Source organism: Elephas maximus, chromosome 17 (genome assembly GCF_024166365.1).
Source record: "Elephas maximus indicus isolate mEleMax1 chromosome 17, mEleMax1 primary haplotype, whole genome shotgun sequence".
NCBI classification, from domain to species: Eukaryota; Metazoa; Chordata; class Mammalia; order Proboscidea; family Elephantidae; genus Elephas; species Elephas maximus.
Window position 1 is genome coordinate 34339403 of NC_064835.1, and position 144179 is coordinate 34483581.

A 144179-nucleotide genomic window follows, 5' to 3' on the forward strand; every position below is an offset into this window, starting at 1 on the left:
TGGGAATGCTGCCCCACATGAAACAACAGTCTTTAGATGGATCAAGCATTTTAAGAAAGGTCGAGAATATCTCAAAGATGAGCCAAGACCACTCAGAAGGTTATGGTGACTGTTTTTTGGGATTCCAAAATCTTGATAGATTTTCTTGAAGAACACAGGACAACCATCAGTGCTTATTGTGAAGAAGTTTTAAGAACATTGAAAACTGCATCGGTGAGAAAAACGCCAGGAAAGTTGTGCCAGGGAATTTTTTTCGATCATGATAACGCATCTACTCATCTCTCGAGGGCAGCAAGGGCTGTCCTATGAGAATTTTTTGGGGGAAACCTTGCACCATCCACCTTACAGCCCTGGTCTTTCCCCTTCAGACTTCTTTTTGTTCTCAAAACTCAAAGAACATTTGAAAGGACCACGATTTGAGTCCCTCATGGATGCTGAAACTGCTGTTTTAGTGTAGTATAAATCAAAGAGCGCCAAATTCTTCAGGGAAGGGTTAGAGAGATGGAAACACCGCCTTCGGAAGGGTATAGACCTAGGTGGAGGATATGTTGAGAAACAATAGCTTCACATTTTGACATTTTTGTTTAATAAAGGTTTCTATGATTTTGTAACAATTCTTTTTGACCTACCCTCATATGTCTATAAATTCTTTGACACTCCTCCCTTCGAAAGGTGGAGACTAGTTCTTCTCCCCTTGAGTGTGAGTGGGATTTAGTAACTTGCTTCTAACAAACACAGTATGACAGAAATGATGGTGTACAGCTTCCGAGGCCAGGTCATACATGGTTTGGGAGTTATGATGTAGCTTGACAGTTATGTAATGATATAATTTGGCTGTTATGTCATGATGTAATCAACTTCATGATGAGATCTGCTACGAGCAGCCAATCAGTTGAAAGGAAGTTTCCTTGAGGGTGTTGTCTGCTTCCAGTATATAAATGGATGTACCAGCAAGGCTCTTGCTCTGTATCCTGCATCCAGCTCGTCTGACCTCTTGGGACTTGAACTAGCAGTTTACCTGCTGATCCTGGGATTCGTCAGCCTTTGAAGTCTGGGTGCCAGCAGCCTGCTGTCTGACCTGATCTTGGGTTCTTCAGCCCCTGCAGCTACATGAATCAGGAAAACCCTCCAGCCTGATGCCTGACCCAAGGACTTGAGACTCGCTTGGGTTGCACGTGAGGGAGAAGCCTGTGTTTGACTGATTACCTGCCCACTCAGGCTACTTCCTGTCCCCGGACGCTGAAAGAACAGCTTTGGTTCTCAGACTAGTGCTTGTAAGTCAAGCTAACTGCTTTTTATTTTTTTGGTGGTAAAAATATATATATTTTTAAATTTGCCAGTTCAACAGTCTTTACATGTATAATTCAGTGACACTGATCCTGTTTGTCATATTGTGCAGTATCACCACTGGACTTTTCCAAGTTATTCTGCCACCATTAGCAGAAACAGTGCCTTCCACAGTGACTCTTCTTCTCCCTGCCCTCCCACCCATTAACTACTCAGAAGCTTTGGTCTGTGCGCATCTACCACACTAGTTGCTTTAGTGGTAGGATATGCCTACAGCGATGACATTGCATTAAAAAAAACAATATTGTGTTTTTGGTGAAGGTTACACAGTGGTTTACATAGGCTCCCATTCAATAATTTCTACACAAGTTGTTCAGTGACATTGGTTACATTCTTCACATGCATAACCATTCTCATTATTTCCATTCTGGTTGTTCCATTTCTATCAATCTAGTTTCCCTCCCCCCTTACATTCTCATCTTTGTTTTAAAGTAATTGTTGACCATTGGATCTTATATAGGAGATTTTTTTTATTATAATTTTTATTGTGCTTTAAGTGAAAGTTTACAAATCAAGTCAGTCTCTGACACAAAAACCCACGTACACCTTGCTACACACTCCAATTATTCTCCCCCCTAATAAGACAGCCAGCTCTCTCCCTCCACTCTCTCTTTTTGTGTCCATTTTGCTAGCTTCTAACCCCCTCGACACTCTCATCTCCTCTCCAGGCAGGAGATGCCAACATAGTCTTAAGTGTCCACCTGATCCAAGAAGCTCACTCCTCACCAGCATCCCTCTCCAACCCACTGTCCAGTCCAATCCATGTCTGAAGAGTTGGCTTCAGGGATGACTCCTGTCCTGGGCCAACAGAAGGTCCGGGGGGCCATGACCACTGGGGTCCTTCTAGCCTCAGTCAGACCATTAAGTCTGGTGTTATGAGAATTTGGGGTCTGCATCCCACTGCTCTCCTGCTCCCTCAGGGGTTCTCTGTTGTGTTCCCTATCAGGGCAGTCATCAGTTGTAGCCAGGCACCATCTAGTTCTTCTGGCCTCAGGATGATGTAGTATGTAGTCTCTGGTTCATGTGGCCCCTTCTGTCTCTTGGGCTCATAATCGCCTTGTGTCCTTGGTGTTCTTCATTCTCCTTTCATCCAGGTGGGTTGAGACCAATTGATGCATTTTAGATGGCTGCTTGCTAGCATTTAATACCCCAGAGGGCACTCTTCAAAGTGGGATGCAGAATGTTTTCTTAATAGATTTTATTATGCCAATTGACTTAGATGTCCCCTGAAACCATGGTCCCCAGACCCCTGCCCCTGCTACGCTGGCCTTCAAAGCATTCAGTTTATTCAGAAAGCTTCTTTGCTTTTGGTTTAGTCCAATTGTGCTGACCTTCCCTGTATTGTGCGCTGTCTTTCCCTTCACCTAAAGTAGTTCTTATCTACTATCTAATTAGTGAATTCCCCTCTCCTGCCCCCACCTCGTAACCACAAAAGAATGTTTTCTTCTCAGTTTAAACTATTTCTCAAGTTCTTATGATAGTGGTCTTGTACAATATTTGTCCTTTTGCAACTGACTAATTTCACTCAGCATAATGCCTTTCAGGTTCCTCCATGTTATGAAATGTTTCCCAGATTCCTCACTGTTCTTTATCGATGCGTAGTATTCCATTGTGTGAATATACCATAATTTACTTATCCATTCATCCATTGATGGGCACCTTGGTTGCTTCCATCTTTTTGCTGTTGTAAACAGTGCTGCAATAAACATGGGTGTGTGCATATGTTATAGGAGATTTTCTTAAGGAGCACAGTACTTACAGGTGATAGTCATTTATTTTTGAGCCAATTTGTTATTTAGCTACCAGGTGACCACAGGGGTTAGTTTTGGTTCAAGGTTTGAAGAGTATCTCAGGACATTAGTCATGGGGAGTTCTCCAGTCTCAACTGGTCTAGTAAGTCTGAATTTTTTAAGAACTTGAGGTTCTGTTTCACATTTTTCTTGCGTTCTATCAGGATCCATTTATTGTGGCCCTGGTCAAAATGGTCGGTAGTGGTAACTGGGCACTGCCTAGTTCTTGACATTGCTTTTTGATGAAGAAACCCTTTTAGGATTCTAGTAAGTTTCATTATCCCTTTTCGGTTTCCCTTCTTTTCTTCTCAGAAGGGGTGCACACCCCCAGGCCCATCATCCTGCCACCCTCAGCTTGAGTCCACATGTTCATTCTGGCTCTCTCCTCACCCAGGGTTGTTTCCTAAAAAGCCCCGGCCCAGCGTTTCCTCCACGCACGCAGTGATGGAATCAGTTCCCTTGTCTGCTTGTTCCATGACTCAGAACCTTCCAACAGGAGGGTGTTTGTTTTCCTGGGATGCAAATACCATTTTCCCTTCCCCTGGGCGGCCTGTAACCACCCTCCACCCACCTTGGAGGTCATCCCTGTTTCCCTGCCCACACCCCTTCGTTTGGGAATGACCCAGCCTTGCCACCAGGCTGCCTCTGGAACTTAATGTGGTCTCATTTAACTCTGCAAGGACATTCTCCGTCCTTAGCCTGCACCCTTTTCCAAAGAACTCCAGGAGCACCCTGTGGTCAGGTAGTGGTGCGGGGGAGGGGCAGAAACGGACCAGCGCCACGGGAGAAGGGCCAGGAAGCTGACTTGCTCGCGCCCCCACCGCCCCCCTGCCAGAAGTTTTTTCAGAGCACATTGCTGGCAATAAGCAGGGCAGCTGACACTTCCTTGAAGGTCACGGTCTAAGTACTACCTGAATAACTAAGGAAGGCAGATAGGACAGGAAAACGTTTAAAAACAGACTAAAAAAGAAGTAAATCTATATTTGAAACATGGCAACTCTTGCAAAAATTGGGTAACAAGCTCATTTAAATAAGCAGGGAAGGGGAGGGAAGAGACCATTCATTAATTCAGCAGAGTTTGCGAGGGCTGCTCTGTGCCAGGCTTTTGCTAGGGGTTGGGACACAGCAGTGAGAGACAGAGACGTTTATAGGTGGAGGCATGGGCAGCTGAAATAGGGGCCCAGGGCTGAGGCAGACACTTGGCAAGCAGGGTTTTGAGGCTTGCTCATAGTCAGGGGTGGATTAACCGGTAAACAAGGTACCCCTGGATTTATAGGAAGTAAAGTACACATGGGCTTAATTGTGTTTACTTACTAACCTGTAATGCACAGTGTCACATGGTTTCACATCTCTGATGTGGTGAAAAGCAGGTGGAATTGTGCACTACAGATTAGTAAGTAAGCCCATAGTACCTTGCTTACTGGGTAATCTGTCCCTGCCCATGGTCGGGGGTGGGGTTGGGGTGGTGAGCTGGAACCTCTAGTGGGTGTGAGGTCCTGGGTGAGGTGTGAGGTCTGGAATCCGGCTCCCATGGGCTGGGCTGAGGGGTGCCTGTGCCTGGGACCCTTTCAGCTGTGATGAGGACATTCCAGCTCAGTGGAAAGTGTTTCCTGTGATAACAACAATGGCCTGAGGGGCATTCTTTTGGAGCTGGAATATAGCACCATTCAACCTCACAGTGGAAAAAACTTAAAGCTCAACCTCCAGCAAGGTATTTGTGTCCCCCCAGGACGTTGTTAAAGTGGGGACAGGCTCCTGGCAACCAGGAACTCTCTGTACCTCCTCTTCGTCCAGCTCTGTTGAAAGCTGCCCCTGCAGGCTGCTTAGGATCTCATATGCCTGGACACTTCTTGAAACTACTTCCTCTTGGGGTTTTGTCACTGCCCCCTCTTGCTCCAGGCCCCACAGACAGATCTTAGCACATTCCTCACTCCGCTCCCTCTTAGCCAGGACAGTATTTTCAAGTCTCATTTAGATTTCAGGCAGAAACCTTGTCTACACTCTCTCCTTTCTAGCATTTAGCCTCTGAAGAATAGAAGCCAGAAAGTCTTACAGACTTGTGCTTTCTAACACACCACGCCCATCTTGAGACTAGGAGCACAGAGTGACCTCTACCTTGAACTAGGAGGGAAAAAAAGGAGAAATATAAAAAGACTAAAATTATAGGAAAACATCTGAAGAAGCATTTTGAAGATAATTCAAAAACAGTTGCAGAAGTACATTGCCAGAAATTCAAGCCGAATTCAGAAAAGGACATGGAATGAAGGATATCATTGTTGACGTCAGATGGATCTTGACTGAAAGTAGAGGCTACTAGAAAGATGTTTATTTATATTTCATTTACTACACAAAGGCACTCAACTGTGTGGATCATAACAAATTATGGATAATATTGTGAAGAATGGGAATTCCGGAACACTTAATTGTGCTCATGAAGAACCTGCACATAGACCAAGAGGCAGTCATTTGAACAGAACAAGGGAATACTCTGTGGTTTAAGGTCAGGAAAGGTGTGTCAGGGTTGTATTGTTTCACCACACTTATGCTGAACAAGTAATCTGAAAAACTGGACTGTATGAAGGAGAATGTGGCATTGGGATTGAAGGAAGACTAATTAACAGCCCATGATATGCAGATGACTCAACGCTGCTTGCTGAAAGCAAAGAGGACTTGAAGCACTTACTGATCAAAGACTACAGCCTCCAATATGGATGACATCAACATAAAGAAAACAAAAATCTTCACAACTGGGCCAATAAGCAATATCATGTAAATGGAGAAAATATTGAAACTGTTAAGGATTCCACTTTACTTGGATCCAAAATCAATGAGTGTGGAAGCAGCAGTCAAGAAATCAAAGAACGTACTGCATTGGGCAAATCTGAGGTCTGGAATTGGTTCACGTGGTCCGGGCTGAGTGCAGCGCAGTGCAAAAGACCTCCTTAAAAGTGTTGAAGACCCCCAAGAAGATAAGATACTTAGGAATAAATCTTACCAAGGATGTAAAAGACCTATACAAAGAAAACTACAAAGCTCTACTACAAGAAATTCAAAAGGACATACTTAAGTGGAAAAACATACCTTGCTCATGGATAGGAAGACTTAACATAGTAAAAATGTCTATTCTACCAAAAGCCATCTATACATTTAACACACTTCCGATCCAAATTCCAATGTCATATTTTAAGGGGATAGAGAAACAAATCACCAATTTCATATGGAAGGGAAAGAAGCCCCGGATAAGCAAAGCACTACTGAAAAAGAAGAAGAAAGTGGGAGACCTCACTTTACCTGACTTCAGAACCTATTATACAGCCACAGTAGTCAAAACAGCCTGGTACTGGTACAACAACAGGCACATAGACCAATGGAACAGAATTGAGAACCCAGACATAGATCCATCCACGTATGAGCAGCTGATATTTGACAAAGGACCAGTGTCAATTAATTGGGGAAAAGATAGCCTTTTTAACAAATGGTGCTGGCATAACTGGATATCCATTTGCAAAAAAATGAAACAGGACCCATACCTCACACCATGCACAAAAACTAACTCCAAGTGGATCAAAGACCTAAACATAAAGACTAAAACGATAAAGATCATGGAAGAAAAAATTGGGAGAACCCTAGGAGCCCTAATACAAGGCATAAACAATACAAAACATTACCAAAAATGATGAAGAGAAACCCGATAACTGGGAGCTCCTAAAAATCAAACACCTATGCTCATCTAAAGACTTCACCAAAAGAGTAAAAAGACCACCTACAGATTGGGAAAGAATTTTCAGCTATGACATCTCCGACCAGCGCCTGATCTCTAAAATCTACATGATTCTGTCGAAACTCAACCACAAAAAGACAAACAACCCAATCAAGAAGTGGGCAAAGGATATGAACACACATTTCACTAAAGAAGATATTCAGGCAGCCAACAGATACATGAGAAAATGCTCTCGATCATTAGCCATTAGAGAAATGCAAATTAAAACTACGATGAGATTCCATCTCACACCAGCAAGGCTGGCATTAATCCAAAAAACACAAAATAATAAATGTTGGAGAGGCTGCGGAGAGATTGGAACTCTCATACACTGCTGGTGGGAATGTAAAATGGTACAACCACTTTGGAAATCTATCTGGCGTTATCTTAAACAGTTAGAAATAGAACTACCATACAACTCAGAAATCCCACTCCTGGGAATATACCCTAGAGATACAAGAGCCTTCATACAAACAGATATATGCACACCCATGTTTATTGCAGCTCTGTATACAATAGCAAAAAGTTGGAAGCAACCAAGGTGTCCATCAACGGATGAATGGGTAAATAAATTGTGGTATATTCACACAATGGAATACTACGCATTGACAAAGAACAGTGAGGAATCTGTGAAACATTTCATAACATGGAGGAACCTGGAAGGCATTATACTGAGTGAAATTAGTCAGAGGCAAAAGGACAAATATTGTATAAGACCACTATTATAAGATCTTGAGAAACAGTAAACCTGAGAAGAACACATACTTTTGTGGTTACGAGGAGGGGAGGGAGGGAGGGTGGGAGAGGGTTTTTTATTGATTCATCAGTAGATAAGAACTGCTTTAGGTGAAGGGAAAGACAACACTCAATACATGGAAGGTCAGCTCAATTGGACTGGACCAAAAGCAAAGAAGTTTCCGGGATAAAATGAATGCTTCAAAGGTCAGCGGAGCAAGCGCGGGGGTCTGGGGAACATGGTTTGCGGGGACTTCTAAGTCAATTGGCAAAATAATTCTATTATGAAATCATTCTGCATCCCACTTTGAAATGTGGCGTCTGGGGTCTTAAATGCTAACAAGCGGCCATCTAAGATGCCTCAGTTGGTCTCAACCCACCTGGATCAAAGGAGAATGAAGAACACCAAGGCCACACGACAACTAAGAGCCCAAGAGACAGAAAGGGCCACATGAACCAGAGACCTACATCATCCTGAGACCAGAAGAACTAGTTGGTGCCCGGCCACAATCGATGACTGCCCTGACAGGGAGCACAGCAGAGGACCCCTGAGGGAGCAGGAGATCAGTGGGATGCAGACCCCAAATTCTCATAAAAAGACCAAACTTAATGGTCTGACTGAGACTAGAGGAATCCTGGCAGCCATGGTCCCCAGACCTTCTGTTGGCACAGGACAGGAACCATCCCCGAAGACAACTCATCAGACATGAAAGGGACTGGTCAGCGGGTGGGAGAGAGATGCTGATGAAGAGTGAGCTAATTATATCAGGTGGACACTTGAGAGTGTGTTGGCAACTCTTGTCTGGAGGGGGGATGGGAGGATAGAGAGAGAGGGAAGCCGGCAAAATTGTCAAGAAAGGAGAGATTGAAAGGGCTGACTCAAGAGGGGGAGAGCAAGTGGGAGTAGGGAGTGAGATGTATGTAAACTTATATGTGACAGACTGATTGGATTTGTAAACGTTCACTTGAAGCTTAATAAAAGTTATAAAAAAAAAAAAAGTGTTGAAGAGCAAAGATGTCACCTTGAAGACTAAGGTGCACCTGACCCAAGCCATGGTATTTTCAACCACCTCATATGCATTTGAAAGCTGGGCAATGAATAAGGAAGACAGAAGAAGAATCGAAGCCTTTGAATTATGGTGTTGCCAAAGAATGTAGAATATACCATGGATTGCCAAAAGAACAAAGAAATCTGTCTTGGAAGCACAGCCAAAATGCTCCTTAGAAGGGAGGATGGCGTGACTTTGTGTCACGTACTTTGGGCATGTTAACAGGAGGAACCAGTCCCTAGAGAACGATGTAAAGTACAAGGTAAAGTACAAGGTCAGGGAAAAAGAGGAAGACCCTCAGCAAAATAGATTGACACAGTGGCTGCAACAATGGGCTCAAACACAGCAACAACTGGGAGGATGGTGAGGGACCGGGCAACGTTTCGTTCTGTTGTGCATAGTGTCACTATGAGTCCGAAGCAACTCCATGGCACCTAACAACAAAACAAACATCCGAGATATTTATTACCTAGCCTCGTGCTGATTTTTCAGGATTTACATGGGTCCTTAGAAGCCTTGCTTGCCCAGTTTTTCTATCATCATTCCATCTAGTGATGGCAACTAGTATGTTGGCAGATTCCTTTTCTACTTCTAGCCCCATTTTCCTCAGTTTAGTGTCTCGCTCTACTGTGGCCCCATGTTTCCTTAATACCGAGGATTCTGGGTCTTGAAAATAAAAACTAAATCTGATCCACAAAAACAAGGGCATCTAGTCATCTTAAATAAAGAAGGTGGGACTAGCATTGCCTATCACAGTAACAGCCTCTTATCAGTAAACATATGTGGGCAGGCATTTCCTTGCAGCATTATTTATATAAGCAAAAAATTGGAAACAAGCTAAATGCTCAACAATAGGGAATTGGTTAAATGGAATAAGATTACATGATAAAATCCTATATAGTAGTTCAATGTCAAGTTATGGAAGAATATGGGATCATATAGGGAAACTGTTCACTATAAAAATAATAGAGGCAGTATAACTGTGCAATCACAATTTTATCAAATACATACTTGAATCGAGCATACAGAAAAAGCAGGGAAGTTCCTCGCTGGAATGTTAAAGTGGCTCTCAGTGGTGGAGTGATGAGTGGGATTATTAATGGTGATTTTCCTTCCATGTTTTCAAATATTTGTAGAATGTACACGTGTTTTCTAATCGGGGAAATCAAGATTTTGAAAAACAAACAACAACAAAAAGAACCCAAAAGCCTGCCCTTGCCAAATGGTACTGTAATTTTTCTGTCTGCCTCCCTGCTAGATGTCAGAGCTGGATAGGACCTCAGAGATCACCTGCTCCGTGTGCTCGGTGTCAGGAACAAGCACTGGGGTTCATGACGTGCCTTGTATTCGTGGTTCCGTGTAATCCTCATCACAACTATGAAGTGGGGTGACCATTTCCGTCACACGGGAGGGACCCGAGGTCCGCAGCTGGGCCTGTCAGGGTTTTGCTGGGGCTGCTGGACTCCAACACCTGTGCAGTTAAGCGTGGTCAGCAGCACATTTCTGAGCCAGGGATCTCCACACTTGGCACTTTTAGATGCTGGATCCAGAGCCTCTCTTGCCAGGTGATAAACTCACTGGCTTCCACTCATGTTGAAAAGGTCAAACTGAACAGGGCAAAACGGCTCCTTCAGCGTTTCAAAACCCTTCCTGGTCCAGTCCCTTGCCTTGGCTACCCCCAGCAGGCCCTGGGCATCCTCTTTCTCAGGCACCAAGGCTTCTGCTTTCTCTTACTCTTCTGCCTGGGGCCAGTGTGGGCTGGAGGGAGAAAATGTTTCCTTGAGGTGTTGGCCATGGGCAGCAGACTAACCGCTCTGTTCACAGATCAGAAGGAACAGCCTCTGTCCCCTCATCTTCCTCTCCCAGCCTTCGCTCTGTTGAATGCTGCTTGGCCTTGGGGGAAGAGGCTAAAGGTCCGGAAGTGACGGGGAACCTCGCCTGAAGCATGAAAGTGGGGACGGAGCAATTTGCTGTGTGTGGGGGGAGAAATATTTCTGGATCACCAATGACAAGGACCTCCACCGAGGCGGCGAAAAGAACCAGAACAGAAGACAATCCTGCTTCATTCTAGCTCAAAAGCTTTTGAAAACATTCATGGGTAGTTAACAGTTTGAACAGCTTCATTGAGTATTTTAAACAAACGCCTTCTTTTGGGGAGGGGCCTGGTTACTTTTTTTTTTTTGTGGTGAGAATATACACAGGAGAATACACACAAATTCAACAACTTCTGCATTTATAATTCAGGGACGTTGATCGCGTTCTCCAGGTTGTGCAGCCATCTTCACTGTCTTTTTCCAAATTATCCCACCAACGTGAACATCCACTGAGCGACCGCTATGCAAACGTGCCCCTCCCCCTTACGCCTAGAAATAATCTAATAATCTTCAGTTTTTATAGATTTGCTTATTTCACATAAGTGCGATCCTACAGTATTTGTCTGACTCTGTGACCGCACATATGTGAAACTGTGACTGACATTCCGCTCAGCATGTTTTCAAGGTTCACCCATGTTGTGACATGCATCAGGACTTCCTGTCTCTTTATGGCTGAGTCATTTTCCGTTGCATGTACGTGCCCTATGTTTATCTGTTCATCTGTTGATGGACATTTTGGCTGTTTCCACATTGTGGCTATTGTGAAAAGTGCTGCGGTGGACACTGCACTGGGCAGTGGAGCCCAAGCGGATCACTACTTCATGCTGGTTAGCTACGGAGACAGAGAACAGAGTCCCAGATGCTGAATCGGCTGAAATTTGTGGGCTCAGCAGAGCACGGGGAGAAGAGGCATCTCTGCACTGCGGTGACTGTTTGTGAGGCAGCTGCAGGCTGAGAGCTGTGTAGAGATCCCAGAGGTCACATGCTGGCAGGCTGGAGTTCCTCATACATGCCAAAATTCTTAATAAAATATTAGCAAGTAGAATTGAGCTAAGTATGTGAAAAGAATCATGCACAAAGTGGAGTGTATTGCAGGGGATGTAAGACTGCCTCAGTATTTGAAAATTAACCAAGGTAATCTACCACATTATCAGGCGAAAGAAGGAAGAAATCACAGGGTTGTATCGATTGATGGTGAAAAGCATTGGCCAAATTCAACACCCATCGTGATACAAAAACTCTCAGATAACTGGGAATAGAGGAGAACTCCCTCAGTGTAATAAAGTCCACATACAAGAAACCGGGAGCTAATATACTTAATGGTGAGAGACTGGGAGCATTTCCCCTAAGACTGGGCAAGGCAAGGATGTTTACTATCACGACTCTTCTTTGCTTTTATACTGAAAGTGGTAGTCAGTGCAATGAGGCGAGAGAAGGAAATAAAAGGCATAGAGACTAGAAAGGAAGAAAGAAAACTATCCTTATTCACAGTTGCCTGATTGTCTACATAGAAAATCCCAAGGATTATACAAAAAAACAGCCTAGAACTAATAAGTAAGTTTAGCAAGGTCACACACAGGATACAAGATAAATATACAAAACTCAGTTGGATTTCTATATACTGGTAATTAACACATGAAAACTAAAATTGAAAATATAATACCACTTATAATTGCTAAACATGAACAAGTCAGATGTAAATCTGACAAACCAGGTGCAGGACTAGTATGCCGAAACCCACAAAATGCTAACAAAAGAAATCAAGGAAGATCTCAATAAATGGAGGACATATGTCCTGTGTTCATGGATTGCAAGACTCAGCACAGCAAAGACATCACTTCTCCCCGAATTGATGGCATTTCCTACAAAAATCCTAGCAAGGGTTTTTTTTGTACATATGGACAAGATTATTCTATAATCTATATGGAAAGGCAAAGGAACAGGAATAGCTAAAATAATTTTGAAAAAGAAGAATTAAGTGGGAGGAAACGGTCTCACACAAAAGTTTATGCTGTCCTTTGGAGCTCAGGGTTTTCACATGTAAGCTCACTTGCCTCGCCTACCTTCACTGCAAGCGGGCTCTTGGCCAATTTACTTTTTAGTGTATTCAACTTAGTGTTATTTAATAAATAGCCTTTTGATTTGATTTTTAAAAGCATATTTTGGCTTACAACAAAGATGATTATTTTGCCTTCTTTCACCCCGTGCCCTGGGGTTGCCTCTAGGTGAGGACAGTAGGGGGCGCCCACACACTACATTCCGGAACTGTCCGTGCCCGAGCTGCCACAGTCGGTCCAGAAAGACGTTTTGGGGAGGTTCTCTCTCCACAACAACCAATTTATGAGGAGTCGTGGCCAAGCATAGTTGTACAACACCTGTGTCCCCATGTGTGGAAACAGCAGGCTTGGACGCCCTCGTGAAGAAGGATTCGCAGGGGCCGTGCCACCCTTTCCCTGCGCCTCACCCCATGGCGTGAGCTCCGGAGGCAGCGGCGCGCACTGCGGCTGTGGTCGGCACAGGCTGGAGGGCCTTTGGAAGTCCCACACTTCTTTCCTGAGCTCCTAAACTTGGCGGCCAATATCTACTTGTAGAGCAGGCCTCATTTACGTGACCTTGCAGAGCGTAAAGGGGTGGGGTCTAGCAGATTTTTAGGCTGGGCAGTTTTATGGAAGGACAGGGAATTTGGGAAGATGGTAACTACGATGAGGAGGGAAACCTCCTCTCTCCTTATGGGTCAAAGGGTCCAGCGCCTGACACCGCCTTTCCCAGAGCTTGGCCTCGTCCTATGCACTGTATCAGGAAACATTGATCTCTCTAAAGCGCTTCCTCTCCAAGGTTCAAGGATGCTAACTCTGCAGGCCCTCCTCTCTGATGCGCTCCTGGCTTTCCAGTCATGCCCACATCCGGGACCAGGTTAGCCGACCCGGTGGGGTGGAGCACCGTGGAGCCCCCAAGAGCTCGGCTTCTCCACAACGGCCCCTATTAGGTGCTGCTTCGCTATCTAAAGTGAAGACAGGGGTAGGAAGTGGATTGAGGCTCCTATTATTGGTTGGTTTTAAATCAACTGTAACCTAATTAACGCATTTCCGTTATTGTGGACCCGTTTTCAGCAGCTTTATATTTACATTCCTGATTTATGAATCCAAAGGATACTTACTTCTTACTACGGGCCAGGCCTGTTCTAGGCACTGGGGGCACAGCTTAATCCTCAAAAAGGACTACGGAGGAAGCCGAGGGTCAGAGAAGTGAAATGGCCTTGCTCCTGTGCTGACTCCCAATCCAGTGCTCGAGCACAGGACGGAAGGGAAGAACCTCAAGAAGGCAGGGAGCAGAGTGGAATGTTTTCCTAAAAACTGTCAGTATACAGTCCCTAAAAGATGAGTTCTGGGCTCTGAAAAGGGGAACATATTGTTACCACGTTCCCTGTCACCCTGGGTGAACCCTGCCTCAGACAGAGTCTGTGTTATACTCAGTCTTGGTCTCCCCAGGTACCTTCCAGTCTCCTCGGGATCAGTGGAGCCTCTTACATTTTGTACCTCCATCTTCATGGGCCTGCACTGTAATGACTCCTGGGAAGCAAAGACAAAACCCCCATGTCTACACTGAACACACCATACAAGTACTTCTTTCATACCCAAAAGGGAGCCCTGGTGGCACAGTGGCTTAAGAGCTTGACCACAACTGAAAGGTCGGCAGTCCGAACCCACCAGCTGTTCCTTGGAAACCCTATGGGGTGGTTTTACTCTATACTATAGGGTTGCTATGAGTCAGAATTGACTCCTTGGCAACAGGCTTGGTTTGCTTTTTGGTTTAGGGTGACCTCTTGGGATATGTGTGAGCCAGGGAGAATAAACTCAGGTGCTGAGTGTTGTGCTATGCTGACTGGCTTCAGACGAGGTATCTGGTTCCCATTGGAGACTGGGGGTTGCTGGGCAAATCTGAGCTGCTCGGTTTTTCCTTTGCTCTTGGCAATGCTCACCCACTCCTCCCCTACTCCAACCTGTACGTTGTGGTGGGGGAGAACCTGGAAAATCCACTGATGCACAGAGGAGCTGGAATAAACCAGCTCTTCGTGAAAGAATCCAGGTGCAAAGAGTATCAGCAAACCGGAGAAAAACCTTCTTCCACACCTGATGCCTGTGAACAAAGGCAAATAAGACAGGGGCTAGAACTTGGTTGGTTGTAGAATGGGCCCAGCTGCCCACAGCAAGGACAGTGGCAGGCTCAGTTGGGAGCATATTCACTTTCACAGAATGTGTCGAAGGTACCCCTCCTGTGTGGGCAGGGGGCTAGGGCTTTTGGTCCCATGTGCTTCAGGGGTGGAGGCTCAGGGCCCTACAGCCCAGTAGGGTCTGGCGGCAGTCCTGGGAGGTGGGCACTTGGAAGGGGGTGACAAATTTTGGCTACAGTAGCATTCCAATGACATAGGAGGATTGGGGCTCTTAGTGAAAGTGACATTTATGAGAGGCTGCCCCTTCCTCAGCTTCTCCATTGAAAGATGAGTGTGTGTGTGTGTGTGTGTGTGTTTTGGGACACTCAGTGTACAAGGCAAAGTCAACTCTTCCTCAAAGGTAATCTGTACAAGCTTCTTTTTAGGACAAAATGGAAATCTCTGGCATGTCTGACAGCCTACATTTACGCAGTAGGTGTCCCATCTACATACATAGGTGGCCACCGACCTCAGCCCTGGACAGAAATTGTGCACCAGTGCACCTGCACACGTTAGGCACTGGTGGACGAATCAGGGCTCGTTTCCAGCACGCGCACCTTTCCTCCATTTACATCTCTCTTCACAGAGATGTCCGTGAGGGCTACATCTCTTCAAGGGCACCTAAGAAAACTCTCCAGGGCACTCCTGCCCATCTCCTGACCTGTCAGGAAGTTCTTGGAGAAGAAAACCTGTCTGACACAAAAGCCACTTCATCTTTGCTGGTGAACAGAGAGTACCTGCCTGTGACGGCCTTGTGCGTGTGCGTGCCTGTCTGGGTTTTATGTATGTGGGACAACACATGTGGTCAGCTCCCTGGGAGGATGGGATACGTGTGGGTACCTATGCAGGCAAAGGTCTTCTTAATGGCGTTTTCAACTCTTCCAGAAGCCCAGCACTTGGGTATGGAGAATGAACTCAGCTGGTTTAAAAAAAGAACTAAAACTACAACTACTGCCAGTGCTGAGCCTCTATTTAGAGAACCTGCTCCTTGGGGGAACAGGCTTCCTCAGAGTCTGTCCAGGAAAAGACAGCGCCCACCTGGAAACATGAGTTTCCGTGAGTTCACTTTCCGACCTCTCCAGCTTGGCCTGTGGTGCTTCAGCGCCTCCACACAGAGGCCAAAACAGAACACATCTGGGCGGGGCAGGCCCCTTTGCCTGAGCACTCTTGCCTGTATTTCAGTGGCTTTCCTCCTCACCTCCTGATTGTTAGGTAAACATCTCTTTCTCCCCTTGGCCACCCTATCTAAAATTGTTCACGTGCCCACTCCTGGCTTTCCTGGTGGTGGTGGTCTCCTCAGCACTTGCTGCCATCTCACATAGTGTATTTCTCCTGCTTACTGTTGGTCACTCCCTCCCACCCTACACTGCCGAGAACACCATGAGAACACCACCTACGTGAGGGTAAGATGTTTGTCGTTCTGTTCACTGCTGTATTCGTGGCACAGTAGTCCCTCCCTGTTATTGAGGACAGTAGGAAAGACCATCAGGTAGGCGCCGACTGCAGGCAGCAGAGTCAGGAACTTCCAACCCAGCAAACATGGTTAACGGAAGCCAAGTTCTGCTAGAAAGGGCCACAGAGGAAAGCAGCAAATCTGAGTTTATTTTTTTTCTTAAGTGATGGAGAGAAGGAAGGAAAAGGGAACCTAAATAACTGCATTTGCAAGACTAGTCCTGGGTGAAAATCTCTCCCCTCAGCCTAACTCTGAGATCAACTCCAACTTGGCTCAGAACTTTTTTGTTCCATTCTCTGTAGAAATAGAATGCGTTCCCTCAAAAGCAAAGGCAGGGTGCTTAAGAAATGGCCGAGGTCAAATAAATAGCCTTGATAGAGCTTGGAATACAGCAAGTACTCTCACTGTTCAGATCACAAGCCCACCTGTCTCCAAAACCCCTTCCCAGCCCACTGCTCATTTCCGCCTTGATGTTACCAGTCCACATACCCCTCATCTCTAGCCCCGCTCCTTCTTTTGGGCTCTTTGTGAAGTACTGAAGTAACTGCTAACTGACCTCGGCTTAAGTCTGTGGGTGTCCCTGAGAATCTACTTTATGCTCCTTCTCAGTCTTTCTCGGGTAAACTCTGGATCATGTTGTCCCTCTGCCCGAAAATGTTCGCAGGGCCTACCAGTTCAAGTTCTTAAGGCCTTGCCTAATCTGGACCCACTCTCCTTGGTGAGATTTTTCCCACTCTTCCCTGTCAGGGATTCTGTAATGCGCATTCCTTGAACACTCCATCTCTTAGGCTCTGAGCTGTTTCCTGGAGAGGCCTCCCTCTCCTGCAATTCTGCCTACACGAATCCTGTAATTTTGTTCAGGGAAGGTCCGGCTCAGGTGGTACCTCCTCCATGTTGCCTTTCCTGAGCCTCTGGCCAGGTCTCTCTTTCACTCTTTGGTGTTCCTCTCATGGCTCAGTCATTTCTATCAGTTTTACTTCTATAGTTCTTTTTCTTCAGAGACCATAAGCTTCTTGAGGTCAGAGCTTTCATTCCCTCAACCAACCCTGGGGCTGGGGCCACTTTGGTACTTTGTACAGAGACAAATATGGCCTCTGTCCTAATGGAACTTACCCTAATGAGGTTTAGTCCAACTGATTTCAGCTAACTATCATGGTAATAATAGGGCATCCTAACCTTGGGCAGGAAAGCTCCCTGAAGAGGCCAATCTTTAAGCACAGACTTGATGGGTAAGTAAACTCTACGAAGACAAAAACGGCAGATACAGTGTTCTGTACGACAGCTGGGGGGGATTTGGGCCTGGCTGACAGCAGTTGTTCTGAGGATTGGATTTAGGTTAATATTCATTCACGGCTCCACACAGCCTTCTATTTCAGCCCTCATTTAAAGACGAGTACGATTCTGATAAATACGGTGAAGTAAGAGTCAACACAAACCATCAGTGTATACGATGAAAATAACACTAAGTGTTCCATCCTACGAGTTCTCTCATTAAGCATACCCTGGGCATTCTGGTAGGAGCCCTGGTGGCACAGTGGTTAAGCACTCAGCTGCTAACTGAAGGGTCAGCGGTTCGAACCCATTAGCCGCTCCGAGGGAGAAGAACATAGCAGTCTGCTTCTGTCAAGATTACAGCCTTGGAAACTCTATCAGGCAGTTCTACTCTGTCCTACAGGGTCGCTATGAGTCAGACCCAACTAGACAACCATGGGTTTGGTTTGGTTCCTTGGCGGTATTCTGGTAAACCGAGCTTGCAACCATTTCTGGGCAACATTCATTTATTTTGTTCAACAGGTTTTGAGATCTACTATGTGTCAGGTACTGTGCTAATGACAGGGGCACACAATAATGGGGTTCCTGACCCAAAGAATTCAGTCAGGCGAGGGACACACACTAGTAACAACACACAAGACTTAGAGTGATTATTATACCCTAGGTGCTATTCTAAGCACTTTACATAGATTTAATCCTCCCATCCGCCCCGTGAGGAAGATTTACCAGACAGTGCGAATGAGAAGCGCTTTGGCGGAGTAAACAAAATCTGCTAGGACAGTAAACAGGAAGAACTCTTGACTTCAAACTGGAGGTAGGTGAGGGGGTGGAGAGGGATGCAGACGGATTCCTAGGGGTAAAGCCTGACCTGTGTCTTCAAAGTCCACCCGTAAGGCAAAGCAGGCTGGGAAGACTATGCAAGGGAGATAGAGGCGGGAGATTCTCAGTAGAGCCATGACATGGCTAGAAAGGCTACTCTAGTAGCAACGTGGAGGATGGACTGGAAGGGGACCAGACTGGAGAGGGGGAATAGCAGTAAGGAATCTTGAATTCAGCTAGTAGCAGCAAGGATGGAGAAATGATGGAAAATGTTACCAACAGGGGTGAAAAAGACAGCTCAGTGGAGGTATTAACTAGATGAGAAGAGAAAAAAAAAAAAAAAAAATGGACCAATCCACATCTTACTCTCCTAAAGGATATGGCTTCTCTTCCAATTAATGTTTGTCCACACAGATACAGACTCTGCTAATCCAAGATATCTGATATGCCAGCCCTGAGGCTGCCTGGAGCTTTTACAGTGCATCTGAACATCTTGCTGTCATGGGAGAAAGGGCACCAACTGTGTGGATCACACATGTGTTGTCACTCTTCCTGCTAACTCCCTGGGTTTTTAAAGACCACACTGCAAAAAGTACTAGCATTTATAATAATGGAGAGGATTTTTCACTAATTTTATAAGTAGATTCATTTGCATTCAGTACAGAATTCTGCTCCGGGACAAAAGTTATCACATACTCAGATCCTCCCATGTTGTTGTTACCGGAAGCAGAGTCATCAACATCTTTACGACTAACCAGGCTTGAGAACCAATGCAGAAAACTCATTCCTACAATTTTCTCTTGAACCACTCTTGGTACTAAATGTCTTAGGCTAGGCTCTCTACAGAGGCAAAACCAGCGAAGCATAGGTGTATATAGATATATGAGAGAGAGAGAGAGGACTACAACACTGAAGACGGTGAGAAGCGGCGGCCAAGACATGGAGCGCCAGAAGAGACGGCATGGTGGGCTTTGGCCCACGGTGGGAGAAAGCTGAGTGCCTATGTGCAGGAGGCTTGCTGGAGGAGTAGGGTGCCTCCAGGCACTTGGCGGAGCCAAGTTTGCTTAGCCAGGGAGCTAGAGCTGAGCACCTTCCGGCCAAGACTTACTGGTGGAGTTAGGTGCTTCTGGGAGTAGGCTGCCTCTGGGCACTTATCAGCAGAGCTAAAAGAGCTTTCAAACACTTTCCTGACCAGGGCAGAGGCAGAGGGCCAGAGAGGTGTGCCATGGGTGGGAAGTGGCTGTCCTGATGGAAGAACTGTATTCCTGAGTGCTCTTGAATTGCAACCTGTTACTTCCCTAATAAACCCCATAACTGTGACTACTGTCTGAGTTCTGTGGGGCCATTGCAATGAATTATCAAACCCAGGTGAGAAGTAGAGAGTGCCATGGGAGGGACAGTTGGTGTCAGAATTGGTAAAAGGGTTGGAGGGAGGAGGCATGCCTGGCCTCTGCCTCACAGGAATCAGCCCTGGGCTGTTATCTTGATTCTCCTCCCCCCTTGTGAAGTTAGGTCAGACACCACCCCCATGTCATTTTTACATCCCCTTAAATTCTTAATATGCCTTATAGATTTTATTTTGTTAATTTCTTCAGTATTTAGGACAAACTTATTCCTGTTAAAAGAGAGAAAGTCCCAAACTATTACTCTGAACTCTCTTAGTTGAGGAGATATACTACTTTGGTTATTACTTTCAGTGTCAATCTCTGAAAGTATTTTTGGTACAACATTCATATCAAACCAAACTGTGGAATATAATTAAATTCTACATTCTGTTTTATATACTTGATCTGCAGCTGAGGGTACTGAGGAACCCAACACAGTTTGCTGACCTTCAATGGTTTTGGTAATACTGTCATTAAAAACACTCAACAAACACACTGAAAGACAATTTACCCTCTTTTCTGAACTTAATTCTAAAGTGATCTTGGTAGCTTGTAGTCAATGAAGTAATTTTCTTTGCCCGTTATTCCCACTCTATATACCAGTTATTGTCAAAATCCTCATCATGCTGAATCTGAAGTAAGAAAGCCCTTCCTTTCTGCCCTCACTGTCACGTTACCTATGCAAATGAGCCGTCTTTTCCCCTCAAGTACCCATTTTACTACTCACTGCTTCTGTCACTGAAATGGCCCCAACACGCCTCTACTCAAAGTATGACTTCAGAAAGAATCAGAGCAACTTCTATAGATGCAACCCGCCAACCAGGAAGCAGCTTTGCCCAGGAACCTGGCTCCACAGCTCTAGGATTTGGTGACTTTCTTTACTAGCCTCCTTACATCCCTTCCAATCTTGGGGGTTGGGTTTGTGAAACTCTGCACTTATAGTTCTTTTCTAACTTGTCCAGGAAGCTGACCTATGTTGAAGAGTGTAAAGCTCTCTATTTTACAGACACTCAATAAATGTTTATTTAAGTAATGAGTTACTGGGATGGCTTTTCTCAAACACTTGATCTCAACCAACACCAGTCTTCCTTCCAGCCAACAATAAGAACAGCAGGACATTTTACGCCATGAAGCATTAATAAGATCTTTTAATGAGGAAACAAAACAAAACAAAACCCCTTAGTCTCATGTTTCTATCCAAAGACACTCAAAACTAGTTTTTTTTTTTTCCCCACTGCCCATCCCCTTTCTAACTGCAACTTTACTTTTGACCATGTAATAAAGGCCAATTTTAAGATTTTTTTTGAAAAAAAGTTTAAACCTTTTTTAAAAAGATTAAACAACCAGGCTAGCAAAAAGGTACTCAATACATACTTTCCTTATATCAAACAGGCTAATAGTTCAGTACAATATAACTATACAGAATATATACAATACACACATGTTCACAAAGCAAACACTATAGGCTCAGAACAGATTTCAAAAAACATGATATTCACATTGATTACAGTAACTCTAAAAATGATTGTAACGTTGAAACGGCACTTAGTTTACAAAAAAGTCACCAAAAAATATATATATATATATATGTAGTCACCACTATGGTTCCTGTAAAATACTAATAGCCAGATACTTGTATATAAAATGTGAAGTTCTGACATTGTATACATTTCTAAGAAACAAACGACCAAAAGAACCAAAATCCAAAACCATTTTTGTTATTGTTGAAAGTCAAACATGCCAAGTAACTTAGCTATGGCCACTGTCACCAGATAAAGCCATACTTGAATGAGATGACAACTGGATACAAAGCTGATGGGTTGGGGACTGGCACAGTAAGTTGTACTGGTTCTAGGAGAGGGGTAGAAGACATGAAAACACCCATCTACATAATTTAATTCACATTCCCCACCCCATTACCCTCCTTCGAGGGTTTCACAAAATGCCAACGCCCAAAAAGATTCATGATGTCCTAACGGGCAGGGTAAGAAAGTTCCCCCAAACTTCCATGGTGCCAGGTTATAGGCAAAACATTAAAGCATGCATCAGCTAGACAGAGCAATCAGTCACTCATCTGAAGACTGGCATACAGTTTCCTCCTAGGCTGGCTGCACTAGAAAGCTCTTCGGTTTTTAAATGGAGCCAGATTTCTATGTTAGCCCTGTAAACCGCTGAGCTACTACAGCAGCAAATATGAAATCACAAAAGCAAAAGCACAATTTTATCTCAACATTCATGTCTGTTACATCAAAACAATTTTTTCCTTCTTATCTGTCTCCTAAAACCAAACATGAATTTATCACTGAATTACGGTCTGTGACCTCAATCTGACTTTCTCATTATCCTGCTCTGGAAAAAGACAATTACTAATCTTGGAAAGTTTAAATTCACTCTTAAAAATGGGAATATGGAAATTTTAATGTTAAAAAAAAAAAGTCTGTTCTAAAAGTATCTTTCACAAATATATATATATTTAAATATTAAAATAGGCTACCTAGGATTTTTATAAAATGGCTTTTGAAAAGACAGTAGAGGCACAGATAGCCAGATACTATCCTCCCAGTTGGTATAAGGTGCCACAGGGAGCCCTACAAAGAGGCAGGCAATCTCCGTCTGATGCAGCAGGAGGCACCAGTAACCACAGAAAAAGTAAACACATCGCTGGGAACTTGGATCAAAACCAAATTTTACTCTAATAGAGTCTGTTGATTTTTTAAAAAATACCTTGAAATATAAGCATTAGAAGCCACCACTTTGGACAAGGAAGAAAATGAATAGTTTATGATCCTACCTTCCAAACACCTGATGTCATTCACATCAGGGCCTGAAGGATGAAAAGCAGTGCAACTCTCAGAAACTGCATGGACTACTCTCAGTGTGAGAGCCTTTACGTAGCACAGGTCAGCTTGAGAATTAGACTGATAAATTTAAGAAACCGCTAGGGAAAACACTCATTACCTAATCATAAAAAAGTTTCTCTCTAGAAAACAGGTGTCTCCAGGAAGTGCATGAAAGGCTAGGTTTCCCACCTTGCAATGGGAACAGCTTCCACCACCACCAAGGGAAACAATGTGCCTTCAGAGGAGGGGATGGGGTCTCTCCCAAGGCAGGGAAGATTGTCCTTCCTCAGCAGCAGGCGACGTACTTTGGTAACCTGAACATTTGTTTACATGATGCTTTTAAACTTGAATAATAAAATTAGTATTTTAATTCAATAATTAAATCTGGATATGGCTAGATTGGCATTTGGGAAAACCAGGACAATTTAAGTCATGACACTGTATCCCACCCCCCTCTCCCCAAACTATCAAGCAGGTATCTTATCAATAAATAATCACAACTGAGCCCAGGACCTTAAGCTTAACCAGCAGAGTAAGTTGATTTAAAGGCAGGCAATGATCGAAGGATTTGATTTTATAAACAGGCACTTCGAACTGAAATAAAAATTCCGACAGTTAAAAAAAATTTTTTTCCTTCTCAACCAGTGGTCTGAACTCTTAAGTTCTTTGTAAACTATTAAGTACACAGGAACCATGGTATCAGTTGGAATTGGCCTGGATCCTATCTATAAACAGAGTTTACGTAAGTAGCATAAAAGTTTTAAGGCAGTCTCATTTGTAAGACACTGCCAAGCCGACATTCCAATAATATCACCTAGCATTTCTGGTGTGTTACCATTTGTAAAATTGTTACTCTTCTATCATAAAAAAGAAGAAAAAGTATATTAATGATGGTACTAGTGCTGAGAGTCTTCATTCACAATCTGATACAGGTTTAATTCCTTATAAATTTAATGATAATAGCTCAACATATTTAAAGTCTAAAATGAAATAGCCACAGAGTGAACGTTGCTTAGCTCAACCTGGAAACTGGTTCAATTCCAATTTATTGTTTAATCCAAACCATTACTGCTCCTGGCAAATTCATCCTGCTGAGGACATTCCAAATAAAAATATCCTATGTCATCACATTCCATGAAGCAAAAATGATATGAAAAGAGAAAAAAGGGTGTAGACAAAACAAGAAATAACTTAAAATTTGATGATTTTAGCTTAAAGGCTCTGGCGTATGCTTAGCTATAATAGTCCTCATAGATGTGTTTACATCAGAGGCTTTTCTAACTCTGTTCCACTGCTTCGAGAAAAACAAAATCTAGTTTCATACATTCTTCTCTCACTAGCTCTCAAAATTTAATTATAAACATTTTGTCAATAATTTACAGTAAAAATCCCATTTATTATTTATTATTTTTTTGCAACGCTGGGTCTGTTTCTTCCAAATGCCAATTTTACTAGGCCCCTCTCCCTCCCATTAATAACACTATCTAGAAAATTATTTCTTCTTCCTCAGTTGGGTGTATATTTCAGAGTTACAACTTCACATCTGTAACTGAGTGGAAAGAAAAGTGCCACACAAAAAAGTTTCCAATTATCTTGTTCATTAATTTCTCAAATTTCAAACTCCTTTCAGTTAAAATGTTAAACACTTGGGACTGTTCGCTCAGAAAATAAGTATCACTTCTGTGTGGTGTACTAGTAGAGAATGGACACTGTATTATTATTTTTCAGGGACTAAAAAGCTACAAGAGATGAAGACACATCTGAGAATCTTCAGAATGAGGGCCAATAAAAATAGACAACTGGCCAATGTTTAGATTAAGATAAGTGAGGGAATAAAATAATGAGAGAAAAGACTAAAAGATTTAACTGAGTTTCCAGAAGCGCCCAGCTCCCAGGGGATCTGGCTCGGTAGTTAAGATGTAACTGAGTTGCCAGCATAAGAACATAGGGAGTGCTGACTAGTCCATTCCATTTGGTAAAATAATTTTAACAAAATGAAGTTTTTTTGCTTGTTTTAAATACCAAAGGGCACATGTCATAACATGGAACCAAATTACTGTAAAACCAGCACGGTTGGCTCAATGAGATCATTTAAATATTTTAGTACTGAACTGATAACTTTAAAAGCTAGCAATATATAACTAATTACTTGAAATAAAAAATAAGAAAATTACTGGAAATTCAAATTATGAAAAATTCATCTGAATATTATTTGTGGGTGATAACCTCCATCTGCATCCATTTATAGAAAACTCAAAATGTAAAAAACAAACAAAAAACCCCCCCAAAACCTATTAATCCCTTTGTTTCCACACTAGACAGTTAGTAGAACACACCTTTAAAAATGCAAACGGCAACGGCAGAAGCTGCATCCAGCCTCAGGGATAACATCTCTATTCATTTCTAAAGTATATCACACTTATTTGATAGATAAAAACTGAAAATAAAAGCTTTTCTTATACAAAATGCTTAATTTTAAAAAGGCAATTTCTCCTGCATCCTAAAATTCAAGCCCTTTAAATATCACAAAGTTACCCTCTTAGGCCTTAAGAAAGACAGCTATGCTTAAATATTCTAAAGTGAAATATTTTAACATTTTGTTACACCAATAATCTCTGCTGGTTGGGGATTTCACCTCTTTGGAAAGTCTCCTTATGTTCTGGTAAGAATTACACATCCAGGCTGCGCTCTCTTAGACGAATTTTAAATCAATCTAATTAAATACTATCTCCAATTATCCCCTTATGCTTAGTTTCATAAAACAGACCCACAAGTCAAGTACCTTAAAAGCACACCCCACCAAAAATGCAGAACCTCACTGAAAAAGCAAAAAAAAAAAAGGCCTTTGTGTCATTTTGTTAATACTAGTTAGTTAATTCCTTGTACTGATAAGACCAGGCAGTAGACAACAAACCAGGTATCCATTTTCACAGTATATTCAAATTCGCCATACAACTTGGAAATCTGTGCAATGAGAATCTATAATTTCCATTTGGGAAAAAACAGCCAGTCTTGGTAATCCTTCACTCTGAGAACACAGGCAGAAGGCCTTAAAGCTGCCCCAACTGTGCAGGGCTCTCATAGGGCAGAGCACTCGGGATAAGGGATGTACACAACCCCAAATGATACTTACATTCGGATTTTTTTTTTAAACCCTATTTTCTTCCCTTTTTTTATTTTATTTTTTTTTAATAACTCTTGGAACTTAGAACAATTCTTGGTCAAAATTTTACCTATTCTCTGTCTTGGCAATGAAAGATTTAAAAACTAACTTTAGGATTTATCTACTGGTAGGCATAACAATTTTCAAAGGACAGGATATTAAAAATAAAAATTCCTGCCTTTTCCAGTTGAGACATCGCAATACTACGGTAAGTATCACAGTCTGCTGCAGAGAGTAATTCAACCCTATTAGTTAAGAAGCGTAAATAACGGAAGCCGACTGGTAGCCTGTATATGAGCCCATCAAAACCTTGATTTCCCTGAAGTGTTAACATGTAATACACCTGTGTTTGGAAGCAAAGGGGGAAACAACAGGTTCAGGAGTAAGGTAAGGAGCTGGAAACAAGTTAAGGACAGCAGGATATGGGAAGAGACAGAATCTTAGCCTAAAAAGATTTTGATGAGTTTACCATACTTTCCCTTCCATTAATTTTGTGGGGGAAAAATATTAAATATAGAATTAGCCAATTAAAAAAATGAAACAAATCACATTATAATTTTTAAAAATATATTTTATTATTAAGGTCTAGCACCTGAACAAAATTTAGATCTCGGGTTTTGACTAAGGGATTATATTTGTTTCTAATCCAATCAGGTGCTTTCATCATTATTTAACTTTGGGTATATACACAGAAAAAAAGTTACTCAAAAAGTTCATTATTCATGGACTTGAGAATATTCAGGACCAAGTTAGTGATGCTTAATGGCATCAAGTGAAAAATACACTCCAGTCAAGAGCATCATATAAATATCAACTATAAACCAGGAAGCTGCACTCTTTGGCAGCAAGGTTTTTAGTTTTTCTTTAATCGTAACAATTCTCACTCTTTTTTTTCCCCCAATAGACTTATGAATCATAGTAATTGTATAGCTTTTCTTTATCTTTTACATTATTGCTTACATTGTATGAGTAAGTATAAGAACTGTCTCTAATAAACCTGGCAATGCCTAAAAATATTTTTGAGCAAGGACAATGTATCACTGTCGTATGGGCTTTTTGTAAACGATCTTGGTTGGGTTAAGAATGTTGCCCTAATTAACAGAAAATTATTTTGTCCAAAAGAGCACAATAAAAACATCCCCCACAATATATAAACCTATATATAAAATATAGACTATCTCCAATACTTTTCTTTTATATAGTAGCACATCAGAATATGCAAGACAAAGCATCGTTGATAGGGCAAGAGGAAAACTGATCTGCGCAATTAATAATTAGCCAGGCATTATGACTCAAAGACCACGTAAATGTCAATGTTAGTCAGAAAAACAGCACTAAAAGGAGTTCCTGTGAAGCTGGGACTGACACACTTCCCGCTGCACGTCCCCATGCCTGCTCTCTGTGTGCACAGCTGGCTATTCTCCATCACGGTTCCTTGCCTTCTCTCATAGAAGAACCATTATCTGGAGGGGTGAGTGGTACTACTGTAAAGGTACCAGGAATGTCTATCCCAATACCGATTTCTTACCATGGAAAATTATAATAATGACAAAGCTTTAAAAAGAGTAGGTTGGATTTCAGAAGTATTTACCCTAATAATTTCTAAGAAAGCGATACCATAAATACTTCCAAAAACAACAGGCTCAACGAAATATTGTACAATGTCCTTGAGTGTGGGAGTCAACATCTACTCAGGCCATTTGCCAAGGTCTGTTTAGTGATTTGTTTGTGGTATACCCTTTCCTCTCAGGAAGGTCAATAATCATCTGACTGCTTCTTTATCTAATCTCTGTTATTAGCCCCCTTTTTACAATGGAAGAAGAAACTGGCATATATTTTAAGTGTTGGTTCTCCTTAAGTCTCCTAGTTTCTATTATGTTTCAACATCATATTATTGTGTATTTAAAGAAGTAATCTCTCAGTCATAAAGAATAAAACATCTTAGTTGTAAGACTTCCAAAGTAAAAAGAAAAATTCTTTCCCAAACGCTTCTTTGTTCAAAAAGTTAATTTTAAAGGTACAAGACCAAGCACAGGCACTTTCCAAAAATAAAAAATGAAGCCAAACCACAAAATCACTCAATAGTTATAGAAGACAGCTCTGATTTTGGGGGGTCATCTCTGGTTGCCTCAGCACAGGCACTGCTCTTTGGCTGCTCTGGCATGTCGTCCTCCTTTTCCGCCAGCCCACCAAGAGACCCCAAGGGAAAAGTGCTCTCGCAATTCTGGGTGGAGGAGACCTGCGAAATGACAGGCATTTGAACAGAGGAGTTGCTTTCAAAACTGTGTTCTCCAAGATCATACTGAACAAGGGTCTCTTCTTGCTCCTGGTTTAAGTAGTCCGGTACTAGGAAATCACTAGGTAAGAGGCAAAGGATGAAACACAAAGTTAATTTTCAAAACACCAATAGATAAGGTACAGTAAAAAGACGTGATTTTACAAACAAGATTAGGATTCTTCATTTCACCAATCCGTGAATGAAGATTTTTTAATGAAGGTTACAACTTAGGAACCTTGACCTTGTAAACTTTGGCAAATAGGAACCAAAGCTATCCATCTAAAGTGTATCCACTCTCCCTACCACCAACAGGTAAGACTAGTTACCACTTTCCGCGTCACCCAGGACACCTGAACCGCTTTACCTATTCTATGTAGATGAGTTTCTGTATACATAAAGCAGCTGCAGTTAGCATCCTCACCCAAGCAAAGACCATTTTCATAATTTACGCTTAGTTTTTCTTGGATAACTCACTAGATAAACCTAGTTTTGTATTACTTCCTAAATATAAACTAGGTAAGAAGATAAGTCCTTGTGCATAAATGAAGTATGAAATGTAAAAATGACTTACGTGTACCCTTTTAGATTCAGTATATAAAAATATCTTTGAGTCAGAATTTGACAATGAATGCCGTGAGGATGGTATTACACATTTAGTCCTCAAAAAAGTATTACTTAAAAAAAAAAGTAATACTTTACTGTTTCCCACAGGAAATGTGGACAGTAAAACACACCATAAATTTAAAAATAGTGGTGAGAGTTGAGATCAGAAATGATTTTTAATTTCTTCTTTGTCTTTTTCTGTTTTCTAAACTTTCTCTAAGTTTCAAGCTGCCTCATCTGTAAAGTGACATGTTCAATACTAACAGTAGTTAGTGGCAGAGCTCAAGCTAGAATCCAGGTCTCTATAAATCAGAAAAATAACCCTATTATAAACTATTAACATTAAAAGCATATAACTCTAAACTGAGAGAAAAAAGGAGACTTCATTTGATCTAGAACAATCATATCCATTATAGCTGCTGTTGAAGTTTCTCCTTCATATTCTTATTGCTAAATGCCTTTTCCTTTATATAGAATTAAAAAAAAATGAGAACTGGTCAAGAATTTTTTTAACATCCAAAGAGTCTGAAGTAATTCAATATCCATCCCTAAGCATCTATTACCTGACATGATAACTTTTCCAATAAAATTTATTTAAAATTCACTACAGAGATACTTTAACCTTATATTATCTAAAAAAATTTTTTTAAAAATATGTATCAAGAGGTTAAGTTGTCTAGTTCTGTAGGAAAGAGTTTTAATACCAACTATAAAAATATTTATAATTTTATATACTCAGAAGATTCAGCAAAATTTTATCAGATCAGAAGATCAGAGTATGGACAGTGGGAATTTAAAATGCATGTGATTAATTAGCTGGCAACCTGAGAGAAAACACAGCAGGCTGCCAGACCCAAAGGCAGGAAAAGAGAGTTAAGAAAGCATTTTCCTGGTCAGGTTTTTGTTGTGCACCTCACCTGCTCTGGAAGTAGTTTGCTAGCTCTGACGCTTCATGGTTCAGACTCCTCAGGTGCACGATTAAATTTCCAGAGTTGGTGAACATGGCGCCACATGTTTTGCACTCGTAAATCCGAGGCTTGCGGATAATGTGCCGGGAAACCCTCATGTGGTGTTTGTATTCCCCGAAGGAAGTGAAAGTGGCACTACATATCTGGCACCGGAAACAGCGTTTACCTTCATGCTTCAGGCGATGCATCTTTAGCGAGTAAGCCCTGGTGAACTTTTTCCCACAGCGGTCACACTGAAATGGTTTAATTCCTAAAAAATAAAGATAACCAAAATACTACATGAGAACAAAATAAAGTACAAGGTCAGAAACCTAACAAATTTCTGAAAATTTCAGGATAAATTTTCTAACAAATTTTGTAGCAACAGATAAGTCGAATAGACAAAAATTACCTGTAAAAAGAAAAGGTCATGTATGTTTGAGCTGATTTTTGAATACTCTTCTAAGTCATCTATTTCAGACTTTAAAACATTTTAACCACAGTATTTAAACAGGACCCCAATCTCCATGTAACAGCATTTATTATTTTATTTCATTAAAGTGGTGAGGTTTATACTGAAAAGATGTTAAAATCATCAGTGTCTACTCTCCATTCCCTTTCTCAGAGAGAAACAAGAAAAAAAAAAGAAAGGGAAAATTTTCACATCTCTGAACACAATGATCATGATAGACCCATCATCTGACACACTGGCTTTTTTAGTACTTAATGTAATACGATTGTAAGGATGGCGCAGGACTGGGCAGTGTTTAGTTCTGTTGTGCACAGGGTCGCTATGAGTCGGAACTGACTGGACGGCACCTAACAACAACAACAATGTAATACTGGTAGGAAAAATATATAGAAATTAGTAAGTCAATTATAAAGTGATGTTAATGGTCTCCAATTCATTATCACAGTTCTAACAAAAAAATACCCTTCAAAACAAAAGCTGCAATTTAACTTTAAAAAGTCATAGGGAATTAGTGTTAGAACAAGGATGACTGGACCCATCTCCCAAAGAGGAATACACAACTTAGAATTGTGTTGAATTTAAGTCTCAAATCTGTTTTACCTATCATTTATTTAAAATCTCTCTTATACTAAAAAAAACTCACTAAAATCAGAGCACAGAGAAATTTAGGATTACAGAATTAACCCACTATTAAATTCTTAAAGACTTATTTGGAAATGATTTCAAAGTTCCAGAAACACTAAACAGCCGCACACACGTCCCTTTTAACCACGTGCTTTACCGTCTGTCTTCGTGCTTCTCTCTCATGTACATTCACACACCTAGTACATCCAATATCATATTTACTTACATCTTACACGAACACATACACACACACACCTCTATTAGGTTTTGATCAGAAAATTATGTGGCAGACGTATTAAGCAAATAACTTTCAGATACCGCACCATTTCAGTAACAGACTTAGCTCATCTGTTCTCACTTGACTGTCCAGAGATTTTTTAAAAATCAAAGTACCCATTTTCTATTTTAACTGGATTTCAAAATAAAATGTCTCAGAGAGCTCATCTATGCAATGACAGGCAGGGTGACATTACCTGAGTGGATGAGCATGTGCTGTTTTAGGTTCTGAATGCGGGTGAATCGCACCCCACAAGTTGGACACTGAAAAGGCCTATCTGGACCGTTTGGACTTGGTCGCTCTGTACTGCTGGTGGAAGGAGCAATGTAGAGTTGGTAGGGATACTGAACATTTTCCAATCTAAAAAAACAAACCAAAGAAGGCAACCAGGCTCTGACTTTAAAGCTGAACAAACATTTCTGTAGGTCAACTTTAGATAAGAAAAGGAAAACTGATTTAAAGCCTTGTTGAAACAGTTTAACTGTTAGGTAAGTTTCACTTAAAACATGACAAGCAATGTTATAGTCCAAAACGTCCAGCATCTTAGGTTCAACAGGCTCTGCAGTGTTACATCAGCATGTTAGACATAAGACCACAGAATGTATCGAATGGTTTTACCTTAGAGAGCCTTAGACAACCTCTCTGATCCTTACTTTCCTGCTTTAATTTAGGTCTTCATCAATACAAGCCTGAATTAGTGACTCCTTCTAGCACCACACATCATGGATTTCCTTCACATGGTATCAAGTGATTCTCTGATTAAGTCATATAAAAAAAGCTGCTTAAAATCCTGCAACAGCTCACCTTTATCTTCAGAAGAGAGTTTAAACCCCTTTGCAATGCATACAAGAGTTCTCTTGATTTGGGCTATTTACCTTTCCAGCCTCATTCCTGTTAAGCTTCCAAATGGATCCTATTCCAAGTCCTTCCTCCCAAGTGCCATAATTTGTCTATACTGTGCTGTTGTACCTTTAACTTCCTCTACTTGCCTACCTTCTTTACCTACATAGTGCCTACTCATTTTCTGAAATATAAGTCTCACCTCCTGCAGGAAGTGACTCAGGCAGGTACTTTCCTATGCAGAGCAACAGAACCCTCCGGTTTACTGTTCACTTGTCTATCTTCCACCTCTCTTCCTTCCCCAAAACAGTGTGAGCTCCTTGAGGGCAAGGACTATTCACTTCATCTCTATAGTCCCATCACTTAAAGTAGCATCCAGTACAGATGATTTAATCAATGTTTGAAATTAAGGAAATCCAGGCACGTTTCTGCTTTACCATGGTCAGCTAATCACGAACAATAAACTTTGAGTCCTTTGAAGCCTTTGGTTTTCAATAAATACAGTTTTTAGGTATGTCTTGGGTTCTCTATGTGGAGTTGTTCAATCATTTACTGGAGTTTATATTCAGCGGTGGGAAACATGATAATCAAGATAATTATTAAAGCCGAGAATTAAAATAGGGTGCTGCAATAGTGACTGGGTGCTGCTTTGTACTGGTGGTCAGGAAAGGCTGAGAAGCTGATACTTAGAGCTGTGATCTGAAAGTCAAGAAGGAGCCAACAATGTGAAGATTAGGGGGAAAGCAGCACAAATGCCCCCAGAAGGAACAAATCTAGAACGTACCACAACTGGAAGGTCAACGTGGCTAGACTGTTATATGCAAGAGGGAGAATGGCTGGAAGGGCATCAAGAGAAGTCATATCATAAGGAGGCTTTTAAAAGGCATATGAAGGAAATGTATTGAAGAATTTAAGCATCCACTACTTAGAACAGTGACATACTCTGACTGTATCAGAAACAGCATCATCATCATTTTGGCTGCTGTGTGGGGAACAGATTGCAGTAGAGGAAGAATGAAATCAGAGGTCAGTTTCGAGGCTCTTCCGATAGTCAAGACAAAAAAAGGTGGTGACGTGGACTAGGGCGGTTGTAGCAGAGATGGAGGGAAAGTGGGGAGGTTAGGGATATGCTCTGGAGGGAGAGCCAGCAGTCCTTGCTGAAGGATTAAATATGGGAAGGCAGAACGAGGAGCGCTGAGGGAAAGAAGGATCAAGAATAATTCCCAGAAATGTTGCTTGAGAAATTGGGTGGATAACGATGCTGTTTACTGAAATGGGAAAGACTGGAAGAGCAAGATTTGGAAGGAGAGTCAGAAATCAAGAGTTCTGTTTTGGCCATGTTAAGTGTGAAAAGCCCCTTGTATACCTATGTGGAAATATCAAGCAGGGGGTGCTAGTGCTGGAGATGATGACTGGTATTCCCAAGTGTGGGTATACAGATCACAGGTCACCAAAGATTTTCTGTAGCAGGATGGATAGTAACTATTTTTGGTTTTGCGGGTCATACAGTCTCTGTTGCAACCACTGAACTCTGCCAAAGTAGTGCAAAAGCACTCACAGGTAATACACAAACAAATGTGTGTGGCTGTGTTCCAATAAAACTATTTACAAATAGAGGTGGTAGGCTGGGATTGGTCTGTGGTTTGTAGTCTGCTGACCCGATAGAGACACTACTCAAAGCCATACGATTCAGAAGTTTTGGAAATGCCAAAAAAACTTCTATAGGCAGTCTAATTTATAATGTAATACTACCTAATTACGTTGAAAAATATACTTTCGTGAGGTTCCAACAGACAAAAGTCTTATATAATTCCCAGATAAAAGCCTGAATTTAAAGTTGTAAGCACAACTCTGACAAGAATATGATATACTATGTTAGTACTGACCGATCATCATCATCCGCATGGGCATTAGTGCTAGAAGTGCTCTGAAGTGTAGGCAGCCCCTCGGTGACACCTTCATCTACTGAACCTGTAAATCAAACAAAGAGGACAGTTGTCAATACTTTGGTGTATATAAAGGCCAAGGAATTAACTGCAAAATGCATCTCCACGCCTCTAACACATCCTATCTATCCAATGCATATATCCCGAATTTATTAACCAAAAGTAATAATGTTGTGTTTTAGTCATCTAGAGCTGCCGAAACAGAAATACCACAAGTGGATGGTTTTAACAAAGAGAAGTTTATTTTCTCAAAGTAAAGTAGGCTAAAACTTCAAATTCAGGGTGTCAGCTCCAGGGGAAGGCTTTCTTTCTGCTGTCTCTGGAGGAAGGTCTTTCTTGTCAATCTTCCCCTGGACTAGGGGCTTCTCTGTGCAGGAATCCCAGGTCTAAAAGACGCACTCTGCTCCAGGTGCTTCTTTCTTGGTGGTATGAGGTCCCCAACTCTCTGCTTCCTTCCCTTTCCTTGTATCTCTTGAGAGATAAAAGGTGGTGCAGGCCACACCCCAGGGAAACTCCCTTTACCTTGGATCAGGGAGGTGACCTGAGTGTGGGTAGTGTTACAATCCCACCCTAGTCCTCTTAACGTAAAATTACAAACACAAAATGGAGGACAACCACACAATAATGGGAACCGTGGCCTAACCAAGCTGATACACACATTTTTCGGGGGAGATAATTCAATCCCTGACAGTTGTGTAGTGTTTTAGTCTTCTACTTTGTGATTTACAAAGATTCTTACATTGCTACTTAAATTCTTTTTTTCAGAAAACGAGCAGAGCAATTACAAACTGTACAAAAATTCATATAAAATTAAATAATATAGCAACTTTTTAAGGTATCAATATTTATTTTTAACCTTATTTTATTGTGAAATATACAACTTTTACGTAGTTTGTGTTATAAAGCAAATACCTGTGCAACCTCCCCACAAGTCAAGAAAGACAACATTGCCAGCATCCTAGACAGCTCCACTTTCCCTTTCCTGATCACGAGCCCCTCCCTTCCTCTAAGAGATAACTATCACCCTGTCTTTTATGGTTATCATTTCTTCAAAAATAGCTTTACCTCAAATACATGTACGCATAAGCCAGGGCATGATGTTTGTGGGACACAGCCAAGCACTGTCTAGGGCTGCTGTGATGATAAACGCACAACTGAGTAGCTGTGAATGAAGAGACCACTTGGTCATTAATCCTAATATACCACCTGGCCCTTTAAAGTTTGCTGACCCCTGCCAAAAAAACAGTCTACTGGCATCTGGTTCTAAACTTTAATCAAGTCATACTGCATGTTTTCTTGTGCCTTGCTTCAACACTGTGGACTCCTCCATGTCGTTACAGGGAGCTGAAGTCTGTTCATTTCACTGTTGTATAACAGTCACAATCTACCCATTTTACTCTAGATGGACATCTAAGCTGTTTTCAGTTTCAGGCTACTATGAACAATGCCGCTGTATATATTCTTGTACAAGTAACTTAACGCTCATCTGCACACTGTTCCCACATTATACACTTAGGAGTGGAGCTGCCAGGTCACAGGATATGCAATTCTTCAACTTTACTAGAAAATACTTTTTTCAAAAGTGACGGTACTATATCCTCTTTTGTGAAATGCCTGTTCCAAGTCTTTTGCTATTCGGTTGTCTGCCCTTTCATTTTAAGAGTTCTTTTCATATTCATGTGATAAACATATCTTTCACCCTATTTTATGGTTTGATAACCACAAGTTTTAAAATTTAATTGAAGTTTCGAATCATTTCCACTATGGATACTAATTTTTGGTCTTGTTTTTAAAACCTTTCCATATTCTACATTATCTGATGGAAGATTTATATTTTGCCTTTTACATTTAGGCCTTTTCTTTAATCCATCTGGAAATGACTCTGTAACCCAGCAGACCCATTTATTGAAATGTCTGTCTTTTCTCCTCTCCTCTGCCGTGTCACCTGTGTCATGCATCAAGTGAACATGAACGTACACGTCTGTTGCCAGGCTCTCAGTTCCTTCTGTTGGTCAGTCTGCCCTTACATTAGGGCCAGTCTTCAGTTACTACAGCTTTATAATAAGTCCTGATATCAGGTAGGCCAAGTCCTCCCATCTTGTTCATTTGCCTCATGAGCATCTCGGCTACTCTTGGTCCTCTGCATTTCCGTACACATTTCAGAATCACCTTGTTGAATGTAAGTGGTAACAATCATTCAATTTCCCTTCTATTGGTTTGGAAATTATACAACATGTTCCTATTCTTTTTTATTGGTTACCTTAGAAATTATAACGCACACAGTTATCAAAGTTGAAAGTTAACGAAAACCTTTACTGCCTCCTCGATAATATAAGGACCTTAGAACATTTTAACTTCATTTCCCCCCGACACCCATCCTGCAACTCAGAAATTATTGCTGTCTGGTATTTTACTTCTTTTGTTGTGATTAAGCTCCACTAGGCATTACTCCTTTATACAAGCAACATCCATTTACATTTACCTCTTTCTTTGCTCTTCATTCCTTCTTGTGATATTAGACTTTCACCTGTGCTCACTTCTGCTGTACGTCCACCCTTAAGGATTTCCTCTAGCAATGATTTGCTGATGATGAATTGTTTTTGTCCGTCTAGGAATAGCTTTTACCTTCTTGAAGGATATTTTCACTGTGTGTAGAAATCTATATTGGCAGTTTTTTTCCCCCAAACACACTGAGGATAGCATTCCGCTGTTATTAAAAAAGTCAGATACTCCTTTGAAGGTAATCTGCCATTTCTCTCTGGTTGCTTTTAAGTTTTTGTTTTTTTAAATTTTCTTCACGATGTGTCTAGATTCGTGTTTCTTTGCTGGTCTCTGTGAACTGGTGCCTTCATCACTTCTGCAAAATCCTCGTTCCCTTTTCTCCTTCTAGGACTTCCATAAAACTGAAGTTGGGTTTCTGACTGTATCTTCCACAACTCTTATTCTCTTCTCCACTGTAATCTCTACCAGTGTGTCTTCCTCTCGCCAACATTCAGGTAATTTCTTATTTATCTTCTGATTCACCAGTTGTCTCTTAAGTCCAATCTGCTGTCAAAATGTTCACTGAGTTTTTAAAATTTTGGTTACTTTATTTTTTATTTCTAGAGTTTTTTTTTTTCCCTCAAATCTATGTGACTTTTTACAGTTTCCTGTTCTCTGCAATTATTGTTCAAACTTGTTTACTTCTTTAAACACAGTAATTGTATATGTTTTGTATCTGTGTCTGAAAACTACTGCCAATTGGTTTCTGCTACCTGTTGTCTTTATTCACTTGGCTTTGTTTCCCTGTATGCTCTGGTTATTTCTGACAATGGTTATTGCCCTTATATTTGTAGGCGAAGTGCTGAGATTAGGATGAATATATACTCTTCTGGAGATTTTTGTTTGCTTTTATTAGGTTCCTGGAAGAGCACCACCGGACAGGGACCACCCTAAACCACATTTATGTTTGAGATTCCTTAGCCTACCCACCAAGGTATAAACAGGATGGTCATCTACAGAGGGCTGGTCTGGGGCTACCACCTCTCATGGATGTGTTTTTCCCCTTTCCTCTTTTATTCTTCTGGTCTGCCTGCACTGCCAAGGCAGCTTTTTTCTACAGTCCCCTGAAATCTGGAGGAAGGGGTGCAGGTTTAGCTCTGGTGCACCCTGACCCTGGCAGCATAGCCTTTCAGAACTTAATGTATGGTGCAACTTCTCTAAGCCTTCATAACTCTGACACGCCCTGGGCATTGACTGCATTCCCTTCACTCTTTGAGTTGATGAGCCAAAGTCCAAGCTGTATTTTGGCAAATGTCCTAAAGGCAAAAAGCTGGTTTTAATTCTCTGATAAGCTACTTACCTCTCTGGGTTCAGGCAGTCTCCTCAAATTTAACCTAGCAGCTCCTACCATCTTTTCAGCATTTTAAATATTTTTAAGGTGATTTTCTTTTTTTTTTTTGTTTAATCTAGAATTTTTGCAGGGTTTAACAGGAGGATAGATCCAAACCATCTAGCTTATTCTCATCAGGTAGTGAACTTTGCCAATTAAGCTGTGCTGCACCAAATGAATAAATCTGAGCCTCTAAAATCTAGTCCATTTAACAGCACACAAACTTTTGGTTATAGTATTTTAAAGAAAGTTAAAATGTACTAACTATAACTGTAAAACAGTCTGTACAACACCATGTATAACACATTTAATAAATATCAGCTGTTGACAGACACACAGGATGGAATTTCCTCCTGTTGAAAACTTATAGAATTAAACACTTGTTTTCTCCTTTGGAACACTTAAATTAGCTGACATTAGGAAACAAGCAAAATTTCCACAAACGAATCCAGTCTTTTTCAAGGCATAACCCATTGCGGTCGAGTCAATTCCGACTGACAGCGACCCTACAGGACAGAGTAGAACTCCCCCATAGAATTTCCAAGGAGCGCCTGGTGGATTCAAACTGCCAACCTTTTGGTTAGCAGCTGTAGCTCTTTACCACTATGCCACCAGGGTTTCCTTTTCATGGCATGCAACTTATTTAATAATTTGTGCTGAAAAATTTGCAACAGGGTTACACTTTGCCTTGACTTCTTAAATAAAGAATACTAAATATAAGTTATTTTTTGTTTCTTGGTGACTCACAGCAATCATCAAGGACACCAGTTATTATACCAACCAACACCAAACCCATTGGGGTCAAGTCGGTTTTGACTCGTATTGACCTACAGGACAGAGGAGAACCGCCCCATAGGGTTTCCAAGGCTGTACATTTTTACTGAAGCAGACTGCCACGTTTTTCTCCCGCAGAGTGGCTGGTGGGCTCGACCTACTGACCTTTTGGTTAGCAGAGGAGCTCTTTCACCACTGAGCCATCAGGGCTCCTTTATTATGCTATGTTCTAATATACTAATGTACTTAGAAGCTTCTGAAAGCAGAACTACATGTACTTCCAATCATCTCCAACCACACCCCTTTCTTCCTAGCCCCGCTATCCCATCCCTACCGGTGTGTTTAGCATTTCTGTCCATGTCTTTTCTAACTATCAAAGGACACTCATACCTTTCCCCTCTGCCTACACATCTAACCTATCCCTGATCCTTCTGATTTGTTTTTACAACAGATGTGCAATGGGAACCAGAAAACGCCGTTTTGTTTAAGAGGTAACTGCTCCCTTGTCAATATCGTTTCATTCTCACTTTTTTTCTTTTGAAAAGAAAAGGAAAGAAACACTAACAATTTCATCTGTCCTAGCATAAAAACTAGAAAAATCCTAGTATTTGGACTTGGTCACCATGGACACAAAAACCTACTTTGTAATGTATTCTCAACTTCTCATCCAGAGTGCAGACAACATTAAAGCTTATCGGCAAAAGCTTGCAAAAGAGGCCTGGAGGTGCGATTAGGGCAGGCCAGGAAGATTCACCTCACTGACATCTGCATCTCACAATCAGGCAGGCCAAGGTCCCACTCCTAGGAGGTATGGTAGAAATAAAAAACATTGGGTTTTGCATTGATTCCAGTATTGTCAAGAGTTTGCTTAATAACATCATCAAAGAGAAATGAAGTCCCGATACATGCTACAACATAGATACACCTTGAAAAGATTATGCTAAGTGAAATAAGTCAGTCACAAAGGAGCAAATACTGTATGATCCCACTTACATACGAAATTTCTAGAACAGGCAAAGGTATAGAGACCAAAGTTTACAGGGGCAGGAAGGAAGGGGGAAGGGAGAGTCATTGTTTAGGGGGCACTGAGGTTCTGTTAATGATGATAAAAAAATGTGCAAATGGATAGTAGAGATGTTTACATCACATGATGAAAGTAATTGTCACTGAACTATACAAAATGGCAGTTATAGAGACTTTTATTCCCCCCCAAGATATAACAATAACTATAGTACAAGAGACATTATAGCAGATGGTCCCTCTTCAAACATCCATATTTTACATACTAAAAATGTTATCTAAACCTTGGTGTCTACATCCCTAAAACTGACAAAGACTGATGAAGGAAAGTAAAACAACCTCCCACCCCCACGGCTATGGCTACTAAATGCACCAAAAGCTGAAAATAAAAACCACTCTAAGCTAACCAAAGAGTTAAAACAAACTTTTAGAATTTTATCCATACTTCTACAACCCACCAACAAAAACACAATCTAATTACGAATGAGCAAAGAATCTGAACAGGTAGTCGATATTTCTCAAAATAAAAAGAAGACATATAAACAGTCGATGTTATGAGTCATTAGGGAAATGCCAAGTCACAACCACAGTGAGACGCTGGTGGGAATGCAAAATGGAACAGCCATGTGGAAAAGTCTGGTGGTTCCTCAAAAAGTTAAACATGGTGGATGGACCATCAAATGACCCAGCAATTCAATCCTAGGTATACAGCCAGAAGAAGTGAAAACAGGAACACAAACAGAAACTTGTACAACAGTGCTCACTGCAGCACTATTCACAACAGCCAGAATGTGGGAACAGTCTAAACGTCTATCAAAACAGGAATGAATAAACAAAATATACTATTTACATACAACAGACTATTACTCAGCCATAGAGAGAAATAAAGTTCTGATACATCCTGCAACATGGATGAACTCTGAAACCATTACGGGGAGTGAAGTAAGTCTGGCAAAAAAGGGCCAATATTGTGTGATCCCACTTATATGAAACATCTATTAATAGGCAAATGCACAGAGACAGAAAGTAGATTACTGTAGTGGTTTCCAGGCACTGGGGAGTGAAAGGAGGAATGACGAGTTATTGCTTATGGGGTACTGAGGCTCTGTCTGGGGTGATGAAAACTTTTGCAAACGGATACTGGTGATCATTGCACAACATGGTAAACATAATTAACATTACTGAACTGTACAATCAGAAATGGTTAAAATGGCAAATTTTATGTTACATATATCTTACAATTAAAAAAAGTTTACTACGTGAAAATAAAAATTAGTTTACCATATAAAAGACTGGGGTTAAATTTCTCATGATTTAAAATTAACACTTCCTAGGGTTTGGAGCCCTGGTGGTGCAGTGGTTAAGTGTTTGGCTGCTAACCAAAAGGCTGCTGGCAGTTCCAATCTACCAGGTGCTCCTTGGAAACCCTATGGAGGCAGTTCTACTCTGCCCTATACAGTCACTATGAGTTGAAATTGACTCAATAGCAATGAGTTTGGTTTGGACTTAGGGTTTAAGAGTTAAGTTATTGCTCTTTCCATAACTTGGTAAAAAAAGTAGATGTATGAAATTATATTGAAGAAAATGGAAAACAAGCAGTTACTGCAGAGTCAACTTCGACTCCCTGCAACGCCACGTGTGTCAGAGTTAAACCTGTGAGAGCCGGAACTCCACAGGGCTACCTTGTTTTCCTGGGTCTTGAAAGCTTTCTGCCGTTGACAGGGTGCAGTCTTATCACTTTTCTATCACTCGCTTTAGTGGAAAATGAGTTTTCCTTCTCTCACAGGTTTCTGCCTTACACAGGTTCTAGCTTTCACTGCAGACTGCGAAGCCTTTTTTCTGAGGGGCCTCTCGGCAGACTCAAACCAATGTTCAGGTTAGCAGCCGAGTATATTAACTGTTAGCGCCACCCAGGGACTAAAATGAAAAATACTTGATGTTTTTTAAAAGGATTTAATTTTATGAAATTCTTATAATTTTACAAATCATAAAGATTAAAAGTGTTAACTAAATTGTACCAGATTCTTAACTAATTTTAAGACCTTTTTAGATAAATGATTAAGTTAATAAATAACCTGAGTGCACATTTTCTAAGAAAAAAATGCGACTAAAAATACCAATCATTAAACACAATTTAAATTTACCCCTATTTCTTTAAAATGACAATAGAATATGTATATGTCTATGTAAAACAGTCATTAGGTAACAAACATTTGCTCCTTTACCCTATAAAAGGAAGGACAATGGGAAAGTTAAGTTTTTCTAAAGTTTTCTGAATTTTAATTAACTCTAAACTGCTGTTAAAAGCTCGTTTACCAAATTTAAGATGCAAATAAAAAAACACCTAACAAATTAAAAAGTTTTTTTCTAGGTTAATTATACGTAAGTAAAACATGCTAACATAAATGTGCTAATATAATATTAATACACTCTTTAGGTTAAAAGAAACATAACCACATTTAAGCACAAAGATACAATAACTTGCTACAAAAATTTTTTCCAGGGCTCTAAATTCAACCTAATTTTGTTTCACAAAAGATCTGGGTAATGGGTATTACTACCCTAATTTTGGGAGTCCCTGGGTTGTGCAACATTTAAGTGCTCGACTACTTGCTGAAAGGTTGGCAGTTCAAACCCACCCGGGGGCACCTCAGACAGGGCTGGTGACGTGCTTCCAAGAGGCCACAGCCTTGAAAACCCTACGGAGCAGTTCTACTCTGCATGCGTGGGGCCACGAGTCGGAACTGACTCGACAGCAACGAACAAGAACAAATCCTAATTTTACAGCTACGGAAACTCAGTGACATTAAGTAACTTGCTCAAAGTCATACATCTATTATGAAAGCGGCAGAAACGGGTAGTAGAGTCCAGTCCTGAACGTTTAATCATTATGCTACTATACTGCTTCTCCACAGGCACGATGCTATAATTCCAGCATTCTCCCACAATTACGCTAGCTGCCCACCTCAACAAGTTCATATATTCCGTACTACTAGAGAAAGCTGCCAGCTATTTCTTAATACCTTAACTGCCTCCTTAACAATCACCTTTTTATTTTCCTAATGGCAGAGGTTTTAGAGTCTAGAAAAAAGGAAATGCTTTTGATAATCTAGATAAACTACACATTGTCTAGAACTAATTCATGGTCTTTGGTGTTATCTACGCAATCATCAAATACTTTAAGATAAATAATAAAGCCATACCATGAAGACCTTCTCACTTAAAGTATTTTCCCTTAAATGTCATAGATTCAATTGTTTCCCCCAAAATGTGTCAACTTGGTTAGGCCATGATTCCCAGTATTGTGTGGCTGTTTTCCATTTTATGATTGCAATTTTATGCTAAAAAAGATTCGGGTGGGATTGTAACACCCTTACCAAGGGCACATCCCTGATCCAATGCAAAGGGAGTTTCCCTGGTGTATGGTCTGTACCACCTTTTATCTTATAAGAGATAAAAGGAAAGGGAAGCAAGCAGAGAGTGGGGGAACCTCATACCAAAAGGAAAGCAGCCCGGGAGCACAGCACAGCTCTAGAGCATAGCACAGCTCCTAGTCCAGGGGAGGACTGATGACAAGGACCTTCCTCCAGAGCCAACAGACAGAGAAGCCTTCCCCTGGAGCTGATGTCCTGAATTCGGACTCGGAGCCTACTAGACTGTGAGAGAATAAATTTCTCTTTGTTGAAAGCTATTCACTTGTGGTATTTCTGTTACAGCAGCACTACATGACTAAGATAACACCCCTACTGTGATATATCCTAAAGATAAAATGGAACTGTAATCTAAAATTATTTTCCATATTACAGTAATAATATTGATACTGGTGTAGGTGTGTATTTGAGTTACCCTGAGGCCCCGAACATCGTGAAGCAGAGATAAGCCATCCCTGCTTTTCCCTTTCTAAATTTCTGACCCATAAAATCATGCAAATAAAAAGCTCATTTAAAAAAAAAAAAAAAAAGTTTTTTTTTCTTAAACTACACCAGAAATTGATGACTTAATCTTTTTGAGTAACTAAGATCCAATATAAGCTTAGCAGTCTTTGTTCTCTTCTAAATTTGCTATATTTATTGTTCCTCTTTGCTCTAAATTGGGGGTATCTGATTATTGTTATTTTAGAATTTCATGAAAATGAATGTATCAAGTATTATATTCTCAGTTCCTAGAATGACAAACTTCTCTAATGAATCAGTAAGTCAATTAAGCAGTCTGTATGCAGTATGGAAAGAATGCCACATACATCCTTCCCTTTCTCCCACACTTACTACCTGCTATATTCCAGGAATTTAATTTTTTTCTGTGTGTTTTTTTTAGAGCATAGATTTGGAGTTAAATTTGTTGAGAGTGACTAGTATACTAGACATGAAAGCAAGGCGGGGGGAACCCCATTTGGATTAGTAGATTATATGACAGTAAAGCACGGAAGTTGCTTCTATGTCTTCTTTATACAGAATCACACTTACAATGGTATATATTGGAAATAAATTCTACTTATTAACTGAAAGGTTTATTCTGTGTTCCTTACTTCTCCACTTTATCATACTAACAAGAACTTAAAGGCAAAATCTGAATTGATTAGAAATACCTGAGAGTGGTAAACAGTGACTATTTCACACGCCTAGTTTACAAGATATTTAGTTCGATTAATACTTGGGTTTCTAAGTTCTCAGATAAATGATTAAAATAGTAACTATTCATTAAACAGTTATTTAGAAGGTATTAAGGCACATTCAGGATTAAAGTCCATAGTAATTTAACAAAAACTCGGTCAAATCAATAAATAGCTATGATCTCCTCCCATCAGATATTTTACTGGATGTGTGATCACTTAAATTATTCAAAAGCATCCTGGTGTTGTAGTGGTTAAGAGCTACAGCTGCTAACCAAAAGGCTGGCGGTTCGAATTCACCAGGTGCTCCTTGGAAACCCTTTGGAGCAGAGTTCTATTCTGTCCTACAGGGTCGCTATGAGTTGGAATTGACTCGACGGCAACAGGTTTTGGTTTTGTATCTTGATCCATATTCAAGAATATGATCTTTAGTGCGTAAATCATGGTCAAAACACAAGAAATTAACAAAACTAAGATGGCCTTCCTGGTTCTCCAATCTTTTAGAGAAATACTCCCTATTATTATTTGTTGGCTTTTCTTCTCTTCCTTCTTAACACTGAATATAAATACTTCCCAAAGATCAGGCTTTTGATATTGGCATATATATGTTGTTGTTGTGTGTTGCTGATTCCGACTCAAAATGGCCCGGTAGGACAGAGAAGGACTGTCTCATAGGGTTTCCTAGGCTGTAATCTTTATGGGAGCAGACTGCCACATCTTTTTGCCTATGGAACTACTGATGGGTTTGAACCACCGACCTTCGGTTAGCAGCTGAGCACTAAATCACTGCACCACCAGGGCTCCTGGCATAAATACACACACACACACACTTCTTCTGTTGAGATCTGATGTGCTACCGTTTTAAAAAAAAAAAAATCGCACACTGGTAAGTTTTAATCTTGATCTCCCCAATCCTGCCTTTTTGACTGCCTTGTGGCATGGTATTACTTGATCCAAGAGTAATTCATACAGACGTGATCTTGCTGACTTACTCTTAAAACTGAGTTACCACCTCATTTCACTGATTTTCATATTGCAACTATTGTATTTAATAAACTCTAAAATGCTATTACTATTTTTTGTACCACTAAGAAAAGGGAATCCCTGGGTGATACAAATGGTTAAAGTGCTTAGCCGCCAACTGCAAGGTTGGAGGTAGAATCCACCCAGAGGTGCCTCATAAGAGAGGCCTAGTGATCTACTTCCAAAAACCCTGTGAAACACATGTCTACACTCTGAGACACACGGGTCGCCAAGCGGCGGAGTCTACTTGATGGTAACTTTAAGTAATTGTAAGAGATCAACTGTAAGAGACATCTGGATTTCGGAGATAATAAAATATGAAAAATTGTGACTCAGAATCAATGAATAAAACATTATCACTATTCTCCTAGTCATCTAAAGCACTATGGCCCCTTTTATCCTCTCAATCCACATATTCAGTATCATCAGGTGGTATGGACTCTCTCCTTACTAAGTCTCTTAATAGTCATTTTTTAATTTTTGCTCTAAGCATCTTCATTCATATAAAGACAACTAAACTGTAACTGGATTCCAAACCTTTTGTCTCTGACCAGCCAAGCTCCCTGCACACCAATACCAAATTAATCTTCCTAAAATATTACTTTCTGTATATGTTCCATTTTTTTATTCCCTTTAAGGTAGGCTCCTTACTACCACTAGGATAAAAACCCAGCTTACTTGGCCTTGCTATGGCAGACACTATACCTGCTATGGGCTGAATAAAGATATACTGAACTCCTAAGCCCTGGTACTGGTGAACATAACCTTGTTTGGGAACAGGGTCTTTGATGATGTTATCAGTTAACACGAGGTCACACTGAAGTGGGGTGGATCCTAATCTCATCTGAGTGGTGTCCTTATTAAATAAGAGAAGCAACACAGAGAGACAGACATGTGGCATGGAGGTAGACATCGAAGTTATGCTACAGCTACAAACCAAGGAATGCCTGGAGCTACCAAAAGCTGAGTGAGACAGGAAAGGATCTTCCCCTAGAGTCTTCAGAGAAAACATGGCCCTGCTGACACCCTGAATTCTTACCAGCCTCCAAAACTGTGAGACAAACCATTTCTCTTGTTTAAAGCCACCTACTTTGTCGTACTTTGTTACAGCAGTCCTAGAAAACTAACACAGTACCCAACTAATACACGTCTTCCCAGATTCTCTTGCAGCTAAGAAAGACCAGGAGACATGGTCTGGCCTAAGACTTCTAGGTATTTCTGGGAACATTTGTGTTTTCCTGATACACGTGCCGTTCCTTTCTAGAATGCGAGGCTGAAGATAAAGTAACCATGAAGCAATAAGCGTACAGATGAAACTGAAAGCTAAGGATGGTGAATATATGAGGGGCCTGGGATACTGGTTACACTGTAGAGCCACTGTACCAGTCCTGGATTTTCTATTTCTGAACATGTATGTAATAAAAATAGCCATTATAGAAAGAATTCTGTTAGATACAGTTGAATGCAATCTTAACTGAAACTAGAGTTCAAGGCTCGCTCTTTTTTTGTCTTACCTCCCATTAAACCTGACACTTTTTAGGCACCCACACTTTACTCAAATCATTTTGCACTGAGTTCACTGCTTATCAAACACGTAGTGCTCTTCCATACCTCTGTGCTCTTATACATGCTGTTCTTTCATCTTCACAGACATGTCATTTCCTTACTTGGGCAAACTCCTACTTATCGAGTAAGACCAGCTCAAATACGTAGGATTAACAACTTGCTCTTTCCTTTGTGAACTCTCACACTGTTCATGTCTCCAGCCTAGCACTTGTAATATTTCATCCGAATCGTTTATTTATGCATCTGCTTCCTCAATTAAACTGTTAACTCTTCAGCTGCAGACACTATGTCCTTTTCAAGTTCTTCCTCAATGTTAGGCACATGGTGAAGTCTTCAATAAATATTTCAGTAAAGAATAAGAGATTAACTGGATTTTTTAAAACTGGTATTTCTACACTGAAAGTAATTAAAGATGCATACCATCTGCCTTTGTTACATTAGATACTGTTCTAGTTTCTTTTTTCCCCCATGTGTAACTTGTAAAAAATAACTGTAGTGCTAACAGCACTTTAAAATATCCAGTTAGGTTTTACTCTTCTTTATATTCCCTATGGGACCCAAGACAAAACTTTATCTAACAGGCACTTAAAAATGTTTGCTGGATTGACTTTACAGCATCACAAGAAACACAGGAGACATTATACCTATAGAGGAAGACTGTGGACTGATCAGAAGGTCCTCTTGGACTTGTTCACTTCCTGGCACTGTCTGCTGATCACTCAGTGAACTCTGAGATGCACTGACAGGCTGCGACACCTCCTCGTGAACCTCTTCATCACTTAATGTTTCTACTTTGACCCGGACATCTTCTTCGGTACCCAGAGGCAACGTAGATTTTGTGTTCTCACAAGTCACATAATCAGCCCCTCTTCTATCTGTCTCAGATGGACCAGGTAATTCTAAAGTCCGAGTATTTTCTGCCTGCTTAACCTTCTCAGGCTGAATTCGTCGATCAATTCCAAAGGGAAAAGTCCAAGGAAAAGCTAAAGAAGAGTCAACTGGTTGGTTTCTATTTTCTGAGTAGGAAGCTGAAGAATTCAATATCTGGGGAGAGCTTGTCTGTGTGCTGCACTTTATAGGACTTTCAGGAGACATAACTATGTAGCTTTTGCGTTTTCTCCGAGATTCTCGGCAAACAGGAATGGTTCTTTCTACCACACTGCACTCTGAAGAGACTGGAGAAATGCTTCCATCTCGAGAAGTAAAATTGCAGTTAGAATTGTTTTCTTGTCCAGTATCTAGGCTCTTTTCTGGTTGGCTGTTGGGAGTATTCCATAAAATGCTTGATTTCATGAACTCTGAGCAGGTGCTAGCAACGCTAAACATTTGCATATAGCTGGCTGCAGCCAGAACATCAATAATATTTTCTGTGTTAATTGACAGAGTGGCTGTGTAAGCATATTCTAAAAGGGGTAAAAAGCCAGTCACTGTAACATGATGTAAATCCAGCACATTCTTGTTCTCATCCTCGGCCTGGCCCACAAGTTTGGTGCGAAAGAAATCACTGCAAGCTGCTAGTACCACCTTGTGTGCCCGGAAGATTTTGTCCTGGACACGTATAGTGATGTCACAGAAATGTCCGTCGTTTCGTAGCATATTTAGCTTTCCAAGCATTTCCTGGCTGTGAGAAGAGGAGCTATGAGTAAATGTTTTCACACCCATCTTTTTCTTTGTCTTCTACAGATGTTCTTCAAGGATGCAAATGAGTCAGAAATGCCCTAAAAAATACATAAAATAAAGCATTAATTGGTGGTTTAGTAGTTGAACTAGAAAGTGATTTAGATTGTTTTCATGTGGCCACTGTGCTAACAAAAAAGCTGAGAGATGATAGAAAGTTCAAGGCAAGGGATATATAAAAAAATGAATTCCCTACCTGCCCCCAATCTATCTAATTAGCGGCAACTGTGAGCTAATGTTTTTAATAAGGTGCATAGTTTTGAATAATAGTTTGTAAATAATGAAAATCGCAGAGTGCTTTCTATGCGTCATACACTTTTATAAATGCTTCCTTCCCATTTGATAATTTATTTGATCATCACGATGTCTCTGTTGGATAGGTACATATCATCCCCATTTAACAGAAAAGGTTAAACACCTTGCTGAAGCCAAATGGCTATCAAGTGGTAGACCCAGGGTTCAAATCTAGGCGGGCTGGCTCCAGAGCCTGTACTCTTAACCTCAATGCTAAACTGCCTCTTTCAGTGTATCAGTCTTTAAGAGCCCAAGTTTTAGAATCTGAATGGCCTGGATTCTTCATTTAACCTTTGCAAGCCTGAGTTTCCTCAACAACCTCCCCAATATTGTTACAATGATTAAATGTAGTAAACAATATAGTAAGATCTAAAAGTGAAGTAAATGCTTAGCACAGTATCTGGCACTTTGTAAATGCTCAACTAATGACAGCGATTATTATTATTTTCATACTGCTAGTACAATAAAACAACAATCTCTCTGGAAGTAAATTTACCAAAAATTGATGTTTAGTAATCAACTGATGGACTGAATTTGTCCTTAAAAAAAAAAAATAGTTTGCCTTGAATTCTCAAATACTTTCAATTTAGTAAATCTAATAATACTTAGGAGTGTATAAAGTACTCTTTCCCTAACCTCTTTTTATAACCTCTATGTTAAGTCGGGGAGGCTTCTACTACCTCCATGATAACGGTTTAAGAAAGCAGGCTCAAAGCAGTGACTAATAAAAGACAGTGGAAGCTAGCAGCTGGGTCTTCTAACTGCAGCACCTATTTCGACACAGAAACATACAATGATTTTATTTAAGATAAATACCTTTCTTTTTTTGATAGTCACTACTAAAATAAAAGCAAAATTGACTTTTCATCAAAGCAAACTTGGGGAAAGTACTTTTTGTAAATTATCAGTAGATTTATAAAAATTAAAATGCTTAAAAAATACAGCCACTGATTTAAAATGATGTTGAAGATGATGAGTATTTCGTTAACACGGGAAAGTGTTTGGTTTTGAGTATTAAGTGCACAATTACTGGCACAGAATAAACATTCAATAGTGGTAACTATTACTATTATGTATTTAATGAAAAAAATGTGAGGAAAGCATGTACAGGCTACAATCCCATCTTTATAAAAAATATACATGTATGTCTGCATTCACACCACACACCATAGAACAAGAGAGAATGAGTCCTAATCAGAGGTTCATGGATTTCTTTAGGGATCCATGATCCTTCTGAAACTGTGTAAGAATAATGTCTGCATCAGTTTATGATAGTTTTCATCACATTCAAGGGAATCACTGCCCATCGAAATGTTCAGAACCTTTGGCACAGAAAAAGGTTTGGGAGATTTCAGTGATTGTCTCTGAAGGGTAGAGAAGAACAGGTGTTTATTCTCTTCTTTCTGCTGCTTTTTAAAAAACACCATACTGATGCACATCCCTGGGGCTGAGCTCTAGATGCATAAAGAGTAGACTGACTTTCTCTTTTCCCTTGAAAGTCTTTCAAAAATCTAAAGACAGCTATCATACCCCACTTTGTCTTCTTTAAACTAAACATCTCAAGTCCCTGTAAGTGCTCTTAAAATCTGATTAACATCCTTGCTAACCAGAGAGCTCTGCTCTGAACAATCTCCACTTCTCACTGTTCATTCAAGAATGGGTCCCAGAACTGCACACAGTATGGTAGGTATGGCAGGATTATAGCTGAGCATAACTTTGGGAGGATTACAGTTGAGAATAACTTTACCATATTTACCACACTTGTTCTGGACACAACTATTGGTATAACTCATTCAGGTATTTTGACAATTGTATTATATGCTGATTAATTTTGTTCACATCAATCAAAATTTAATTCAATAACTGACTAACTAGATGTGAGGCACTTTATTACGTGGAGATGTACACACATATAAATTATTTTCCCTGACCACAATATGCTTACAGTCCTATGCAGAAGAGATACATACATAACTAGGACTACAACAGGTGTGGTACAGAGACTGTTTATAACAAAGTGCTATGTGAAAGCAAAGAATGGAATGAAACAGTCTTCAAAGACAAGGTATGATTTAAATAGGGACTAATGAATGTAGAATTTTGATGGCTGAGAAAATGCAAGAAAGTTCCAGAATATAATGGGATTATATGATATTGGTACGTGCTCATGATCCTAATGTGCCTATCTGTAAAATGTGTATTCTCGATTGGTAAATGGTTAACTGGAATTGTAAGGTATTCTAAATGTGAACATGCAGTGGGCAGTGTCAGTTCAAACACTGAACAACTCAGTGCACTATCATCCCTTAGAATGTTCTGTGCAGATAAATGTACAAGGGAAGGGAAAAAGTATAAAGAAAAGGTAAAGGTGGGGGGGAACCCTAAAGATTTCCAGCTGAATAAATACAGGACGACTGACTATTCTACTAGGTAAAGACAAAATGATCAGTCTGGAGCTGTTCTCTGTCTCATACCACAATGGAAAAGATAAAAGGCATAAAGTCTTATGCCAAGACAGTCAGGTAAGCCATTGCAATAATTATCTTGACCATAATCAGAGATACAAGTTCAAATATAAATCTGCTCCATATACCCTTCCCCAAGGCAAGTAATCACAAAGAGACACTAGGCAGCTAGGACTGGTTTAAGCAAAACATAATTTAACACATTTGCTGATTTATCTATTACAGGAATGAGATGAAGAGGAATAAAATGGGAAGGTTACATACAACTTTTTCTATGCATTTGATGAGCCTGGCCATCAAAAAAAAGAAAAGGGTGCTTAATATGACTGGGATTGTGTGGTCCAGGGAGTAACCGTGCCTTCAGAACAAATGACGCAGTCTCAATACAAGGACCACCTGCACGAACAAAGGTGTGAAGACATGAAATTAAATAGGTCATCCGGACAACACAGGAAACTGTGTTAAAAATAGAACTACTTTAATCTCGGTTTGGACTGGAGGTCTCAAACAGATGTTGTCGATGTCGTTAGCTGCTGTCAACTCCATGTGCGCAGAGCAGAACTGCTCCATAGGGTTTCTAAGGCTGTGACTTTTTGAAAGCAGATTGCCAGGCCTGTCTTCTGAGGTGTGGGTCTCTGGATGGGTTCAAACCCCTAGCCTTTTGGCTATTAGTCGAGTTCTTAACTGTTAGCACCACCATGAGACTTCAAACAATAGATACTACATCTCAAAGTAAGGTACAAGACCACTTATGTAAGGAGATAGCGGAAAACTATTTTTCAACCTTGAGTTGCACCCACTTTCAACCTTCAAAGAGTTAAAGATTAGAAAAGGATTTTTGGTGAGAGTGATCAGTGTGTTGTGAGTTCCAAACCCCACCTCAATTCTTCCTATTTCTCTCTGCAAGAGAAAGGGGTTCAGGCTGTTTGTCCTTTGCCTCAAATCTATGGAAAATGTGTACCACACTTGAAAATAACCTGAAAGGCATGAATCTGCTTTGAACACCGGCCAAGACCAGGATGCATGTCTGCCACCTCCCAACAGCGTATAGAAGCAGTGCAGTGGAGTGGCTGAGGTCATAGACTCCAGAGCCACAATGGTGGGCTGGCATCCTGGCTCTGCCAATTACAGCTGTGTGACCTTAGGCAAGTCGTTTAAAGTCTCTGTAACTCAGCTTCTTCAGCAGTATCAGACGGACAACAGAACCTACCTCAGAATGTTGCTCTAGAATTCAGCGACTTGACACACGTAAAGTGCTCAGGACAGCACCCAGCAAACTACGAGTGCATCAGCTGCTGCTATTAGTACTCTGCTACTACTGTTAAAGACCTTTTCTTCCTACTTAAAACTCTTGCCTCTCTCAATTCTGGAGGGTCCAGAATCCACAGTCAGGAAATGGGGAGGAGTAGGGAAAAACAGGTAGAAAGAAAAAAGACAATCAAACCCTACTCTCCCACTACAGACTTGTAGCAGGCCCGAGGTGAGGAAAAACAGCTTTCGTTTGAATTAATAAACTAACAAGTTTATTAGTTCTTGGACAGATTGTTTTTATTTCCTAAAAGTAATCAGAAAATTTATTAAGACTTGCCCTCCATGGAGCTGGGAAGAACTAGCCTTTCAAAATAAATATAAATGGACAAAACCAAAAATCCAAACCTGTTGCCACTGAGTCAATTCCAACACATACCGACCCTACAGGGCAGAGGAAGCTGCCCCACAGGGTTTCCAAGGTGCAGCTGGTGGATTTGAACCGCTGACCTTTTGGTTAGCAGGTAAGCGCTTAACCACTGAGCATCCAGGGATCCATAAATGGACAGTGAAAGGCAAAAAGAAAGATGGATTATCCTGCAAATCATGCTTGTTCAATGTAATGGTTACACATCTATGATACGAAGTACAATACAGCTGGAGGTATGGGATGAGAGGAAGGTTACATTAGACTGTTAAATACCCTGTACGACATCTGTTTATTACACGCATCTTCTAACACATGTCTGTGGAAGAAACTCAGTCCCATGATATACTCTATCATAAAAAATTATATGGAAAAACATATCTCAGAAACACTGCTATACAATACAGCAAAACTTCGAAAAGGGGTGAAACTACATGATTTAAAAAGGTCATACATAATACCAAATAATTCAAAACCCTGAAAATATAACCTAAAATTTTCTAAATTAGGTAACTCTGTTAAAGAAACATCTCATTTCTCGCCGTATGTGCAGATGAATATGTATGTTTATACGTATATATCTAATTTGGAGCTCACTTAAAATTTGTATTGAGTAAAAAGAAACATTACTTAATTCCCATTACTAATTTAGAATTTAAGCATTCAAAATGTATTAATAAAAATGTATTCGTGTTTAACAGTTTGCAAACTGAACTGTTCAGTAGTTCAGAAAGAGTTTCCTTCCTACCTATTTTATTCCAAGTACCTGATGAAATACTACACATGTTTATGAAAGTCGTCATTGCTAGCAAGTTTTTAAGGGGAAAAACCCATGCTTTTGCTCTGCAGTTTTTAAAAAAAAATGAAAACACTCTGTGTGCACGGAGCGAACTTAACATCATTAACAACATCAACACTATCTAACAGGATCCACAGATTCAACATAATCCCTACCAAAAGCCCAGCAGCCTTCCTCCCCGCCCCCAGAAATGTAAGTGCCAATCCTCAAATTCATATGGAACTGCAAACACCCAAAACAATCTCGGAAAAAAAAAGAACACAGTAGGAGCGTTCACACTTCCTGATTTCAAAATATACTAAAAGCTATAATAATCAAAACAGACCAGTACTAGTATAATGATAAACACACAGACCAATGGAAGAGAACTGGGAATTCAATATAAAATTATAGATCTAGAGTCAACTGATTTTTGACAACGGTGCCAAATCCATTAAATGGGAAATAGTAGTCTCTTCGATAAGTGGTGCTGGGATGACTGGATCTCCACGTGCAAAAGAATAAAGACCCATATCTCATACTTCACAAAAATTAACTCAAAATGGATCAATGACCTAAGAACTATAAAACCTTCAGAAGTAAACACAGGGATAAAGCTTCAAGACCTAGTTTTTGACAATGGATTCTTAGGTATGACACCGAAAGTACAGACAACAAAATACAAAATAGATAAATTGGGCTTTATCAAAATTAAACCTTTGTGCCTCAAAGGACTTTATCAAGAAAACAGACAATCTACAGACTACTTAGACTATATAAACAACTCCTACAACTTAACAAGGAGTCCCTGGGTGGTGCAAATGGTTAAACACTTGACTACTAGCCAAGAGCTTGGCGGTCCAACCCACCCAGAGGTACCTCGGAAGATAGGTCTAGCGATCTGCTTCTGAAAGGTCACAGCCTTGAAAACCATATGGAACAGTTCTCCTCTGCACACATGGGGTCCCCATGAGTTGGAACTGACTCAGTGGCAACTAACAACAACAAGACAAACAACCCAATCAAAAAATGGGCAAAGGACTTGAACAGACATTTCACCAAAGAAGATACACTAAGGGTCAACAAGCACATGAAAAGATGCTCAACATTATCCCTCATCATTGGGGAAATGCAAATCAAAGCCACAATGAGATATCACTTCACACCTACTAGGATGGCTATGATTAGAAAACAAAAAAATAGAAAACAACAGGTGTTGGAGAGGATGTAGAGAAATAGGAACCCTTATTCACTGCTGGTAGGATTGTAAAATGGTACAGCCACTGTGGAAAACAGTTTGGTGGTTCCTCAAGAAGTTAAACATAGAATTACTATATGACCCAACAACTCCATTTCTAGGTGTATACCTAAAAGAACTGAAAGCAAAAATACAAAGAGGCACATGTACACCAATGTTCACTGTAGTACTATTCACAATAACCCAAAATGGAAACAGCCTAAATGTCGATAAACAAAATATGGTATATCCACACAATGGTATAAATAAAGTAGGCAAATACAGAGAGACTAAAGTTTCATAGTGGTTACCAGGGGCAGTTGGGAGGGAAAGGACTCAATCCTTAGGGGATACCAAACCTCTAAGGGTGATGGTATAATGTGGGAATGGATAAGCAGGATGGTTGAATAACACGATATACGTAATTAATGTGGCTGAACTGTACACGTAAAGAGTGTTAAAATCGCAAATGTTTTGTTACATGTATCTTTATCAAGTTAAAAAGATTAGCTAATTAAAAATTATCAGAGGACTTGAAATTAAAATGATGTAGGTCTTAGCATATAAAGTGAGATGGCTGTCTAAAATGATTTTAAGTAGAAATTAATGAAAGACTGTTAACCTTGAAAGTAATTTGAGAGGGTGGGAAAACTTGGTATTTAATAGGAATTTGCATGTTTAAATTTTAGTCTCATCTCAAGACTGGACGTTAACTTTCAAATTATATTAACAAGGTTTAAATTATGTTAAAACTGCAAACTGAGATCAATCCACTGCCACCCTATACTCTAATTAAGACCAAAGAAGGACAGATAAGGTTAAAGAGAGGGACATACTGAGTTTAAGATGCCTCTTAGAAAAAAAAAAAAAATTTTTTTTTTTCTAAGAGGAGTATCCAGGTGGAAACTTATATATGAAGTTGTCTGTACTGACTGTGCCAGATGTAACAGCTGTTTACACCAGGAGCTTTAGATGTTATCTCACATGTGGTAGATGACAAGTACAGTCAGCCCTCCCTATCTGTGGGCTCTGTATCTGCGGATTCAACCAACTGTGGATCAAAAATATTTTGAAAAAAAATTCCAGAAAGTTCCAAAAAGTGAAACTATTATAATTATTTACATAGCATTTACACTGTATTATTATAGTTAGAGAGGATTTAAAGCATACAGTACGATGCGTGTAGGTTATATGCAAACAGTATGCCATATAAGGGACTTGAGCATCCATGGTTTTTGGTACCCATGGGGGGTCCTGGAACCAATACCCCACTGATACCAAGGGACGGCTGTACCCTCACTTTACAGATGAGGAAACTAAGGTTCAGAAAATTAATTTGTTCAAGGCCACCCATGTTTATAACATGCTAAGGACCTAGGATCTTATTCAACAGGCATGGGTAGTCACTGGGGAGTAGAAGAGTCAGATCTACATTTAAAAAGGATTATCCTGGTGGCAAGACATGGGGTAGATATGAGGGTGGCTACTACAGGGTCCTATGAGTCAGAATTGCCTCGACAGCAACGGGTTTGGTTTTTTGGTTTGGTATTTTAACAGTGAGGAGCCCTGGTGGTGTAGTGCTTAAGCACATGGCTGCTAACTGAAAGGTCGGCGGCCTGAATCCACCAACAGCTCCACACAAGAAAAGACCCGGTGATCTGCTCCCATAAAGATTACGGCCTAGGAAACCCTGTGCGGCAGTTCTAGCCCATCCTATAGGGTCATTCAGAATTGACTCAAAGGCAATGGGTTTATTATAACAATAAGGAGCCCTGGTGGTGTAGTGCTTAAGCACTAGTCTGCTAACTGAAAGGTGGGCTATTCGAACTCACCAGTGGCTCTGCAGGAGAAAAGACCTGGCAATTTGCTCCAGTAAAAAATTTCAGCCCAAGAAACCCTATGGGGCTGTTCTACTCTGTCATATAAGGTGGCTATGAGTCAGAGTCGATTCAAGGGCAAACAACAACATTATAACAGTAAGGAGCCCTGGTGGTTCAGTGGTTAAGAGCTCAGCTGTTAACTGAAAGGTTGGCAGTTCGAACCCACCCAGTGGCTCTGTGTGAGAAAGACATGGTGATCTGCTTCTATAAAGATTACAGCCTAGGAAGTCTTTATAGAATTGACCTATGGGGCAATTCTACTCTGTCACATGGGGTCAGTATGAGTTGAAATCGACTTGATGGCATCTAATAAACAACAACAACAACAACAACAACATTATAACAGGTATGTCATGAAATAAAATTGGAAAGGTGCAGAGAAAATACATCTGAGAAATATTTAGCAGGTAATACCACGGGGGCATGATTTTGTATTGGCAGTAAGGTGGAGCACAGTGGGGGAGTAGCTAAGAAGCAGCCATTAAGTCTGACCCTAGGTTTCTGACTTGGGTGACAGGGAATGAAGGAGAAAGAGCTCATCTGGGTAGGGATTACTGATATAGGGGGAGATCAAAGACCACAGCCTTCAGTATGGGTTACACCTCCACATACAGAAAACGAAAATCCTCACAACTGGACCAATAAGCAATATCATTATAAATGGGGAGAAGACTGAAGTTGTCAAGGATTTCATTTTACTTGGATCCACAATCAACAACCATGGAAGCAGCCGTCATGCAATCAAAAGATTTGCATTGGGCAAATCTGCTCCAAAAGACCTCTTTAAAGTATTGAAAAACAAAGATGTCACCCTGAACGCTAAGGTGCGCCTGACCCAAGCCATGGTGTTTTCAATCACCTCCTATGCATGCAAAAGGTGGATGATGGAATAAAGACCAAAGAAGAATTGACGCCTATGAACTGTGGTGCTGGAGAAGAATACTGGGCATACCCTGGACTGCCAAAAGAACGAACAAATCTGTCTTGGAAGAAGTACAATCAGAATGCTCCTTAAAGCAAGGATGGCTAGACTACATTTCACATACTTTGGGCATACTGTCAGGTGGGATCAGTTCCTGGAGAAGGACATTATGCTTGGCAGAGGGTCAGTGAAAAAGAGGAAGATCCTCAATGAGGTGGACTGACACAATGGCTGCAACAATGGGCTTAAGCATAACAACGATTGTGAGTATGGTGCAGGACCTGGCAGTGTTTTGTTCTGTTATACAAAGAGTCGCTATGAGTCGGAAGCGACTTGATGGCACCTAACAACAACAACAGAAGAAAGCAAGAAAATCCCCAAATCAATAATAGTTTCTACCTTAAGAAATCAGAAAAAAAATAAAACCAATGCAAAAAGAAGGATGGAATTAATAAAGAGCAATGTTCAATAAAATTGAAACAGAAAAACAGAAAAAACCAACACAAAAGCTTGTTCTTCGGAAAGATCAATAAAATTGATGAACTTCTAGCAAGACTGGAAAGAAAAAGAGAAGACACAAAGTACCAGTATCAGGAACAAAAGAGGGAATATTAACATAGACCCCACAGACATAAACAGGATATGGGAATACAACAAACAACTGTATGCACAGAAGCTCGGTAACATAAAAAAAAATGGACCAATACCTCAAAACAAACCCACATACTGCAGAAACACAACCAAAATGAAACAGATAACTTGAAAGGTCCTGTAACTATTAAATAAATACCCAGCCCAGCGCCGTCGAGTCGATTATAGAGTGCATATTTAAAATTCTTCTAAAAAAGAAATCTCCAGGCTGAGATGGTTTCACAGGAGAATTTACCAAACATTTAACACTAATTCTGTATAATATCTTCCAGGAAACAGAAGACGAAATACTTCCCCATTCATTTTAGTAGGCCAGCATTACTCTGATACTAAAACCAAAGATAGTATAAAAAAAGAAAACTACAAATGTCTCTTATAAACAGGTATAAAAATGTGAAAAAGAAAAAAATAGCAAATAGACTAGCAATATATAAAAAGAATAATAACAACACATGGGGGGGGCGGTGGTGGTATGCTGGAAGTGCAAGGCTGGTTCAGAAATAAACCCCTAAATATTAAGAGTCTAATGAAGAAAACACCACATGGTCATTTCAATTAATGCAGAAAAAATGTGGTAAAATTCAACATCCATTCATGATAAACTGAGCAAACTGGGAATAAAAGGGAACTTTCTCAGCCCAATAAAGGGAATTTACAAAAATCTACAGTTAATAAAATACTTACTAGTGAAATACTGAACGTTTATCCCCAAGATCAGGCAAAAGCAAGTATGTCCCCTCCCACCATGCCTAATCAACACTGTATGACAGGTTCTAGACAGCACAAAAAGGCAAGAAATAAAAGGTTTACAGATTTAAAAGGAAAAAATAAAACTGCCCCTATATTCACAGACATGACTGTCTACACAGAAGAACCCAAGGAACCTTAAAGAGCCACGAAGAGCTAGTAAGTGACAGGATACAAGGTCAACGTATAAAACAAACTATATTTCTACATAATAAAAACAAACAATTGGAAACCTAAAAACAAACAAAAAATACTTTCAAAAACCAAAACCCCCAAAAGCAACATCACTTACAACAGCTCAAGAAAATAAAATACTGGTCACTGGGTTATAAATCAAACAGAACATGTATATAATCTGTATGCTGACAACTGTAAAACAATGACAAAGGAAATCATGGAAGACCTAAATAAATGGAGTGACATATCAGGTTCATGGGTTGGAAGAGTCAATACCGTAAAAATATCAACTGTCCTCAAAATGATCTACATATTTAACACAATCCTGATTAAAACTCCAGCAGAATTTTTTTTTTTTTTTGAAAGACAAAAATCAAACCCGTTGCCAGCCAGCTGATTCAGACTCACAGGGACCCTACAGGGCAGCGCAGAACTACCTCATAGGGTTTCCAAGGCTTTAATTGTAATTTTTTTTTTCCCCAGGTGTGCTTTAGGTGAAAGGTTATGTTGCAAATTAGTTTCTCATTCAAAAATTTATATGCAAATTGTTCTGTGACATTGGTTGTAATCCCTGCAACGTGTCAGCATTCTTCTTCTTTCCCTTTACACCCCAGGTTCCCTGTGTCTATTCATCTAGTTTTCCTGCCCCTTCCTGGCTTCTCCTCTTTGCTTTTGGGCAGGTGTTGCCCATTCTGACTGAACTAAGAAGCATGTTCCTCACGTGTGTTACTGTTTTACGTGCCTGTCTAATCTATGGCTGAAAGGTGGACTTTAGGAGTGGCCTCAGTTCTCACTTGGCAGGGTGCCTGGGGACCACAGTCTTGGGGGGGTTCCTTCAGCCTCTGGAAGAAGAGTACATCTGGTCTTTTTTTTTTTTAATGATTTTGAATTTTGATCTACATTCTTCTCCCACTCTATCTGGGACCCTCTATTGTGATCCCCGTCAGAGTCATCAGTGATATCAGCCAGGCACCATCTAGTTCTTCTGGGTTCAGGCTGGTGGAAGCTGTGTTTCATGTGGTCCATTAGGGTTTTATTAGTCCTTTTTTTTTTTTTTTTCTAGACTAATATTTTCCTTGCGTCTTTGGTTTCCTTCATTCCCCTTTGCTCCAGGCGGGATGGGACCAACGGATGTATCTTAAATGGCTGCTTGCAAGCTTTTAAGGCCCCAGACGCTACTCACCAAAGTAGGATATAGAACACTTTTTTTTTTCTTTCTTACTGTACTTTAGATGGAAGTTTACAGAACAAACTAGCTTCTCATTAAACAGTTAGTACACATATTGTTTTAAGACACTGGTTAACAATCCCATGACATGTCAACATTCTCCCTTCTCGACCTTTCCTGTCCCCTCCTGCCTTCTAGTCCTTGCCCCTGGGATGTTGTGCCCCTTTAGTCTTGTTTTGTTTTTGGACCTGCCTGATCTTTGGCTGAAGGGTGAACCTCGGGAGTGATTTCATTACTGAGCTCAAAGAGTGTCTGGGGGCCGTACTCTTGGGACTTCTCCAGTCTGTCAGACCAGTAAGCCTGGTCTTTTGTGTGTGTGTATGTGTGTGAATTTTGTTCTACATTTTTCTCCAGCTCTGTCTGGGCTCCTCTATTGTGATCCATAGTCAGTGGTGGTAGTCAGGCACCATCTCTTTTTACTGGACTCAGTCTGGTGGAAGCTGTGGTCCATTAGTCTTTGGACTAATCTTTGCCTTGTGTCTTCAGTTTAGAACACTTTCTTTATGAACTGTTACGCCAACTGACCATGGTCCCCATCCCTCAGCCCCAGTAACCTGGTCCCTCAAGGTGTCTGGATATGTCTAGGAAGCTTCTATCACTTTGCCTTGGTCAAGTTGTGCTAACTTCCCCTATACTGTGTATTGTCTTTCCCTTCACCGAAGTTAACATTTGTCTACTATCTAGTTAGTGATTTTCCCTCCCCACCCCAGTAACCATCACAGATTGTTTTTTCTGTGTGTAAAACTTTTCTTGGGTTTTTATAACAGTGGTCTCACACAATATTTAGCCTTTTGTGATTGACTTATTTTACTCAGTATAATGCCCTACAGATTCATCCATGTTGTGAGATGTTTCACAGCTTCATCACTGTTCTTTACTGTTGTGCAGTATACATTGTGTGTATGGACCATAATTTGTTTATCCATTCATCTGCTGATGGGCACTTAGGTTATTTCCATCTTTTTGCTATTGTGAATAATGCTGCAATGAACATGAGTGTGCATATACCTATTCGTGTGATAGCCCCTATTTCTCTATGATATATTCCCAGGAGTAAAATCGCTGGATCATATGGTATTTTTATTTTTAGTTTTTTAGGGAGGCACCATATATTGTTTTCTATACTGGTGGTACCATTTTACATTACCATCAGCAATGTGTAAGAGTTCCAATCTCCCTGAAACTTCTTCAACACTTGTTATTTGCTTTTTTTTTTTTTCATTAGTGCCAATAATGTTGGGGTAAGATGGTATCTCATTGTAGTTTTGGTTTGCATTTCTCTGATGGCTGCTGATCATAAGCATTTCCTCATCAGTCTGTTAGCTGCCTGAATGTCTTTGGTGAATTATCTGTTCATATCCTTTGCTCATTTTTTAAAAATGGATGAGAAGGGCAACTGCTAGATGGCATCCGGGTAGGGCTAAACTAAACATTCTGACTTCCTCATTCCAATGGAAGCCATAAAAGTAAAAATAAGGGGCTAGGGAAGAATACCGGACAAAATAGTCTGAGGTGCCCCTGTGACGCAAAACAGCGCACACATGCTCAAAGAACCTCAACATGCCCTCCCGGTGACCTGCCACAGATATGTCATCAATATGGAGGGGGGGAGAGCTAAGCCGCCATTCCCACCCCTACCCCGAAGCCATTTCATGGCTCCTAGACTCCAGTGAGGCTGCACAAACCAGATGACCACAATATCCCCCAGGAAACCATTCCCCTGTCCCAATGGGACCCGTTTCCAAATGTGCCCCAAAGAAAGACCCCTCCTCAGCTGTCCTGGCACCATATAAACCCCGGTGTCTGTTGATCAGGGAGCCACCTTAGTGACGCCAAGCCTTGGTGTGCTCCTTTGCTTGACCAACCAAATACAGCTTTCTTCTTTTGCTTTCACCTGACTAGTGTCTGTGTCGTGCAGAGTGAGACCTGGGGCCAAGCCTTGGTGTGCTCCTTTGCTTGACCAACCAAATACAGCTTTCTTCTTTTGCTTTCACCTGACTAGCGTCTGTGTCGTGCAGAGTGAGACCTGGGGGTTTGGTAACATGGATGATTTGTCTTTTTGTTGCTGAGGTGTTAAAGTATTTCATAGATTTTACAGACTAGACCCTTGTTAGATACGTTGTAGTCAAAACATTTTTCCCAGTCTGTAGGTTCTCTTTTTATTCTTTTGGTAAAGTCTTTTGATGAGCATGTTTTATTTGTAGGAGCTTCCCATTATCTACTTTGTCTTCTGGTGTTTATGTATTGCTAATTATGTTTTGCATTCTATTTATGCTATGTATTAGGGCCCCCAGCATTGTTCCTATTTTTTCTTTCATGATCCTTATCATTTTAGGTCTTTGATCCATTTTGAGTTAGTTTTTGTGTATGGTGTGAGCTATGGGTCCTTTTTTACCTTTTTATAGATAGACATCCTGTTTCGCCAGTACCATTTGTTAAAAGACTGTCTTTTCCCCATTTAATGGACTTTGGTCCTTTTTCAGAAATCAGCTGACCATAATACCAAGCCAAACCAAATCGACTCCAACTCATGATTTGTGTCTGTGTTCTCAATTCTCTTTCACTGGTCTATGTGTCTGTCGTACCAGTACCAGGCTGTTTTGACTACCGTGGCTGTATAGTAGGTTCTGAGATCAGGTAGTGTGGGGCCTTCTAGTTTGTTCTTTTTCTTCAATGGTGCTTTGCTTATCCAGGGTCTCTTTCCTTTCCATGTAAAGTTAGTGATTAGTTTTTCCATCTTGTTAAGAACGCTGCTGGTATTTGGATTGGGACTGCATTACTATCTGTGGATTGTTTTGGTTAGAACTGACATTTTCACAGTGTTAAGTCTTCCCACCCGTGAGCGTAATATGTTTTTCCATTTATGAAGGTCTCTTTCAGTTTCTTGCAATAGTGTTTCATGGTTTTCTTTGTATATGTCTTTTACTTTCCTGGTTAGATTTATTCCTAAGTATTTTATCCTTTTAGAGGCTACTATAAATGGTATTATTTTCCTCTTCAAAGTTTTCTTCACTGGTGTGTAGAGGAATCTAAACAATTTTTGTTATGTTGATCTTGTATCTTGCTACTTTGCTGAAACCTTCTATTAGTTCCAGTAGCTGTCTTGTGGAATTTTTGGGGGTCTCTTTGTACAGGGTCATATCATCTGCAAAAAGGGATAGTTTAACCTCTTCCTTTCCAATCTGGATGCCCTTTCTTTTTCTGGCCTTACTGCTCTAACCAGGACTTCCAGCACAATGTTAAATAGGCGTGGTAATTAAGGCATCTTTGCCTTGTTCCTGTTCTCTAGGGGAATATCTTCAGCCTCTGTTGAGAATGATATTGGCTGTTGGTAGTGTACAGATGCCCTTTATTATGTTGAGGAATTCCCTTCTATTCCTATTTTACTGAGAGTTTTTTTTTTTTTAAATCATGAATGGGTGTTGGACTTTGTCAAATGCCTTTTCTGCGTCAACTGATAATATCATGTGGTTCTTGTCTTTTGTTTTATTTATGCGATAGATTACATTGATTTTCTAATGCTGAACCATCCTTACATACCTGGTATGAATTCCACTTAGCTGTGGAGTATTATTTTTTTGATATGATACTGAATTCTATTGGCTAGATTTTGTTGAGAATTTTTGCACCTATATTCACGAGCGATACTGCTCTGTAATTTTTTCTTTTTCTGGTGCTGTCTTTGCCTGACTTTGGTATCAGGGTTATGCTAGCTTCACAGGATGAATTCAGGAGTATTCCTTCCTTTTCTATATCCTGAAATAGTTTGAATAGTACCAGTGTGAGCTCTTCTCTGAAAGTTTCACAGAATTCTTCAGTGAGGCCATCTGGGCAAGGGCTTTTTTTTTGGTTGGGCGTTTTTTAAAATTACCTTATGAATCTCTTCGCTTGTTATGGGTCTGCTCTGATTTTCTATCTCAGTTTGTGTTAGTTTAGGTAGGTTGTGTGTTTCTAGAAATTTGTCCATTTCCTCCAGGTTCTCAAATTTGTTGGAGTGCAATTTTTCATAGCATTCTGTTATGATCTTTTCACTGTCAGTTAAGTCTTTATAAAGTCCCCCATCTCATTTCTTGTTCGGGTTATTTGCTTCCCCTTCTGTTTTTTCTTTTGTCAGTTTGGCCAATGGTTTGTTGATTTTGTTGATCTTTTTAAGGAACCAACTTTAGGTTTTGTTGATTTATACTGTTTCTGTTCTCTTTTTCATTATTTCTGTCCTCATCTTTACTATTTCCTTTTTTTGGTATGTGTGTTTGTTGCTATAAATTGACCTCTAAGTGCTGACTTTGCTGTGTCCTACAATTTTGGGTATGATGTGTTTTCATTCTCACTGGATTCTAAGAATTTTCTGGTTCCCTGTTTTCATCATCTAGTGTTGCTATAACAGAAATACCAGAAATGGATGGCTTTAACAAAGAGAAGTTTTTCCTCACAGTAAAGTAGGTTAAAAGTCCAAATTCGGGGTGTCACCTCCAGAGGGAGGCTTTCTCTCTCTGTCAGCTTTCTCATCAATGTTCCCCCAGGCTAGGAGTTTCTCCGTGCAGGGATCCCAGGTCCCAACAATGTGCTCTGCTCCCAGCACTGCTTTCTTGGTGGTATGAGGTCCTCTTGTCTCTCTGCTTGCTTCTCTTTTATATCAAGATTACCTCAAGACACAACCCAGTCTTGTAGATTGAGACGTGCCTCACTAACACAACTGTCGCCCACCCTCCCTCATTAACATTAGAGAGGCAGGATTCACAATATATAGGAAAATCACACAATACCGGGAATCACAGCCCAGCCAAATTGATACACATTTTTGGGGGCCATAATTCAAACCACAACACACTCTTTGGTTTCTTTTATTATCAGGTTGTTTTTAAGAGAGATGTTATTCAGTTTCCATGTATTTGATTTTTTTCCCTTGCTCTTCTTGTTATTGATTTCTACTTTTATGGCATTGTGATCAGAGAGAGGTCTTTGTATTATTCCAGTGTTTTGGATTTTATTGAGGGTTGTTTTGTGGCATAAAATGTAGCCTGTTCTGGAGAATGTTCCATGTGCATTCGAAAAGACTGTATACTTTGCTGCTGTTGCGTGGAGCGTTCTATATATGTCTAAGAGGTCCAGTTGGTTGATTGTGGCCTTTAGATCTTCTTTATCTTTGTTGAGTTTCTTTTTAGATGTTCTGTCTTTTACAAAGAGTGATGTGTTGAAATCTCCTACTAATATTATGGAACTATTTTTCTTTTCAGTATTGTTAAGTTTGTTTTATGTATTTTGAAGCCCCGTGATTGGTGCGCAGATATTTATTAGGCTATGTCTTTTTGGTGCATTGTCCCTTTATAATCATTATATAATGTACTTATCTTTTATGATTGATTTTACCTTAAAGTCTGTTTTATCTGAGATTAGTGTTGCCCTTCCTGCTTCTTTTTGCTTGATTTACTTTTTCCTGTCATTTGATTTTTAATATATTTATGTCTAAGGTGTGTCTCTGGTAAACAGCATATTGATGGGTGGTGTTTTTTAAAATCCATTCTGCCACTCTTTGTCTCTTTATGGGTGCATTTAAGCCATTTACATTCGGTGTGACTGACAGGTATTAGTTTATTGCTGTCATACTGTTGTGCCTCCCGCCCTTTTTTTTGGTGCAGACGTTTTCTTTGTTCTCTTACTTTCCTGTGCTGAGTTCCTTTTGTTTATGGATTTTCTTTTCATTTGTTATTACAGATTTTGTTTACTGAGTCTTTTATGTTTTTCTTCTTTATTCTGATGAGTAGGTTTGTTAACTTTCTTTGTGGTTACCTTGAAATTTACCCCATCTCCCTAAGTTTGAACCAGCCTTTTTTTTTTTTTTTTTTTTACCTGAAATCAACTTGACTTTCTCTCCATTTGAAAGTTCTATACCTACACTGTTTATTCCCCCTTTATTGTTTTGATGCGGTCGTCATTTACAGATTGATGTCTGTTTCCTTGTTTTAAGTCTTTTATCTTTGTTTTACTATTGACAGTTCTTTACCTAGGTTGGTATCTGGCTGATGCTGTCCTGTGTCCTAGACTCTGGTTGTTGTCTGATGTTGTTGGTTCTCTAACCAAAGGACTCCTTTTAATATTTCTTGTCCGTCAGTTTCTTCTTCCATTTGGTGTTTGATCTGGTTCTTTAGCCCTTCCCTCAATGCTTAGGGTTCCAGAACTGACATTTGTATCTGTTTTACTTAGTTTTTCAGTTCTCTTCTGCAAAGGGATGGCATGATGCATCTGTCTAGGGTGCCACGCTGGCTCCTCCTCCTGTAATTGTAATCTTTACAGTAGACTGCCATCTCTTTCTCCCATGGAGTAGATGGAGGGTAAAAACGGCCTACCTTTTGGTTACCAGCCAAGCGCTTAACCACTGTGCCACCAGGGCTCCTCAAATAGACAAACTGATTCTAAAATTTATAGAGAAAGGCAAAAAACAGTAGACCAAACAATTTTGAAAAGTAAGAATAAAGTTGGAGGAATCACATTAACTGAATTAAAGCTACAGTAACCAAGTCAGAGAGGTTACTGGCAAAAGGACAGACATAGAGACCAATGGAACAGAAAAGAGCCCAAAAATATACCCACACGTACATGGCCTATTGATTTCTGACAGAGGTACAAAAGCAAATCAGCTGAAACCTCACACCTTTCTAAAAATGAACTCAAACTGGGTCCTGAATCTAAAAGCACAACTAGAAAAAGAAAAAGATTCTGAACTGTGCTTCATCATAATTGAAAATTTTCACTCTATAAAAAATACTACATTAAGAAAACAAAAAGACAAGCTGTAGCCTGGAAGAAAATACCTGCAAATGGCAAATCTGTCAAAGGACTTTTATCTAGAATATAAAGACTTTTAAAATTCAACAGTAAGAAAACAAACAACCCAATTTAAAAATGGCAAAAGGGACTTGTGGTTATGGTCCAAGATGGAGTAGACAGCTGGGACTTTCATCCCTGGCCTGCAACAAGAAGCCACCCCCTCCCCCCGCCCCCGCCCCAAGAGTGTAGTCTGGCAGTTTCTCAAATGATTCAACATAGAGTTACCATACCTGTTGCCATCAAGTTGATTCAAACTCACAGTGACCCTACAGGACAGAGTAGAACTGCCCCATAGGGTCTCCAAGCCTGTAATTTTTACGGAGGAGCCCTGGTGGGGCAACGGTTAAGTGCTCAGCTGCTAATCGAAAGGTCGGCGGTTTGAACCCACCAGCCACTCCATTGGAGAAAGATGTGGCAGTCTGTTTCTGTAAGGATTTATAGCCTTGGAAACCACATGGGGCATTTCTACTCTGTCCTATAGGATTGCTATGAGTCAGAACTGACTCAATGGCACCCAACAAGAACTACCTTTACAGATTAGCAGCCGAGCACTTAACCACTGTGCCATCTGGGCTGCTCAGAGTTACCATATGACCCAGCAATTTTACTCCTAAGTACATACCCAAGAGAATTGAGAAAAAACATTTCTACACAAACAGTCATAGGAACACTATTTATAACAGCCAAAAAGTGAAAACAACCCAAATGTCCATCAACTGATGAACAGACAAAATGTAATGTATCCGTGAAACAGACTATTAATACCAATAAAAGAAAGTATTAATACATACACAACATAAAACATTCCTGAAAACATTATGCTAAATGAAGTCAGTCACAAAGAACCACATATTATATGATTCCATTTATATGAAATGTCCAGAATAGGCAAATCTATAAAAACCAGAGGCACATTAATGGTTACCCAGGGCTGGCCGGGCGGGGAGAGGGAGGCTAGGCGGGGACTGAGGTATAATGGCAAAGGTGCGTGGGGTTTCTTTTTGAGCTAATGAAAATGTTCTAAAACTGACTGTGGTGATGGGGCACAACTCTGTTCTTACTGGGAGGAAATCCCAGTTCTTGCTTGGCATGACTCATATTGGCCAATAAACGAGAGGCGGAGGGGGAGGGGCAGAAAAGCACCTTTATTTCGCTGCACAAGGAAAAGCCAGTTGTAGCTACCTCCGCCAAAACTGCTCCCTGAGGTCGAGGAAAAAAAGTTACTTTTAAGGGGTTTACAAGTAGGGAGTTCATACAAGTTATGTCAGCAACATTCTTAATCATACTACACAGGCACAATATAACTTCGGAGCAAAGAAAGCAGGATTTTAATGCAAAGCTGTGGGGGAGGAAGCCCAGCAAAGGAAATAGGATTTTTAATGCAAAGGTACTTGAGGCTCTGCCTTACTATGAATGTATGAAAAGTCACTGAACGGGGTGACTGCATGGTATGTGAACTTTAAAGTTGTTTTAAAAATGCAATAACTGACAATAAAGAACACAAAGAGCATAAGTTACTGGAGCTAGGAATGGGCAGGGAAAAAACTGTACCAGACAAACTGCTGAAGCCTGAGTGTGGACTAGCATGAGAGCTGGAAACCCCTGGGGGGCCCAGCCTTAGGGTAAGCCACCACACTTGCATAAACTTTAACTCCAGGAGCCCCACCAGATTCTCACCGTGAAGCTCAGAAAAAAATTCCTTCCTGTTTACAGCAAGGGGAGGAGAAAAGTTACTACGGTGTTTTTAAAGTAGAGCCTAACTGATATGGGAGAAAGGAAGTATACAATTCTACCCCGCAACAGCCTTCCTGTCTCACCTAAGGGGGGAGCTTTTGTGAAGGTCCCAGTTTAGAGGTACACTCCCACTAAAAGACTGAGACCTAAATATAGGACCGTGGAAAGCTTCCCGTCCCCCTGTACCTTACTACCATATCATCAGGGCTCATACATAATAACAGAGGGTTACAGTTGAAAGAACTGCAAGGCTCACATTCTTTTTAGGAAGCAGTTTCTAGGGAAACCCAAAAACAACACAAGAGACAAAAAAAGGATAGTAGAGAAAATTGAAGCGTCGGACACCTAAAGCTACAGCAAACAGTAAACACAGTATAACTTCTATCTCGTGTGAAATCCTCACACTGAAGGCCTATTTACCAAGTGCTTATTACTCAAAACATCATTTATGTTTTCAAGAAAAAATTACAAAGCATATTAAAAGGGAAGAAAAAACACGTCTGGAGAGACAAAGGAAGCAACAGAACCACACTCAGATGAGGCAAACATTCAGGAATTATCAGACCAGGAATTTAATATAACTATGATTAATAATCTAAGGGCTCTAACTGAGTAAGTGGGCAACACGTAAGAATGACTGGTACTGTAAGTGGACAGACTCAAATGCTAAGAACCAAAAGGAAATGCTAAAAATCAAAATCACTGTAACAGAAGTGAAGAATGCCTTTGATGGGCTTGCCAGTTGACTAGACATGGCCAAGGAAGGAATCAGTAAGCTTGAAAGTATGTCAGTAGAAACTTCCCAAACTGAAATGTAAAGAGAAAAAAGAATGAAAAAACAACCCCCCCAAAAACCCCGAAATGGAATACAATATCCCAAAACTGTGGAACAGAGGTGTAATGCATATAATGCATAATGTATGCGTAATGGGAATACCAGAAAGAGGAGAGAAAGGAGCAGAAGAAATATCTGAAGTAACAGTGACTGAGAATTTTCCAAAATTGTTGACAGGCACCAAACTACAGACCCAGGAAGCTCAGAAAACCACAAGCAGGATAAATACCAAAAACCTTATACCTTTGCATACCATATTCAACCTTCAGAAAACCAAAGACCAAGAGAAAATCTTGAAAGAGCCAGAAAGAAAAATTACCTACGAGGCACAAAACACTTTACCTATGAGGCACAGAAATTCACAAAAGTGAACTTCTCTTCAGAAACCAAGCAAGCAAGAAGACAGCGCTATTTAAAGTGATGAAAGAAAAAAAAAATTCACTGACCTAGACTTCTGTACCCAGTGAAATTATTACTCAGAAGTGAAAGATAAAGACTTTCTCAAACAAAAACATAATATTTGTTTCCAGTAGACCTGCCTTGTAAAAAATGTTAAAAGCTCTTCAGAGAGAAGGAAAAACTCAGATCTACATAAAGTAAGAGGGTTTGAGAAGGAATAACAAAAGGTAAAATATTTTACTTTTCCATGATCTAACAGATAAGTTTCTTTAAAATAACAGCAACCATGAGTCAGAATTGATTCAATGGCAACCAACAACAACAAAAATATACTGGATGATTATAGTTTATGGATAAGTAAAATGTATGAATTAAACTAGAAATCAGTAACAGAAAGATAGCTGAAAAAACCATATTTGGAAATTAAAGAACACATTTCTAAATAACACAGGAGTCAAGAAGTCTCAAGAAAGGCTTCCACCTTAGGAAACTTAAAAAGGAAGAGCAAATTAAGTCCAAAGTAAGCACAAGAAAAGAAATAATAAAAATTCAAGCAGAAATTAATGAAGTTGATAACAGGAAATTAATAGAGAAAAATAAGCGAAACCAAAAGCAAGTTCTTTAAGAAGATCAAGAATACTGATAAACACCTAGCCAGGCTAACCAAGCAAAAAAGAAAGAAGACACAAATTACTAACATTAGAAATTAAAGAGGAGTCACCACTACCAATCCCATAAACATTAAAAGGATAACAAAGGAATATTTTGAACAATTTTATGCACACAAATTTGATAACTTAGATGAAATACTTATCAATTCCTTAAAAGGCACATCTACCAAAACTCACACAAGGAGAAATGGAATAATCTGAATAAGGTCCTATCTATTAAAGAAAATAAATAATTCATTTCTGAAACAGAAAGCAACAGGCCTAGATGGTTTCACTGGTGAATTCCACCAAACATTTAAGGAAGAAATAATACCAATTCTCTATCTCTTCAAGAAAATAGAAATAGAGGGAACACTTCCTAAGTCATTCTATGAAGCCAATATTACCCTAATATCAAAATCTGATAAAGACATTACAAGAAAGGAAAACTACCAATTACTAGCTCTCATGAACACAGATGCAAAATCCTCAACAAAATATTAGCAAATCAAATCCAACCATGGAATAATAAAAAGAATTGTGACCAAGTGGGATTTATTCTAAGTATTCAGACAAAGCTGGTTCAGCATTCTGAAAATCAATTAATGTAATCCATCACATAAACAGGCTGAAGAAGAAAATTTATATGAGCCTATCAACAGATTTTTAAAAAAGAGTATATTAAAAAAAATCCAACACCCACTCATGATAAAAACTCTCAGAAAACTTGGAATAGAGAGGAACTTTCTCAACCTAATAGAAGACATCTACAAAAACTTACAGCTACCATCATACTTAATGGTGAAAAAATAGGTATTCCCCAAAGACTGGAAAACAGGGCAAGAAGGACCCTTATCACTACTTCCATTCAGTATCATACTGGAAGTTCTAGCCAACACATTAAAACAAGAAAAGAAAAGTTATAGATTGGGAAGGAAGAAATAGAACTGTTTGTTTACAGATGACATGGTCCTCTATGTTGAAAATTCCTCCCAAATTGACCAAAAAACACTCCTGGAACTAATAAGCTATTATAGCGACATTACAGGACATGAGGTTAGAGTATAAAAGTCAGTTGCTTTCCTATATACCAGCAATTAACAGTTAAAAACAGAAATTAAACAAAATACCATTTACATTAGCATACACAAAAATTAAGTAATTAGGAATAAATCTAACAAAATATGTTGAAGATCTATATGATGAAAACTACAAAACTCTGATGAAAGTAATCAGAGAAGATCTAAATAAATGAAGACACAGTGCATGACCATGGACACGAAGACTCAATGTTGCTAAGATGTCAATTCTTCCCAACTTGCTCTACAGATTCAATGTAATCTCAATCAAAATCCCAGAAAATAATTTTGTGGGTATCGGCAAACTGATTCTAAAGTTTATATAGAAAGGTCAAAGAACCTGAAGAGTCAACACAATAGTGAAGAAGTCAGAGTACTGACACCGCCAACTTGAAGATCTACTGTAAAGCTACAAATAATCAAGTGTGTGGCATCAGAGAAAGAATAGAAAAACAGATCAATGGAACAGAAAAGACAGCCCAGAAATAGACCCACACAAACAAATGGACATCTACATGCAAAAATAAATAAATAAACCTAAACACTGACTTTACACCTCTCAGAAAAATAAACTCAAAATCAATCACAGACCTGAGTGTAAAAACACAAAATTATAAAATTTCTCTAAGACCACATAAGAAAAAATCTAGATTACCTCAGCTTCGGCAATGAGTTTTTAGATACAACAGCAAAAGCACCACTGATGAAAGAAACAAACTGGTAAGTTGGACACAGTTAAGGGAATGAAAAGAGGAGCCACAAACTAAAAGGAAATATTTGCAAATTGCGTATCTGATAAAGGACTTGTATTCAGATTACAGAAAAACTTTCAAAACTCTGTAATAAGAAAACAATCCGACTACAAAATGGGCAAAAGATCTGAATGGACATCTTGCCAGAGAAGATACATAGAGGGCAAACAAGCACGTGAAAAGACAGTCAATGTCACAGGTCGTCAAGTACAGGTATGTTTTGCTGTACATCCACAATACATTCTCCCAAGACAGGATGTTGTATGATTTTGATGCTGTGCAAGCACCACATTATAATCAGGAGAGAGGTGTGCAGGACAGTCACCGAGTGACCGCAAGAAAACTTTGGCTCTATCACCACCAGTCCTGCATGGTCACTGCCTGTTCTCCGAGAGCCATGCCTGGCCCCCACCACAGTGTGCACCTGCTGTCCCACTGGCTGCCTCCAAGGCACATCGCAGGCTCATTTCCCTTCCTTCCTCCTTGCCTATCTTCCTGGCCTCCCCCCTCCCATGGGCTCTAAACTCTTCCAGCTCTGCCTACCCTTTATCCGCCTCCTCCCCTGGCCACCTTTCCTGCTCTTCCTCCCACCACAGCAGCAGCCTGGAACCCTTGCCGGCAGCCACTGTGGGAGAAGCCACAGTCTTGGGCCCAAGAAGGATGTGCGGTCCTTACCTGAGGCAAGCGAGGTGAACAGGCAGCCATGGATGGGCACCAGGACACCCAGTGACAGATTATAATCTACATTACTTAGCAAAGTATGTCTGCTACATCCCGTTCTCCGATCCAGATTTCTGAACTTTATTATAACCTTATGGGGCCACAGACATACATGCAGTTGGACATTGCCCGAATGGACATTATGTGACACACATTTGCAAATGCAAATTAAAACAATGAGATACCCCTACACACTTATTAACATGGCTACAATCCAAAATAACAGATAATACCAAATGTTGAGGAGGATATGGAGGAAGGGGAACTCTCAGTCATTGCTGATGGGAATGCAAAGGAGTTCAGCCACGTTGGAGGACAGTCTGGCAGTTGCTTACAAAGCTAAACATAGTCTCGCCATATAATGCAGAAGTATTAGGTATTTCCTCCAAAGAGCTGAAAACTGACATTCATACAAACACCTGCACATAAATGTTTACAGCAGCTTTATCCCTAAGTGTCAAAAACTGGAAGCAGCAGTGGGGCCAAGATGACAGAATAATCACACACTTCGTGTCATCTCTCTCACAACAATGACCTAAAAACACAAGTGAATCCAAAATATATGACAATCTAGGGACCCTAGTCATCAGAGACGAAGCTGAAGAACCAGACTGAGTGACAGGTGGAAGGAGAGACAATTCAAAAACATCAGAAACAGAGAATTACAGATTGTGGGATTGTACTACCCAGTCCATCTAGCCACCATGACAGGGGCCTGAGAATTAGTAGGACCCCCCCCGCCCCAGTCCCTCCAGCCAACAGCACTGGGTGCCCAAGGACTGACTGCACTATCCTTTTCCCACTATGTACTTTAATGGACAAGAGCACGCCTTCCATCAGGGCACATGAGGGCAGGCAACAACCCCTTCCTTGCCCCCACTGCAACCAGAGTCCTGTGCCTGCTGTGAACACCCCCATGTAGCCCTGCCTGCTTAGGGCTGTGGGTGAGTTTCCATATCACAGTCGGTGAGTGATGACCCAGGCACCTGTGCCCTGACCAACCAGTAAGCGGTGGAGCACTCACATAACACCTAACCCAATGACCAGGAAGAACACCCCCTGCACCCATGGCCAAGTGACCAGCAGGACAGATTTATCACCTCATCAAAAACTTCACCTACATCTTCAGCACCCCCGCAAGACTCCCAGACTCACACATCTAATAGCTGTTCTGACCACCTGGAGACAGGAGGTGACAGCTTCAACAATGCCAACAAAAAAAGTAGCACATATGCCTAGCCTACTTGGGCGTATCAAAACAAAAGAAAAATACGGGATTCAATAAACAAAAATACAATAAGTAAATAAATAAAATAGCTATTGATGCCTCAGAGAGAATAGTCAATATCCAATCACATGAAGAAGGAGAATAAGATGGCTCCACTAATTGAAGAAAACAAATACCTAGACAATGTTCTGGAGGAAGATAAGGCAATGGAAGTATCCAATAAAGAATTCAAAAGCCTAATTTACAGAGCTCTCCAAGAGAACAAAAAGGAGATCAGGCAAAACACAGACCAAATCAAGGTACACACAGACAAAGCAACAGAAGAATTCTGGAAAACAATTTAAGGACAAAACAACAGAATAAACATGCTGCTAGATACCATACAAAAACAGCAACTAGAAATTAAATTTGTTTAAGGAAAAATCAGAAAGAAGAATGAAAAAAGCTTAAGAACTGTATGGGATCCTATCAAGAGGAAAAATCCACGAGTGACTGAGTACCAGAACAGGGGGGTATTAATGGAAAACAGAGACTTTTTGATGATTTGCTGGCAGAAAACATTCTTAGTATCATGAAAGACTAGAAGATATCTATCCAAGAAGTGCAACAAACCTCATACAGGAGAGATCCCAAAAGAAAGACAGCAAGAGATATCATAATAGGCCAAAACCAAAGACAAAAAAGGAATCCTGGGAGCAGCCAGGAATAAATGAAAAGTTACCTACAAAGCAGAAACAATAAGACTAAACTCTGATTACTCAGCAGAAGCCATGGAAGCAAGATGGCAATGGAATGACATACATAAAGTCATGAAGGAAAAAAACTGCAAGCCAAGAATTATATATCCAGCAACACTGTCTCTCAAATATGATGGTGAAATTAAGTCCTTTCCAGAAAAACAAAAATTAAGTGAATTTGTAAAAATTAGACCAAAATTATAAAAAATATTATATGGAGTCCTCTGATTAGGGAACCAACAATATTAGACAACAATCAAAGACTAGGACACAGGACAGATCAACCAGATACTAACCCAGATAAGGATGCACAAAAAACAAAGCTAAGCTAAAAGACTGAAAATAGGAACCAGAGTCATCAATACATAAATGACAACATCAAAACAAAAAAGGGAATAAACAGTGTAGTCACAGAGTTCCATATGGAGAGGAAGTCAAGACGTTATCAAGAAATAAAAACTAGTTTAAATTTAGAAAAAGAAAAATTTCAAGGTAACCACAAAGAAGACTAACAATCCTACTCATCAAAATGAAATACAAAAACAAAACAAAACAGAGACTCAGCAGAAACAAAACAACGAATAAGAGGAAAAGACAGTATAAAAGATAAACTACTCAACACAAAAAATTAAGTGGGAAAAAAAACTGTCAACAACACACACAAAAAAGAAATCAAAATGAGAGCACTAAACTCATACCTATCCATAATTACACTGAATGTAAATGGTTTAAGTGCACCGATAAAGAGACAGAGAGTGGCAGAATGGATAAAAAGATCCATCTATATGCTGCCTACAAGAGACACTCCTGAGACCTAGGGAAGGAAACAAACTAAAACTCAAAGGATGGAAAAAAAAGTATCAAGCAAACAACGATCAAAAAAGAGCAGGAATGGCAATATTAATTTCTCACAAAATAGACTTTAAGGTTAAATCCACCACAAAGGATAAGGAAGGACGACACTATATAATGATTAAAGGGGCAACATACCAGGAGGATGTAACCATATTAACTATTTATGCACCCAGTGACAGGGCTGCAAGATACATAAAACAAACTCTAACAGCACTGAAAAGTGAGACAGACAACGCCACATTTACAGTAGGAGAATTCAACACATCACTCTCAGTGAAGGACAGAACATCCACAAAGGAGCTCAATAAAGACACAGAAGATCTAAACGTCACAATCAACCAACTTGACCTCACAGACAAATACACAGCACTCCACCCAACACCAGCCGTGCATATTTTCATTTCTAGCTCACATGGAACATTCTCTAGAATACAGCACATTATTAGGTCATAAAGCAAGCCTTAGCAGAATCCAAAATATTACAAAGCATCTTCTCTGACCGTAAGGTCGTAAAAATAGAAATTAGTAACAGCAAAAGCAGGGAAAAGAAATCAAACACTTGAAAACTGAGCAATACCATGCTCAAAAAGGACTGGGTTATAGAGGACATTAAGGATGGGATAACGAAATTCATAGAATCCAATGAGAATGAAAACACTTCCTATCAGGACCTTTGGGACACAGCTAAAGCAGTGCTCAGAGGTCAATTTATTTCAACAAATGCACACATCCAGAAAGAAGAAAGGGGCAAAATCAAAGAATTACCCCTACAACTTGAACAAATAGAAAGAGAGCAACAAAAGAAACACTCAGGCACCAGAAGAAAGCAAATAATGAAAATTAGAGCAGAATTAAATGAAATAGAGAACAGAAAAACAACTGGAAGAGTTAACAAGACCAAAAGCTGGTTCTCTGAAAAAATTAATAAAACTGATAAACCACTGGCCAAACTGACAAAAGAAAAAGAGGAGAGGAATCAAATAACCCCGATAAGAAATGAGATGGGAGATATTACAACAGACTCAACTGAAATTAAAAGAATCGTATCAGATTACTACAAAAAACTGTACTTGTAACAATTTTGAAAACCTAGAAGAAACGGACGAATTTGTAGAAACACACTATCTACCTAAACTAAACACAACAGAGATAGAACAACTAAATAAACCCATAACAAAAGAAGAGATTGAAAAGGTAATTAAAAAACTCCCAACAAAAAAAAGCCCTGGCCCAGTAGAACTCACTTCAGAGTTCTACCAGACTTTCAGAGGAGAGTTAACACCACTATGACTAAAGGTATTTCAGAGCATACAAAAGGACGGAATACTTCCAAACTCATTCTAGGAAGCCAGCATATTCCTCATACCAAAACCAGGTAAAGACACCACACAAAAAAAGAAAATTACAGACCTATATCCCTCATGAACTTAGATGCAAAAATCCTCAACAAAATTCCAGCTAACTGAATTCAACAACATATCAAAACAATAATTCACCATGACCAAGTGGGATTCATACCAGGAATGCAGGGATGGTTCAACATTAGGAAAACAATTAACGTAATCCATCATATAAATAAAACAAAAGACAAGAACCACATGATTTTACCAATTGAAGCAGAAAAGGCATTTGACAAAGTTCAACACCCATTCATGACAAAAACTCTCAGCAAAATAGGAAGAGAAGGAAAATTCCTCAACATAATAAAGGTCATTTATACAAAGCCAACAGCCAACATCATCCTAAATGTACAGAGTCTGAAAGCATTCCCCTTGAGATCGGGAACCAGACAAGGATGCCCTTTATCACCACTCTTAAATTTAACATTGTGCTGGAGGTCTTAGCCAGAGCAATTAGTCTAGATAAAAAAATAAAGGGCATCCAGATTGGTAAGGAAGAAGTAAAAGTATCTCTATTTGCAGATGACATGATCTTATACACAGAAAACCCTAAAGAATCCTCAGGAAAACTACTGAAACTAACATAAGAGTTCAGCAGAGTGTCAGGATACAAGATAAACATACAAAAATCAGTTAGATTCCTCTACACCAACAAAAAGTACATCAAAGAGGAAATGACCAAATCAATACCATTGACAGCAGCCCCCAAGAAGATAAAATACTTAGGAATAAATCTTACCAGAGACGTAAAAGACCTACACAAAGAAAACTACAAGGCACTACTGCAAGAAACCAAGAGACCTACATAAGTGGAAAAACATACCTTGCTCATGGATAAGGAGTTAACATTGTAAAACTTTCTATTCTACCAAAGCGATCTAAAGATAGTGAAATTCTGATCCAAATTCCAACGACGTCTTTATGGATCAAAGATCTAAATATAAAATCTAAAACAAATCACCAACTTCATATGGAAGGGAAAGAAGCCCTGGATAAGTAAAACATTACTGAAAAAGAAGAATGAAGTGGGAGGCTTCACCCTACCTGATTTTAGAACGTATTATAACGCCGCAGTAGTCAAAAAGCCCTGTACTGGTATAACAACAGATACACAGACCAATGGAACAGAATTGAGAATCCAGACCTAAATCCATCCACATATGAGCAGTTGATATTTAACAAAGGCCCAAAGTCAGTTAAATGGGGAAAAGACAGTCTTTTTAACAAATGGTGCTGGCATAACTGGATATCCATCTGCAAAAAAATGAAACAAGACCCATACCTCACACCAAGCACAAAAACTAACTCAAAATGGATCAAAGATCTAAATACAAAATCTAAAACGATAAAAATCATGGAAGAAAAAATAGGGACAAAGCTAGGAGCCTTAATACATGGCATAAACAGTATACAAAACACTACTAACGATGTACAAACACCAGAAGAGAAACTAGATAACTGGGAGCTCCTAAAAATCAAACACTTATGCTCATCCAAAGACTTCACCAAAAAAGTAACAAGATTACCTACAGATTGGGAAAAAGTTTTCAGCTATGGCATTTCCGATCAGCTTCTGATCTCTAAAATCTACATGTTACTGCAAAAACTCAACAACAAAAAGACAAATTAAAAAACGGGCAAAGGACATGAATAGGCACTTCACTAAAGAAGACATTCAGGTAGCTAACAGATAAATGAGGAAATGCTCACCATCATTAGCCATTAAAAAACCAAAAAACCAAACCCACTGCCGACGAGTCAAGTCCGACTCATGGCAACCCTACAGGACAGAGTAGAACTGCCCGATATCATTTCCAAGGAGCACCTGGCGCATTAGAACTGTCAACCTCTTTGTTAGCAGCCACAGCACCCACTACACCACCAGGGTTTCCATTAGCCATTAGAGAAATGCAAATCAAAACTACAATGAGATTCCCTCTCACTCCAAACAAGAATGGCATTAATCCTAAAAACACAAAATAATAAATGTTGGAGAGATTGTGGGGAGACCAGAACACTTATACACTGCTGGTGGGAATGTAAAATGGTACGACCACTTTGGAAATCGATTTGGTGCTTCCTTAAAAAACTAGAAATTGAAATACCATACGATCCAGCAATACCGCTCACTGGAATATATCCTAGAGAAATAAGAGCCTTTACATGAACAGATACATGCACACTCATATTCACTGCAGCACTGTTTACAATAGCAAAAAAAATGGAAGCAACCAAGGTGCCCATCAACAGATGAACGGATAAATAAACTATGGTATACTCACACAATGGAATACTACGCATTGATAAAGAACAATGATGAATCCGTGAAACATTTCATAACATGGAGGAATCTGGAAGGCATTATGCTGAGTGAAATTAGTTGCAAAAGGACAAATATTATATGAGACCACTTTCATAAGAACTCAAGAAACAGTTTAAACACAAGAAAATATTCTTTGATGGTTATGAGCGTGGGAAGGGAGGGACAGGAGTATTTACTAATTAGTAGACAAGAACCGTTTTAGCTGAAGGGAAAGACAACACACAAATGAGAGGTTGGCACAACTGGAGTAAACCAAAAGCAAAGAAGTTTCCTGAATGAACCAAACGCTTCGAAGGTCAGTGTAGCAGAGGCAAGAGTTTGGGGACCATGGTTTCAGGGGACATCTAAGTCAACTGGCATAATAAAATCTATTAAGAAAACATTCTGCATCCCACTTTGGAGAGTAGCATCTGGGGTCTTAAACAGTAGCAAGTGACCATCTAAGATGCATAAATTGGTCTCAACCCACCTGGATCAAAGAAGAATGAAGAACACCAAAGACACAAGGTAATCATGAGACCAAGAGACAGAAAGGGCCACATAAACCAGAACCTACATCAACCTGAGACCAGAAGAACTAGATGCTGCCCGGCTACAACCAATGACTGCCCTGACAGGGAACACAACAGAGAACCCCTGAGGCAGCAGGAGAGCAATGGGATGCAGACCTCAAATTGCAGTAAAAAGACCAGACTTAATGGTCTGACTGAGACTAGAAGGACCCCAGAGGTCATGGTCCCCAGATCTTCTGTTAGCCCAAGACAGGAACCATTCCCAAAGCCAACTCTTCAGACAGGGATTGGACTGGACTATGGGATAGAAAATGACACTGGTGAGGACTGAGCTTCTTGGATCAAGTAGACAGATTAGGTTATGTGGGCGGCTCCTGTCTGGATGGGAAATGGAGGGTAGAGGGGGTCAGAAGCTGGCCAAATGGACACAAAAATAAGAGAGTGGAAAGAAGGAGTGTGCTGTCTCATTAGGGGGAAAGCAACTAGGAGTATACAGCAAAAAGGCATATATAAATTTTTGTATGAGACTGCTTGATTTGTAAACTTTCACTTAAAGCACAAAATAAAAAAAAAAAAAGTTCTAGCCAACAGAATTCAAAAACATATCAAAACAAGAATTCACCATGACCAAGTGGGATTCATACCAGGTATGCAGGGCTGGGGATGTTACAACATCAGAAAAACAATCACTGTAATCCATTGCATAAATAAAACAAAAGAAACACATGATCTTACAATTGATACGGAAAAGGCATTTGACAAAGTCCAACACCCATTCATGATAAAAACTCTCAGCAATACAGAAATAGAAAGGAAATTCTCCAATGTAACAAAGGGCATTTATACAAACCAACATCATCCTAAATGGAGAAAGTCTGAATGCATTCCCCTTGAAAACAGGAGCCAGACAAGGATGCCCTTTATCACCACTCTTAAATTCAACATTGTGCTGGAGGTCCTAGCCAGAGCAATTAGGCTAGAAAAAGAAATAAAGGGCATCCAAATTGGTAAGGAAGAAGTAAAAGTATCTCTATTTGCAGACGATATGATCTTATACACAGAAAACCCCAAAGAATCCACAAGAAAACTACTGGAACTAATAGAAGATTTCAGCAAAGTATCAGGATACAAGGTAAACATACAAAAATCAGTTGGATTTCTCTATACCAACAAAGAGAACTTTGAAGAGAAAATCACTATTATCAATACCATTTACAACAGCCTCCAAGATAAAATACTTAGTAACAGCTGACCAGAGCTGTAAAAGACTTACACAGAGAAAACTGGAAGACACTATTGCAAGGAACTGAAAGAGACGTATAAAAGTGGAAACACATAACTTGCTCATGGATAGGAAGACTCAACATTGTGAAAATGTCAATTCTACCCAAAGTGATCTACAGATACAATGGAACCCTGATCTAAATCCCAAGGCATTTTTTAATGAGATGGAGAAACAAATCACCAACTTGATACAGAAAGGGAAGAGGCCCCGGAAAAGTTAAGTATTACTGAAGAAAAGGAACAAAGTGGGAGGCCTCACACTACCTTATTTTAGAACCTATTATACTGCCACAGTAGTCAAAACAGCCTGGCACTGGTACAACAATAGATACATAGACTAATGGAACAGAATTGAGAATCCAGATGTAAATTTGTCCATCTATGATCAGTTGACATTTGATAAAGGTCCAAAGTCAGTTAAACGGGGAAAAGACAGTCTCTTTAAAAAATGGTGCTGGCATAACTGGGCATACATCTGCAAAAAAAACAAGATCCATACCTCACACCATGCACAAAAACTAACTCAAAATGGATCAAAGACCTAAGTATAAAATCTAAAACAATAAAGATCAAGGAAGAAAAAACAGAGAAAATGCTAGGAGCCCTAAAACATGGCATAAACAGAACACAAAACATTAGTAGCAATGCACAAATGCCAGAAGAGAAACTATAACTGGGAGTTCCTGAAAATCAAACACTTATGCTCATCAAAAGACTTCACCAAAAGAGTAAAAAGACAACCTACATACTGGGAAAAAAATTTTGGCTACGACATATCCGATCAGGGTCTAATCTCTAAAATCTGCAAGATACTGCAAAACCTCAACAACAAAAAGACAAATAGCCCAAAAGGATATGAACAGGCACTTTGCCAAAGAAGACATGAGGCAGGTTAACAGATACCTGAGGGAATGCTCACGATCATTAGCCATTAGAGAAATGCAAATCAAAACTACAATGACATACCATCTCACTCCAACAAGGCTAGCATTAATCGGAAAAACACAGAATAATAAATGTTAGAGAGGCTGTAGAGAGACTGGAACACTTATACACTGCTGGTGGGAACGTAACATGGTACAATCACTTTGGAAATCGATTTGGCACTTCCATAAAAAGCTAGAAATAGCAATTTCGTATGATCCAGCAATTCCACTCCTTGGAATATATCCTAGAGAAATAAGTGCCATCACATGAATAGATATATGCACACCCATGTTCACTGCAGCACAGTTCACAATAGCAAATACATGGACACAATTTAGGTGCCCATCAATGGATGAATGGATAAACAAATTATGGTATATTATTCACACAATGGAATACTACACAACTATGAAGAATAACGATGAATCCATGAAACAAGTCACAACATGGATGAATCATGGAAACCATTAAAAAACCTGTTACCATCAAGTTGATTCCAACTCACAGTGACCCTATAGGACAGAGTGGAACTACCCCACAGAGTTTCCAAGGAGTGCCTGGCGGATATGAACTGCTGACCTTTTGGTTAGCAGCCATAGCACTTAACCACTACGCCACCAAGGTTTCCTGGAAGGCAGTATGCTGAGTGAAATTAGTCAGTTGCAAAAGGGCAAATACTGTTTGAGACCACTGTTGTAAGAACTCCAGAAAAGGTTTAAACACAGAAGAAAACATTCTTTGATGGTCACGAGGGTGGGATGGGAAATTCACCAACTAGATTAAAAAAAAAAAAAACTAGATAGTAGACAAGAATCACCTTTGGTGAAGGGAAGGATAACGCACAATACAGGGAAAGTCAGCACAACTGGACTAATCCAAAAGCTAAAGTTTCCTGAACACAACCAAACAGTTCAAGGGACAGAGTAGGAGGGGCAGGGGTCTGGGGACCATGGTTTCGGGGGAAATCTAGGTCAACTGCCATCAAAAAGTTTATTAAGAAAATGTTCTGCATCCCACTTTGGTGAGTGGTGTCTGGGGTCTTAAAAGCTTGCAAACAGCCATCTAAGATGCATCAGTTGGTCCCAACCCACACGGAGCAAAGGAGAATGAAGAACATCAAAGACACAAGGAAAACATTAGCCCAAGAGACAAAAGGGCCACATAAACCAGAGACTCCATCAGCCTGAGACCAGAAGAGCTAGATAGTGCCAGACTACCACCAATGACCACCCTGACAGGGAACACAAAAAAGAGTCCCTGATGCAGCAGAAAAGTGGGGTGCAGACCTCAAATTCTAAAAAAAGACCAGACTTAATGGTCTGAGACTAGAGGAACCCCAGAAGACAAGGTCCCCGGACTCTCAGTTAACCCAGAACTAAAACCATTCCCGAAGCCAGCTTTTCAGACAAAGATTAGACTGGACTATAAAACATAAAATCATACTCATGAACAGTGTGCTGCTTAGTTCAAATAGATACATGAGACTAAATATGCAGCTTCTGTCCAGTGGGATGAGAAGGCAGAAAGGGATAGAAGGTGGTTGAATGGACATGGGAAATCCAGGATGGAAAGGGGGAGTGTATTGTCACATTATAGGGATTCCACCTAGGGTGAGATAACAATATATGCATAAATTTTTGTATGAGAAACTAACCTGAGCTGTATGTAATCTTTTATCTAAAGCACAATCAAAAAAGGAAAAAAAAAACACCTATTACTTTGAATTTTCTTAAAAACTTACTACACCTCAATCTTCCAAGGAACCACACATGCCTCGCATCATAACTACTGCTCAATTTCTATGAAGGTTTTCAATTCTAGATCTGCTACAGACACATCTTAAGGTATCCTTGAACTACAGAAAATGACAGTAAGGATAAAAAAAAAAAAAAAAAAACCAAACAATAAATACATTGGATATTCGGACACATTAAAAAAAACCAAACCCACTGCCCTCGAGTCAATTCCTACTCAGAGCAACCCTACAGGGCAGAGCAGAACTGCCCCATAGGGTTTCCAAGGAGCAGCTAGTGGATTCAAACTGTCGACCTTCTGGTCAGCAGCCAAACGCTTAACCTCCGCGCCATCAAGGCTCCTCTGACATATTACTACGCATTAATTAAAAGAATTATAATCTTTACAATAACAGACTTCTTCACCTTGGGTATAATTAAGCTTTAGTCAAGTATTTTACTACATGTAATTCAATTATCAATACATTAATGGTGCCTGGGGGCAATTTGTAAATTAGGACGTGCAAGAGTTTTGAGGCTGAGCCAGGCCTCGATCTTAATCATGGCTATATCATTGAACTGGCTGGGTGACCTTAAACAAGTGAGTTTTCTGAGGTTTGTTGTAGGGATTAAATGAGTAAATGTAAAGTGCCCAGTGTAGGGACTAACACAGGGTGTATATTCAAGAATACAGTGCTAACAGATGAGCTGTCATTACTGATAGATCGCTGAGACTCTTTTACCTGATTGAACTACTCTCAAATCTCCTACCTCAGCATCCTTCCTGATCTTTAATTCTGGGCCTCTAATTACCAGCCCTGGTGGTGCAGTGGTTAAGAGCTCAACTGCTAACCAAAAGGTCAGCAGTTCGAATCCAACAGCCGCTCCTTGGAAACCCTATGAGGCAGTTCTACTCCGTCCTACTGAGCCACTGTGAGTCAGAATTGACTCGATGGCAAAGGGTTTGGTCTTTTTTGTTTGTTTGTTTTAATTACCAGGTGAAGGGCAGTAGTGGTTCAGTGGTAGAATTCTGACCTTCCTCGCAGAAGCCTAGGTTTCAGCTCTAACCAACGCACCTCAAGCATAGCGACCAGTCGTCTGTCACTGGAGACTTGTGAGTAAACATGATGTTGAACAGTTTTCAGTGGAACTTCCAGATTAAGACAGACTAGGAAGAAAGGCCTGGTGGTCTACTTCTGAAAAATTTGCCAATGAAAACCCTATAGATTACAATAGTCCAATGTCATTTGTGCATGGGACTGCCATGATTCGGGGACTCACCTGACAACTAACAACAAATTATCAGCTAGACTACTAAACAATTCCATACAAATGTGTTTCCCATCATTTAAAATTCAACATGTCTCAAATGGAACTGAAATGATTTCTCCTCAACCAATACTCCACTCCAGAATTTTCTACTCTGCTAATGGTGCCATCAGTTGCCCACTTTCCCGGGTGTCTTGGTTATCCAGTGCTGTGATAACAGAAATACAAGTGGATGACTTTAACAAAGGAAGTTTATTCTCTCACAGTTTAGGAGGCTAGAAGTCCAAATTCAGGGTGCCAGCTCCAAGGGAAGACTTTCTCTCTCTGTCAGCTCTGGGGAAGGTCCTTGTCATCAATCTTCCTCTGCTCTGGGAGCTTCTCATCACAGGGACTCCAGGTCCAAAGGATGCGCTCTGCTCCTGGCTCTTCTTGCTGGGTAGTAATGAGGTCCCTATCCTCTCTGCTCGTTTCTCTTTTTTATATCTCAGAAGAGACTGACTCAAGATACAATTTAATCCTGTAGATTTTGTCCTGCCTCATTAACTGCCTCTCATCCTCCCTTATTAACACCATAGAGATTAGAATTTACAACACATAGGACAATTACACCATATTACAAAATGGAGGACAACCACACAATGCTGGGAATTGTGGCGTAGCTAAGTTGACACACATTTTGGGAGAACACAATTCAATCCGTAACATCTGGCTTAAAATCTAGTACTCCTTTTTGATTCTCCATCCCTTCTCACCCCAAACCTGGAAATCTTCCTTCAGCTACTCTCCCTCTTTCCCTTCAAAGCCATATTTAGAAAAATTATAGATACTCCCCTACTTATAAATGTTCATTGTTAAAGTCATGTCTCAGAGCAAGAGTGCTAACTATGCCAACTACCAGGAGACAGTGACAATGGTCTTGCACAGTCATTTAAGTCTTGGCTCTCTAGTTCTTCATTTATCCCTGCGCTTAATTTTAATTTTGACGCTTCTATTGTTAAATCCAGCATGTTCCATAACCACAAAAACAGTTAAGAATGCTGAAATGCTAAAAAACAGAGGTATACGATTACGGTAGAAATAATGTACAGAAAAAAAAAAACCAAAGTACAGAGATAAAGATAGTAATAAGGATTGAGAAAATACAGCACACACTGCCCACAGGAATGGGACGAATTATTGAATAGTATGAATGATTCTGAAGAATCCATAACAAATCTTGCAACATATGAAGGTGTTGTACCTACGAGATATTTGATAATAATCAGAAATAGATAAGGAAAAATGACTGGAGAACTGGAAAAACTTCTCAGTATGTGCTAAGAGCAGCATCAACATTGAAACAGCAGATTTTAAACTTTTTAGTCTCAGGACCCCTTTACATTCTTAAAATTTATTGAGAACCTCAAACAGCTTTTGTTCATGCAAACTGTATCTACCAGTATTTACCAAATTAGAAACTAAAACTTGGAAAATTAAAAAATACTTATTAATTTATTAAAAAATAACAATAACCCATTATATATTAACAAATAATTTTTTTTAACTACTAAATTTTCTCAGAACTCCCCCTCAAAAAGAAGAGTGGCATTGTTCTATATTTTTTGCAAATCTCTTAATGTCTGGTTTATTAGAAATCAGCTGGATTCTTATTTCTGCATCTGCACTCAGTCTGTTATGTCATATTTCACGTAGCTTCTGGAAAACTCTACTATGCTTTCATGAGAGAATGAGAATGAAAATGTTAACAATGTCTTAATGTTATTACCACAATGGTTTTGACCTTGAAAATTCTCTGAAAAGTCCCCAGACCACACAAACCGCTGCCTTAAGGTTTAATGTTAAATCAAGAGATGGTTAGGAAATTTATAGGAAGGATATTAAGAGAGGTTAACAAGGTGAGTGGGCAGCTGTTCAAACTTCTGACCCAGGCCATGGAAAGATAGTTCCATATCTTCAAGGCTCTCAAATTTGCACATCAAAGAGTGGCAAAATAGTATGATATGAAAACTGCCTAGGAGATTTGTTCTGCAACCTGTGACCTGAGATGATTGAAAAGAAGTGTGTGTGTGGTGGGGGAAGGGGCTGGTTACTTCAACAAATTTGCAATATAGATGTAATTTAGGTAAAAGGTGGTCAAGAAAATGTTTATCAGCCAAAAGAACCAGAGCTTGCTGGGGAGCTACAGGGGTTAGAGTTGTTTGCAGATAAAAGAGGCAACAAAACAAGACAGCTAGATGTTTTCACCTGTGGACTTCAAGCCTAGAACACCTGTTGCCTTTGAGTTGATTCTGACTCGTAATGACCCTATAGGACAGCATAGAACTGCCCTGGTTTGGGCTGTAAATCTTTACAGAAGCCAACTGCTGGATCTTTCTCCCAACAGTGAAAACCATCTTGCAACCATAAGGCGAGCCAGTCTGAAGATTGCAAAGCAAAAAGCAAGAACTCAGGTTCTTGATGATGTCACTGAATTGTGGAATTAACCAACTCCGAAACTACCCTACTGTAACACTTCTTGTTTTTTGTTTCAGATAAAAATACCCTTATTGTTTAAGCCACTTAATTCAAGATTTTCTGATACTTAGAAAATGAGTATCCTGAAACAGATGTCCCAGAAATACTTCAACCGGTTCAATTACAAACTGAATTCATCATCATCTCTCATAAATGTGTTCTTCCTCCTGAAGTTCTTTAGCCCAAGATACCACCAACACCAAACAGCAAAAAACCTGGGAATCATCTTTGACTTCTGCGGTAACTGAAAAATGTCCCCCCAAAAGGTATGTTCATATCCTAATCCCTGGAACCTGTGAATGCTACCTTAAATGGCAGACTTTGCAGATGTCATCTTGGGATGGAGAGATTATCCTGGATTATCTAGGTGTGCCCTAAATGCAATCACCAAAAAAACCCGCTGTCAAGTCAATTTCGACTCATAGTTATGGTACAGACAGAGCAGAACTGCCCTACAGGGTTTCCAAGGAGCGTCTGGTGGATTAGAAATGTAATCACCAGTATCCTTACAAAAAGGAAGCAGAGAACGAAGAGAATGCAATGTGAAAGGTAGAGACTTAGGCAAACTATACAAATATTTGAAGAGTTTAACATATACATCATGCGAACATTTGTAGAAAATCTGTTAATATGGTTGGTTTAAGAATGGCAGAACCATAACTCAAAACAAAAATTTCATGCTAAAGTTACACAGCACATTTGTGAGTGAACTAAAACTAAACCTTTTTATTTAGGAACTTATTAAGTAAAAGAAAGACATTTCTCACTATTACTTTCCTTAGAATCAGGTTTTTTTTTTTTTTTTTTTTAACAAACAGCTCACATTTTAAATTTTGTTCCAGGATAACTTGTCACTGTACTGTCAATCTAAGTAAAAGCAAATGGTTATATTTTTCCATGACAGTAACCACACTTTTTAGAGTGAATTCACATGAAAACCCATATTTGAGAATAATATGAAGTAGAATTTTGAGGAAAATGAAGAACATGAGAAATAATTAAAGTGTAGAGAAGAAAAAACAGAAGTATGGGTAGGAGGCAGTGAAGACGCAGTTGAAATTAAAAATAATAAATATGCAGTGGCAATAATTTATGGCTTTCGAGTTATATCTCAAAAAACTGTTAAAAATTGGTGGCTTTGAACCAATTTTTATTAAAAAAAAAAATAAGGCAAATCAAAACCACTTCACACTCACTATGATAATTATTAACAGAAAAAATTGGAAAATAGCAAGTGTTGGCAAAAATGTGGGGAAACTGGAACCATTGTCCAGTGCTGGTGGGAATGTAACATGGTACAACCACTGTGGAAAACAGTTTGGCGGTTCTTAATATGACTCAGCAATTCCACTCCAAAGGAAATGAAAGTACTGACAAAGAGACACATATACACCAATGTTCACTGCAGCATTACTCACATCAGCCAAACACTGGGAACAACCTGTGTCCACCAACAGATGACAAAAATGTGACACAGTGGAATACTGTTTATACAATAGAATATTACATGGATGAACCCTGAAAACATTATGCTGAGTGAAATAAGTTAGACACAAAAGGACAAAATATTGTATATAAAATATCCCACTTGCATGAAATATCTAGAAAGGCAATTGCACAGAGAAAGTAAACAGATTAGTGGTTACCTGGGGCCGAAGGAGTGTAGGGGAGCAAGAAGGGAGATGAGGGCTATTGCTTAAGAGGTGTAGTTTTTGTTTCGGTGGAAGAAATTTCTGGAAATAAATAGTGGTGACGGTTGTACAACATTGTCGCTATAATTAAAGTCACTAAACTCTACACTTAAAAAAGGTTAAAATGAAAAATTTCATGTTAAATATATCCTACCACAGTAAAAATTTTTGTACTTCAAAGGACATCACCAAGAAAGTAAAACGACAACTCACAAGAATGGGAGAAAATACCTGGAAATCATCTATTGGTTAAGGAACTCGTGTCTAGGATATATAAAACCAGAAAAAAAAAAAAACCCCAAACCCATTGCTGCTGAGTCAGCTCCAACTCATAGCAACCCTACAGGACAGAGTAAAACTGTTCCATGGAGTTTCCAAGGAGTGCCTGGGGGATTCGAACGGCCAGCCTTTTGGTTTGCAGCCATAGCTCTTAACCACTACGCCACCAGGGTTTCCAGAATATATAAAAAACTCTTAAAACTCAATTAAAAAAAAAAAATGGACAAAGGACATAATTAAGTATTTCTCCAAAGAAGATGTACCTAAGGCCAATAAGCATATAAAAAGATGTTCAACATCATTAGTCACCAGAGAAATACAAATCAAAACCACAAGGGATACCACTTCACCAACATTAGGATGGCTAGAATAAAGAAGTCGGACAACAAGTGTTGCAGAGGATGGGGAGAAATCAGAACCCTCATGTGCTGCTGGTGGGAACGTAAAACGATGCAGTCACTTTGGAAAATAGCCCGGAAGTTCTTTAAGTGATTAAGCATAAGAGTTACCATATGGCTCGACAATTCCATTCCCAGGTACATACCCATGAGAAATGAAAACATATGTCCACACAGAAACTTGTATACAAATGCTCATAGCTGTATTTATAATAATCAAAAGGTGAAGACACTTCAAATGCCCATCAACAAACATACAAATATTGGAATAAACAAGATATAGCATATCCATACAATGGAATATCATTCAGCTATAAAAAGGAATTAAGTACTGATATATGCTACAACATGGACAAACCTTGAAAACATGCTAAGGAAAAGAAGCCAGTCACAAAAGACCATATACCAAATGATTTCATTCGTATTAAAATCCAGAACAGTGAAAACTATAGACAAGATATTAGTAGCTACTATGAGTCAAAATTGGCTCGATGGCACTTTTTTTTTTTTAGGGCTGACGGGAGGGGAGGCATGAAGGTAATAGCTAAAGGGTACGGTATTCTTTTTTTTTTTTTTTTAATATTTATTTTTTGTAAAAATAAATACATCAAAACATACATCCATTCAACAATTTCTACATGTACAACTCAGTGACACTGGTGATATTCTTCACATGGTGTCATCATTCTATCTCTACCCAAATTATTTCACCACCATTATATTAGACTTCCTGCCTCCTAAGCTTCTCATCTATTCTTTAGAGTTGCTGTTATAAATTTGATCTCATATACATAATTCTTTAAAATAGAGTGCAATGCTCAAGGCAAACTTTTTACTAATTGAGCTAAACTGTTGTTTGGTTTAAAGGTGACTTCAGGGGATAGTTTCAGTTCAAAGTTTAAAGATTATCTCATGGCAATAGTTTTAGCGGTTCTTCCAGTCTTGATGGGACCAGTAAGTCTGGATTCCATAGGAAGTTGATGTTCCTTGATCAAAACATTCAATAATGGTAGCTGGGCACCATCCAGTTCTTTTGGTCTCACGGCAAAGGACACAGTAATCATGGAGGTAATTAGATCTGCAATTCAGTTCCTTCTGATTCCCGGGTCTCCTTCTTCCTCTGCTGCTCTAGGCAAATAGAGACCAACTGTAGCATCTTGGCAAGTTTTTAAGATCGCAAGCACTACTCACTCAACTAGAAACTAGAACAGAAACTCTAATAACAACATTAGGCCACTGGCTGGATTTGTCCCATGAAATCATGGCCCTAAGCCACGGAACCATGAAAACTAATCCCATGAGGTGTTTGGCTGTACCTAAAGCAGTATCAACATGTGTACCCTTTTTTTCTGGCAGGGGCGGGGGGCTTCTTGCTGTAAAATTATACACAACATTCGCTATTTCACCATCCCTCCCTTTTTTGGTGTACCACTTAGTGATATCAGTTACACTGGTCAAGTTATGTAACCATTTCCCTTAGTCGATGCCAATTTTTCCATCACCATAAACAAAAACTCACCACTTCCCAGAGAATGATTCCCTCTCTCCTTCACCCCTCATAACCACTAATAACTACTGGTGTCTATATATTTATCTATTCTTTTTACCTAATCATATCTGGGATTTTTTAATAGGTGATGAAAATGTTCTAAAATTGACTGGGGGGATGCCTGCACATATCTGAGGCTATCCCAAGAACCACTGGGCTGTATACTTATGGGCTGAATTTTATGGTCTGTGAATTATAACTCATTAAATCTTTTTTTTTTAGGCATCAAAAATAAAGGGAGTTATACAGTCAATGGAAAGCCACAAAAAGGGAATGAGTAGTGATCCAAAGCAGAAGGAAAAGCAAAGAGGCAAGGACAAAGTAAAACTAGGTAATCAAAATGTAAAAAGGATCAAAGTCAAAAGGGGAAGGAAAGAAAACACATACACACACACACACACACCAGTAACCACCACCAGTAAAAGAGAAAAATGAAACAGAAGCAAAACAAGTCTGAATCCCTTAAAAGTCCTGTATTTCACAAAGAATCTGACTGCAGGCCAAAATCCTATGTATGATCGTTCAGGCCTAATTGCAAGGCTCTGCCTGACAGGTCCCCTGGGGGTAAGCTGCCCTCCCCATACCAGACTTGGTACACAGTCAGTATGCTGCAGTCTTCTCAAGGAAGCTGCAAACAAGGTTTCAAAGGCGCACCCATGCTCAAGTGTGTATCTGCATGCCTAATTCAGGTATCTCCATTCAGAGGCCTCCTTATGGTGGACGGGGTGAGGAGGCGATGGCGTGGCATGGCTAAGGCACTTTTCTCCACTTGACTCAGTACTTTTCCACTCCAAGCCCTTCTTCCTTTTTTCTCCCCCAGTCATTGGCCCTCGGGTACATAAAGAGGCAGGAGCCTTATTTTCCAGGTTACTCAGCAACAATGTGCCTTGGTGGCACAAATGCATAAGCACTCGACTATTAAAAGAAACGCTGATGGTTCAAGCCCACCAGTGGCACCTTGGAAGAAAGGCCTTGGTGATCTGTTTCTAAAAGGTCACAGCCTTAAAAACCCTAAGGAGTGCACTGTGTTCTCAACATATGGGGTTGCCATGCGTTGGATCAACTCAACAGCAACTGGTTTCTTTTTTTTTTAACTAAGTTTTGAGACTACCAACATCCCCTTTTCCCCTACACTGGACCTACCTGACTGTCACCCAGTGTTGTTCCCTGGACCACTGAGGACCAGTCGCCTTTCTGCCTCTTGCAAAGTCTTCATTATTACTTTCAGTTTGGCTCATTGTCCTAACTGACCATCTCAATACTTGATTGCTCCATATATTCTTTGTCTAGGACAAAGAATACCCCAGTTTTATCAATCAAACAGCACGAATACAATTTTAATAAAAGTACAGTACTGAGTATGCTTCCTTGTCAAGAGTAGGTAAGGATCAGATACATAGCAAGTAAATAAAATAATTTTAAAAAAGAATTAACTATCTAGTTTCAGAAGCCACAGGGGAGTAGACCAAACCAAACCCACTGCCACTGAGTCAATTCCTACTTACAGCGACCCTACAGGACAGAGCAGAACTGCCCTATAGGGTTTCCAAGGCTGTAAATCTTTCTCCTGTGGAGCATCTGTAAGACAGGACTAGGCTGGAGCAGGGCCAGTTGCTCCCCACCCACCCACCCCGGCACATAGGCGGGGCTGGGGGGGCGGGTCAAGCAGGACAGAGAGTGGAATAAACAACCTGCCCTGCTGGCCCTGGTGTTAACTATAACCCACCTCCTGGAGATCAGACCTGAGCCCACACAGGCCCTGTGGCACAAAATGTTCAGGCTGTGGGGTGGAACAAACTTAAATGCTCTAAGATGTTGCAAACACACTGTTAATGTAGAGCTTGCAGGACTCCACAGGTGCACAGTATGTGCAAAAGTAGTAAGAGTGACTGCTGTTTGACCTTCCTGTGCCCGCCGAAGGGGATGATGTGACAAAGGAAACCAGTGTGCCTGTGTCACATCCCATGAGTTATGTCAAGGGGAACCAACAAAAGGACTTCCATCTTGAAGAAATCCTGCCTGCGCACTTGCATTTGCATAACCCAACCCCTCCTTAGAATCTCCGCCCCCCAACCTCATGAATAAACATCAAGACCCCTCCTTGTTGAAACTCTCAAATACTTGGCTCTTAGGCAAATCGGAGAGACAGTCTCTCTGAAGGTTCTAGCCCTTACTGTCTCCTTTTGCTAGCTGCTGTCAAAATTAATTTGCTCATGTGACTCCAGGCTGAATCACAGGCCTTTGGTCAGCGGCTGAGCACTTTAACCGCAGTGCCTGCAGGGCTCCTTTTACGGAAGCAGACTGCCACATCTTCCTCCCGCAGAGGGGAGTAATTCCACAAAAAACCTGATTCCAGAGATGCATAGCCTTGTGGTTATATGCTACCCCAAGATGTTTGTAATTTGGTTGAATTCATCAAAAATCATCAAAACCAAATTAATTGTAGAACAAACTTCTGACTCAAAAAGTAAGACCACACTTGCTGGCCTGACAGAGACTAGAGAAACTGAGAGTATGGCCCCCGGACACACTATCAGCTCAGTAATGAAGTCACTGCTGAGGTTCACCCTTCAGCCAAAGACTGGACAGACAGGCCCATAAAACAAAACAAGGCTAAAGGGGCACACAAGCCTTGGGGCAAGGACTAGAAGGCAGGAGGGAACAGGAAAGCTGGTAATAGGGAACCTAAGGTTGAGAAGGGAGAGTGCTGACATGTCGTGCGGTGGTTAACCAATACCATAAAATGGTATGTATAAAAACTGTTAAATGAGAAACTAGTTTTTTCTGTAAACCTTCATCTAAAGTACAATTAACAAAACAAATATCAGATCAGTTCGACATAAAGATGTGTGTATCATTTACTACCTGCAGAAAGACAGCAATATCCTAAAGAAACACAATACTAAAACTGCAAAAAGAATGGGTATCAAACGTTTGTAATTTTCTCTTTTAAAGCTAAACAAAAATATCATTCAAATTTTTGTTTAGCTTTAAAAAAATACAATGCAGAGACAAGGAAGGTGTTGTCCTTCACGGAGTGAGGCATTAATAGTAAGTTTCAACTACCCACTTTCACCCTTGTAAGACAATTTATCAACGTGAAATATCATGATGCTACAAGTCAGTGATTTACTCCAGGATCAGTTATGTAAACGTGTCCTGGCCAAGATCTCCCCTGGGAGTCACACCAATAACAATGCTCAGTGAAAAAACTGATGTAATCCTCATTGCGGTCTTCAAGCAGGAGTGCAGCATAAGTCTAATGGATCTCTACATTTTTAAAAGTACATATATAATCACTATTTTAGATTCTATGACTAAGAAGCTAGAGATTTCCAGCTCATTGCCTAAAATGGGGAGAAGTATTTCTAATATAAAGATCAAAGATAAACTGATGTGGCTTTCAGTTTAACAGGAAATAACTTTCACATAATCATTCTGTGCCATATAGACAACTATCTGTTTCAGTCATGAGTGTGGCAGCATTTAAAATAAAAACACCCTACTCCATAGTAACCTATAAAATGTCAGGTAACCACTGGGAAAAAAATCAATAGATGTGTGCGATAGGACAAATGTCAGTCATGGAATTTCTTTAATTCATGGTGTTTAAAAATATATCCAATTTTATGATTTATTATATTTAATTGTGGAGTACAGCAAAGTAGCAATGTGATAACTCTGAGGGCAGAAAGATCGAGTTTGAAACCTTGATCTGCCACTTACTATCTGTGAGACCCCAGGTAAATTACTTAATCCTTCTAGATATCAGTTTCCTCATTTGGAAAATAAGATAATAGTAGTATCATAGGTTAAGTATGAGCTTTGAATGAGATGCCATATGAAAAGTGTTTAGCACAGTGCTAGCATATAAAAAAAAAGCATATAGAAAGGGCTAAAAAACGTTAGCCATTATCACCACCATTGTATGAGGTCATTCAGCCCAGCACAACAGGCCCTTGCTGCCAGTTAGCTACTGATGCCTATGTTACTGTTTATAGTTTCTTCCATCTAGCTTACAGAGATTAAAGACAGAATGAGGGCACGTGGGTCCAAGGCACAAGCATTCTCCATTTTTCCACTTCACTTCCTGAAGGAAAGCGACGTTCTTCACTCTATTACCAAAAGCAGTGATAGCGAACAGAGGAAAACACACTGGGGACAAATCTTTTGCTGTTAGCACCTGGTTGACAGGAGGCTGATAAGCTGCCTCACTGTGCTCTGCCTAGTTAGATAACCACTGCTCCCTCTTAAAGCCTCCTTTGAAGAAAATATTTGAGATCACATAATTATGAACTTCTATCAAATTTTTTAAAATCCAAACAGATAGACTATCTTCCCTGATCACATGTCCACACATGACCATATCTGCAGACAGCAAACATGTCTGCCAGTTTTCCTGTGTGGCAGACAAGTAGATGGATTCTAGCAACTAAGTGCCTCTTCAAAGACAGGATTTTCAAGTAAAAGCTACAGTTCTATTTCTATGCAATTTTTAAATTTAAAAATGATATGCAAAAGCAAACTTGAAATCTACTTCTCTGCTAATCCCTGAAAGATTACTCTTACTGTTCTTCTTCACCAAAGAAATCAATCCAATTGCAAAATTTAAATGCATACTACTTCAATTAAGTAACACAACCTTGCTCATTGCCAATCCTTCTGTACTTAAGATACATGAGGCTATAAAAGGTACCAAAAGGAGTATGGCAAAGGTAAAGAATACTTCATCTTAAAAAACTAATTTGGGTGAAGCTTCTTTAAGCATACTTTTAAAACATTATCTTGACTTTTGAGCCATGTACATATCTACATATTCAAAAATAAAATTAAAAAAGAAATTCCTATAATAAAGAATGAAAACAATAAACGTAACTGTATCAATCTGGCAGCATAATCAGAGAAAAGTATTTCAGGTGGCTTTTGAGTACAGTCCTCTGCTTATACATCCCACATATATGCATTCAAAGGATTAAAATAAATACAATGGAATATTAAACTTTACTGAGAAGTAATAATGGTATTGTAATTTTGAAACAATTTCATGTACACAGGACAAAGCAGGTATGCATGTTAATTTTATTAGATACCAAGATTTTCATTTAAGTCAAAAGAGACAAATATAGAATCAAAGAAGTCACGAAGAAATTGTGCAATGTTAAATTTCATTTGTAGGTATTATAGGAACTCATGATTACACAAACAAAATTTTCCAGCTCCCTTTTTTCTGAAAGGGCCTAAAAGCAGCAATGACACCCCAGCAGCAATGATTATGACAAACATTCAGATCTTGGTTTCTATACACCATGTATCGCTAAAAAAAAAAAAAAAAAAAAAACCAGGACTCTGGACAAACAGCCCATTTCATACCTGGGACAAAGAAAAGATAAGGCAAGCCTGGGATATCTTATGCCAGAAAGCCCTCCAAGACTAAGGGAGGAGAGTAAAACAAAACAGAAAACCAAAGCCACTGCCCTAGAGTCGATTCCAACTCATAGCAGCCCTACAGGATAGAGCAGAACTGCCCCATGGGGTTCCCAAGGAGCAGCTGGTGGATTCGAACTGCTGACCCTGTGGTTAGCAGCCGAGCTCTTAATCACTGTGCCACGAAGGCTCCATTGGAGAGTAAACCAAACCAAACTCGTTGCTGTCGAGTCAATTCTGACTCATAGCAACCTTCAGCAGGGTGTCGAGAAGACCTCAGAGCGTGCTTGAAAGGTCTCCTACTAGTCAAATTTGGGACAATCTGATCATAAAAAAAAGAAAAATGACTGCAATGGCTTATAAAATAATGGATAAATAAAAACCCATGAGTCCACAGTGGTATCCCCTCCAGAAAATGAAAATCTCTACCAGTGGAGATGAGTATTACCCCAGCTCTTTACTCTTCACATTGACAATTACAGGGAAGAAATTAAGTACTTAACCTGCATTTTTAGAAGGAACTTTAGTACATCCCCAGTGAACGAGGAAAGGCTCTTCTTTACAGACAATCTCCACTAAAATAACTGATTCGAACAAGGATCATCAATGAGTACTAAGATCATTACGCAGAAAGTAGTCATTACGCAGAAAGCAGTCAGAAACAGGATATTGGCTTGGTGTCAAAGCATTACAGATAGTCCTTGACTCTGTTCCATGTCAGTTCTGAGGAAGTCAAATATCTCATTTTTCTTTTGTTTTCATTATTACCTTTTATTATCAATATCTTTATAAATCATAACACTGAACATCTGTGAATGATAACTCAGCAAATTACATGCTGCAACATTACATGTAAAAAAAATTACATGTACTACATTATTAATAAAAATTAAAAAAAAAAAAAAAAAAAAAACCCATATGGTCCTAAGTGGTGTAACTAGAATATGTCGTAAATGGGGACTACCTGTCCTCCATGATTACACACTAATCACTAACGGCAAACCACACCTTTGTGGCAGAGGTATCTGGCAAATCATCACTTTAATCAAGTGGTCACATTTAGCATCATTTATGTGGCAATCTGACATTACGATGGCACAGTGGTTAAGAGCTCAGCTGCTAACAGAAAGGTTGGCAGTTCGAACCCAATAGCTGCTCTATGGAAGAAAGATGTGGCAGTTTGCTCCTATAAAGATTACAGCCTTGGAAGCCCTATAGACAGACAGTTCTGCTCTGTCCTACAGGGTTGCTATGAATCACAATCGACTCAACAGCAATGGGGTTTTTTGGTTTTGGTATGGTACAACATGAAGTACTTAGTTGTTGCTGTTGTTAGCGGCCAACAAATTGGCCCTGATTCATGGATACCCCATGCACAACACAAGTAAATGCTGCCTAGTCTTGCACCATCCCCACGAGGGGTTGGGGATTAGGCAGTTTTGCTCCATCAGATTTTCCCTGGCTGATTTTTGGAAGCAGATCACCAGGCCTCTCTTCCTAATCTGTCTCAGTCTGGAAGCTCCCTGAAATCAGCTCAGCATCATGGCAATACACAAGCCTCCATGACTGACAAGTGGTGGCTGGGCATAAGGTGCACTGGTGGGAATTGAACCCAGCTCTCCTCCATAGAAGGCAAGAATTCTACCACTGAACTACCACTGCCCTCTGAAGTACATAGCATCATCTACTAAATATTCTTGCCAAAAAGATTTACTTCAAGCTAATCAAGCCTTTCTTTTAGACCTAACTTCCAGTTAACAGCAAAGTCAAAGGGATAGAGGAGTAAGTTAAATGATATGACGAGGAAAGACAAGTCCTGAATGTGGAGGCAGTCTATATGGCAAGTGGTCTGCCTCTCACTCTCTCAGGTGTCAGGAAAAAAAAAAGTGGAAGGAATGGGTACTATTCTTTTTAAAAAGAGGCTAAAGGCATAACCACCAATGCAATGCATGAATCTTGACCAAATCCAGCTTGGCGGGGGGCGGGGGGGGGGGGAGGAAAACACTGATGGTTTGGAATAATTGAGGAAATTTCAATCTGGATTGGAAATCTTAAGTTTTATAGGTGTGATCATGATATTGGGGTTAGTAGGTTAATATTCCTATTTTTTGGAAATGTATGTTGAAATATTTGAGTGCCATGATGTCTGCAATTTACTTTTAAATGTTTACACACACACATATGTGTATACATATGTGCATTTAACACACACATATACACAGAAAGAAGAAACGGGGGACAATATGGCAAACTGTTAATCACTGAATCTAGGTGGTAGGGGCTGCATTTTTTCCCAACTTCTCTATATGATTGAAAATTTTCATAATAAAGTTTAAAAATTTATACCTTTACTAAGAGGTACAGTAGAAAGTGCACCTATGCTGGAATTATGTTGTTGTTAAGTGCTATCGAGTCCATTTTCAACTCATAGCGACCCTATGTGACAGAGCAGAGCTCCCCCAAAGGCTCTTCTAGGCTGTAATCTTCACAGCAGCGATCATCAGGTTTTTCCCCAGCGCGGCCCTGGGTGGGTTCGAACCACCAACCTTAGAGTTGGCAGCTGAGCACTTAACCTTGTGCCACCAGGGCTCTGCTGGAATTTTATCTGGGTTCATATCTCACCTCTATCACTTACTAGTTATATGACTGAAGGCAAGTTACTAGTCACTAGGTTTCTGTCTCATCTATAAAATGCAAGTAATAATACCTATGTCACTAAGTTGTTCTGACATTACTGCATGGGAGCCCCAGGCTCTTGGTCGGCATGACTCCTGTTGGCCAATAATGAGAGACCAAGGTGAGGAGGCAGAAAAGCACCTTTACTTTTTTGGGCAAGGAAAAGAAATGAGTAGGAGTTGCTGCCAAAAAGACTGCTCCCCAAGGGAGAGGAGAAAAGTTACTTTTAAGGGGTTTACAAGCAGGCAGTTGATACAAGTTATGTTAGCAACATTCTTAATTATACTAAGCAGGTGCAATGGGGTAATACATAACCCCCAAGCAAAAGCAGGATTTCAATGCAAAGCTGGGGAAGGGGGGAAGGAAGCCAAGCAAAGGAAACAGGATTTTTAATGTAACACTGGGGGGTAGGAAGTCAAGCAAACAGGATTTTTAATGCAAAGCTGTTTGAGCCTCTGACAATTAAGTAAGATTACATATGTAAAATGCCTAGTACAGCATCGCACACAATAAGGAAACCTAGTTTTTGAAAATCTATGAAAGTAATCACTCTATAATACAAGATTTTAGAAAAACATCCCTTTCATTATTTTCACATTCCAGGATGGACAAACTACATAAGGTAAAATTAAATATTATTAATACATTGGAAGTCAAAGTGAAGTAACAGGGGAAATGAAGGTTTCTATTTTTAAAAAATTTTTTTAATTCAATTATTCCAACTGAAACCCCGAAACCAAAAAAACCAAACCCGTTGCCGGTGGGAGTCAATTCCAACTTACAGCTCCTAACCACTACAGCACCAGGGTTTCCACTGAAACCCCAGAGAAAAGGAAATCCTCAAAACCTTCACCTACGTAAACTATCTGCCGTCTATCAAGTTGTGTAGTTTGCTTTTCTATTAGTCTACATCTTAATACAACACTAAGAAAATAAGTTGCCATTAAATAAAATTTTCTCCTGATTCCAACCAATCTTTACTATAAACCCCCCCAAAAAATATGTTGAAAAAAATTAAATGTTTGTCTTTATTTTCTAAAAATAAGTTGCAATAAAGTACACACTAACTGGGCTTTCTTTTAAATTCCGGTTATGGTTCATAGAACTCAGGGATCCAAGTTCCTTTATCAGTTCTAACATACTTGTTATTTCACTTGCAGGCTAGGCCAGCAGTAAAATGACTAGATGCAGAGTGAGCTTCAGGTAGGGAAGAAAAAGAGGTGTTTGTATTTTTTTTTTTTTTAAGAAGTGCCATCCTCTTGTTCCCCATACCAGAGGAAAAGCAGCAGAAGAGAGGAGGAAAAAAACAAAAACAAAAAAAGGATTCAGGTCTCATGCTCCCAGGTTCGACGAGGAAATCCTACCAGGTGAGAGAGGGTAACACCTCTGTCTTCTCTGGGTTAGGGTGTTGGGCATATGGGCGCACATACTACCAGGAGCAACCTGGAAAATTGGGGAATTTCTCCGGAACCGAGACGCCCAAGGCCAGTCTCCTCCCTTACGGATTAAATGCCACGGAGGAGACCCTGTGGGGTGTCTCCAGGAGCGGATGGCGGTGACCGACAAGGCTCTGCTTCCCCCCGGCGCCCAGACAGGGGCCGCGTGGTCAGTTCCTCGGAAGGCACACCCCGAGGGCGCACCCCGAGGGCACGCGCGGCGCGGAGAGTCCGGCCCTCGCCCCCACTCGCCCCCGTCCCCATTACCTGCGGGCAGCAGTGGCGGGGCCCGGAGGCCTGGTGCTCCTCTTCCTCCTCCCCGCCAGGCTGAGGAGAGGTGGCGGCGACGGCGGCGACAGCCCGGGGGGAGGGGCGGGGCGCGCGGCTGGCTCCCTTCTCTCCTCCCCCGGAGCTGAGGGACCCTATCTCGGGCCGCCGCGCCTAGGCCGGTGGACGGCCTGTGGCTCGGGCATGGCGGCGAGACGAGCAGCGTGTCTGCGGCGGCAGAGTGCGAAGGGGGTGGGTAGGAAGCACCCCCCGCCGGTTGGAGGGACCTGAGGGGAGGAGCGAGCAGGGACCAGGGAGCCGCGCGCTGGCGGCCGTTGGGGGTGGTTGGTTGGCCGGGGGCAGGGAGCGCTTTGAGGAGCGCGGCGACGGCTCGCGTCTTCCCTGCGGGGCGGGGTGGGGAAGGGGAAGGGGAGTAAGGGGAGGGGAGGGGGAGGTTGGGGAGGGGGAGCCGCCGCCGCGCGCGTGCGGGCGGGCGCCGCCGCCGTTGCCGCTCCGCTCACTCCAGCCTGTTTGGGGGGCACTTTGTTTGTGTCCCACAATGCTTTGCGCGGGCGACGGGAGAGGCGGGGAAAAGTGGGCAGGGCGGAGCGACTCGGGGGCGGGGCGTCGGGCGGGGCGGAAACGTATTTCTCGCGCAGGCGCAAGAGAGGCCACACGGGTCGCCGGTCCTTGGACGGTGCACGGACTCGGGCTGGTTAAACTGTAGAGACGGTGTAGCGTAAACGCGAGTGTGTTCTGAACCTGTATATGCATTTTTACGTGGGTGCACATATGCAGAATTATATTCATCAGCTGCCTCAGCGCTACCCAGTATTTCCTTCCTCTAAACGCCCTTCTCCCCCAGCTCCTTACTTAGGCTTATGGGTTGCATTTCTCGTCGTCATTCACTCTTCTCGCATTTTAAAAATTTGAATTCCAGCGAAAGAAATGCCTGTTTTCTCGAGCGGCTTCTGTAGCGGGGCTAAAAACGAAACACTACAGTGCCTGTCCTTCGGTGAGGTGGGTTAGCTGGTAGTCTGGCCATTTTTCCTGCACGGAAACTCAGGCCTGCGAAGAGAGGGCCCCTCAGGCAGGTGGGAGCGCAGAGAATGGAGCGGGTTCCCACGCCCGTGTTCTTTGCAGACCCGAGCCCCGGTCCAGATTTCCCGGATTTCGGCTCCGCTTTTGCTCCCCTGCCCTCACAACGCCTTAAGGTTGCTCTGGCCTTCCCCTCTGCAACCTGGCAGGACGCGCAGTTCTGGAACGAATAGAGAAACCGACCTCCAAGTCCCTCTTGTTTTCCCAACACGGGGGTACCTAGAGCTGCTCCAAAAACATGTACCTCTTCCTGCCACCGCCGTGAACCCATCATTCTGTTACGCCATCGCCGACTTGGCTCAGCACCCTGGCCCACCACCGGAGGGCTAGTGTGGGCTACCCCAAAATGACGGGGACTGCTTAGGGGACTTTCCAGGTTCTTGGTCAGCGGCAAATCTTTTAAAGTCTTAAAACTCACGTCCCCCAGTTTTAGCTTCCCGAGCCTGGGCGGTTAACAGGACCGCCCGGAGCGCAAAGCACGCCCAGGGGAAGCCCTCCTGCGAGTGGGTGGAGGTGGTGAGAGGGTGGGGACAGCGCTGCCCGAAGCTCCTTGGGCGCTCTTCCTCTGCCTACTTTGTTTTCCCAAGCCTCCAGCTTTTAAAACGAAAGACTTCGCTCCAAAAAGCTTTGTGCAAGGTGGGCTGACGGCCAGTAGAATGAGTTTTTCTTCGGAGACACCTGGCAACATCTCATATTAATCCTCTCCCTGAGAGATAAGCAGCTAAGCGCCCTGATTCTAATAATTGTCTTTAGAAATAATGACAATAAAACAACTTAGATTTGTGGTAGTGCTTTGCAGTTTCCTATACATTTTCAAGGATATATGATGTTATTTAATCCTAAGACAACTTTAATGGTGTTGTTAGTTACCCTGGAGTTGATTCTGATTCATGGCGAGCCCATGTGTTACAGAGTGTAACTGCTCCATAGGGTTTTCAAAGCTGTGACCTTTCAGAAGTAGATCACCAGGCCTGTCTTCTGAGGCACCTCTGGGTTAGTTCCAAGGGCCAGCTTTTAGCTAATAGTTGAGAGCACCACCCAGTGACTCCAGTACCTAGGCTTTATTATTATTCACACCATCGTTTTTGTTATTCCCATTCAGAGATGAGGAAAATCAGAAAGATCTAAGTTAGGTCCAGAAAGTTTTGTGCTGAGTTTTGAAGAGGAATTGGAAGAAGATTGAATGTTTACCTCTGGGAGAGGAATGGCTCCTGAAGGAGCAAGGCACAGGAAGGGGCAGGCACTTGAGGCCCAGTGGGCTGCGTGTCAACAAGGTAAACAGTTGGAGAAGAATCAGAGTGAGAATAAAGTAGTTAAACACGTCCACAGTCTACCTTTCCTAGGGCAGTCAATAAAGACCATAGTTAGCAGGTCTTTACTAAGAGTTTCTCCAGGGACTGAGGTGGCAGCTGTCATTACAAGATTGGCAGTGCTGACACACACAAAAAATAGCTTTCTTTAGACTGTTCTCTTGTCTCTTTTTCCTTTCCCTCCCTTTTGTGCTTTTCTCTTTTTGATTTTACACCTAAAATTTTTATCATCCTTTCAGTCCACCCGCATCCCACATCTGGAGAATTAATTAACCAACAAATGTTGGGCCCTAAAGGATGGAGTCTCAGATACTTGGAGGTGTCAGAAAAACTACAAAAATTAACTATAACAGGATTTCTCTTCTCTGTTTGGCTTTGAGTAGGGTCTGTTTCTATGGCTTCTGCAGCCTCCCACTTTTTTCTTCCCGGGCTAGTAGAGACTTGCCTTTTAACTACTGGAACACATGCACCTTTCTTTGAAACTAGGTTAAATAACACTAATGGGAGGATTTTGTGAAACCAGGATCCTGTGCACAGGTGATACAAACAAATGTAGACACTATGAGGAATTGTTAATCATTAACCCAGCGTGGATGATTCTGAGGAATTCAAATTCCAGGCAAATACGGTTTTATTTCTGTCATGAGCTGTTTTGAGGACCAATTTCTGGAAAAAAGGTCACGTTCTTGTGGTAGACCATTAGCACTGAAAAGAAACTTAGTTATTTAGTTCAAAATTTATTACAAAGCAAGAATTCCTTCTATTCATCAGAAAGATCCCAGTCTGACTTGAATAATTCTAATAATGGAGAGCTCATTACTATACAAATCAGCCTCGCTCCATTATTAGATCATTTCAACTGTATAAAAAAATTAATCTCACCCCCAAACTTACACCTCTTCTAGTATTCCCATTTCACTATCCACCTAGTTCAGCAAGTCAGAGGTTCTGAGGCTGTGAAAATTCCACTGCCTTAAGCTGTTTGCTTGGCATGCCCTATAGCTTTACATTAGAATCATGATTCCTTTGCTTGGCATGCCCTGTAACTTTCCATTAAAATCCTGGCTCACCTCTCCTTTAGCTGCTGCCCCCAAACTAGAGAAAATTGGTGGAAACTGGTTTAGGCACCATGTTGACATTCAGGATAACCTTTTAGATCTCATGCAGAGGAACTTCCATGCCTCTGGGTGGAGTTTAACCCCCATTTTCTGAACATGTGATGCATGAAGTTATATGTAAACACTATTGCACCTGTGTTATGTGATTAAGAATGTTGCTGATATATGTCTCTTGGTTGGAGAGCTACTTCCCTGGTCCACACTGCCATTCCAGTGGGCTCCCTTGGGGCTTTTTTTTTCTTTTTCTTTTTTCTCAATTTCTTGTCTCTCTCTACCTTGCCTCCTTACCCTTCTCCTGAAGACCAGGCACTGTGTGCCATCTCTGCTCCTTCTTGAAGGGTTGTGCAGTGTGCCACATGGCTGGGGAGCTGCTTTCAGTGGGCTCCCTTGGGACATTTTTGTTTTTTCTTTTCTATTTCTTGATTTCTTGTCTCTGTCTACCTTCCTTCTTTCTTTTCTGCTGACCACATGGCCGTGTGTGTTTCTCTTTTTCCTAGTTTCTTATCACTCTCTCCTTTCCTTTCCTATCTCCCACCCACCCAGCTGCATGTGCCAACTCTGCCCCTTCTTGACAGGCTGTGCCACACTGCCAGGCTAGAAAGCCAGTGGCACATGGCCTCCCCAGGTCTGTGTCACTCCAACAGCAGACTCCCACAGCACCTTTTCTTTTGCTTTTTTTTTTTTTTGGCTTCTGTTTCTCTCTCTTCTTCCCCACACCCACTTAGCTCCACCCATCACATCTTCCCATTCCCTCCTGACTATCTGCACCACATTTTGAGCACCACAACCCTGAGCAGCACAGGTGTGGACCACCGGACCCTGCCCTGCACTGCCCCGTAGTCCTGCCCTGTCAGCTCCAGTACATGCTGTAAACAACCCATCCCAGGACCTCCCCCTCTGCTGGACCTGCCCTGCTGCACCATAGCTGAGTGACTGGCCCTGGCCATTGGAGAAGGTGGTGAGAAGAATCATTCCCACAGACAAGCAAACAACAAAGAATACCCAGCCCACCTGCCCAGACATAACCAAGTACGACAAAAAGCAGGACAAAACAAACAAATGTACAACCAATAAACAAATAAAGTAATTACTGAATGTCCCAAAGACAGCAGACAATATCAAAACATTTAAAAAAAAAAAAAAAAAAAAAGGACAGGATGGTTCCAGTAAATGTTGAAAATAAAACACCAGATGTCCTTCTGGCAGAAGAAAAGGCACCAGAATTACCTGATAGGGAATTCAAAGCTCTCATATTCAGGGCTATCCAAGAGATAATGGGAAAAGCAGAAAAAAATAAGGAAAAAATAGATAAAATCATGGAAAAGACAGACAAAACAATGGAGGAATTCAGGAAAATAATACAGGAACAAAATGTCAAAATAAACACGCAACTAGAAATCATACAAAAATAGCAATTAGAAATCCAAAAGATAAACAACAAGATTTCAGAAATGGACAGTGTCATAGAAGGTTTGAGGAACAAGTTTGAAACAATGGAAGACATGATCAGTAAAATTGAAGACAAATACTTGGATACCACTTCATTTCAGGAAAAATCAGAGAAAAGAACAAAGAAAAATGAGGACACCCTTAGAATGATGTGGGATACAATCAAAAGCAAAAATTTACTAGTGATCAGAGTTCCAGAACAGGGGGAGAAAATGGAAAACGCGGAGAGGACCGTTGAAGAATTGCTGAGAGAAAACTTCCCTAATACCATGAAAGATGAAAAGCTGACCATTCAAGAAGCTCAATGAACCTCATATAGGAGAGACCCCAAAAGAAAATCACCAAGACATCATAATCACACTTGCTAAAACCAAAGACAAAGAAAGAATCTGGAGAGCAGCTCAAGAATAATAAAAAGTCGCATACAGAGGGGAAACAATAAGACCAAGCTCTGATTCCTCAGTAGAAACCATGCAGGCAAGAAGAAAAAAATCACCAACCAAGAATAGTAAGTTCTGCAAAACTCTCACTTAAATTTGATGGCAAAATTAGGACTTTGCAGATAAATAGAAATTAAGGGAATATGCAAAAACCAAATCAAACTCACAAGAACTATTAAAGGGAGTCCTTTGGTTAGAGAACCACAACATCAGACAATGGCCTGAATCTAGGACACAAGACCACATCAGCCAGATATCAACCTAGGTAGTGCATTTGCAAGGATAAAACAAAACTAAAAGATTTACAACAGGGAACCAAAGAGGTTAATTTGTAAGTGACAAGAACATCAGAACAATAAAAAAGGGAATAAACTGTAGGTATAGAACTTTCAAATGAACAGGAAGTCGAGGTGATACCAAGTAATAAAAAACTGGTTCAAACTTAGGAAGATAGGGGTAAATTTCAAGGTAAACACAAAGAAAGTTAATGAACCAAAATAAAGAAGAAAAACAAAAAGTCTCAGTATGCACAAAATCTACAAAAACAAAAGAAATGAAAAAAAGGCAATTCACAAACAAAAGAAATCCAGCAAGGGAAAGCAAGAGGAACAAAGAAAACATCAGTACCACTAAAAATTAAAAAGCACGACAAAATGACAGCAATAAACTCATACTTGTTGATAATCACACCGAACGTAAATGGCCTAAATGCATGCATAAAGAGACACAGTGACAAAATGGATAAAAAAAAAAAAAAACAGGACCCATAAGTAGGCTGTCTACAAGAGACACACCTTAGAAACAAAGACATAAATTTATTAAAAATCAAAAGATGAAAAAAATATATCAAGCAAACTACAAAAAAGAGCAAGATTGGCAATACTAATCTCAGATAAAATAGACTTTAAAACAAAATCCACCATAAAGGGCAAAGAAGGGCATTATATAATGATTAAAGAGACAATCCATCATGAAGACGTAACCATAATAAATATCTATGCACCCAGTGACAGGGCTCTAAAATACATAAACTCTAACAGCACTGAAAAGAGAAATTGACGGTTCTGTATAATAATAGTAGGAGGCTGCAATACACTATTCTTGATAAAGGACAGAACATCAAGAAAGAAACTCAACAAAGATATAGAAGACCTAAAGGCTGCAAGTAACCAACTTGACTCATAGACATATATAGAACACTCCGCCCAACGACATCAAAGTACACATTCTTTTCCAATGCACATGGAACGCTCTCCAGAATAGATCACATCTTAGGCCACAAAGCAACCCTCGACAAAACCCAAAACACTGAGGTAATACAAAGTATCTTCTCTGATCACAGGGCCATCAAAGTAGAAATTAATAACAGGAAGAGCAAGGAAAATGAATATCACTGTGCTTAAAAACCACTGGGTAATAGAACAAATCAAAGATGGAATAAAAAAAAATTCCTAGAATCAAACGAGAATGAAAACACATCATACCAAAACCTTTGGGACACAGCAAAGGCAGCGCTCAGAGGTCAGTTTATAGCAATAAGTGCACATATCAAAAAAGATGAAAGGGCCAAAATCAAAACATTAGCTATACAACTTGAACAAACAGACAACAGCAAAAGAATCCGATAACCACCAGAAAAAAGAAAATAATAAAGATCAGAACAGAAATAAATGAAATAGAGAATAGAAAAATAATAGAATCAACAAAACCAAAAGTTGGTTTTTTGAAACAATCAACAAAATCGACGAACCATTGGCCAATTGACAAAAGAAAAATAGAAGTGGATGAAAATAACCCAGATAAGAAATGAGTTGGGGGACATTACAACAGACCTAACTGAAATAAAAAGGATCAGAGTACTATGAGAAACTATACTCCAACAAATCTGAAAACCTAGAGGAAGTGGACAAGTTTCTAGAAACACACTACCTACTCAACCTAACACAAAACAATGTTGAAAATCTGAACAGACCTATAACTAAAGAAGAGTTTGAAAAGGTAAAACAAACAAAAAACCTCACAACAACAAAAAAAAGCCTCGGCCCGCACAGCTTCCCTGGAGAATTCTACTGAACATTCAGAGAAGAGCTTGCGCTAGTACTACTCAAACTATTTTAGAGCATAGAAAAGGAAGAGATACTTCGTTTTCTGTAAAGCCAGCATAACCTTGCTACCAAAACCAGGCAAAGACAACAGAAAAAAAGAAAATTACAGACCAATATTTCTAACGAATGTAAAAAACCCATTACTGACGAGTTGATTCCAACTCATACCAGCCTTATAGTACAGAGGAGAACTGCCTCATAGGGTTTCCAAGGAGCAGCTGGTGGATTTGAACTGCAGACCTGTTGGTAGGCAGCCTAACACTTAACTACTGCACCACCAGGGCTCCCTCATGAATATGTCATTGTTGTCAGGAGCCATCGAGTTGGCTCCGACTCATAGAGACCCTATGCACAACAGAACGAAACACTGCCTGGTCCTGTGCCATCCTCACAATTGTTGTGCTTAAGCACATTGTTGCAGCCACTGTGTAAACCTATCTCATTAATGGTCTTCCTTTTTTTCGCTGGGCCTCTACTTTACCAAGCATGATGTCCTTCTCCAGGGACTGATCCCTCCTGATACCATGTACAAAGTATGAGACGTAGTCTCGCCATCCTTGCTTCAAAGGAACATTCTTATTGTACTTCTTCCAAGACAGGTTTGTTTGTTCTTTTGGCAGCCCATGGTTTATTCAATATTCTTCGCCAACACCACCATTCAAAGGCATCAATTCTTCTTTGATCTTCCTTATTCATCTTCCAGCTTTCTCATGCATATGAGGCGATTGAAAACACCATGGCTTGGGTCAGGCACACCTTAGCTTTCAAGATGATATCTTTGCTTTTCAACACTTTAAAGAGGGGTTTTGCAGCCAATTTGCCCAATACAATGTGTCTTTTGATTTTTTGCCCAGGAAACCCTGGTGGCGTAACGGTTAAGTGCTACAGCTGCTAACCAAAAGGTTTGCAGTTTGAATACACCAGGCGCTCCTTGGAAACTCTATGGGGCAGTTCTACTCTGTCCTATAGGGTCCCGACAGCAGTGGGTTGGTTTGGCTTGCATCACCGTTGATTGTGGATCCAAGTAAAATGAAATACTTGACAACTTCAATCTTTTCCCTGTTTATCATGATGTTTCTTATTGGTCCAGTTGTGAGGATTTTTGTTTCCTTTATGTGGATGTGTAATCCATACTGAAGGCTGTGGTTTTTGATCTTCATCATTAAGTGCTTCAAGTCCTCTTCACTTTCAGCAAGCAAGGTCTGTCATCTGCATAACACTGGTTGTTAATGAGTCTTCCTCCAATCCTGGTGTCCCGTTTTTCTTCATATAGTCCAGCTCCTTGGATTATTTGCCCAGCATACAGATTGAATAGGTATGGTGAAAAAATACAACTCTGACGCACACCTTTCCTGACTTTAAACCAATCAGTATCCCCTTGTTCTGTCTGAACAACTGCCTCTTGATCTACATAAAGGTTCCTCATGAGCACGATTACGTGTTCTGGAATTCCCATTCTTCTCAATGTTATCCATAATTTGTTATGGTCCACACAGTCCTATGCCTTTGCAAAGTCAATGAAACACAGGTAAAAACCTTTCTGGTATTCTCTGCTTTCAGCCAGGATCCATCTGATATCAGCAATGATCCCTGTTTGCATGTTGTCTTCTAAATCTGGTTTGAATTTCTGGCAATTCCCTGTCGATATGCTGCAGCCGCTTTTAAATGATCTTTAGCAAAATTTTATTTGTGTGTGATATCAATATTGTTCTATAATTTCCACATTTGGTGGGATCACCTTTCTTGGGAATAGGCATAAATATAGATCTCTTCCAGTTTGTTGGCCAGGTAGCTATCTTCCAGATTTCTTGGCATAGACGAGCAAGCACTTCTAGTGCTCCATCTGTTTGTTGAAATATCTCAATTGGTATTCCATCAGTTCCTGGAGCCTTGTTTTTAGCCAATGCCTCAAGTGCAGCTTGGACTTCTTCCTTCGGTACTATTGGTTCCTGATCATATGCTACCTCCCGAAATGGTTGTTGACCAATTCTTTGTGGTATAGGGGCTCTGTGTATTCCTTCCATCTTCTTTTGATGCTTCCTGCATTGTTTAATATTTTCCCTATAGAATCCTTCAATACTGCAACTCGAGACTTCATTGTTTTCTTTGGTTCTTTTAGCTTGAAAACTGCTGAGCGTTTTCTTCCATTTTGGTTTTCTATCTCCAGGTCTTTGCACATGTCATTACAGTACTTCACTTTGTCTTCTCGAGCCACCCTTTGAAATCTTCTATTCAGTTCTTTTTCTTTGTTATTTCTTCCTTTTGCTTTAGCTACTCCACATTCAAGAGCAAGTTTCAGAGACTCTTCTCACATCCATTTTGGTCTTTTCTTTCTTTCCTGTCTTTTTAATGACCTCTTGCTTTCTTCACGTGTGTCCTCGACATCATTGCACAATTCATCTAGTCTTCAGTCATTAGTGTTCAAAGCATCAGATCTATTCTAGAGATCGTCTCTAAATTCAGGTGGGATAGACTTATGGTCCTACTTTGGCTTTCGTGGACTTGTTCTAATTTTCCTCAGTTTCAACTTGAACTTGTGTATGAGCAATTGATGGTCTGTTTTGCAGTCAGCCCCTGTCCTTGTTCTGACTGATGATATTGAGCTTTTCCATCGTCTCTTTCCACAGATGTAGTCGATTTGATTCCTGAGTATTCCATCTTGTGTGGTCCATGTGTATAGCATAGTCACCGTTTATGTTGGTGAAAAAAGGTATTTGCAATGAAGAAGTCATTGGTCTTGCAAAATCCTATCGTGTGATTTCTGGCATTGTTTCTATCACCAAGGCCATGTTTTCCAACTACCAATCTTTCTTGTTTCAGACTTTGGCATTCCAATCACCAGTAGTTTTTAATGCATCCTGATTGCACATTCGATCAATTTCAGACTGCAGATGTTGGTAAAAATATTCAGTTTCTTCATCTTTGGCCTTAGTGGTTGATGTGTAAATTTGTATATTAGTTATGTTAACAGATCTTCCTTGTAGGCCTATGGATATTATCTTGTCACTGACAGCATTGTACTTCAAAGTAGATCTTGCAATGTTCTTTTTCATGATGAATGCAACACGATTCCTCTTCAATTTGTCATTCCCGGCATAGTAGACCATAAGATTATCTGATTCAAAATGCCAATACCAGTTCATTTTAGCTCACTAATGCCTAGGATATCGATGTTTGGACATTCCATTTCATTTTTGATGATTTCCAATTTCCCTAGATTCATACTTTGTACATTCCAGGTTCTGGTTATTAATAGATGTTCGAAGCTGTTTCTTCTCATTTTGAGTCATGCCACATCAGCAAATGAAGGTCCCAAAAGCTTGACTCCATCCATGTCATTAAGGTCAGCTCTACTTTGAGTTGGCAGCTCTTCCCCGGTTGTATTTTGAGTACCTTCCAAGCTGAGAAGTTCATCTTCTGGCACAGTGTTCCATTGCTCTTCATAAGATTTTTGCTAATTGTTTTCAGACATAGACTGCTGGATCCTTCTTCCTAGTCTGTCTGAGTCTGGAAGCTCAGCTGAAACCTGTCCGTCATGGGTGACCCTGCTGGTATTTGAGTACTGGTGGCATTGTTTTCAGCATCACAACAAAATGCAAGCCTTCACATTACAACAAACTGACAGGTACATGGGGGATAAACTGAATACAATAGAAGCAATTTGGATTTTCAGTGATCACTATGGGAAAACGAGCTTCCATTTGTGTTGTCTTTTCCTTTTTGGGGAACTTTTTCCTTGATGCTCAGATTTTGTCATCAAAATCTTGTCACCTGGCAAGTTAATAAGTTTTATCTCGAATCTGTTTTTTTTTTTCTGTGAAATTGAGTCAGTCTTACCAAAAATTGTTATAGGCACTTTAAGAAACTAGCATCCCTAAATCCTTATTTTGCATGGCATTATATAAACCTAATCTGGGATCTGGGCTCAGAGACCAGGTGAGTTTATGTGGTTGTCCTGTCTCCCTTTTTCCTGAGAGCTTTCTTCTGGTCTAGAGCGTTGTGTCTTAGTTTCTGTCTTGAATCAGATTGGAGGCTATGGTTGACCGTTGCTGTTTTTCATAAGGCTGTCTTACAACCTCAAATCTTTTCTTGTCCAAAGAAAAACTGTGTCTTTTGTCTATCTTAGGATTTAGACTTTTAGTAACTACTTGGTAAAGCTTTGCTATAAATTGTTCCATTTAAAAGGTGCACTGGAAGAAGGATAGGTTGTTTGTTTTGATTGGTGCAACAAGGCTTTGAAAAGGAATGTTTATGTCAGTTTTAGAAGCAAAAGCTTTTTAACGTTGTAGGGTAAAAAAAAAAAATCAAAGTTTAGTAAAGCAAAAAGAAAGTTTTATTCAGCATGTATTCAACAAGACAAAAGTGGGAAGTGGACAAGCATGCTGCCAGAGCTAATGTCTGCCTGAATCCAAGGAAATATTACAGAACAGAGAAAGGTGGGAAAACGGACAAGCATGCTACCATAGCCATGTATGCCCAAGTTCAGAGAATAGTACAGAATAGGCAAGAATGGGAAAACAGACAAGCATACTGCCACAGCCATGTCTGTCTGAGTCCAAGGGAACTACAGAATAAACAAGAGTGGGAAAATGGACAAGCAAGCTGGCACAGCCATGTCTGCCTGAGTCCAAAGAAAGTTACAGTCATCGGTATATATTAACACTGCAAAAAGGGCAAAACCATTGAAAGCTTCACCTTTTCACAGATTGGCTAGAAACTGTGATCCTACATTTTGAATTGTCTTTCTTTACAATCATTGGTACAGGTTTCAGAAATGACAGTCAGAAGGGTCTTCACTGGTCGAACAAATTTTCTCTTCACTAAATGCTAATAGAGAAAGAAAAGAGAGGAAAAAGTCTTTTGAGTTCTGTTTGATTGGCTTTATGTGAAAAGTTCCCTAAAAGGTATTTTACAAGATTATTCTATCTATTGTTGTGTCCTTGTGAGTCCTTGTGAGCTCTTGTTAGCTTGGCTCCCGGGTCACATTCACTATGGACAGGGAATAATGACTCCAATATTATTTCGTAAATCACTGAGTAACTTAAGCTAGATATTATATGAAATGTATTTCATCTAAGGGAAAGGGATAATTTTGTCTTAAAGTAAAATAGCAGTTCCAGTGTAGGAAAAGAGAGGCATAGGACAAGTCTAGAAAGAGAGAGAGAAAGGGGGGCGGGGGGCGGCTAGCCAAGAAAGGTAAAAGAAATTAGTTATCTTTTACCCTTCAAAATCGTAAAGGACCTGTAAACAAGCACTATGTGTTTTAGGGGAACTCTAAGAAGCAAAAAAAAAAAAAAAAAGGAATCACAATGGGACACATTTGAAATGGCCTGGAAAAAATTTTCCAACCCTAGCCAGAGACATAAGGTTATAGTTGTGTAAATAAATTAGTCAGTTGAGCAGAGACTTTGTGATTTCCAAAGCCAGTTGATAAAATCTTTAAGGGCTAAAATTAGATTGGGAAATAGTAAAAGCTGAATAAAAACTTAGGATATTTAAACAAAATTTATTTCAACAGTTATGTTTTATAATATACAGGCTTAAAATAATTTCCAATACCTTTTAGGTAACTTACTGATATTTACTTAAGTTAACAGATAGTTGTCATAATTTAATTTTGTATACTTTTGCTTTTCATGCCACAAGACAAAGGCCAAGCCCAGTGCCATTGAGTTGATTTCACTCCTATGTGGGCCAGAGTAGAACTGCCCCATAGGGTTTCCAAGGAGCACCTGGTAGATTCTAACTGCTGACCTTTTGGTTAGCAGCCAAACTCTTAACTATTACACCATCAGGGTTTCCACAAGAGAAAGGATATATATATGTGTATATATATATTTAAGTCTGCTAATGTGTGTGTTTAATGTATATGTTCATTTTTGCCATTTTAAAGGGATGTACTGTAAGAGATGTGCAACACAACGTTTAAGGGGTTTACTAAAAAGAAATTTATTTGATAATGGTTGAAAGTTTTATCTGACTAAATTTTAATGGCTTAAGTTATGAGATTTCTAGGAGCTTTAATGTTTAATACCATATAAAACAAATAATTGGGTTTCTTGTTAAAACAGCAAAATTTTCTTTCAATTCTGAGTTGAAATAATACAGAGGTCCCCAGGCTGTGGAAGTTCTGCTGCCTCAAGCAACTTGCTTAGCTCTCCGCATAGCTTTGCATTAGAATTCTGTTTCCTTTGCTTGGCACACCCCGCAACTTTACATTAAAATCCAGGTGATGCATGAAGTTATATGTAAACCTCATTGTGCCTGTGTAGTATGATTAAGAATGTTGCTGATGTAACTTGTATGAACTTCCTACTTGTAAACCTGGTAAAGTAACCTTTCCCCTCTCCCTCACTGAGCAGTGTTGGTGGCAGCAGCTCCGACTGTCCTTTCCTTGCAGTGAAATAAAGGCACCTTTCCACTCTCCCACCTCCGTCTCTCGTTTATTGGCTAATAAGAGTCACGCCAAACAGAACCTGGGGTTTCCACCCAGGAACAGAAGGGTTAATTTCTTCATTGAAGGCAAAGGTTTGGTCTCTCATTAGAATAAGATCCAAGCTGCTGATTTAGGAAGTAATACTGGAATTATTATTCCCTGTCCTTGAGCATAGAGAATGTGACCCTGCTGGAGCTGGGCCCACAAGGACTCACAAGGACACATCGACTGGGCCCTGAGATAAAGACAATAGATGGGACAATCTGAGAAATTATCTTTTGGAGAAGAAAAACATCTTTTAGGGAACTTTTCGCATAAAGCCAATCAAAAAGAACACAAAAGGCTTTCCACTCTTATCTTTTTCTATTAATATTCAGTTAATAGAAATTTGTTGGACCAATGAAGACCCTCCTGACTGTTAGCTACTGAAACCTATACCAATAGATTGTTAAGAAAGGCAATTTAAAATGTAAGACCACGGTTTCTAGCCAATCTGTGAAAAGATGAAGGTTTCAATGATTCTACCCATTTTTGTGATAATACATACTGATGATTCTGTAACTTTCCTCAGGTTCTAGCAGACATTAGCTCTGGCAGCATGCTTGCCTGCTTCCCACTTTTGTCTTTTTGAATATATGCCAAATAAAGCTTTCTTTTTGTTTTATTGAACTTTGTGATGGTTTCCCCCCTACAACACTGCATGGCTTAAAAAAAAAAAAAAAAAAAAAGCTAAGGTTTTTACCTTTAAGATCTTTGGTTAATTAACTTAAGTATTGTTCCTTGGTGACCTTTAATAAACTCCTGACAACTCTGAAACTTCATGGAAAGCCACAAAAAAATTTTTTTTTATAAAGGAAAAGTTCTAAAAAGTTTTATTTAGAACAGGTTGTCAAAATCAAGAGATGTGCCTGATTCTCTTTGCATTAAAATTTATATATCAGGGTTTCCTTTTTTTGTTTTTGCCTAGTATTAAGATAATAAATGCATAATATTATGTCATAATTTTATTATTATTTTTTAAATTGCACACTTGTTCACGACTTTATTTTTTTTAATCTAGCATCATTAAACCCAATGTTTTGACTAGAGAATTCAAATCCTTTACCTATGAAGCTTTTTTTAAAAATTACTATTTAGGTATTTAGAGACTTGGTAATTTTAGTATATTCTTGGTATATCATGACAATATGGTATTACATCTCAAGATTTATGTATCATATCTGAAGCTCCTTGACAATAAGGTTGATTATCCTTAGACATACTTTTGTCTAAGGTTTTTTTTAAAACTGACTTTATTTGGCTTTCATTTTACATTTATAAATGAATCATGGCCATATTAAGTTTTGTACCTGTAGATAAGTTTTTACTTTGCTGATTTGCTGAAAACATTTGATCAAAATATCTCAACAAAAAGATGGACTATATTAGATCTGTGAAAAGGACTATGACTAGACTGAATGAATCAAGGTTTCCAGAACTCTAATGTAGAAGCTGACAGTCTCACAGACTGTGGCTGATCCAGAATCAGGTGGAACAGAAATTAACTACATGAGACAGAGTAAATGAAAGGATTACAACGCGTTTTATATGGGAATATTGCTGATGTTTTAAGGTCCTACTCTTGGATATAAGAAACCATTTCCCTTTCTCCTAAATTATCTAACTAATAGGTTTAAATATTTTAACTCTTGAATTACAAGTTCCTGTTGGTAAACTAAAAAAGAGTTATACATATCATAACCAGAAAAGTGTCGACGTTCAAGCTATGATTTTACAAAATCGAATAGCATCAGATTTCCTTTTAACCTATCAAGGAACAGTTGGTACCTTGACAGAGAAATGTTGCTGTGTTTATATTAACATGCAATCTGAGGTTTTGCAGATTGCAGTCGCTGCTGAGGCATAAGAAAAGCAGCTACTGATGCCGCTTATGTATGAGCAAAAACCTCATGAGTTTTGTTTCCTGGCTTCAAAGACCTTAGGGCCATGGCTTCATTGGTTATTACAGACAACTAACCTAATATTATTGTTAGTGTTTCTATTCTGCCTTCTGGTTTGCTGTATGGTGCTTGGGATCTTAAAAACCAGATGGTGCCCGGTTTCTATTTATTGAGCATTTTTGATCAAAGATTGTATAACAAGATTATGATTCAAAGGAAGGAACCATGAAAGAGTTGTAATTTTCCTGGAATTCAGATTTCTGGCTTTCATGGAGGTAGAGGTAAACCATACAGGCCACTGCCTTTGTGTGTCCTTTCTAACTCTGAGAAAAACAAACAAACAAAAAAACTGGTTCCTGAAGCCACTTTTGAGTCAAACAATGGTCCAGATAAACTAGTAAGACCATTTTGCTCTGGACAAATTCAGTCTTTCCTGTTTTGTAAAACTGACTCCAAAGATTAAACTGAGAGCTATGTTTAGGGTAAATCAGTAATTAGTTTAATTAGTCTTCAAGACAGTGTCGTATGAAATATCTATTTGTAATCAAACTGCCACCCCCTTACTATGTTTAAGAAAATTATGTATTTTAAAGAAAACAGGTTCTCAGCAGAGATCTACCTCATGGCTCAGACTCCGTCTTGTCTTAGATTCCACTTCTGCTCCTGAGAAAGTGACCCATGACTGTTAATAGGTAAACCAAGGAGGGGAAGCTTGCACTTGGAAGGAACTCTTGTTGTTGTTGTTGTTGTTGTTAGTGCCAGCAGGTCGGTTCCAACTCAGCAACCCTATGCACAACAGAACGAAACACTGCCCAGTCCTGTGCCATCATTACAATTGTTGTTATGCTTGAGCCCATTGTTACAGCCACTGTGTCAGTCTATCTTGTTGAGGGTCTTCCTCTTTTCCACTGACCCTGTACTTTACCAACCATGATGTCCTTCTCCAGAGACTGATCCCTCCTGACAACATGTCCAAAGTATGTAAGACGCAGTCTCACCATGCTTGCTTCTAAGGAGCATTCTGGTTGTACTTCTTCTGAGACAGATTTGTTCGTTCTTTTGGCAGTCCATGGTATATTCAATACTTTTCACCAACACAATTCAAAGGCATGAATTCTTCTTCAGTCTTCCTTAATCACTGTCCAGCTTTTCCATACATATGATGCGATTGGAAATACCATGGCTGTGTCAGGTGCACCTTAGTCTTCAAGGTGGCATCTTTGCTTTTCAACACTTTAAAGAGGTCCTTTGCAGCAGATTTACCCAATGCAATGCATCTTTTGGTTTCTTGGCTGCTGCTTCCATGGGTGTTGATCGTGGATCCAAGTAAAATGAAATCCTTGATGGTGTCAATCTTTTCTCCGTTTATCATGATGTTGCTCATTGGTCCAGTTGTGAGGATTTTTGTTTTCTTCATGTTGAGGTGCAATCCATACTGAAGGCTGTGGTCTTTGATCTTCATTAGTAAGTGCTTCAAGCCTTCTTCACTTTCAGCAAGCAAGGTTGTGTCATCTGCATAAAGCAGGTTGTTAATGAGTCTTCCTCCAATCCTGATGCCCCATTCTTCTTCATATAGTCCAGCTTCTCAGATTATTTGCTCAGCATACAGACTGAATAGATATGGTGAAAGGATACAACCCTGGCACACACCTTCCCTGACTTTAAACCAATCAGTATCCCCTTGTTCTGTCCGAATAACTGCCTTGTGATCTACATACAGGTTCCTTATAAGCACAATTAAGCATTCCGGAATTCCCATTCTTCATAATGTTATCCATAATTTGTTACGATCCTTACAGTCAAATGCCTTTGCATAGTTAATAAAACACAGGTAAACACCTTTCTGGTATTCTCTGCTTTCATCCAGGATCCATCTGACATCAGCAATGATATCCCTGGTTCCACATCCTCTCCTGAATGTGGACTGAATTTCTGGAAGTTCCTGGTGGATATACTGCTGCAGCCACTTTTGAATGATCTTCAGCAAAATTTTGCTTGCATGTGATATTGATATTGTTTAATAATTTCCACATTTGGTTGGATCACCTTTCTTGGGAATAGGCATAAATATGGATCTCTTCCACTCAGTTGGCCAGGAAGCTGTCTTCCATATTTCTTGGCATAGACAAGTGAGCACTTCCAGTGCTGCATCTCTTTGTTGAAACATCTCAACTGATGTTCAGTCAATTCCTGGAGCCTTGTTTTTTGCCAAAGCCTTCAGTGCATCTTGGAAGTCTTCCTTCAGTACCATCAGTTCCTGATCATATGCTACCGCTTGAAATGATTGAACGTCGACTAATTCTTTTTGGTATAATGTCTCTGTGTATTTCTTCTGTCTTCTTTTGATGCTTCCTGTGTTGTTTAATATTTTCCCCATAGAATCCTTCACTATTGCAACTCAAGGCTTGAATTTTTTCTTCAGTACTTTCAGCTTGAGAAATGCCAAGCCTGTTCTTCCCTTTTGGTTTTCCATCTCCAGCTCTTTACACATGTCATTATAATACTTTACTTTGTCTTCTTGAGCCACCCTTTGAAATCTTCTGTTCAGTTCTTTTACTTCTTCATTTCTTCCTTTTGCTTTAGCTGCTTGACGTTCGAGAGCAAGTTTCATAGTGTCCTCTGACATCCATCTAGGTCTTTTCTTTCTTTCCTGTCTTTTCCTGATCTCTTGCTTTCTTCACGTATTATGTTCTTGATGTCATTCCACAACTCGTCTAGTCTTTGGTCACTAGTGTTCAGCACGTCAAATCTATTCTTGAGATGGTCTCAAAATTCAGGGGGGTATACTCAAGGTCATATTTTGGTTCTTGTGGACTTGCTCTGATTTCCTTCAGTTTCAGGTAGAACTTGCATATGAGCAATTGATGGCCCATTCCACAGTCAGCCCCTGGCCTTGTTCTGACTGGTGATATTGAGCATTTCCATTGTCTCTTTCCACAGATGTAGTAGATTTGATTCCTGTGTGTTCCAGCTAGTGAAGTCCATGTGTATAGTTGCTGTTCCTGTTGGTGAAAAAAGGTATTTGCAATGAAGAAGCCATTGGTCTTCCAAAATTCTATCACTTAACACGTTTTAAAAAGATTAACTGAAGACCTCAAACAGGAGAGGTTCATCCTATGTTATCTTCCTAATCATGTATCCTCTAATGGAATCTTCGTTGTCACATGCAAATTTTTCTATACCTTCTGTTTCCTCTAGACAAACTTTGTGTGCTCCTTATGGATATATGTTTTTGCATGGTGGATCCACTATACTAGTTTAGATGATCCCTTTTCAACTGACAATGAATTTTTGTGAGCAATCTCTTGTTTAGATCCCGAGCAAATGTGTGGGCAATACACTTTGGGATTTTCAGGATTGTCTTTAGATATTCATGAGCCTAGTAAATATTGGAAAGGTAATGTTAAATTGTTACACATTGTAAAATGAGAGTCAGAAGGAAACCCATTTATCCAACACTCAGGGTAGGGTTGGTAGCTTTAATTATACTTAAGGTATAGTTGAATTGTAGAAATCTTTAAGAAATTTGTCAATCACTATGGGACAAAAAGCAGATGATGTTGCAAATGGGATGGAAACACAACAGTGATCTCTGACCTCATTAGTAAAGGTGACATGAGATAACAGAATAGCCTTAGATTTTTTTTTTTTATTAGCCCAAGAAAGTGTAGTCTGTATTTGCTGTGTTGTGGTAGCAAATAGCTCTTGTTGCATTTTGATAAATAACACAGAAAAAGTAGAACAGGATATATATAGAATTAGACAGCAAGCTACTTGGTTATGCACTATTACACCCTCACAAACACCATATTTATTTGGTTGGTTACCATTAGGAATAAGCACATGGGGTAGACCACTATTACAAGGAATAGTGATATTCTTATTCTGCATCCTGATAGTATTAAACTAAAAACTGGCATAATAAAACTTATCATCTATTGTCTTGCACACTTAAGAAGGCCTTTGGCTAAAATGTTGATGTACATTGGCTCTGCTCACTTCGGCAATGCTACTGATCGAACGTTGCTCTTATTTAAGATCCTGGTGAAGAACCAGATGGTATCCTGTGGAATCACAGCCAAACTTTTCAAAACTACTACCTGCACACATTGTTCTTAATTTTTGTACCTCCTCCTTAACTTCCCAACCCTACTCTAACTTGGTTTCTCCTTCGCTCTGCCAAAATGTATCTCTTTAAAGTCACCAGTTATTTCAATATTACTAATCCAAAGGACAGTTTTCATTCTCATCTTATTGGACATTTGAGCAGCATTTGGTCTTGTTGATCACTTCCTCCAATTTGAGAGACTCTCTTCCCTTGTCTTCTCTGACATTCCATTCTCTAGGTTTACAGCTTACCTCTGACAGGTATTTCTCAGTCTCCATGGGGATGGGGAGGAGGACTTGTCCTCTTCCATTGGCTTTTAAAGGTTGAAACTCCTTCAGGCTTGGTCTGGACCCTCTTCTCTACTCTTAGTTGACAAATGGTTCCAAACTTTTCATGCATATTATAATCACTTACAGAACTTAAAAAACAAACAAACAAAAATTCAATGTCCAGATCTCATCCCTAACCAGTTAAAACAGAATCTCTGGAGATGGAGCCCAGGTATGAACATGTTTTTAATGCTCCTGGTGTGATCCCAATGTGCATTCACAGTGGAAAACCACTGCCTATACCATCTCCCTAGGCCTGTGGTTCTCAAAGTGTGGTTCCCAGGCTGACAGCATCCAACATCACCTGTCAAATCATAAAAAATACTCCAGTCATATCCCACACCTATTCTATCAGAAGTTCTGGGGTTGAGGCCCAGCAATCTGTGTTTTAATGAACCCTCGGGTAATTCTAGTACACCTAAAGTTTGAAAACTACTGCCCAGGCAATCCTATCCATTCACATAAACATTGATTCTTAAACGTATACCTCTAGCCTAGATCTCTCTACCCAGCTCCAGATCAGTCTATCTGATTGCCTACTGGTTCTACTCTGCTTGGTTGTCCTAGACACCTTAAGCTCAACATGTTCAAACTTGATTAATAATCTTCTGTAAACATAAAACATGGTTCTTCTTCTTTGTTTTCCAAATCATTTTCTATCCAGACAAAAAAATCAGAAATCTGGGGTCATCCTTGATACCTCCTGTCTTAGACTGGGTTCTCTAGAGAAGCAAAACCAGTAGAGCATATAAATATATATGGAGAGAGATCTGTATCAGGGAAATGTCTCACGCAGTTGTAGAGGCTGCAACACCCCAAGTCTGTGGGTCAGGATAGAGACTTTTTCTGATTCATTTTTCCTAAATCTAAGATCGGTGGGTCAGACAGCAGAACTCTTGCTTACAGGCTGCGAAGACCGATGAATCCCAATATCGGCAGGCAAGATGGCAGACAAGCTGCTAGCTCAAATCCTGAGAACTGAAGATCGAATGAACAGGAGCCAGCTGCAGGATTCAGAGTGAGCAAAAGTCTGAGAGCCTTGCCAGAAAGCCAACTTATGTTCAGTGCAAACCACATCCCCAAGGAAACTTCTTTTCAATTGCCTGGCGGCTCACAGCAGATCCCATCATGGAGGTGATCACATTATATCAAATTTCATCCTGAAAGTGGCATCATAAAAGCATCATATGACTGCCAAACTACATTATAACTGTCAAGCCACTGAGAATCATGGCCCAGCCAAGGTGACACTCAACCTTTACCATCACACCTCCCTCACACTCACTCTTGCCAAATATCCAATTATTATTAACTGATGTCAATTTTGGAAACCCTGGTGGCGTAGTGGTTGACTGCCATGGCTGCTAACCAAACGGTCGGCAGTTAAAATCTAGGGGCAGTTCTACCCTGTCCTATAGGGTCACTATGAGTCATCGACTCGATGGCACTGGGTTTGGTTTTTTTGGGGTTGATGTGAAGTTTAATTCCCAATTTCTTTTCATTTGATTTTTTAACTGCTTTACTCTGGAGAATTTCAAACATACAACAAAATAGAAAAAAAAAAAAAAAGCCAAACCCAGTCCTGTCGAGTCAATTCTGACTCATAGAGCCCCTATAGGACAGAGTAGAACTGCCTGATAGAGTTTCCAAGGAGTGCCTGGTAGATTCAAACTGCTGACCTCTTGGTTAGCAGCTATAGCACTTAACCACTACGCCACCAGGGTTTCCAACAAAATAGAAAGAATAGTTAAAAAACAAACATGTACGCATGTACCTATTAGCCAGACCCAAAATTTATCAACCCATGGCCAAATCTGCCTCATCTACACCCCAGCCATTTCCCGCATATTATTTTAAAGCAAACCCCAAGTATCATATCCTATGTAAATATTTTAGTCAGTATTTCTAAATGATAAAGACTTATTACAAACTAAAACCACAATACCGTTATCAAATTTAAAATACTTATAAAATATTCAGTTAGTATTTAAATTGACTCATAAAAGTTGTAAGTTTTTTTTATAGTTTGTTCAAGTGAGAATCTAAACTGTGTTTGATTGGTACATCTTTTAAGTCTTTCTTTTCTTTCAATCTGTAGAGTTCTCCTGAATTTTTCTTTTTTTTCCCCTGGCATTTTTTTTTTTTTTTTAAAGAAAGTGGATTGTCCTGCAGCATTCACCATAATCTAGATTGTGTCAATGTCATCTCCATGGCGTACTTTAGCATGTTCCCCTGTCCTCTGTATTCTCTGTAAATTGGTAGTAGGATCTCGATGTTTTATCGGACTCATGTTTAATTTTTTGGTAAGATTGCTTCATAGGTGGTAGTGTATTTTTCCATTAGGAGACACACAGTGTGTTCTTGTCTCTCTTTTTATGACATTAGCAGCCATTCATGAACAATGCCTAGATCAACTCATTCACTAGGAGTTTTTAAATGGTTATATAATTCTATTTTTCTTCATTTATTAGCTATAATGGTTCTATAAAGAGAAATCACCCCTCTTTGATTATTTGATTGCCTAGTGGTATAATTCTCTCTTAGTCATCTAGTGCTGCTATAACAGAAATAACACCAAGTGGATGGCTTTAACAAAAAGAAATTTATTTTCTCACATTCTAGTAGGTTACAAGTCCAAATTCAGAGCATAGGCTCTTGGGGAAAGCTTTCTTTCTCTGTCCACCCTGGAGGAAGGCCCTTGTCCTCAATCTTCCTTTGGTTGAAGAGCCTCTCAGGCACAGGGACTCTGTGTCCAAAAGACATGCTCCTCTCCTGGTGCTGCTTTCTTGGTGGTATGAGGTCCCCAACTCTCTGCTTGCTTCCCTTTCCTTGTATCTCTTGAGAGATAAAAGGTGGTGCAGGCCACACCCCAGGGAAACTCCCTTAATATTGGATCAGAGTGGTGACCTGAGTAAGGGTGGTATTAAAATCCTACCCTAATCCTTTCAACGTAAAATTACAATCACAGAATGGAGGACAACCACAGAATACTGGGAATCATGGCCTAACCAAGTTGATAGACACAGTTGTGGGGGAACATAATTCAATCCATGACAAGTTTATATAAGAAAGCAGGATAAATGCTTGATTTTTTCTGTTTTACCAGATATCTTTTAACCCTGCCCCCCTTCTCATATTCAATCATTACCATCCTGGTCCAAAATCCTTAAACTAACCTCTACGACCTTGAATCTTCAGGATCCTACTCATCTTGCAAGGTCCTGAATGATCGGGGCCCTACCTATCTCTCTAGCCTCGTTTCATGCCTCTTTCCTCCTCTCTCGCTTCATCTAAGCCTCTCTGCCCTTTTTTTTTTTAAATAATTTTTATTGTGCTTTGTTTCTGCCCTTCTTTTATTTCCTCCATCACCAAGGCCTTTCCCATCTCAAGGCCTTTGCGAAAGTCCCCTCTGCTTGGAAAGCTTTCTCCAGTTGTCTGCCCTCCCCCCACCATTAACTCTTGTCTTTCAGACATTGGTTTCTTGGGGAAGTCTAGGCTAGTATTCCAATTATGTCCCCTCAGACCACCCTCTACTTTTCCTTCATAGACTTTCTTGTGAGAGCTGGAACCTGTGTAAGTTGGAAACCTGTCAGAGAAGAATAACTCAAATGTTTTCCACTAAAATAAGCAATAGAAAGGTGCTAAGACCGTATCCTGTCAAAGGTGGAAAACTTGTGAGATGCAGGGAAAAAAGGCAGTCCTGACAATTTCCAGCTGTCACAGGTTTTACTGTAGTTTGTTTTTATGATTATTTGTGTGATTATTTAATGTCTGCCCCCTTCACTAAAGTATAAGTTCCATGAAGGCAGGGATCAAGTCTATTTTTGGCATCATTTTTTTCTCCTAAGCTTAACGTAATGCTTGGGATATAGCATGTTCTCAAAAAAAATAAATGATGAATTGAATAACACTGAACTGAGGTCAGATTTGGGAAGAATAAAACACTTGGTCTCAATTTGTGAAGAGTAAAGATAGCTAACATTCAATTAGTCTGAGGTATTCTTCTAAATTCTTATAATATTCACTATAACTACAAGAAATAGATACTATAATTATGTCTATTTCACGGGGGAGGAAACTGAGGCAGAGAGAGGTTAAGCTATGTGCCCAAGCTCACAAATAGTAAATGGCAGAGTCGGGGTTCAAGTCTAAGCAACCTGGCTCGGGAACTTAAGATATCAAGTTAAGATTCTAATATGCTGTGATCCATATGAATACACTGTGCAAATGTGTACATTGGAGAGGAACTGACCACAATTCTTTGGTTCTTAAATTTTAAAATTTTAGGGAAAGAAGTTATCGGTTTAGCTTAGGTTGAGTACTTATCCCTAAACCAATCAACTGAATTCTAGACAATGGGATACTAGAAGAACATGGCAGCATTCATGCCAGATTCGTGGATCTGGGGGGCATTTCACAGGAGAAGGAGGCATGCCAGGCAGACACTCTAATAGGTATCCATACAGTCTACCTCTTAGCTGCAGAGCACACACATATTTCTTCCCATACTTCTAGCTTCCTAAATTCCCTTCTCCAACATAGAACAACACACCTTGCCTTTTCAGTGAGAAACAGTTCAAAGATATGACTTTCTACCTTCATCTCTGCTTCCCAGAGTTCTGTGGAAGAAGTCCAGATGTAATTTCACACAATTTTGCAACCTATGGCCTAAACGACAAATTTAACAACCCTCAGAACAGTAGAGTCACATCTTTTGCAAAGGTTCTAAAGTCAGCTTGTGTCATGTGAAAAATTACCTTGATGCAATGGTAGCCTGCAAGACCCTTATCAGGCAAAGTTATTCCAGATGTCACAGAACAGAAAGGTCCCCAGGCCTGAGGTGTTTGAATCACACAATTTATTTTAAAAAAAGTTAAAACATACAGCAAGAAGCAAGTGGAAAGAAATGGGGTACGTTAACATACTTTGGATGAAGCAAAAGTGGGATGGAAACAGCATGCTACCTGAATCTGGATTATCCGATGTTTGTATTCCTGTTTTCTCCTCTACTGTGTGAGCTTTGCTGTCTTATGATATGGCTATGAGGGTCAGAGTTGAGGTTTGAGCAAGGGGGTCCAATAGACTAAAGGTGTATGAGACCAACATACACACTTGTCTTTTGAAAAGACACGGGGCAAGCACGCCTATCCAGTAGTTGTGTCTCTCAATTAGCCCAGTAAGCAGCTATGAGTTTCATTTGCGTTCACTAACTATACATGAGGCACATTAATAAATTAATATTGATTTATTAATAAATATTGAGTAATTAATATGCCTCATGTATAGTTAATGAATCATGAATATTTGGCATGTCTTGATCTTTCCGTCCTTTCCTATCTTACCCAGAACATGTGTGCTGTACTTATTTTTATATCTCTCTAACATGCCTCACATGCCATTTGCTTCTATACGGTTTCATCAAGCCTGATTTTCTATAGTAAAATAGAAAATTTTTAAATAATTCAACAAGCATGTTACAAATAAAAAATCATGTATAGTCAAAATTACCTTTGAAAATCTCTTAAAACATCCATAAAGTGCAACATATTATATTTATGAGCCATTTAGGAGACTGACATACTGTCTCAATAAGTCCAATCCAGTGGGTTTTGCCTCCTGTGTAAAAACTGATTGCTCATTCTCCTATTGAGCACTAGAGGAAGTAGTTGGCTTGCATTTAGGGTCTCCAGTATCGAACTCAGACTGCTGGATGCCCGTATTATAAGAGGCACACAGACACTGAAACCAACTGAGAGAATGACAGATTCATGTCTTCTATCCCTTGCTCACTCTGAGAGTTCACTCCCTGAGTACAATGGTGGTTATGCTTCACTCTCTTTTAAGCCCGTTTGAATTCACAGGAATTAAATGTGTATACATAGCTCTTCTAGAGGCAGTGATGGTTCAGTGGTAGAATTCTCACCTTCCATGCTGGAGACCTGGGTTCAATTCCCAGCCAAAGCACCTTATGTGCAGCCACCACCTGTCTGTCAGTAGAGGCTTGCATGTTGCTATGATGCTGTCATGGATTGAATTATATCCCCCCAAAAATGTGTGTATCAATTTGTCTGGGCCATGATTCCCAGTATTGCGTGATTTTCCTATATGTTGTAAACCCGGCCTCTATAATTTTAATGAGAGAGGATGGGTGGCAGTTGTGTTAGTGAGGCAGGACTCAGTCTATAAAATTAGATTGTGTCTTGAGGCAATCTCTTCAGCTATAAAAGAAAGAAGCAAGCAGAGAGACAGGGGGACCTCATACCACCAAGAAAACAATGCCAGGAGCAGAGGGCATTCTTTGGACCCCGGGTCTCTGATCAGAGAAGCTCCTAGTCTGGGGGAAGATTGATAAGAGGACCAACAGAGAGAGAAAGACTTACCCTGGAGCTGACACCCTAAATTTGGACTTTTAGCCTACTTTACTGTGAGGAAATAAACTTCTCTTTGCATAAGCCATCCACTTGTGGTATTTCTGTTATAGCAGCACTAGACGACTAAGACAGATGCTGAACAGGTTTTAGTGGAACTTTCAAAGACAAACCAGGAAGAAAGGCTTGGTCATCTACTTCTGAAAATAAGCCAATGAAAACTCCATGGATCATAATGGTCTGCTACAGGACTGGGCAGCATTTCGTTCCATTGTGCATGGAATTGCCATAAGTCGGGGCAGACTTGTTGGCAGCAAACAAGAACAAAGTGCTGCAATTTTAGACCACAAAATATAAAATGATGAAAGACAAATGGAATATCCACGATTAAAAAAAAAAAAAGAACAGAAAAGAAGGAAAAGGAAAGCAACATACAGTCGTCACTTGTTCAGAGCTTACGTCATATCTTGCTGGAGGAGAGCAGCAGGGTAGATCATGTTGTGTTGTTGTTAGCTGCCATCACGTAGGCCACGACTCATGGTGACCCCATGGAACAGTTAATTTCATGGCCTCATGTTTGTTAACTCACTTCCTTAATAGTGGAATAAATTAATTATGGCTGCCTAAGGTTCTCTCTGTTAGGAGACTTTTCCTTGTTCCTATCCCACAAGACCATCTCTAAGCAAGAGATTGGGGAGGATTCTTCTGAAGGGCATTCTACTGTTTTAGAAATGTGCTCACTTTTGGTGAGTACATTTGGGCCTGGGGTTTGTCTTAGGGTTGAGCAATAATCGCAGCTTATTTAGGAAGGCTTGAGGTTTATTTTTTGGCCAGTTCCTTAAGAGGTTATTTAACTCCCTATTATTTTTCTTTGGTGGGGGGGCAATGTTTGCTAATAACTCAATCCAGAAATCATCTGTGGCTAGGATTGTGACACAATGATTTATCAAACTTATAACGGATAATCATTTATGAATCAAATATAGTCTCTCAGATGAACAGATAAACTATGGTATATATACACAATGGAATACTTGAAATGATAAAGAACAATGATTCAAACATTCAACATCTCACAACATGGATGAATCTGGAGGGCATTATGCTGAGTGAAATAAATCAATTACAAAAGGACAAATACCGTATGAGAGCACTATTATATAAACACATGGAAATGCTTCCACACAGAGGGAAACAATCTTTGATGGTTAGGAGGGATGGGAGGGGTAGAGAGGGAAAAACACTAACTAAGTAGTAGATAAATGGTAACTTTGGTGAAGGGTAAGACAGTACACAGTACTGGGGAAGTCAGCACAACTCGACCACGGCAAAGTCATAAAAACACTTCACAGACACTTCCAAATGCGTTGAAGGACCAAGTTATTGGGCTGAGGGCTGGGGACCATGGTCTCAGGGGAAGTCTAGTTCAATTGTCATAACATTGTCTGTAAACAAAATGTTCTACATCCGACTGTGAGTAGTGTCTGGGGTCTTAAAAGCCTGCGAGTGCCCATCTAAAACCTATCTACTGGTCCCATCCTGGCTGGAGCAAAGAAGAATGACAAAGACCAATGACAAGGGAAAAGATTAGTCTAAAAGACTAATGAACCTCCACTAGACTGAGCCTAGATGGTGCCCAGTTACCACTACCGACAACTCTGACAGGGATCACAATAGAGGATCCCTGACAGAGTGGGAGAAAAATGTAGAACAAAACTTAGATTCACAAGAAAGAAGGAACACCAGGCTTGCTGGTCTGACAGAGACTGGAGAAACCCTGAGAATATGCCCCCCAGACATCCTTTTAACTCAGTACTGAAGTCACTCCTGAGGTTTACGTTCGAGCTAAAGGTTAGACAGGTTAACAGGGCCAACAATAACACACGTGACAAATGTGCTTCGTAACTTAATCATGTATATGAAACTAATGGGCACACTAGCCCAAAAGAAAAGACGAAAAAGCGGGAAGGAATAGGAAAATTGTATGAATGGAAACAGTTACCCCGTGAGTGGGGGGAGGGGAGAAAGGGAAGGGGAGAGTGTTGACACATCGTGGGGATTGCAACTAATGTTGCAAAATAATTTGTGTATTAACTGTTTAATGAGAAAGTAATTTGCTCTCTAAACTTTCACCTAAAGTGCACGCTTGTGCGTGCTCACACACACACACACACACACACACACACAAATGTAGTCTCTCATAAAATTCTTAGAAGAAAAGGCAGGGCAACATTGTCAGGCCTAGCTTTTAACTATGGATTACCTAATACGATAACAAAAGCACAAACAGCAAAAGGACAAAATAAATAAATGGGACTTCATAAAAATTAAAAACTTTTGTTCATCAAAAGACTTTACTAAAAAAGGGAAAAGGCAATTTACTGACCGGGAGAATATCTTCAGAAGCCATGTATCTGACAAGAACCTAATAATCAAAATATATATAAAACTGTGACAACTTAATAACAAAAAGACAACTGAATCATTAAGTGGGCAAAGGACTTGAATAGACACTTCACCAAAGAAGACATTCAAATGGCCACCAAACAAGTGAAAAGACGCTCAGCATCATTAGCCATCAGAGAGATGCAAATCAAAACCACGAGATGCCATTTCATTCCCACTAAGATGATTAAGATAAAAACAAAACAAAACAAAACAAAACCAAAAACAAATGTTGGCAAGGATGTTGCGAAATTGGAACACTTAGCCACTGCTGGTGGGAATGCAAAATGGTAGAGCTGTTTTGGAAAGCAGTGTGGCAGTTCCTCAAAAAACTAAAAATAGAACTACCTATGACCCAGCAATTCCGCTTCTAGGTATATACCCAAAAGACTTGAAAGCAAAGACTCAAACAGAGATTGCTCATTGCAGTACTATCACAATAACCAAAAGGTGGAAACAACCTAAATGCCCATCAACAGACAAAATGGATAAACAAAATGTGGTATGTACATACAATGGAATACTACTCAGCCAGTAGGAGAAATGTAGTCTTGATACACGTTACAACATGGATAAAGCTGGAAGATGTTGTTAGGTTCTTAGTTATCTAGTGCTGCTATAACAGAAATACCACAAGTGGATGGCTTTAACAAACTGATGTTTATCTCTCACAGTCTAGTAGGCTAGAAATCTGAAGCCAGGGCATTGGCTCCAGCAGAAGGCTTTCTCTTTCTGTCGGCTCTTGAGGAAGGTCCTTGTCATCAGTCTTTCCCTGGTCCAGGAAACTTTCAGTGCAGGGACCCTGGACCCAAAGGACATGCACTCTTGACTCCTCTTTGCTTGGTGATAATGAGGTCCCCATGTCTCTCTGCTTGCTTTTCTCTTTTATATCTCAAAAGAGATTGACTTAAGAAACAACCTAATCTTGTATATTGAGCCCTGCCTCATTAACATGACTGCCTCTAATCCTGCCTCATTAACATCATAGAGGTAGAATTTACAACACACAGGAAAATCATTATCAGATGAGAGAATGGTGACAGTCACACAATACTGGGAATCATGGCCTAGCCGAATGGACACATATTTTGGGGGGACATAATTCAACCCATGACAGGTACCGTTGAGTCAGTTCGAACTCATAGCGACCCTATGTATAACAGAATGAAACATTGCCTGGTCCTCCCCCAGCCTCACATAAATGCTATATTTAAGCCCATTGTTGCAGCCACTGTGTCAATTCATCTCATTGAGGGTCTTCCTCTTTGTCGCTCACCCTCTGCTTTACCCAGCATGATGTCCTTCTACAGGGACTTGTGCCTCCTGAGAACATGTCCAAAGTACATGAGACGAAATCTCACCATCCTAGCTTCTAAGGAACATTCTGGCTGTACTTCTTCCAAGACAGGTTTGTTTGTTCTTCTGACAGTCCATGGTATATTCAATATTCTTCGCCAACAACGCAATTGAAAGGCATCAATTCTTCTTTGCTCTTCCTTATTCATTGTCCAGCTTTTAAATGCATATGAGGTGATTGAAAATAATACGGATGGAGCTGGAAGACATTATACGAGTGAAATAACCTGTAAACCTGCTGCCGCCGAGTCAATTCCGACTCATAGCTACCCTATAGGACAGAGTAGAACTGCTCCACAGGTTTCCAAGGAGTGCCTGGTGGATTTGAACTGCCAACCTTTTGGTTAGCAGCCGTAGCTCTTAACAACTATGTCACCAGGGTTTCCCCAAGGTATTTCAGGCTTGTGGAAAGGTACATCCACCATCATCCATTGCTGTTGAGTCAATTCTGACTCATAGCGACCCTACAGGACAGAGTAGAGCTGCCCCACAGGGTTTCCAAGGAGAGCCTGGTGGATATGAACTGCCAGCCTTTTGGTTAGCAGCCATAGCACTTAACCACTACGCCACCAGAGTGAAATAAGTCAATATTGAAAGAACAAATATTGTATGACCTCACTTACATAAAAAGACAAATGTATAGAGAACAAAGTTCATTGGTGGTTACCAAGGGTGGGAGGAAAGGGGGGGATGATAATGGGAATATCTCGTTAATTAAGGGTAGAGTTGCACAACTGATTATTGTAATTGCTCTCAATAAGTTGTAGACCTGTAAGAAGTTGAATTGGCATAAGTTGTGTGATAGATATATTTACAACAACCAAAAAAAACCCACAGAGTAACTGCTGAGACTGCTTATGTACAACCAAACACTTCATGGGATTTGGTTCCTTGGTTTGGAGGTTTAGGGTCATGGTTCCAGGGGACATTCTAGTTAATTGGCCTAATAACATATTTAGTGCTTCTCTGGTGGCCCAATGGTTAAAGCGATTGACTGCTAACTGAAAGGTCAGCAGTTTGAAACCACCAGTGGCTTTGCAGGAGAAAGATAATGGCAGTCTGCTTCCACAGAGATTTATAGCCTTGGAAACTGTATGGGGTTGCTATGAATTGGAATTGACTCGAGGACAGTGGGTTTGGTTTTTTTGTTCTACCTCCTAGTTCATTATGTAGTGCCTGGGGTCTTGAAAATTTGCAAGTGGCCATGCAAGGCACAACAACTGATCTCTATTGGCTTGGAACAACAGAGGAAGGAGAGTCAGGAATAGAAGGAGGATATGGAAAGTGTTCCTAATTGCCTTCATGAACAACTGCCTCCTTTGCCATGAGACCAGAAGAACTGGATGGCACCTGGCTACCATCACTGAACATTTTGGTCAAAGATTCCATTAAAAAAGTCCTGATCAAAGCAGGGAAAATACAGAACAGAATGTGAAATTTTCATGGATTCTAGATTTCTTGGAGCCATGAAGTTTGGATGAACCCTTGAAACTATTGCCCTGACATAATCTTTAAGCCTTAAACCAATAATATTCCCTAAGCAGCCGAGTGCTTAACTGGTTTGCCATTAGGACTCCTTGAATGCAATAATATCTACCATTTATTGAATGTGCCAGGGACGATGCTAAGTGTCATGTCCTCACTATTTTTTTTTTTTTATTCTCACCATGACTCTGAGATAAATATTATTATCCACATTCTACTGGAGAGAAAGTGGAGGCTTAGATAAGTTAAATGGCTTGCCCAATGTCACCCAGCTAGTACCTGGTTTTTGGAATTCAAATTCAATTCTGTTTACTCCAAAGTGCATGCTTATAAACAATATGCAATATAAGACAGAAGGTCTTTGGATAGATCCAGTCTTGAGTGTTTGCAAGGATGGCAAGGCAGAATAAAAAAGATCTAGAATGCTCGGGTGTAGGGAATACAGTGACTGAATTGTACTGTGGATTATAGGCTAGATAGGGATAACATGACAACCATGAAAGGAGTAAGGTTCCTGGCAGAATGTGGGGGAACCAAGGGATTAGAAATACAAGTGAAGTAGCAAAGCAGGGGAATTGCTGGTTTAGCATCTTGGAAGAATGAGCCAATGAGGGCTTCTGCCTCCTCTTCTCCACCACAGAGACACAGAAATGGTGTTTTTGGGTGCCAAAAGTGAAGCAGGAACTAAAAGCTAGGTCTGTAAGCTTCTTGCATTAACTAGGTAAGTATCAAAGCAAGATATATACCCTAAATGTTAGAGGATGGACTTTTAACACCTGCGTAAGGATGGAAGATATGGCCTTAAGATAGAACAAGGCAGGAAACTGGGACTGGGACCCCCGCAGAAAGTCACGACTCTGGTAGAGCTACCTCTTAGGGAAAGGGTTAACTACAAAATTCCCAGGAAAATAAAAAGGAAATATATTTCTGCCCCATGATCATATTTTGGGTCTGAATTTACTCTACTTTCATTAGTAGGAATATACAATACAGGGGAAGTCAGCACAACGGGACCAAAGCAAAAGCTGAGAAGTTTCCTGGAAATATCCAAACACTCTGAGGGACAGAGTAGCTGGTGCTGGGGCCTGCAGACCATACTTTTGGGGGGCATTTAGGTCAATTGGCATAAAAAAGTTTATTAAGAAAATGTTCTGCATCCCACTTTGGTGAGTGGCATCTGAGCTCTTAAAAGCTTGTGAGCGGCTATCTGAGATGCATCAGTTTGTCCCATTCCACATGGAGCAAAGGAGAACAAAAAAAACCAAAGACACAAGGAAAATGTTAGCTCAAGGGACAAAAGGACCACATAAACCAGAGACTCCATCAGCCTGAGACTGGAAGAACTAGAGGGTGCCCGGCTACCACCAATGACCATCCCAACAGGGAATACAACAGAGTCCCGGATGGAGTGGGAGGAAAATGTGGAGCAGAACTCAAATTCATGCAAAAAGACCAAACTTAATGGTCTGACAGAGACTGGAGGAACCCCTGAAAGTATGGCCCTGGATGCTCTGATAACACAGAACTGAAATCACTCTCAAAGCCCACTCTTCAGACAAAGATTAGACAGTACTATAAAACAAAAAATAGTACATATGAGGAGTGTGCTTCTTAGTTCAATCAGATATAAGAGACCAAATGGGAGGCTTCTGTCTGGAGGCAGGATGAGAAGGTAGGAAGGGACAAGAACTGGTTGAATGAACACAAGGAACCTGGGGTGGAAAGGGGAAGTGTGCTGTCACGTTGTGGGGATTGCAACTAATGTCACAAAACAATATATGTATAAATTTTTATATGAAAAATTAACTTGAGCTGTAAACTTTCACCTAAAGCACAATTAAAAAAAAAAAGCATAAAAATTTGATCTTAGTGAAATGCTTTTTGTGCCTGCAAATGCAAATATAAAGCCATTCTATACCATACTTCCATAACCCAGGAGACTCACAAGGAAAAAACAATCCCTGCTGAAGATGAGCTCATTGTCAAAATTCCAAACCACATGGCGAAATGATATAATATGCAGAGAATTATCACACACAGTAGAATTAGCACTCCCCAAACTAGATACTATAAAAAAAGATAATAAAATAAGTAGTTTGAAAATGGAGAGATGAAAGATGTAACAAGCGTAGGAAAGAACAAGACAAGTAGATTTCAAAGAACCAAGTAGAATTAGAAATGAAAAAAAGTTTTCATTGAAATTAAAATGGGATAAGTTGGTTAAATTACAGACTAATTCAGCTGAGTAGATTATTAGTGAGCTGGAACATGGCTATGAAAACTATCTAGAGTATATCACAGAGAAGAAATAGAGATGGTGAAAGAAAAGTTGAGACATGGAGGATAGAATCCAACATACATCTAACCGGAGTTCCTAAGAGAAGAAAGTAGAAAGAATGGGGGAATGGAAATATTCGAAAGGATGAAGTCTGAGTATTTTCTAAGAATTATGAAAGATTTGATTTCTCTAAGTGAGGAAACCTGAATTACGAGTAGGATTAATCAATAGCAATACTTATAATGTCATGTATTGAATTATGTCCCCCCCCATGTGTGTATCAATTTGGCTAGCCATGATTCCCAATATTGTGTGGTTGTCCTCCACTTTGTGATTGTTAACTTATGTTAAAGAGGATTAGGGTGGTATTGTAGCACCCTTACTAAGGTCACATCCCTGATCCAATGTAAAGGGAGTTTCACTGGGGTATGGCCTGCACCACCTTTTATCTTACAAGAGGTAAGAGGAAGGGGAAGCAAGCAGAGAGTTGGGGACCTCATATCACCAAGAAAGAAGCACTGGGAGCACAGCTTGTCCTTCGGACCTGGGGTTCCTGAGCACAGAAGATCCTAGTCCAGGGAATATTGATGAGAAGGACCTTCCTCCAGAGCCCACAGAGAGAGAAAGCCTTCCCCTGGAGCTGATGCCTTGAATTTGGACTTCTAGCCTACTAGACTGTGAGAAAATAAACTTCGCTTTGTTAAAGACATCCATTTATGATATTTCTGTTATAGCAGCACTAGATGACTAAGACACGTAAACAAATTATAGGAAAACTGCAGGACACCAGTGACAAAGACAAAGGTCAACTACAGGGGGAAAATACCCAAATCAAACAAAACATTTAATTGGATCTCATTGGCAAGAACAGAAAACTCTGGAATAATATAATATCTTTAAAGTTCTGAGAGAAAATAACCAGGACCCTAGAATTCTATACCCAGCTAAACTCTCATACTAGATGAAGATAAGATAAAAACATTTTAGGTAGTCAAAGACTAAGAGTTTATTACTGAGACACTTTTTATGAAAACATTGTTAAATGAAGTAATTCAGTAAGAAAGAAACCGAAACCAGAAGGAAGAAGTGGGGTACAAGAAGCAGTGGTGGTCAAGTAAGCAGAATAGGTCTACTGGGGAAAAGAGGGTGAGCCTGCTGGAGGTACAGGAAATATGATCAAAGATTGGTATACTGGGGTATATTTTAGATGTGGAGACGTTCAATATAGCCCTGCGAGCAGGTGACTGAAGTGAAGGAAGGTCATTTTAGCCCAGAAAGTCAAGAAATTTTGAAGCTAAGATATTGGGTGAATCATCTATTGTACTAATTACTATCCCCAGTTGCATCCCTGATAAATTCTCCTGTCTTCTCCTTAGGATTGCTTTGAACACTTGGAGACTGACAGCTATGGACTATATCACCCAGGCTTCCTTGCTAGCTGGCTTCATATTTGGTTTGGCTAATGGTAGTCACCGGTAAAAAATCAGAATTGGAGAGACAGGGATTAAAGTATTTCCCAATTCCTCCTTGCTTCAACATTGGTTCTTTAGTAGCAGCTGTGTCTCTTTGTGACTGAAACTCCCAGTGGGTGCTCCCTTATCCGTATCTCCAGTTTTCACTGGTCTCAACAACAACAATAACACTTTTTTGTCTTTTGACCTAGGGATGCTAACAAGTTTTTACCATCGCTGGGCCCTAGGTAGGAACCCCTGGGTGGTGCAAATGGTTAAGTGCTCAACTGCTAACGGAAAGGCTGGCAGTTTGAACCTACCCAGAGGCACCTCAGAAGAAAGGCCTGGCCATCTGTTTCAAAAATTTTACAGCCTTGAGAGCCCCATGAAGCAGTTCTGGCTCGTTTATTTGGTTATTATGTGTTTATTTAGGATTGATTGTCTCTAGGTACTGTTGGGAGACAATTCTCCATGAGCGTCTCATGTTTCTGCTTGTCCTTTGTTTCACACTATCTTTTTAAGGATGTTTGTATAGTGAACAGCCTTGGAAAATAGAGCTAATATTTCCCTCTGGAGCAAAGAGCAGGCTTGTTTATTGTCCATCATAAAAGATTTGGGTTCCCCACGTTCAGATTTCTTCTCCTGTAACTCAACCCTCTCCATGTGTAGGTGTCATTACTCCATGTCACTCTATGGGAATTGGGGCTTGGGAAACCAAAACAAAAATGCTAATACTCTGGTGACGCGGTTGCTATGAGTAATAAACTGGTGTTCATCTTTGACCCAGTAGTCTTGTGTTTTCTATCAGCATACATGAAACCGTAACAGGCCAACTTAGCTTTTAAACAGGGTAAAATCTCAGACCCTTGGGAGGTACTTCAGCATTTCTTATTTTTTCCTTTAACTCTGATGACACCCGCTTCTATTAATAATCTTTGCATAAAACCCATCTGAGTGAATTCTGTTTTATGTTGGGCCCCTGCCTGACATATCCAGATAGTTTGAAATCTCAAGAAATGCTACAGAATTTAGAGAAGAGCATACGAACACAGTATCAAAGTGTCCAATGAATGAGTGGGAGTTTCCTGGTGGAGAGTAGAAGACAGCAGTAGGATGACAGGCACCTGAAGAAAAGCAGGTATTTACCCAAGGGAGTAATGTTTCTGGTTTGGAAGTCTAAGTGGAGAGTGAAGAGAATGCCTCAATGGTGTCTCCAAGCAACAAAGTAGTCAGAATGTACCTGATTTGGCCCCTGGCTATGTTTCAAGCCTTATCACCCATTTTTTCTTTTTTGAAAAATTTTTAAATTTGTGCTTTAAGTGAAAGTTTACGAATCAAGTCAGTCTTTCATACAAAAATTTATGTATACCTTGCTATGTACTCTTAGTTGCTCTCCCCCTAATGGGACAGCACACTCCTCTCCACCCTGTATTCCCTGTGTCTATTCAGCCAGCTCTTGTAACCCTCTGCCTTCTCATCTCCCCTCCAGACAGGAGCTGCCCACATAGTCTCTCATGTTTATCACCCATTTCTATAGCCTATGTACATTACCCTATGCTCCAACTATAAAAATGACTTGGAGCTCCAGGAACCCAAATCCATGCTATTAATGCCTCCTTGACTTTGGTCATGTACTTCCTTCTACCTGGAATGCTTTCTCTTTCTCTGTTTCCTCTGTCCTCAGGGCCATTCAATCTCTCATACTTCTTACCATTTTTCTTACCTGGCAAACCCTTCCTTCTCCTCCAAGTCTCAGTACAGCTTTCCAAAAAAGCAGAGTTATGTGCACCATCTTCCCCATCCTTCTAGCACTTACATTGTCCTGTAATTATGTGTTTGTATGTCTGCCTCATCACTAGTCTATGAACAAGAATTGTGTATTTTATTCTAGAATCTTAAGTTTATGGGACAGCACCTGTGATAAAATGTGCTCCATATATGCTTGTTGAACAACTGAACAAATAAATGAATGTAATTGTTAAGGTTATGTGTCAACTTGTGTAGGCCATGATTATCAGTGGCTTGGCAGTTTTAACATAGTTTGTCAGCTGTATAATGATACAATCACCTCCATGATGATTTCTGACATAATGTGATCAGCTCCATGATGGGATCTGCTGTGAGTAGCTAACAAGTTGAAAGGGGGTTTCCTTGGGGGTGTGGCCTGCATCCAATATAAGTGAACTTTCTTGCAAGGATAGGGGGCTTTTTCTTGCTCTGGATGCTACAGCTGGCTCCAGTTTTTCTGACCTCCAGTTCTTGGGACTTGAGCTAGCAGCTTACCTGCCTTCTTGCCTGCTGATTATGGAATTCGATGGTCTCCGCAGCCTGTGAGCCAGAGGTCTGCTGTCTGACTTGCTGATCTTGGGCTCACCAGTCCCTAGCTACATGAGCTAGGGGAAGCCTCCAGCCTGACCTATGGACTTGCAACTTTCCAGCCTCTACAAATGCATGAGCCATTTTCTTGATATAAAGCACTCTCTCTATGTGTATTTATACATGTTACTGGTTTTGTTTCTCTAGAGAAACCAGTTTAGGACATTTGGTACTGAGAGTGGCTCTAGAGAAACAAAATTGTAAGGATGGGTTTTCTAAGTTGGTTCTCAAGTCTGGTTAGTCTTAAAGATGTTGATGACTCTGCTTCCAGTAGTAAAGAGGGCACTGCTAATCCATGGTGTGGGGTAGCAACAGAAACACGCAAAATATCACCACCAATAGATCAGGTGTTGGCAAAAGGTGAGGCTATGGGTGATTGCATGTTTGATACCTTTCTACAATTTTGTCATAATGAGAACTATAAGGAAGCTGGTTGTTTGGTCCTACTTTGACTAAACAAAGTTATGAAAGAAAGAGATGAGCTTAGGGCTTCAGAGTCAAAACCTAAGTGCCACATAATTGACCTTAAAGTTTCCACTTGTGCCTTAAAAGAAAGCCTGAATTCTTGTAATAAAGCTGATATTGCCAAAACCAAACCCAGAGTCTTATTGTAACAGTGGCTGAATTACAACACCAACTGAATTCCTGAACTTGAGGGGTGTCTGAAGTGAAAGTGAGGGCATTGACTGGGAAGAAATGGGACACTGAAACTTGAGATGGGGACAGATAGGCAGATAATCAGGAAGCTGGGGACATTGAGCCCCTAAATTCCAATGAATCACTCCTACCAACAGAACCAGACCACTTATTCCCATCTAAGATTACTCCATCTTTGTCTACTAAGCCATCTTCCCCAGTAAAGCCATTAGCGCCTCCACCCCCATCTGGTGAGATCAGCCCAGCTGCTTCTGAACAGCCCTTGCCTGAGCCATTGCCTGGGGCATCACCTGAGGCAGATGCCTTATAAGACACTGCTGAACGTTCTCAGAACATAACCCTACCACCCATTTTTGCTTCTAACCCTCTAATTAGACTTAAATTCCAGTGAGCCCCAAAAGGTGATGTATCAAGTGTGGCCCAGGAAGAGATACACTGCACTCCAAAAGAGCTGCTTGACTTTTCTCATATGTACAAATGGAAACATGGGAATTATGTGTGAGAATGGCTATAAAGGGTTTGGGATAATGGTGCAAGGAGCATAAAGTTGGATCAGTCCGGATTTATTGATATGGGCCCACGAAGCACAGATTCTTCATTCAATGTTTTAGCTTAAGAAATTAGGAAAGGATTAAATAGTTTTTTTTATTGGTTCACTGAAATATTGATGCCATGGTGTTGTTGTTGTTAGGTGCTGTTGAGTCGGCTCTGACTCATAGCAATCCTATGCACAACAGAACGAAACACTGCCCAGTCCTGCACCATCCTTACAATCATTGCTTTGCTTGAGCCCGTTCTTGCAGCCACTGTGTCAATCCACCTTGTTGAGGGTCTTCCTCTTTTCCGCCGACCCTGTACTTTCCAAGGATGATGTCCTTCTCGAGAGACTGATCCCTCCTGACAACGTGTGCAAAGTACGTAAGATGCAGTCTTGCCATCCTTGCTTCTAAGGAGCATTCCAGTTGTACTTCTTCCAAGACAGATTTGTTCGTTCTGGCAGTCCATGGTATACTCAATATTCTTTGGCAACACCACAATGCAAAGGCATCAATTGTTCTTCAATCTTCCTTATTCATTGTCCAGCTTTCACATGCATATGATGCGATCGAAAATACCATGGCTTGGGTCAGGTGCACCTTAGTCTTCAGGGTAACATCTTTGCTTTTCAACACTTTAAAGAGATCCTTTGCAGCAGATTTACCCAATGCAATGTGTCTTTTGATTTCTTGACTGCTGCTTCCATGGCTGTTGATGGTGGATCCAAGTAAAATGAAATCTTGACAATGTCAATCTTTTCTCCATTTATCTTGATGTTGCTCATTGGTCCAGTTGTGAGAATTTTTGTTTTCTTTATGTTGAGGTGCAAGCCATACTGAAGGCTGTGGTCTTTGATCTTCATTAGTAAGTGCTTCAAGCCCTCTTCACTTTCGGCAAGCAAGGTTGTGTCATCTGCATAAAGCAGGTTGTTAATGAGTCTTCCTCCAATCCTGATGCCCCCCACATGGTGGCCTACAATAAATCAAGTTGAAGTACGAGACCTTCCTTGGTATACTGTAGAAGAAGGTATCCAAAGGTTTAGGGAAATTGGTGTGCTAGAGTAGATTTATCAGGTTAGACTCATAGACCCACACTTGGAGTGCCCAGAGGACACACCCTTTACCATAACAGGGAGGAATAAGTTTGTGAAGGAAGCTCTAGTGTCCTTGAAGACTGCTGTGATTACTATTTTATATAAGTCATATTTGACAGTGGGAACTGCCCTAAATGAATTAAGATGCCTAACTAACTACAGTGGGGTTGATTGGACCCCATGGTAGTAGAGGCCGAGTGGCGGCACTCAGTAAACAAAGACAAGATGGGCACAGTTACCATAACGGAGAGCAGAGTCAAAGCAGTAATCAGAATAGTCTGACTTATATGGACTTATGGTGTTGGCTACTTACTCTGTGTCCCTAGGAGTGAAATAGATAGGAAATCTACTAAATATTTACTTGATCTGTACAAGTGGAAAAATTCTAGGTCAAGTGAACAGCAGTGTAGCTCAAATCACCAGAATAGAGAGGCATGGCCCTCAATCGATTCCCAGACTTGAGCATATTTACAGACCCACAACCCCTTGAATGAAGTGGAGGTCAGGTCCCTTGAGGAAGGACTCCACTACACTGTCAAAAACTTATACTGTTAACCTTTCTCCCAGCTTTCCCCAAAGGCATCTACAGTCTTTTATGAGAGTGACTGGTCATTGGGGAGAAGGAAATAATCAAAATTTGGGGGAATTACAAGATACTTACTGGCTCTGAACTGACACTAATGCTAGGAGAAATAAAACGTCACTGTGGCCCACCAGTCAGAGTGGGGGCATATTGAGGTCAGGTTATTGATGGAGTCTTAACTCATGTCCATCTCACAATAGGTCCAGTGTTTTCTTCCTGCCCCCAAAACCTGGTCTAGAGATCTTTGTTCCAAAGAGAGGAATGCTTCCACCAGGAGACACATCACTGATTACATTGAACTGGAAGTTAAGAATGCCACCTGGCCACTTTGGGGTCTTTATGCCTCTAGATCAATAGGCAAAGAAGGAAGTTACCATACTGGCTGGTGTGATTGATCCAGATTATCAAGAGGAAATCAGATTCATATTACATAATGGAAGAAAAGAAAAGTATGTCTGGAATACAGGAGATCCCTTAGGGCATTTCTTAGTATCACCACGCCCTATGATTAAAGTCAATAGAAAACTACAGCAACCCAATTCCGACGTGACCACTAATGGCTCAGATCTTTCATGAATGAAAGTTTGGGTCCCCCCACCAGGCAAAGAACCATGACTAGCTGAGGTGCTTGCTGAGGGCAAAGGGAATATGGAAAGGGTCATAGAAGAATACCATTTATGACCAAGTGTCCAGTTGTAGAAATGAGGACTATAATTGTTACGAGTGTTTCTTCCTTATACGTGTACATCAAATATTTTTGTTTTCTTCGCTTATAAAATGAAAGATGTAAACAAGGCTAGCATGTTTTCAGTTGTACACATATTAGTTGTATCATGTTAGGCACAAGTATGACTTGATAATTGTCTTTATGCAGAGATTATGTATGGTTTAAAGAGATGCCAAGTTGAAAAGGGGTGGGCTGCAATGGTTAAAGTTGTGGGTCAACTTGGCTGGGCCACGATTCTCAGTGGTTTGGCAGTCATATGATGATATAATCACCTCCATGATGAGATCTGATATAACGTGATCACCTCCATGATGGAATCTGTTGTGAGTATTCAATCAGCCGAATAGGAATTTCCTTGGGGGTTGTGGCCTGAATCCAATATAGGTAGACATTCTTGCAAGGATGAGGGGCTTTTGCTCACTTTGGATTCTGCAGCTGGCTCTTGTTCATATAACCTCCAGTTCTTGGGACTTGAACTAGTAGCTTATCTGCTGTTTTGTCTGCTGATCTTGAGATATTTTTTGTGTATGCAGCCTGTGAGCCAGATGCCTGCTGTCTGCCTTCTGGTCTTGGGTTTGTCAGCCCCTGAAGCTACTTGAGTCAGGAGAAGCCTCCAGCCTGATCCATGAACTTGGAACTTTCGAGTCTCTACAACCACGTAAGCCATTTCCTTGATATAAACCTCTCTCTATATATATTTATATGCTTTACTGGTT

At 40.2% G+C, this 144179-nt stretch overlaps 1 protein-coding gene across 5 annotated transcripts; it reads right to left on the minus strand.

Moving 5' to 3' along the window:
* Positions 1–16051: 16051 nt before the first annotated feature.
* ZBTB44 (zinc finger and BTB domain containing 44) lies at positions 16052–101863 on the minus strand. Of its 5 annotated transcripts, none has more exons than XM_049856506.1 (6): positions 101775–101863; positions 47192–48265; positions 33625–33709; positions 31095–31204; positions 29496–29796; positions 16688–28054 (listed from the first exon to the last, which is right to left on the minus strand). In XM_049856506.1, the coding sequence occupies exons 2-6, from the start codon at positions 48207–48209 to the stop codon at positions 27772–27774; spliced, it is 1797 nt and encodes a 598-aa protein (XP_049712463.1). In that variant the 5' UTR covers positions 48210–48265; positions 101775–101863; the 3' UTR covers positions 16688–27771. The 5 variants fall into 5 exon arrangements, with proteins under 5 accessions (XP_049712465.1, XP_049712463.1, XP_049712462.1 ...); XM_049856505.1 differs by having other exon boundaries at positions 31095–31207; XM_049856504.1 differs by having other exon boundaries at positions 31095–31258.
* Positions 101864–144179: the final 42316 nt, after the last annotated feature.

Bases quoted from the DNA above. Each gene is read 5' to 3' on its own strand.
- ZBTB44 (XM_049856504.1), bottom strand. From the start codon at position 48,209: ATGGGTGTGAAAACATTTACTCATAGCTCCTCTTCTCACAGCCAGGAA. The intron at 33,710-47,191 runs GTATAATGTCTC...TTTGATTTACAG, and splicing joins TCCACAGTCTTCCTCTATAG to GTTCAGTAGATGAAGGTGTC. The intron at 31,259-33,624 runs GTCAGTACTAAC...TTGTTTTTTTAG, and splicing joins CATGCGGATGATGATGATCG to ATTGGAAAATGTTCAGTATC.